Source organism: Mugil cephalus, chromosome 2, assembly GCF_022458985.1.
Source record: "Mugil cephalus isolate CIBA_MC_2020 chromosome 2, CIBA_Mcephalus_1.1, whole genome shotgun sequence".
Taxonomy (NCBI): domain Eukaryota; kingdom Metazoa; phylum Chordata; class Actinopteri; order Mugiliformes; family Mugilidae; genus Mugil; species Mugil cephalus.
In genome coordinates this window covers 24,016,820-24,145,140 of record NC_061771.1, presented here as the reverse complement: position 1 = coordinate 24,145,140, position 128,321 = coordinate 24,016,820, and the positions used below count along the sequence as shown (strand labels likewise).

Sequence of the window (128,321 nt, the reverse complement as noted above, 5' to 3'; positions counted from 1 at the left end):
AGAGCGTGTGCGCGCAGGTTTGAGTGTCTTTTGTTCTCCGAGCAGATGTGTGTCAGAAGAAAATGCTGATATGTGAAGGGTTTTTAAACATCTGTACGTACTGTACTTTATTTTTGAAGGATTTCTTCTTTTTTTTTCCTTTTTTTTTTAATTAGATTTAAGCAAAAACATCCATTCTGCTCTAGACGTATTCGTGAGGTCCTGAAGCCAAACACTCGTTTGAGTTTGAGTCCAACCGCGAATGCATGCTTCAATCCTGTGCTTAATCAAATCTAAGAGTCAACTGCTTTCAATTACTCAGTCTATTTCCGTGTTTCAATCCACAAATTATGCACAGCGTAGAGTTCAAATGTGTTTATACGGTAAAGGACCAATGTGTACGATTTAAGGGTTTTTTATTGAGTTTATTATGAGTTAATCACCTGTAAAAAAAGGACTGTTGGTTCGTCTTTACTTTGAAATGAGCCATTCATATCGAGGCTGCCATGTTACACTGCCATGCTTTTAGTGGTCGACACTCGAAAGGTGAGGGTATTCAGCTGGGTGCAGTTTGCACCTTCACCTCTAGGTTCCACTAAATCCAACACACTGGACCTTTAATCTCCGTGTTTCTCTCCCTTATTCTACCTGACATTCACACTCATTTCCAACTGGTCCAGACGTGACAAAGGTTTAAACTTTTCTCTTTAGAACTTGTTGCTCACACAATTGTTTCTATCAGTTTTCACCTGCACACATTATCCCTATATTTAACAATTAACTCCTACTTTAAGTGAGAGCTAACTGTTGTTTTAGGTTTATTGGAGCTTTACATCCAGGATAACCTAACCCCTAATGTGTTTTTTCACATTGCCAGAAGTCCGGGTCTGACCTCCCGCTGTGAGAGCTGTCGTCGCGTCGTCAACGTCATCATTACACATCTAAGTGCACCAAATCTCCTCTTCTCCATGGATGCAGAGCAGCTCATGGATCTCACAGTCTTGCCACGCTGCCGTGATCGATAAAAAAGTGTGCCATACTGCTACACCAGCTGTATATAAACACAACCACACATACGTAGTACACAGACTCCCAAACATGACATAGGGCTAATTCACCTGTCCGCTTCTATTAACGTGGGGGAATTACACATTTGATTTGTTTGAATGAAACACAGACAAAAATCTCTGCCGTTCATAGATCGGTCTCTTATGGGAGTAGACCAAAACTTTGCTCTGTTTTTCAGCTGCTCACACCCCTGTAGCTTCTACAATGACACAGACAGGCCGTCCAGTGACAAAATCAGAACATGACAGGCAGGTACATCGACGTCATCGTCTAAATTAGCGTGGCGACGCAGCATTTCTGTTCACTTTGAAGCCGAGCAGAGCTTAGCCAATATAATCCCTGGTTTTGCGTCCAGCCATTCACACTCACCAGAGAATCACCAATTAACCTAACGAGCATGTCTTTGGATGGTGGGAGGAAGCCGAAGTACCCGGAGAGAACATGCAAACTCCACATAGGAAGGCACCACTGCACCACGATCTAAAACATGTCTGAATATTCGTGTGACCAAACCATAAGTGGAGATCTCAGTGCAGACTAAAGACATCATCGGGGATTACATTCATCGTCGGGTCTCTGAACACCTGCAGATCCCCCACAAAGACCTGGTGTGGATGGATGAGAGACTGTCTTCCCATACACACTTTCCTCTTTCAAGAAGATCACTTTATCTGCCTTAAACCTGCAAGCTCACCTCCCCGCCTACCCCTCTGCTCAGGGAGTAGCATGTGAGAGGTATATGTCTAAGACTCATTAATACTGGAAAGCTGCAGACACATGGTGAAATTCCTCTTCCCAACACAGGGTAATTCAACATCTTAATCATTTGTCTCCCAGTAACGCCTTTCCTACTCCACCCAACTCCACAGTGCACTCCACGTCTCACGCAGGCAACAAGTCACTAAGACATGAAAAAAAAGGGGCAGACTGGGAGAATAAATGTTGCAACAGAAGGAAAAGATATAAAGCTGACGTGGGAATGAAGGCAACCTGCAGACGTTGAGCTGGCCGAGGAAAGTGTGTAAAACTGAGCAGTGTTTACATAGTTATAATCATGCAGACGTGCTCAGGGGCTCATACATGAAGTAGGTTGATGACATGAGCATGTACACATTACTGACACTTCTCTGTTTGCCCATGACTACATGTGTCAACGCCGTGGCAATCACAATGTGTAATTGTTGCTTACGGAGATAAGGAACAATGGCTCCTGTCATGAACTCAGGTTGGGGGTCACTGACGAAGCTGCACCCACCTTAAAGCACTGTACGAGCAGACACATTTCAGTTTAACCTCCTATTCCAACTATTCAGATTATTCAGACCCTTGCATGATGAAAAAGTTTCTTTTACAGCCTTTAAAGTCAAATTCTTTCCATGTGTGACAGTATCTATATGGTACAAATTAAGCAATCACTGCGTAATTAAGTAATTCTTATGAGTCAGACCTTAAACTCTTGGATGTTTAAATCATGGCTGTCAGTCTTCTCGCCACATTTCTGAAATAAAAACCACACAGCAGAGGACAGAGTGCTGATTAGATTGGATATAATTAGGTCACAGGAGTTTGAGATAATGAAAGTCAGCGTTGCTTCGCTGTCATCCCGTGCTGGTCCTCTGGGACCAGCGGTGCCTGTTAAACTTTATTAGAGTGAACAGGCTTCCTGAGTCTACAGCAAACTGGGCCTGGGAGATAGACCCACAAACCGAGTCCATAAACACAACAACAACAACAGTCCATTGTCTTTGTGAGTGGAGGAATGAATGGATGGCAGGACTGATGAATGAATGAACAGCCTGTTCTCGGTTCCTCTTGTGGAGGGAAATCGGTGTTGGCTAAGTATTACTTAGTCATTTCTTTAACTTTTCCACAAACAGCAGACTAAGGGATTAGAATTTGAAATTTCGCTTGAAATTGATGTAACAGTGTTATGATGTGAATTTGTAATACCCCAGCATACTGGGGAATTTGATTACACAACTTTCAGAATACATGCGACTACGTCACTGTGAGGCGCGGTGGAGATGGAAAGGTCCGAACAATAAAGTGGCAGAACGTCAAGACTTAGGTTTTTTTTTTTGTTTTTTTTTTGTGGTTGTTGTTGTTTTTTTTTTTTAGGGTGACCAGGCGCCCCTGATTTCTGGGGATAGTCTCTGTTTGGATGACTTGTCCCGTGGCTAAAGCTGTCCCAGAAAATGTCCCCAATTGTAGCTTTTTATGAATGAGAACGAGAAATTGCAAGCAGACCATAATTATTACGGTAGCTGGTCATGCTGCTATTGACATTACAGACATAGCAGCTTAAATATGAATAAATGTGTCAAAATAAATGAAATTTATGAAATGAAAATGTAAATGTCCCCATTTCTTCACTTCATCTAATTGTTTTTCTGTCATAGCAGCAGGTAGCGCTAACTCGGCGCCATGCAAACCTGTTTTACTGCTAGTGTGGGATTATTCTACAATATTTACTCATCATCACAGTGAAACAGTCTGTCCATAGTCAGTCTAGTGCATTAATCCCTCTCTCAACCAGTAGAAAATGTTATGAATAGGTGATTATGCATGAAAAATGTGCCATGAAATACTGTGGTACCGTCAGAATGTAGGAAAAAACAGTGATGTACATTTTTGGTCATTCCGCCCCCAGCATTACTTCAATCTTGACGTCTTGATTTTTTCTGCTGAGGGAGACAGTTCTTTGAAGAATTAAAGACTCAGTTTGATGATTCAAAGTTTGAATCACGCAGCACCGGGGAACTTAAAGTGTTTTTATGGATGTTAGTCATTCCTTACACACAGTTACGTTGGAGCAAAACATCCCTTCACTAAGTGAGTCAAACTGAAAAATCCCTTTCTTCTAACTTAGCTATAAAGCACATCCAGTGTTGTTTAGTCAAATGCAATGCAATTAGAGAAGTGAGCGTCCACAGAGATTTCACTGAGTCTGATTCAGTTTTGGTTGGGTGGTCAGTTAATCCTTCAAGCTTGTAGAGCTGCCTGCTAATAAACGTCAATTTCTCATTTTCTACACAGAAAAAGATGCAAAATGTTCCGATGAGTCTCACAGCGAAGTAGAGCATTATTTTTGCTGCGTAAACGCTCAGAAATCGATGGTATGAACATGACGTCACAGCCAGCGAAGTCTCCATGGTTACGGCCACCGAGTGACAAAAAAAGTGACAGTTGAGCATGAAGATTAGCAGCATTAGTTTGAATCACAGGCTTTAATAGCGTCTAAATTGTAAAATTAATTTAAAAAATGGGGAAGAGCTGTTGTGCGATTCACTGAACCAACAGATTTGATGATTTGTCAGAGATATATTTTAACAGACATCTCCTACTGCCAAAAAAAAAGAGAAGTAAATGTATCGCTGCATTAGATAGAAACAGCTGGAATCCAGGCACAGAAACCTGGTGTCAGATAGGAGGAGGACTGTCAGATAAGTTTGTCCATGCTGTTGTTTTGACGTATATACAGCCGACAGTAACTATTTCAATTGCAAAAAATAAATATTAAACAATAAATGGAATATTTGTGATCATTCCTCGTCATCCTTTTGACATCTGGTTGGAAACTAGAGTATTGTATGGCTAATGTTACTCGCATTTTTTATTTAGCTACAACTGAAATGAGCTAAAACTGACTTAAACTAACTGAAACTGAGTTTAATCCACTTTTCCAAATCCACACTAGTTCATACAGATCATTGTCGACTCAACAATTTTACCTAATTTGATCTGATAATCCACATTTGTCCTGGTCTCGCTGTATTTACTGATACATTTCACCATGTTTTTGCCGCTCTACCTCACTCTACAGCCGTTGCTAAGGAACTTGAGACATATTTAACATTGATCACTTATCGGATCCCAAGAAAGGTCACGGCAAGAGAACACAGAAAGAATTTAAATGATCCCAAATCAACGCTGTCGTTTCCCTGGTACGAGTGTACGGTGTCTTTGTTCACATAGGAGAAGTATCCAAACACATCACCTCATTAAATGTCAGCATTTTCATGTCAAAATATCAAGAAAATCAATTTTTTATATCCGACTAAAATCGTTTTTCTTTTCTTTTTTTTTAAAGTTTAATTATCAGCTGTAGGTCTCTGCCTCTTTTCTTGATCCATGTAGCTCCTTAGCAACACAGAATGACTCGCTTTATAATTTCTACAACTATTTCTAGAAATTAACAATTTATTATTTTTTTTTAAAAAAACTAACAATTCTACCTTCTTTCCATCTCCACCTCATGCATCCACTGAAGTGAACCTACTTCATCTTAATTTATGAAGTGAAGACTGTCAATGTTAGCCCGTCTGCTGACTCAGTCAGTGGGTTGATTTATATTCAGGAGGCGCAGTTGTCCATGACTGTAACCTGTATCTCATCCAGCTGTGTCCACGCTCTGCTGAGACATTGGTCCCGCCAGCGTGTTCAATCACTCTCTGAAGTAGTTGGCGTAGAGCTTTAAGAACGGCTGTTACCACGTCAATCCCCAATTTCCACCTGTTGCTGCAGGACGTCTTCATTGTCGCCTCCTTCACGGCCAAAGCCGCACAATTTCCCCTCACATATTGTTACGTGACTATGACACGAAACGACATGTTTGTGTTTTAATAATAAAGCTCTCTTTTGGTAGTCAGAATTATTACTCTTGTCATTTCGGAGTATATGAAGAAATGGTAGATTGAGGCATTAGTCAATACAATATGATTTCAAAAGTAAGAAAACCACACACACTGCTTGGCCAAAAAAAAAAAAAAGTTACCACCTGGATTTAACTAAGCAAATAGGCACGAGCCGCCTGTTGGATAATTACTACATGGGCGATCATCTTTCAGCTTTGCAACAAGTTATTTAATCCCGACTGATGCAATGAGTAGCTTCTCATTTCTTAAATAACTTCAAAAGGCACATCCCGTGGTCATGGAAAAGATGTTCGTCTGCTTGAAAAGGGTCAAATCGCTGGCGTGTAGAAAGCTGAGGAAACATCTAAGGAGGATATTAAACTGGGTTAAGATCTAGCCAATGCATTATTAAAAACCGGAGGGAGAAACGTCGTCTCTGAGGAAGAAATGTGATTTTTTAAACCGTTTTGGAGGCACAAAGGACACGATATTAGGAGAGGGGGTCGTAATCCCAGTCCACCCTCCATAACCTCCACCGACGAAATACATTTCCTCGACTAACAGAGCGAGGGAGCGCTGCAGCTAAAAATGATTCAGCTGAATGTGTGCAGTAAGCGGCCCCGCGGGGAACTGGCTGTCATGACTGGCTGCGCTGACGCGGGTTGTAACAACATCACAGTGCGATCACTGTCCTGATTAGCTGATGCATCTATCACTGAGTGTTTAGATGGAACGAGCAGCTCCGCGAATGGACATGAGATCACTCCCCTACGCAGGTGGTGAGGGGCCGGGAACGCGTTCAACACATTACCGTCACCGCACATCACCAGCGCATTTATACTGTTGCACAGGATTGTAATCACAGAAGTGTTTATATGGCAACGTGATAAATGATAAACAGTCATCGTACTGCCCCATACGCTGATGCATTTTTCCGCCGTGGATGAAGTTTTAAGTCTCTGTAGGTGTTGTCAGCGTGACTTTCCGCGACTTTTCCAGCATGCAACGTTTAGGCTCGTCGAAACCCTCCCTCCATTTTGCAAAGCGGGAATCTAACTCGGGAGTTGGAATAAAGGCGCGTATAAAAAAAATCACGTCAGGGCCTTGTAATTTCAAGGCATTGCTGTTTGCATTCGTAGCTGCTGACGCTAACGTTTTCCATTGTCTGGTATGTTTCTGAAGATGATCGTGCACGAAAAAGAACCAACTTTTGTCTATACGCTTTACGTTTTTCAGATGAACATTTTGTCTCTGACTATTTCAACAGACTGTTGCATTAATTTTGTGTGCATCTCTTCTGAGAGCCCTGATCTTTGTGGAGTCAGCAGCAGCAGCAGCAGCAGCTTTCAGCAGCAGCAGGTGGAGATCTGTACGTCTGCAGCCTCTTAGAGCTGATGAGTCTCCAGAGCTTCGGGCTGATGGCTCCACTTACTCTCCCTGTGCAGGGAGTAATCACTTCCTGTGATTTGGGAACATTGTGTCATAGACATTACACTCTTTGTCTTTGTTAATTAATCATGGATTATGTATTTTGCTCCTCTCCTTATGAATATCCTTTGCTCTTCATGTGTGTGAGGCTCAACTCTTTCCTCTATAACCTGCGAGCAAAGTCAGTTTTTGTCTCTCTTGTCCATTTCTTGTCTCGCTCTTTCTGTCCCCTCTGTCTCTCCATGTTTCTCTCTCTTAATTGTTTCCAGAGTGTTTGTTTGGAAATTTGTTGAGCTCTCCATCACACGCAACCAGGATGGCAGCCAAGGCATTCCCCTCTGTAGAAACACACACGTACACATGCGCGTACTCTTTACTTGCAGTAAACACCACATTAAATCCTTCAATTCCTCCCCTTTGTGATGAGTTTGCCGTGTCACTGTACAGCAGAGGAGTCCGGACTGGACCATTTTTAATGTGTACGCAGCAAATTCTCAACATATAATGATGTGTGGCCCTTTGAACTTGCACGTGACTGTGTTGTACTATTTAGTTTTATTCGTAGGTGGCGCTAGCATCTTGAACGCCGCAACGTCTCCACAAAACAAGATTAATCAAAGAAGCCACAGGTGACCAAAGAAAAGGAGGGGATGTTTTTCTGTTTGATAGGCAGTGAAACTGTTGCTGTGACACATGGTCCTGATTTGACCTGAGAATGTTTCCTCGAGCTTCTCTGATTGGCTCGGTTGAAAACCACATGCTTCTAAACATCACTTTGTGGCACAGGGACACAGTTTAAAAAGTGAAGTTACCGTATATGGTTCCTTGCCCCGTAGAGGGTTCAGTATACGCTTATCGTATCCAGCTGTATGTACTTTCTGCGAACCTTAACTATTATCCAAAACTCGTCTTGAACCGAAGTTTAAAAAGCTGTTCGCTATAGTTTGAGGATTCTGGTTGCAGGAACTTTTAGCGTCCACGATGGAGGTAGGTCCTCACAACGTGACTGAGTTCATTAATGTAAGTCCCCACAACAGGAGTAACATCAGAACACACACTCACACACACACACACACACAAACCAGGCCCTGATGTTTATGTTTGTGTTGTCATGGCGATGCCACTCGCTCTTTGTTTCTCAGCAGCCGCACCAAGAAAGGTGAGAGCGCCACCCTTCCTTTTTCCTCCCTCCTGCCGCTCGGCTTTCACTGCTCTTTGTTATCCCTTCTTCACTTCCTTCACTCTCCATCCACCTCCCACCTTTCACTTGCCCCAGCGACTCACCTTTTGCCCCCCCCCGCCTCTCTGACTTTTCTCAGCGTCTCAAGAGGCCGTCTTCAAAGCCCCCCCCCTTTTGCTCATCCTCCCGCAACCACACACAGACAAATATTGGGATTTCTTTCATTTGCATTCTTGCGTCAGCTGCATCCCTCTCTCTCACCGGGTTTATAACGAGGGCGATAGGTCAACGGGTCACATCGCGCACGCTCAGCAGGAACTCAATTTCCCATCATCCACCTCACGCTGAGCCGAACCTGTAACCACGCTGTGCTGGGATTAAAAAGCTCTGGAGCAAGAGATGCGATCTGACAGATGAGGAAAGAGACATAAAGACGTAATGGGTAAGACATATGGACGCGGAGTGGGACGTAGGGGAGGGAGACGGAGGGAGACGGAGGGGGGAGGAAGGGGGACAGAGGCGGGTGGTGGTTGGTGTTGGTGGTTTTAAGGCTGTGAGGGAGGAGTGCGAGGGAAGGCAGGGACTGTAAGGTGGTTTCCCAATTCATTGTTTGAAAAACATGTGGTCTGAATTTGTTGTGAGGCAAAAAAAAAAAAAAAGGACAAGATCACACAGTAGTGCTTTACACACAGGTCGGACACACACACACACACGTGCGCGCACACACACACTTATAGCAGCCTATGAAGTCATGCCCCTCTTCAAGTGGGAACAGACAAAACGCAGCGGAAAATCTAAACCAGCGATGTGAATGAAGGGCAATTTTTTATTGACTCTGGATGTGGTGTGTGCGTGTTTTTATTTTATTTATTTTTTTTCACATTTTTTGATGTAATCGTGTGTGTTTAACTGCTTTAGCACGAAAAGGGAGCTCGATAAATACTCCGACGCGGCTCGTGCCATGTGTTCCTAAGTACCAAGCCAACATCAGCCGACTCATTTAATGAGGTTGTCAGGTAGAGCCCTCTTATAGGTGGAGACATGGTTGTTTAGGAAAACTAATTGGTTAATGGTTTCTTTTTCCCAGATCTTTCATCACCCCGGGTTCCTCATCTGGTTCCAATCGAGAAATGAACCGTGCCTCAACTTTCTCGCCTCCTTTCCTTTGCGCCTGTCCGTCCGTTGCGCTCTCATCCTTTGTTTAGCTCTGCTATCATTTTTCTTAGCTCGTCATCTTCTTCTGATTTGCTTGTGTAAAGAAAAAGGGAAAACCCAGAGGTTTTGGCAACGGCGATGAGAAAGTTGCGCGTCGGACGGAGGTTTCGCACAAAAACACAAAACTCAGGCTCCCTTGGCGCGTCACACAAATGTGCTATCGTGCCATTACGTGTGTCATGTTGTCATGCATAGGGAGCCTGATGTCTCTGTGTTTGCGTACAACATACTTGAAGCGCTGGTAATCGGCGTCCGATCGAGCCAAGCGCATTTTTATGTGAAGCGTTCAGACTGAACGTACACACGCAGACAGGTGTCTCCATTTGTCGAGAATAAAACAAACAAGGTGGAATCTAATGGCGTTTAAACGAAGAATGATAACAAACGGCTTGAGAAAACAGTCTGCGGAGGGAGGGAGTTACGTATGCGGAGAAACTTCTGCCCTGACGTTTGTTAGACCGGCGCAAAACTACAGATTATAACTGGATGTTTCCATATGTCTCCAACATAATCTCTGGTAATAAACAATAAACACGACTCCTAATACATTAAACATCATCATCAATTATTAACACAGAATCACACCTCAGTCTTATTTAGATGTATTTGATTTTTAGATAGTGAACAAAACACGTTAAAAGCCTCTTCTTTTCTCATCCAGGTGATCATTTATAAAATCAGCCGAGTGGTGGTTTTTGAATTACCGTAACTCACAGTGGTTTGCGCTGTTGACAAAATTCAAAGTGTGGCTGAACACCAGGAACTTGTGCTCTCTTCCTGGGGCTCCCCAGTCTTGCATCACTCCCCAATCTGCTGCCAACAGCAGCGGCCTATCGTCATAACCGTAATGCCAGCTTTTTTTTTTCCAGAAAGTGCAACTTCCCACTGTTCAGTCGAACTTTGAATTTTGGTGAGTTACGGTAATTAAAATACTACAAAGTTTTATTTATTTTTTTAATGCACAGGCCGATGTTTAGGTCCTAAAGGGTTAATGCGTCTCAGGACGCGTTGCATTCACACCACCAAAGTGTCTTTTATCACCTAGATCGGATGTGAATGCAAAGCCTCCTCTGAATCCCACCCCCACCCCTCTGACCCCCCCCCCCTCCTCGTGTATTCATCTGAGACAGTCTCAACTCTGGAGCTGCCACAGGACTAAAGGTAAACCTCAAAGAACCTCCTGTAATTTTTGCGGGTGATATTTGGAAATCGCATCAAGCTTAAGCCTGAGAATGACTCACCGCGAGAGCACGACTCTAAATCCCCGGAGGCGCAATAAGCAAAAGGAGTAAGAGATGAAAACTTGGAAAGACATTTTCCGAGTGTTATAAGATTGCGGATGAGAGATGGGGGATTTCTGGAGGGTCCTTTGAGGATACCGTAATTTTTAGTTTAACCTATTAAGAGTTATTTGTATCGTATCGGGACGTAGTCTCGCTTTAGTAAAGCAATTACCTCCGGGGAGCAGGAACGCTGGGAGAGGCGAAATGTCATCTGCGTGCTTGAAATTAGTCGCAATCCATCATGTTAAACAATGAAAAGTTAAATAGGCGTAAACATTTTTTTTTTTTTTTTTAAACTGTGCACCTGTGTGTGTTTTTTTGTCTACGGCCAATGCTTAAACCATTAGTAACATGTTTGCGGCGGAGCCTCCGAGCCGTGAATATTCATAGGCAGCTATAAGGGGTTATGAATGTGTTGAAAGTGATTTTCAATAGCCACATTATGAATCATGCCCAGCAAAGGAGCTCATTCAGAAGCATCTGTTGCCTGACGCCGTGGCTGCCAAAAGCGTGTGTGTGCGTGTGTGTGTGTGCAAATGTGTGTGTGTGTGTGTGCAAATGTGTGTATGAGAGAGTTTGTGTGTTCTTCTATATATTGTGTTCATTGTGCCAAAGCATGGGGAGTGCTCTGTGGAAGTAGATGTGTGCCAAAAGGGGCCCGAAACCCTGTAGGAGACCCTTATCTGTGTGTGGGTGTTTGTGTGTGTGTGTGTGTGTGTGTGTGTGTGTGTGTGTGTGTGTGTGTGAGAGAGAGAGACTTTCGGCACTGCTTCTGCAGAGGTTCGAAGTAAATGTCACTTTTTGATTTAGCGAAACTGTTGATTCACAATCCACGTGTGTTTCTGTGCATCAAAAGAGGAGGATGAATGAGGAGGTGAATGTCAGTCTTTGATGTAAAGCTTCCCACTGCTAAACTTCAGCTTCAATCAACATCTTCACTGTCACAGACACACACACACACACACACACACACACGTACAACAACGTAGCCACTGTTTCACCTTAACCATGAGAATTTTAAAAGGGTGGAGACAGATGATGAAAAAAAAAAAAAAGCGAGAGACGATCATCCTGCTCACCTCCTTATCTCACAATAGGTGTCCGCTTTTGTTTGCGCGTGCGCGCGCGTGTGTGTTTGTTTACGTCTTAGTGCGGTCGCGGGGGCGTTTGTGTTGCTTGAATGAGGGTGTGCGTGTGATCATTTACATGATCACACAGCGAATTTGGCAACAGACCACCAGCCTACCATCTGCTACTAGCAGAGCGTGCAGAGTGCGCGCGTGCACCGCGCTCACACACACACACACAGACACGCACGTACACACACACACACCTGTCAATCCATTCTGTTTTGTGTGCGTGCAGCGCTTCGATACGCAACGCTGACTTGTTGGATTAATTGTGTGATTTATTCAGTTGGTTTCTGATTTAGGGTGAGGCAGCCTTTTTCCAAAGGGTGGAAGCCATCATTAAATCCACTCGCACACAGACGCACGCACACACACACACACAGACACACACCAAATATTCAGACCAGCTGCTGCATAACATAACAACGAAAATTGAGGAGTCTTATGCAGTATCTGCATCTTGAAATTCATTATTTATCATGACTTTATTAAGTGTGTGCGTGTGTGTGTCCTCTTTAGAAAAGGTGTCATAAAAGCCCCCCTGCTGCTCAGACCTCAATTAACCCCCTGCGACTGCACAGCAGAGATCTGCAGGAGCGGTGGAGGAGGGCGCGGGGAGGGACGGATGAAAGAAGTGATTGGATGACGGCGGCGCAGGGCCGATAGAGAGATTGCGAGGAGTGGATTTCGCGATTGGTAAATTTCTCTTTCTCTCTGAGGACTCGTATTCTTCCTGTCTGCCCTTTCATCTATCCATCCACCCCCGCGCCCCCCTGTCAGTCTGAGAGGCGCCTGGGGGCAGATGGAGAAACCGAATTCAGTGCAAGGACTTGGACAATGGCGGGTTGAGCCAGCTTTACAAAAACCCCAAAACGTCGAGTGGACGGCCTGTCAAAGCCACCAGCCCCCGAGGCCCGAAGAAATACTAACCATTCACACACGCGGGGGCGAGATGGAGAGGGACGGCAAAAGAGCTCTTTCTTCTTTATATTGATAATAATAGCTATCAAAGCAAAGGCCGTTCCATAAAAAGTAGCTCGGGACAATCCGACAAAAAATCTGGCCCGGAGCCTTTGGCTTGTGCATGAATGTGACCCTGTGGATGGCAGCAACGTAGATGGAATTAAAGACCAAAGTGACTCCAAGCGGCCGTAAGCAAAAAAACCAACTCATGTGGTGCCAGCGAAAGCCGCTAGAGTGTCCACCCTCATCCCTTTTTTCAACTTCAGCTCCGAGTCTTTGTTCGATCCGTCCTCTCATAAAATTGATAGAAGCAAAGTAATGAACTTTTATCCCATTTGCTTCCCCCCCGGGCGTCGCCGATTCTCCTGCCCTCAGCAGACGTGCCAATAAAACACACACACGTTTTGAGCTGAGGACAGCAAACGCGAGAGGAGACAAACAGGGACTCCCAGATGTGAGCGGGACGGGCACGCGAAGCGACTCGGGCCTCAAAACCAGCGCCGCTCACCAGCGCGGACGGGCGTTCGTCGGATGGAAATATGCCTCGGAAACACACACATGCTTGAACACACGGGCGCCGACACCGAGGGGAGACGGGGGTCAGACAGGACTGATTGTCTCTTCCAGTCTCTCCCCAGAGCGTATTGATTTTTCCCACACTCCTCTTTCTACACACCTCCCTCTCACTCTCCGGCCTCCGCTCCGCTTTCTTTCCAAAAGGACCCTTCATATTTTTCTTTCCCTCCCTTTTCTTCCCCGTTCTTGTCTTTTTTTTTTCAAACCTCACTTTGTCTTAACAAACTCTCTCACACCTCCCGCTACACTTTTTCCTCTGATCTGGTGTTTTTCAGCTCCTTCTCCCCTTCTGTACTGAGTGGGACTCAAAATCTAACCTCGGAAACTGGCCTTAATTTCTCTACATGCACTGTAACAAATAATGATAATTAAAAAAAAAAAAAATAGATCCTGTAGATGCACGCACTGAAGCAAGGACAATTTCTGCGCAGCACTTCAAAGGCGCCTCGAGCCTCAGCTGATTTACTCCGCGCAGGAAACTCCACGCATCATTCCTCGCATCTGACAGAAAACAGCCCTCCTCTATAAAACCTCCCGTACGCAACAAGATTCCTGCCCTTGTCAGGGAATCATATATTGAGTTAGTATTTAAGAGCCATTCCTTCACCTCAGCTGACAACCTGCTGTAACTCATTCACTCACCTCTCTCCACCGCCTGTAATACTGGGCCGGGACCTTCCTTTTTGAGATACAGAGCTCTTTCTGTTCTTGGGAAGCTAAAAAAAAAAAAAAAGGGAGGAGGGGGGAGAGAAAAAGAAAATCTTTTGAACAAATCCTCGGACAAATTCCTAGATTATGCACAGTGTGATAAACAGATGACATGTCTCCAGCTCTCAGACGCTGTTGCTGAAATGCGTGCGTACGAGTGTTTTATGGCGATACTTACCGACTCTTCATGTGGCTTTCCTCTGATTCAGCGAGCTGGAAATACAACAAAGGACAGAAATGAGGCGAGCACATCTTGGTTGTTTTAAGAGAAGAGAAAAGGGACAAAAGAGGAGAAGAGAGGAGGATTCTTCATTGTTCTTTAATCTACTTTCCGTCCACCTTTAATTGCGCGCCGTCACCTGCTACACACCTCCCGCAATTTGCCGAGACGAGGCAGGATATCGGATATATTCTATTTCCTCCCCCCGTAATCTCAGATTGGGTTCAGCAGTGGGTTCAGACAGATGTTTAATCTGTTGTCACAACATTGCTCCTCGACAAGCCAGGCCGGCACAATGCACGATTAGTTTCACACACATGTTTATCTTGTACTTATGAGCTATTTTAGGATAATGGCGGTTGAGTTGTTTTGGTTCACGTCCATGGAAAAGCCACAGTCAGAGTAGCTGCGCTTAAACACACAAACACTGAGGGGTAATTGTGTAAAAGGATTAGAGCGACTGAGACTCCATTGTTGCACCACCAGGGGAAATATGCAAGACTATCATGTCTGGTTGGGATCTCTTTATTTATCGTTGCTAAACAAACTCGCCCACTGTGGCACAGACACATGGGTGACACTAGACAGTTTAACGTATTTGCTTCTTTGTCCGAGGATGCAGACTTTTTTTTTTTCAGATGCTCAGCGGCTTCTTAGAAATGAATTACGTTGCCTCATAACAACCGGAACATAAACATCTCCCATGTATAGACAGCGCCGACATAAATGGGCTTGTGGTTTGTCTGTAGATCGGCTGATGAAGCAGGTTTGTCAGTCCATTGTTGGGGGATTTATAGATATATAGAAAGTCTACCTTGTGCTTCTAGGAGGGGTAGTGTTTAGGAAGTGGCTCTAGGCTGCGGACACACCAAACCAACAACAGAGAACTGCTGGCAACACAGGCCGACCTGTATCGTGTTGCTTCAACAGCTAGTTAGGATGTTCCACTAATGCATGAAAGGAAATTGAAAGGAACTAAATGTACCAATAGGTAGTAGCGTAGCATATTCCTCATTGAATAATAACTGATCAATAGGTCTACGGCATAGGGGCCCATCGGGGCGTCATAAAATATTTGGTTTATTAGACATTTTTATATATATTTTCCCCCCGCATATTTAAATTTCTTTACATTAACATGACTCCAACATGTTTTAGCAAGAGGATAAATGGAGGCAGAAGACGTTTTCTTCGAGTCACTCATTCAGAGATACAGGAGTCGTCTCAACAGTCACCGTTTCACACAGAGCGCCGCACTAGACCTGTCAATCTAAGCCTCCTGCACGCAGTAGGCTCCGCCCCTATCGCTGCTGAGCCAATCACGAGGCCGCACATTACACTCTGACTCTGTCAGGTTTCCTGCAATTGGCCGAGAGCCTATTCAGTCCCCAGGGGAAGTCCCGGAGCACGCTGCTATATTAGCGTAAAAGAAGCTAACAGTGCTACTAGCTCCCATCAGCCAACTACTGAGGTCAAAATGCATCGAATAATTTCACATGCATGCATACATATTCAATATTGCATATGTATGCAAAATGCCAATAATAATGTATATTTATAAATAGCACTAGTTTAGTATAGAACACATATAGTTGGTAGGGGTTCCTACTTAATCTCTCATCAGTTTGGGGTCCTTGGCCTGAAAAACGTTCATTCTAGAGGATCATGTTGTACATTTCCCAAAGCATCACACTGCCTCCGCCGGCCTCCTTCTTCCTATAGTAGTGCATTCTGGTGCCATGTGACCCCCAGGTAAGCTGCACACCTGGTGTAAAAGAAACTGTGACTCATCAGACCAGGTCAAACTTCTTCCATCGCTCCGTCGTCCAGTTCTGACGCTCACACACCCATTGTCGGCACTTATGGTAGTGAGCAGGGGTCTGCATAGGCACCTGACTGGGCTGCAGCGTCACGGCCCAATATGCAACAAACTGTGATGTACTGTGTATTCTGAAATCCTTGCTATCAGAACCCAGAATTACCTTCTTCAGCAGTTTGAGCTACAATATTGTCTGTCAGTAACTGACTATACAGCAGACGTGGGACCAAGTCACATATGTGCAAGTCTCAAGTATGTCTCAAGTCATTTTTCATTGGGCAAGTCAAGTCAAGTCATAGGTTATGTCAAGTCAAGTCCAAGTCAAGTCACCTTATTTTACCCGCACAATCTGATCTTAATAAAGTGAAACTTCACTGGCCAATTTATCCAACTTGATTTGCATTGTAATTACTGATATTTAGTCAAATACATGGGCCTTCGTTTGAAATATTTTAGTTGCCTTGCAATTCACAAGAAAAAGGCAAAACTCTTATTTACTAAGGTTACTCAGTTTTAACCAGATTTTTGGCTTGAAAGCCTGTGAGTCTCACAGTCAATGCAGAGTTTGCCTGATATTTTAAGTACAATCAGTCTGAGGAGCTGAACGTGGCTACTGTACAACATGGCTGTGCAACGAGCGTTTATTGTTCTAAAAACATGTATCATTAATTAATAATTAATTAATTAAAAACGTAATGATTCTGAGTTGGCTGGCGTATCATTTAGCCCATTTACGCCGCTGTTGCTAGTTCATAAAACATGATGAACGGGTCGGAACGTTGGCTAAACGTTAGCAACGTTGGCTAAACGTTAGCAACGTTCCTAAACGTTAGCAACGTTAGCTAAATGTTAGCAACGTTCCTAAATGTTAGTAACGTTAGCTAAATGTTAGCAACGTTCCTAAATGTTAGCAACGTTAGCTAAATGTTAGCAACGTTCCTAAATGTTAGTAACGTTAGCTAAATGTTAGCAACGTTCCTAAATGTTAGAAACGTTAGCTTAATGTTAGCAACGTTCCGTTCCGCCAAGCCGAATTACCTCCATCACCACCGTATCATATCAAGCTAACGTTAGCTACTACTGACTAGCATGATAATATTTGCTAGTTAACAAGTACTTACTGTGCAGAATGACTCTTCAGGTGACGAACAAAGTTTGACGTTGTCGTCTGGTTGTCTGATATCTTTGTGTCCGTCGTTTCGCTTCGTGGTGGTAATTAAGAAACTGGACGATCTTTGGTAACATGGTGATACTGATTTGATATCAGAGGGCGTGTTTCTCAGATACTGACTGACTGACAGAGTATTGATCCAATCATGACCCCGCCATGCTCAGCCTGCGCTCATACCAGATAATGTTTAATATTCATTTTATATTTATATCAAAACTGAAAACACGAAATCAACAACAGTCAAGTCATTCAAGTCATCGTGTCTCAAGTCAAGTCCCGAGTCTTTAACTTCCAAGTCCAAGTCGAGTCTCAAGTCTTTCATTTTTTGTCAATTCAAGTCACAAGTCATCAAAACAAATCTTTAATTTTTTGTCAATTCAAGTCACAAGTCATTAAAACAGCAACTCAAGTCGACTCGAGTCCAAGGCACAATGACTTGAGTCCCCATCTCTGCTATACAGGTTAAGCCTTCGCTGCCCACGTTCATCAGTGAGCCTCGGCCTCCTCCCGTTCCTTCCTTGGACCACTGCAGACCAGGAACATCCAACGACAGCTACAGCTTTGGAGATGCTCTGACCCAGTCGTCCAGTCATCACAATTTGGCCCGCTTGTCAAACTCTCTCAAATCCCTGACGCTATATCCATTTTGTCCTGCTTCTAACAGGACTCCGAGGACAAAACGTTCTTTTGCTGCCTATTATATCCACTAACAAGTGCCGCGATGAAGAGATAATCTGTCTTATTCGCTTCACTTGTCGTAAGTGGTCATCATGTCACGCCTGATCGGTGCACAACATACTTTTTGTAACTTTACAAAGCCGGCGATCCAGTAAACACAGTCACTTCTCGGGCCAGGTGTGGAGGAAGCTAGCCGAGCAACAACATAAATGTCTTTATTAAGAGACTTTACAAAAGCACGAGTCAGTGCGTCACACTCCATTGCTTTTTCTGCCCCGCCTTCAATTGTCGCCCTTCAAAACATTTTATAAACGCTGGTGGCTTCTGACGTGTTTGGACAGTATGCCATGTGCCACTTTTTCTTTAGAGAAATGTGTCTTTAAAATTACTGTGAGGTGAAGATTGCGCGCCACAGTTCATTAAAAATAACCGAAAGTGTGTCCGCGGCCTGGCGAGGAAGCGACGAGGAACGAATTCAACAACATCATGAAGATTAATGACAAAATGAGTTCTCAAATAGGTACGGCCACGGACTGGTTGAACGGAATGAAGGATTGCTTTTCTCCCTCAGTAGCTGCTGCTCGATTCTGAACCGAGCCGCACAAACTAAGCCCGTGCACAATTACGTAACACTCTCCATCAACACACATCGTATTATTCCTCGCTGCTTCATCTCTCAAGCCGTATTTAAAGTACAAACCTGACAAGTGGTGTGTTGTTTTTTCCAAAAAACCCAAATTGTGAACTCGGTTGCACTCCTGAACCCCTTCTATCTATTTGTCTTTCATATTAAACGCAATGAAGAAATAGTTTCCACTCACACACACAACACACACACACAACACACACACCTGACACGTGAAAGCAGACACACCTTTCTCCACAGGTATGGAGAATTTCCAGCATGCCAGACGATTCACGAGATCCCTTTTCGCCCCGACTTAGCATCTCCGCGGGCCCTCGGCGGCTGGGTGTGTGTGTGTGTGTGTGTGTGTGTGTGTGTGTGTGTGTGTGTGAGACAGACAACGGCCTCGGCCTCATCACAAACAAAGGTAACCAGCCGCTCACACACCTCGGGGCCTAAACGCAGTTTCAATACACCTCCGTGACGGATCACGAAACTGGCAGCTGGGAGTGAAAGGAATCCGAGACAGGAGGAGAAGTTTTTTCCTTTTTTTTTAATGTTGCTGTTTGTGTGTTTTGGTGTGGCGCTGTGTGTGTGTGTGTGTATGTGTGTCAGTGCAGCTGTGTAACCAGCCACTGTGTTGACGGTGCCAGCCCAAACAACAAACATCATCGGTTTTTAATAATGGTGTGATTACCAGGCAACGCACAAAAGACGACTCTAGATGGATCCGGGTGAAGAGACCCCCCCCAGCAGCAGATTTAAATTAACGCGGATCATTGATGCCACGTTGTGAACTTGATACGAGTGTGTTTGTGTGTGTACAGTAGGACATGGTCTCAGCAGCATGTGTCTAAGCAGCAGCTGTCCAGAGGCCAGGTGGCTCAACTGACCCCTGCACACACACACACACACACACACACACACACACACACAAACACTGCACGCCCCCCCACCCCACGCACCTTCAGCTTTACTGCGTGGCCATAAACCAAAGATAACACAAACAGCTCCTAAATCAACAGGCTGCGCCGGGGCAGCGGCGACATCACAGCCGACAGACTGATAACTTCTCATTAGCGGCTCAGCAAAACCTCCCAACCAGACAAATGTCTTGAGCTGGAATTTTTTAGACCGAGTGTCAAGATCGCGCTCTGTTTGTTTATGGTTTGTGCTGTTTTCATTGTAAATGACACTCGGTGGAAGTCTTTTTTTTTTTTTTTTGTATATGTAGATTTAAGACAGGGGTCCCCCAAACTGATGGAGAGATTAAGTAGCGACCCCCTACCTACTATATGAGTTTTATATTGAACTCAGCTTAGTGCTATTTAATATATTTTACCTGTATAAATAACACACTGGTTCAAACATTTATTCAGTTTATTTAATTTGGCAGCGTGTCTTGAATTTCAGCTGTGGACTGAATAGGCTCAGTGTAATATGTGGCTTTGTGATTGATAGGGGCGGGGCCTACTGTGTGCGGGAGGCTTTGATTGACAGGTCTTGGCTTGAGACGGCGTGCTGTAGAGACAGCTCCCTTATCGCTGGCTGGAAGATAACGTCTCCTACCTCCATTAATCCCATCTCATCTCAAACCACCGCTTAATCCTGCACTAGGGTCGCGGGGGGGTTCTGGATCCTGTCCCAGCTGTCATCGGGCGAGAGGCGGGGTACACCCCGGACAGGTCGCCAGCCTATCGCAGGGCTAACACAGAGACAAACAACCATTCGCACTCACACCTAGGGTCAATTGAGAATCACCAATTAGGCCAACGAGCATGTCTTTGGAGGTGGGAGGAAACCGGAGAACCTGGAGAAAACCCACGCAGACACAGGGAGAACAAACCCGGACCTTCTCGCTGGGAGGCATCAGCGCAAACCACTGAGCCACTGAGCCGCCCTGCCTCCATTTATCCCTTTACTAAAAATATGTTGAATACATGTTCAACCGTTTCGTCCCAAAAAGTCAGGTAAAATATTTCATGATCAGTTCAGATGGCTAGAAATGTGTAACATAAAATAAGGTGATTCATTTTATTTCAGGCTTTATAAATAGTGAAATGTTGCATGGTCAACCACACTGTGTCCCCCCAACACAGAAATCTGCCCCCAGATTAGTGGACAAAAAAAATAAACGAGAATAAAAGAATGACCAATGAAAGGACTGAAAGTAACTCAGCTGGACACTCACCTGTCCTTTTTCAAGGAAGCCCTGTTAACTGGGCGAAGGCCGGATTAAACATCTGGACTTCACCTCTCACAGCGGTACTCACCGGGGGGACGGAATCAACACAAAGAGGCACTTACCGTACTCACTCATTTCCTCTGGCCCGCAACTAGCACATCCCCAAAGACGGGGGATGAGGGGAGTAAAAATAAAAAGTCGGGAAATCAGGGGAAGCTGAATGATGGACACGATAGAGCCTTGTGCTCTTCCAGTAATGAAAGAGTAAGACACCAAGCTCAGTAACAAAACAAAATATATATATATATATATATATAAAAAACATTGGCAGCCCTGATTACTGCCCAGTAGGGCCCGCTCTCTCCCTTTGATGGACAAATGGCATCAGGTGCACTCAATCACATGCTGCAGCTCGGGGGGGAAAGTGCATTACACAGGAGACAAGACACACACAAATGTGAAGAAACACCGGGCACTTACTACCTCTATGTGTTGCAAAAACACACACTAAAAAAAGGTAACTTAAGATCTTTAAAGTCCTCCGCCGAGAAATGTGAATCAAGTTTGTCCAGTCGCACCTGTCTTCAAGCTGGCAGTGTCATCAGGGTTTCCGACTTGTGGAAATAATGGGTCTTTGTTCTTGGGAGGTTAATGCCTTTGTCCCATCAGCATGAGGTTAATGAAGACGTTTACTAGTTTCAGAAACACGAGTGCTTTTTTAAAACATGTTTTAGAGTTCAGATTCTGTTCAAAGGTACAAAAAGGAAGCCAGAATGATACCGATGGTCTGAATGTGGCACATTCATTTCAGCTAATGTATATGTAATTGCTTTTGGTGCAGTATTGCTGGAAATATTACGGGATTTAATATTAAAAAGTGCACATTTAAGTCACTTAGACGGATAATCTGGGAATGTTGCATATCTCGGGAACCAAATGTCACGACAGCCTTTACGTATATTCACACTGGTGCATCAGAAAAACAGAGAGGAAAACCAAAACCATGAACGCCCAGAATTCAGGTTTAGTCTGTTACCAAAGTGAATTTCTGATCCTCAGAGCAACACGGCTAATATGATTTAAAATTATGAGTGAGAAAATTGAGCTGCGTCGTCCGTTTTTAGCCAGATACTGGCACACGGACACCTGGACTGAATGTTGGAGCTTGACCTCAAACTTCTTTTTAAAGACAAAAAGTAGGTCTTCCTGCATCGTTAGGTTTTAATGCAATGAGTTTTTTTTTACCTTTAGGAGGCTGCAGAAAGTCAGTGTGATGCCCTTTGAAGTGGTGGGAAGACAGATTTGTGTGTGTGTTGTGTGTGTGTGTGTTGTGTGTGCTGTGTGCGAGGAAAGGGCAGGTCAGGTTAGGCCCTGTCTAAACAGGCCTGCTGCCCTGAAGCCTCGTCGTATTGCAGGAGATAGAGGTCATCTCCCATCTCCTCCCCTGTGATTCTTTCTCTATCCTCAGTTCAGCCATGACACACCACCGTAACACCCACCCCCACCCCACCCCACCCCACGCCGTCTTCTCCACATATCTTGCCTCGCTTTGGTCTCCTTTGTACAGACATAATTCTGTTTTGCTTTTTTAAATGTCCCCTTCTTTGCAAAAGACAAGAAAAAAAATAAAATAAAATGTGAACTTTATTGTAGCTTACATTCCCTGACATCTAGGGAGTGTTGTGTTTGTGTGTGGGTGTGTGGGGGGTGAATACACATCAGCATTAGGATCACACACAGCTGTTTGTATTCTGTCTTATGAGCCGATAAGGAAGAGCTGAAGAGAGAGGAGGACAGGATTCACCGTGGAATTCTCATCTCCTGCATCCACAATGACATATTCAAAAAAAGTGCCTTATCTGTTCCCACAATGGACACATTTTTCTCTGCATTGAGAGCACCTATGGGCCACCCAAGGCAATTTGTGGAGTTAGGTGGCGTACTCAGGGTACCACTTCAGCTGTAGTACTGCTAGTCTAAAGACCCTGAGCGACTGCTCTTATATTTATGAGTCACGGAGGCAATAGCCAGGTTCATGTGGAGACTTTTTTCTCATTCTGATTGAAGGTTTCAGGTCAACTGTTTACATGTGAGGTGATCTATTCACATCTGATGTTTTTACATGTTCCAATACTCTTAATCAGAAACAGCTGTTTTACAAACGCGTGACATGCGCAGATCGATGAAAACATCATGTGACTGATCAAAGATGGAGGTCTCTCGTCTAATCAATAGTAGTTGCTATCGTTTCTACACATTTATTATTAAAGCAACGGCTTGTTTCGGAAAGTTTGTGGGGACGTATCCACTTTTGCTGTTGTGTTAGCCTTATAGTAGAATTTGTTCCACACTTCGGTCTATCCCGACTTCAGTGAATTTTTGATGGACCTTTTTAAGCAGTTCAATATTTCTATTTTTCTGCTGTTTAAGAGTGGAATGGTGTCTAGTTGTCGAAAGAAAGAGTTGTTATTAAAAACAAGCTCGGCTAATGCTTAAATTGTGGAGTTAAAAATCCACATGAAGAGCTGAGAAGTAAAGCAGTCACTGAAGGTCTGCTTGATCTCTCATTGGTCAGTGCGTTTAAGTGCACAGATTAATCGAGCTATGCTCAAAACTCGACTTTCTGAATGCGGCCCTTGTCTCAGTTTACGCGCAACAGAGAAAATCGAATAACTAATGGGAACATGTCCTCCTCCTCCCCACTAGGTGGCGATAAGTGTCTTTTCAGCAGGTCAATAGGCCCCCTTTCCGGTTGACCCATTACGTCATATAATAAACAAGAGTGGTTCATGCAGCAGACCGGTATTCCAAACAACAACAAGATGGGTAACAGCTCAGCTTTTTTAATCTCGTGGTAATGTGCGCGCAAGTTTTACTGCAGATACGATCCCTCGTCTTCTTCTGCGACTGGCTTTTCTTGGATGTTTTTGTTTCTTGGTCATATACCAGCGCAGCGTTGTGGAGCATGTGCACACGCGTTCTCTAGTTTACTTCTATATTAGTCGAGTAACATGCAGTTAAGTTGTCCAGTTAGAGTCAGATTAAGGCAATAATTCGTTGTTGTTATTTTTCACCTGCATGTAAAGTTACTGACTTTATTGTCATTACAAACGAAAAAAGACCTTAAAATGTGCTGATCTTCATTTAAACAAGATTAAGGAGTTTCTCAAAGTTTCTCCAGGTTTTATATGACACATTCATATAATGTTTAAACTATATTTTTTTATTATAACAATTTATTTTTGATCGTTTATGAACTCCCCACAGTGTCTCTTGTTAAATGGAGCTGAAAGCTGTTCGCAAGGACCAATGACAACTCCTTTTCACATCCATCGCAGTCATTCTGGACATAATAGTTGCGCAGAGCTCTTCCTGTCTCAGCATGGGGCGATCACCACGGGACAGGTGCCCCCTTGAAGTGTCTCCTATCCGAATACCGAAGACGCGCATAGAGACAGGGGGACAACAAATGTCTCTCCTGGACACATCGCCTCACTCTTTATTCGGCTACGGGGAGACGGGGGGACAGAATTTCTCTCTCTCCTTTCTGGTTTGTCCACATTAGATTTCTATGAGAGGCTCTGTCGCCTTCCTGAGGCCGGCGAAAAAAGGCATCAGGTGACCGGGACACTGCAGTGAGAAAGAGAGTCCCCTTCCGAGGTCAAACTGTTGCTGTTTGAACGGTGGCCACTTGGAAACCTGCTGCTACCTTGAGGGAAAACGCAGTGCGTGTGTGTTTTATGCTCGCGTGTGTGTTTGTGTGTGAGAGGGAGGGAGGGCGAGAGAGAGAGAGGAGAGAGCGAGTTAGACAGACGCAGTAGCAGACGTGCCCACTCCCGTCTCTCTCTCTCTCTCCCTCTCTCTCTTTCTCCCTCTCTCTCACACACACTCACCCTCTCCCCCTGTCACACACTCTCAGGAGCAGCGCTTTGACGCACCACGCAGAGTTGGATTATAGTATTGCGCGCTGGTCTGTCTTTCACCGGGTTTTCTCCCTCACATTAGCTGCGCCCTTGCCACTGACCGGCAGCTGATATAATATCGGAATCAATATCTCTCCTCCACGGTGACCTCTGCTGAGCTTTTGGGAGAACCGAGCGCTGCCGCTGTTTCCTCGCCGGACGCGTGTTGTGAATTAATGACCAAGACAGCCTTTACCTGGAGTGTGCGTATGCACTAAGCGTGTGAATGTGAGTGTGTGCGCGTGTGTGTGTGTGTGTATGCGTGAAAGTGGATTTCTTTGGATCACGTCAAGGATCGAGGTGTTCCTGTGTCCCGACTCCGCGAGCACACATTTATATTCACAGACACGGCACGCACCGGGGGGATTTGGGCACCGCATGCCGCGGACATGTGGAAGTTTGCGCCGCTGTAGCGCAGCCACAGAGCCGGTCCACCGTCTCGCCGACCTCCCCTCTTCATTCCCGGGGAGACCCAACTCCCGGTCCGCAGGCTCCGCGCACTGAACCTCCTCCAACAGGACCCAAATGTAAATTCAGAACGAGATTTTTTATTTTTTATTTTCTCTCAAACACACGTCTGCAAACGGGGACAACGAGAAGAGGAGGACGGCATCCCGTTGCGGGCAGAGTTTGGTGAGCTCCTACGGAGATTTCAGGGCTTTATTTTTTATTTTTTTTTACGCCCTTACATTCTTTCAGTATTTTGTGGGTCTCAAATTGGCCCCCCACTTGCCGCAGTGATGGTGGGAGCTCTGTGTCCCGTTGGCCCCGGCCGCTCTCCGGCTCTCTCTGCGCCGGGGCTGCTGGTGGCTGTTCTGATCCTGGTCCTGTCCAGCGGGGCGGACGGCCAGCCCTGCCCGGCCCAGTGCTCCTGCACCGGGACTACAGTGGACTGTCACGGCCAAGGGCTTCGCAGCGTGCCAAGGAATATACCCCGCAACGCGGAGAGACTGTAAGTACGGAATGGGTGGATTTTTAAAGGCTCGTTAACATTTCGGACTCAGGGAAATCCCTAGAATAGGATGAAGGTTATCTGTTTGTGCGTCACTCACGCGCCGAACAACAAGTGACCTTTCCTCGTTTGCTGTGTTTTTATTAATGACGTTTACCGGGAGGCTTTCTAGGAGTTTAAGAGACGTTTTACCCACCTTTTAGTTATATCAGAGTGAACATATCCCCTTTAATAAATGATATCAGTATCAGCTACAGTTTCATTTGCATATTCAATTCCTTTTTAAACAATATGCTGAGAGATAGAATGGATTTTCCCCCCCCTTGGAGACCACCTCTTAATTGCGCAGAGCTTTATCTTTCAATTAACATGTCAAAACTATACCTTAGGCTCTGTAAACACCTCTAAATCTAACTGATGTAAATTTTGGTTTGTCATTTAAATGTCGAGGGGGGTAAAAAAAAAAAAGACCCTCTACAGACTTCTCATTGCTTGTGTTTACTGTGAGGACGCGTCGCCGCTGATCGCGGAGCTGAAGTTAAGGGCTGCTGTGGTTGTGTTGGTGGTTTCGCACTGTTGCATTAGCACAGCCTCCGTAGACCACATCGGTTTGTCTGGGGACCAGCAAGTTAATCAAAAACGGATTTGGACAAGTGGGCTTGACTTAAACAGACCGTATTTCTTTCTTTTCTCTTTTCTTTTTTTTTTTTTTTTTATCAGACCCCTTGATGAAATTTACATTTGACCGGTCTAGTGCAGCAGCCGCAGCTCTTCTCAGTTTCTCAGATCACAGTCCTGCATTGGCACTCTTTAAGTTTCAGCAAAATCCCTTCGGCTTCGACTTACACACACACCCACGCCCCTTGTTTGATGAAAGCATATTTTTTTTAATGTGCAGGTAATCAATTTTTTGTTTGTTGTTTGTAATGACAAATTCTCTGTGCAGGGATCTGAATGCAAACAACCTCACTAAAATCACCAAGGCGGATTTTGCAGGACTCAGGCATCTGCGAGTCTTGTAAGTGTCCTTTCATTCCTTTTCTCCTGTCTTTTCTCTCCCTCTTTTCTATTTTTTATTTTTTGTAATTGCAAATGGAAAACAGCAGCATTCTCACACATAGCCCTGTCGAGCAGCCCCCCATACCCCACACCCACTCCACCCCCCCCAAACACCACAATACAGAGCATTAACTGTTTCCGATCATGCATCGGAGCCGTCCAGCCCCGGAGCTGCCGCATTCATTCAGCACTGCTGCATCCAGTGGTGGGAAGCGGCGGGTCTCGTCGAGGCAGCATGTGTGTCTCGACAGAATAGCAGTGGCACCTGTTAATGCCGTCGTGTTAATCTGCCAGTGGAAGTGTCAGGAGGGGGCTTATTTTAACCACCGGGCCCCGGGGCCCATGTGCTGGAGTGATTAACGGGGCTGGCGAGGAAGTGATGGAGGGCAAGAAGGGAAAGAGATAGCGGTCATTAGGTGCAGCCGCGGGAGGGAGGAATGCAGCTGCTGGAAGGGAGGGAAGGGTGGAAGGAAAGGGAAGAGGAAAGGAGGGGAGTCAAGTAGGAACAGGTTTGTTACCTGGGATGGATCCACGCTAAGGGGTTCAGTGCACCGACACTGGTGGGGCAGCGTGCTGTGTGTGTGTGTGTGTGTGTGTGTGTGTGTGTGTGTGTGTGTGTGTGTGTGTGTGCGCTATTCAGCTGCAAAAAGTGAATGGCAGGGAATGGCATTGTTGGAATTCCTCCAGAGATTATATCCTTAATTGTGTGTGTGTGTGTGTGCTAGTCCAATCTTCCCTTCAGCTGCTTCCTGTCCACCTACACCCACCTTTAAACCTTCAATGATTTGTCCTTTTATTGACTGGCAAGTAATCAATTAATCATTTGAGGTATTTTTCAAGCGTTTTCAGTCAACAAACTGGATTACTTCCCACTAACCGTGATCTCACTAGTATGTTGTCGTTGTTGCTCGGCTTGGTCAGCACAGTGGCCCGTGATGGAGTTGTGCCAGTGTAAGCGAATGAGTGGTCACAGCCGCGCAGTCGGGTGGAGGGTAAATTGAATGACAGACGAGTCGCTGTCCGGCTGATGGGCTCACTTTTAAAGTCAGTTCTGGGGCCCTATCGACCGGGCTGCTGATTGTCTCCTCTCTCCCTCTGTCGCCGTTTCGACCCTCTATCGCTTTCCATCTGCACCAATCTTGTTTTCTCCATCTCTGCCTCCCCGTCTTCTCGGTTGTCGACCCTTTCGCCCCCCCCCCCCCGCTCCGCTCTCTCTCCTGCTTGTCCCCTTCTCTGTCTTATCTGTGTCCCCATCCGGCCGCCTTTCTCCTTGTCTCTGGCCTCTCATGGTCCCATCGTACAAATCGCTCTGTCAGCTCTCACGCTCTATGTGTCTCTCCTCTCCTCTCTCTCTCTTTCTTTTTTTTCTGTTCCGGTTCTCATAGTCTCACTCTCTCTTCTTGGTGTTTTTTCTCTCAGGCAGTTAATGGAGAACAAAATCACCACAATCGAGAGAGGAGCCTTCCAGGACCTGAAGGAGCTGGAGAGACTGTGAGTAACAGTGCTGCCTTTTTTTATTTTATTTATTTTACTCTCTATTAATATATGTTTCAAGATGCTTGGAAACAAATGCATGAATATGCATAAACCTGCCAAGAAGACAAATGTGTTCGTTTTCATGTAGCGGCATGCACTTCTGAGACACACAGACGAATAATAACAAAGCGTCTCAGTGCGGTATTGGACGACCACGAGCTGCATCTGAGCTCCTTGTCAGAGCTTCTGCAAGTGTGTGGAGCTTTGGTGTTTGGTTCCTCCAAAAAGATATTCCCCCGTTCAGTGTTTTGAGCAGTTCAGTATCTGCCACGTACACAGTTGAAGCATCTCGGTCACAGCCTGCGTCACACGGTCACTTTTGAGCGTGGCAGGTTGTGGTTTGAACTCCTGGTGAATCATTGTCAGAATTGTTTGTGGCTTCCAGTCCAAATCCCAACTTTTGTTTACGACTTCTTGCCTTTTCGTTTCAACGTTTGCAGCGGAAAGAGAGAGAAGTGCACCTTAAATGCTGCCGCTGATTGACTTTAGTCGTCAGCGCTCTAAATCGATCACGTCTCTACACATCTGCAGAACGCAAAACAAGTCCGACCGAAATTTTCCCACCGACACCCGTTCATTTTCCTACTTGTCAGTCCGTTTAGTGCCCTTCCGTGGCTTCTCTATATTTTCTTTATTTAATCCGACGTGCCTATTGTCAACATCTGTGTCCGAGAGTCGCGGGGCTGTGAATGAAGAACAGTCGGAGGTTGTTAGGGCGCCAGCCTGGAATCACTGGTAGTCCGCGTTGAACCCCGGGGCTGTTATGGCATAATTAAGTCTTGGTAGCCTCTGTGTGTGAGGGAACAAGACAGAAGGGGAATGTGAACCCCTGACTGGTGGCATGTCCATTGTGTTGTGTGGACTGTCAGCTTTGCAATAAATCTCGCCGCCGCGAATGCTTTTTTTTTTTAAAGCGAATTTAGTGAGCCGGTGATTCGGCTGTGTGTTCATTGTGCAGGGCTGCAGCGTGTGTGTGTGTGTGTGTGTGTGTGTCCAGTTGCGCTCTGTTATACTGGCACTAACTGAAGTTATAAGATCACGGAAACAGCACCGGTTGAATTTCCACCTCGTGAAAGCGTGCATCATGACCGTCGTTAAGAGTGGTGGATTTATTGGAGGACACTAGTATTTGGCTGAATTATTTTTAGCCGCGTAAACTGGGAACAATATACAGTGTGTGTGTGTGTGTGTTGTGGCCTGACCCACAGCCCTGCTGGAATGCAGCAGACTGTAACCAAGTGTGAGGAGGCTTAGCGACAAGCTTTTAATTAAAGGCACACAAAAGTCCTCTCTGCTTACAACAACAGACGCACCTGCACATACGCATGTAAATATCCACCTGCCCCCACAAACACAGTCACACGAAATCGACTTTTCGATCGGTGTTTTGGGTAAATTCTCGTTGGGACGAAAAAGATAAAACGCCGCGACCTCTCGTCTCGACTCCGTCGTGCCTGTTTGTTTTCTCTCCGGTCTCCGCCGCACTGTAAATGCTCTTTGTTGACAGAGAGAGAGAGGAGCTCTGTGGACCACTATGGGGACTCTGCTAGTGTTTCTCATGCAACCGACGCTGGGCTCTGCTCAGCCAAGCAGTTCTGGGAATTCCTACCCTGAGCTATAGACAAAGAGGGCCAAATTTAACTGTGCATGGTCTGGATTTAACAGCGAACCTTGATAGTTATTAAGTTCGCTACGGAGACGGGGCACAGGCTCATAAATGCCCTCTCTCACGCATGCACATGAGCAAAACAGACCTCAGCGCATACCCCCTTCCAGCAGCCTGCAAACGGCAGCAGCGGATGAAGTCTGCTGTCGTCAAGTGATGCACGCCGGCCGCCGTCTCTATTGTCTCTGACGGCAACAAACACTCTTTGACGGCATCTAACTTTCTGACACAACACGACCGTCTCCTGTTGTTGTCCCCCCGCCCCCCCGAGAGTGTTCGACTGTAATTTAGCGTCTCTGGCGTGGCATGTTCACAAACACAAAGATAGAGTCAGTCACCAATGCCCCCCCACAGCTGCCAGACAAAGACACGTCTCTGGAGTCTGGAGTTTGGGGGGTGGGGGGTGGGGGGGGTCGTTTCAAAGGCCTCCGTCCTCTTGGGGGCTGGAGGGGACCTGCTGGGCACCGCTGCCCACAGGAGAGGGCCCTAAGCTGGGCTGACGGATCCACAGTGACTGCCCCCCACAGGGGTGGAAAACGGTTCCCCCTTCTCATGCTTTTTTTTTTTTTTTTTTTTTTTTTTTTTGCGACAGGCCCTGCAGGGCCGGGCAGGACCAGGTCAGGTGTGGGGCAGTAGCCTGGGGTGTGGGGGGGTGGGGGGGGGGGGGGGTATGGAGGAGGGGGTAGGTGGATGAAGGAGGTGTGCAGGAGACAGGCATGTCACAACACAAAAAACGCGGACACACCGACACATGCATGCCTATAGATACACTCATGCGCATTCGCTTACGCAAGGTTGCTCCGTCACTACCGGTTTTATCTTGATTTCGTGCAGCCCCCCCCTGCCCCACTCCCCTCCCAAACCCACTCACGCCTTCTGTCTTTCTTTGATTCATTCTTTCACCGTCCTCATGTTTTTGGCCCATACTCACCCATCTAGTTGTCGTCCCCCCCCCCTCCTATTGTCCTGTGAACGCAGGAATGTGGTGCATTCTTCATTCTCACCCTGTGGGTGCAGAACTGGAAAACGAGAGGAGTTCCTGATCCTCTTATCTTCCCCTCACATTTGACTGGTTTATAGCCTCCATCCAATTCAAAGCGGGAGACACTGAAGAAGAAGATATCAGCAACAGACATGCAGGGGGAATAAAACAGTAATTACAGGTGCTGCAACAAAGGTTTCGGAGAACAGCAGCCTGATAAAGCCTCAGATAATGAGCCTGTAAGTGAGTGATCACATTATCAAAGGTGCATTTTAACAGAGAGGGACGATAAATCAGTGATCGGTTTGACTGCCCATCAGCAGCTATAATCAACTAGATAACGAAAGCCTCAGCGATCGTGTTGTAACGTGCGGACAATCGGAGGAGGCGCAAGAAAATTATGGTGATGATCCCAGGCAGCGGGGTATGGATTTCAAGGAAGAGCCTGGGATTAGCGGGAAAATGATTAGCTCCAAAGCCCGTGAGTGATAACATTGTTCTCATTGATCATTTTAGAGCAAAGTTTCACATTTTCTTTCTTTTTTTTTTTTTTTTTTTTTTTTACTGAGCAGCAGAGCTTGAAATTATCTGCACCGTGAAGACACAAAGCCATTTTCTCTACAGCGGCTCTGTCTGAGGAGTCATCTGAGACAGATTTTCCCCGAGTCCCAGCCGCAGTCAGCATCGGTTATATTTGTTGGTAAACACGAGTTCATGCGAAGTTTAGCGGGGGGGAAAAGCTCTTCAACGGTGCTGAGTACGGACGATTTTTATTTTCGTTGACAGCGCAGGAATTTGCTGGCCAGGTGATGAGGCTGGAGTTGTGTATATGTGCGTATTTTAAGGCGGCGGCGGTACCTTTCGTTAGCCTTTAAATAACAGATCAGATCGGGGACTGTAAATCTCGGGCGGATGATGGATCTTGGCTCACTTCTCGTGCACTAGCTGTGAACCAAACGCATGAACTGTTGAACCAGATGAACACACACACATGCACGCACGCTGGTCAGTTTGAAGTGGTTTTGAGCGAAGACAGTTTCTCCGGGTCACGGAGGGCTCACTGTGGTGTGTTTTAAAGGTTGTCGGAACAATGTGTGCAGCGCTGTTGGAGTAATAATTGGTTTCTGAGGTGTTTTGTTTCGGCTCGTTCCAGCCCCGGGTCTGCGAGCCTTTTCACCACTTCACAACGGGTCTGATGTGTCGGCTTCCTCGCTTTCATATCTCTGCGACCATTCATGCGTGCACGTGCGAAGTTTTGGCAGACTGCGCATGCGAGAATGCGCGTGTGTTTACTGTGCGGTCTGTGGCCCTCGAGCATCTGTTTACGACTGCAGGGATTATCGCCGCGCTGCAGTGTGACATTAGCTTGTTGGACCGACTCTCGCACCTCACTGCTGCCTACTCAGCTCTCATTTACTTCCTGCCAGACTTAAGATTAATGAGAAATGACCGTGGAGGAGCTCCGATGCCGATTACAGTGCGGTGCGCATGAAATAAAAGGATGCATTCCTAGGTCACGCAGAATACTATTAAAAAATACTAATTAAAAAACACTAATGACCGCAGACGGCTACATCATTGGAGACAGAGGCAGTAATCGAAGATGGGCAATTATGTGCAAAAGCAAATGTTTTACAGTGAATCGTTTTAGCGGTCGAGCTCGCCTCGCTGGTGACTGGGAGCACCACTGAAGGCTCAGAGAAACCACAGAAGCACTCACAGTGCGATAACTCACAGTGCATGTGCACTGAACTGAGTGGAAGGGTTTGAATCGACGACGCCACGGAGCCGACCGCAGTGTCACCAGAAGTGGCGCAAACCGAACAGTGGATGTCATCACTCAGCTCAGGATGAAACCGTCTGGCCTAGAGCGAATCCTTCAACTTAATTTCCTCCTCCTCCTCCTCCTCCTAATGCACAACAATTAACTCATTCATTCTCCAAAAACAATAACGGCCACAATGATTTGCATATTTTTTCCCCCCGCGGCTCATGTTATGCTCGATTGTTGCGTAAACACGCGGCTGTGTGGCAACTGTCGAGGCAAGTTCAGCTTACGTAGCTTTGCTGGAGAACACGCTGGCTAACTCTACAGTGGACGTCTTTCCCAGCAATCAGCAGATTAATGAGTAATCGAAACGCATCTTTAGTTTTGGCCTTCGTCGCTGTCGAGGGGCCACCTCATCGTGTTTGGAGCTTCTCGTCACCAGCTGTTTAATTTGAAAATCACAAACTGTGTCATTTTGGAGCTTAAGATGGAATATTCATGCTCTTTATCTACCGGAGTAGTTAAAAAAAATAATTAAAAACAGTGGCCGATGACCAATTTTAATTTGAAAATAGCCGCCAAGCGTTAGTAAAAGAAAGGCAGTGTCTCACTTTGAATACGGGCCGTGGTAATTAACGCGATAATCAGACTATGACTTCATTTGTCAAAGCAAATCCATCAGAAACTCGATGCATCAGTCTGGATTTGATCCCTGTGTCTTTGCTTCATTTTCCGAGTCTCCTAGTCTGACAGCATCGCATCTATTTTGAGAGAATGAGCTCATGCCACCTCTCTGGCGTCCCCCCCCCCTCCTCCTCTCCCCCCACCTCCCCACCTCCAGCTCCGGTCCGTGCGCTCTCCCGGGGGACGTCTAGCCCCCGCTAACGGGCGCTCGTGGCTGGGCAGGACCTGCAGGGGGAGTGGGCCTCTCCGCGGGACCATGTGGGGCTCTTAGCAGCCGGAGCCGGCGCTAACGGAAGAGGAGTGAATAATTCAGAAACATCGTTTCTGCGGGACGTTAAATATTTAAGTGGCCTCTGATGTAACGGGTGGCGAGGCGAGGGGGGGGCGTGTGTGCATGCTCGTGTATTTGTGCACCGGCGTGAGGAAGATGGACACAGAAGGGGTGACGTTATTTAAGGAGAGTCCACAGCGGCTTTTAGAGAAGAGAGGTGAAAGAAGAGAAGAGGGCTGAGAGGAAAAAGTCGATGGGAGAATTAAGTTTGGTCCGGAGCCTGTGTTTTGTTTGAGGAAAAAACCTCCATATGACGTCACGCGAAACTGTTAATCGTGGATGCGACTCTCGCGTCGGCTCAAAGTTTCTGTTTCCTCTCGTTTTCTCTTCTCTTCATTCGTCTCCAGCAGCAGCAGCAGCCGGCGCAGCATCCGTCACCGGCTCTGTCAACGTGTTTCTGTGTGTGTGTGTGTGTGTGTGTGTGTCAGGGTTAAACTGTTTCAGCAGCCTGTCGCTCATTGTGTCACTCTGTTGCCTGACTCTCCTCTGACTCACACTATGGCACAAACACACACACACCACAGAACATACACCAGCACACAAACCTCTTCACTCCACTCAACCAGGGTTAAATGATTGCACCCAGATTATTAAACTCACCCGAGTTGTCTCAACTGCTCTGTGTGTGCGTTTGTGTGTGTGTGTGTGTGTGTGTGTGTGTGTGTGTGTGTGTGATGATGGGTTGTTGTGAGTTCTTCCCCTGTGAGGGCCTTGTTTACTCAGTGGGGTCCTTTTCACACATTCAGTAGCCCGGCCAGACTGCCTGTTTGTTTTTCCCACATCGTCTCCTCTCCTCCTTCTTTGTAATAAAAATGCCCCCCCCCCCAACACCCCCAACCACCAACCCCCACCTCCTCGCCTCCCCCCCTTCATCCGAACCCCATCCCTCGTCTTCCTCCCCCTGCATTCCCTTCGCCCTTCTCGAGTTCACTGTTTGTCTGGCGGCCATGTTGTACCCCTTAAATCACGGATAACCTTTTTTTTTTTTCTTCCGAATATCAATGAACATTTGTGTATATGTTTGACAAAAAAAAAAATAATAATAAATGACTCCATCCATGTTCTCATTCTATTATATTCTGCCTCAGACTACATTCAAGTCGCCTCACAATCAAAGCAGTATCCCCTAATTTGATGTGATGATCAGGACACGTGTTTGTGTTTTATTTTTTTATCTTTTTTTTTTTTTTACAGGCGCCTGAATCGGAATAATCTGGCCGTGTTTCCCGAGCTGCTTTTCCTGGGAACGACGAAGCTTTACAGACTGTAAGTCGTGTTTATGTTTTTCTCTTCCTGCCCATCGCTCAGCGCCGCTGCATTGTTTAACCGAGACATTATACAGTTACTCATAGGGTTTTGTTTAACAAGAGCGGCGAAAAGAAAGTGTTGCATGTAACGGTGCGTTTGTTTGCTCACTGACTGTGACTCAAAGTGACGTGGAGAAGTTTGTTATAGACATTGAGGCAAAGTTAAAAAAAAAAAAAAAGCTAGTTTTCTGTGTGACAGTCTTGGTCTTTGACTTGGACAAAGAGACCAGATTGTACATGGTCCTCTCCATAGAAGCCAGTTCAGTAGCTAATGGAGATTAGCACTCCAACAGCTGCTGCCCACTGGGAGAGAGGTGTGCGTGTGCATGTGTGTGCGTGTGTGCGAGGATGGAGAAGAGAAAGCGACCATGACAGACCGAATGGGAGGCGATTCGAAATGTCAAAACCCGGTCCACTTCTGAAGTTACGTTTTGTGTTTCACAGGCAGAAAATAGTTTTAGTTACAGAGCGTAAATGTTCCAGTTTGAATTCAAACCAGCAAACCGCTGTTTGTTGTCGCCTAGCGCCTTCCACCCCTCACTCAGAAACCAGTCATCTGTAGTGTAAACTGAGCCCTGGATTTCCAGTCCTGCAGGGCTGGGCTGCGACGCTGCTGAAACTGTGGGAACTAACTTCCCGTCACGGTCATTTGTGGTTTCGGGGAATAATTATGGTTGCTTATATTTATATGTGCGGCTAAATATATTTATCTAAAACAATATTGAAATGCTCAGATGATTCACAGAGTGTGTGAAAGTTGTTTATGTTCTGCGGCCGCCGCAGTGGTTGGCTGGGCTTGACCTGTCGTGTCTAGGGGTGTGTGTCTGCTTGTGCGTCTGCGTCTCTGCGGGTGTGTGTGTGTCTGTGTGTGTGTGTGTGATTCTCAAGGCCAAGAGTTGGCATTTTGCTCAGCGTGTGGGCCGAGGTAAAAATACAACTCAGATATATTGCTCTCTGCTCAGCTTGTCACAGACATGCTGCTTTAGCGTGTGTGTTGGTGCGTTAGCCTCATATCTGCAGGTGTTTGTGTGTTTAGCAGAGTGTCATTTGTCGGCCGCACGTCCTCACTTGAACAAGCACGGCTCGTTCAACACAACAACTTCAAAGAAAGCTAATCTCGACTTGAATGGAAAGAAGCAAGATTTAGAAACTTGCAGCCGATGAGCTGATTTGTCAGATGTATGGAAGTCATTCAGCATAAATGACAGACACAGAGTCTGGGCCAATAGTAGTTAAAGATGTTTGGAGAATATTAAATCTTCCGTGTGTGTCTAAAAGCCCCTGGTTTATTATATTTTTATTTTTAGATATAACAACAAGAAGCCCATGAGAACCTCTGTAGTGGAATCTTGTTGAGTCTTATGCTGAGGGCAGTAGGTATGTGCTAACTGGACCAACTCAAGTTCTTGCGACAGTACAGCTATAAATGAACACTTGCTCAACCTGCTATTATGAAAATGATGTTTTCAGTTTTTTTTGGGGCTTGGAAAAAATCCGCGTATACGTGTGTGTGTGTGTGTACGTGAGTGCTTACTGAATGTGTTAAAGCTTTGCTCTGGAAAGTGGTTTGGGGCTTTGGAAGCTGGTCTGAGGTCAGGTGTGAAAAACACCTTTGAACTCCAAATACACTTTGGGAACGATGTCCGGCTGAAGTATGTGTAACTGCATATTTTTGACACGCAGTAACTTGACACTGGACGCTGTTGTTGTCCCGTGTGTTGATAGGGTTTATCCTATAACACTGCAGGGTTTATGTTAGAGAATGGTCGCCGCCATCTTTGTCAATGAATCAAGTCTTTTTTTCAGCATTAATAAGAACATGACTTAGCTTAGTTTACGTCTTTAAGCATGTTTACATTAAATCATGCACGAAGACAGTGATAAAAAACGCCAATATGTTAAATTATCGGTATATCACTCCATGAAAAGTCAGGGGGGGTCACTGGCTGTCTGTATGGATGTCTGCACCTAAATGTGTAGCCACCGATCGAGGGCTGCACATATTGAGATAATTCACAAAATGAGGACGTTCTGAGCGGGTTCTTATAGAAGAATTAAGACCAAAGATGTCAGAGGCCAGCTGTAAAGACCTTAAAATGTTACGTCAATCCATGTACTGGCTGGGGATATGTCTCACTTGCAGACAAACTGACACACGTACAGGAACATCCGTGGAATCTTTCCACATTACACATTCTGTGTTTTTTCATTTTACTCATTATGTTGATTAAAACAGACCTGTGTGGTATTGTATTTCCTAAAAGTACTTTTCAGTGACAGTGGAGCTGTTTGTTTAGCACGCATGAAATCGAAAGGGAATATAGTGTCCAAACGTAAATAAGAACAACAAATCCTCCCCAACCCACTTTATCATTCTCGTTTAAAAACACCTGCGTCTGCATCGTCCCTTCACCACCCACGTCACACACATTTGCGGCAGATTTTTCTCAACGCCCAGGGGCCCAAACTCTGATAGGTTACATAGACACACATCTGGAGGCGCCATGTGTTGGGCACATCCCCTCCAAAAAAAACCTCTCCCTCTGTTCATTTCTGCCACACAAACACACACATGCCCAGCCCCCCTTGGTTCCGCCTGCCCCATTGTTGATTTGCTGTACCCTCAGCGCAGAAATGCCGAGGACCACAGCTGTGAGTGTTTGTTGCAAGGAAGAGAAGAGAGCGACTAGACAGTTTGAACAGCCGACCAAACAGAGCCAGTTCATTAGAGGGACTCTGTAAAATGAGACGAGCTAGTAAACCGCTCACTGCACTGGACGCTGACCAAAAGTCACCTGAGCCAAAGGGATTCGAGACCAGAACACACACACACACGCTTGTGCTCATCTCCATGTTCTGATGTTGTTCAAACGATAAACTGTGCTATCGAAATCTGTTAACAAAGATACACAAATTATGCACCACACATAGAGTAAATTAATTCTAAATAACTAAATATGCATAATAGTGCGGTATATCTTTTTAGTACTCCTGGACAATTGCTGTCCATCGCTATGCAGATGATGCAGATGTTTATTTAACTTAGTTGTATCATCTAATTATTGTGAACCTCTACACTCAGTCAGTTTCCTAAAGTGAATAAGGAGAAAATAAAATCATTCTGTTGTAAGAAGTTTAAAATTTAGATGATTAAAGACCTCATGTCTCCTCTTCTGTGTCTTTAGTTGGTTAGATTTAAAAGGTGGCGGTAAGATGCGGATCACTAGATTTTTGCTACACAGGTCAACGCAATTTACTTATTTTAAGGGTACATTTTATTTGTTCATTTTTAAATCAGTCAGTAATGACACAGTTTGTGTGTGTTCATTGTTGTCCATGGGTTTTCACAAGTGTGAGATTTCATAACGTCTGTGCAGCTGGTTTTAATGCATTTTGTGAACAACACACAGCCTTTTGTGCTTTGCAAGAGGTGCACACAGATACAATACCTGGTCTCCCGTCTCTTCTGCCAGCTCGCTCTCTGTCTCTCTGTCTGCACTGGACAGAAATCAGTAGTTAGATGAAAGAGGGAGAGATGAAAGAGAGGTTGATGAAGGGATGGGGGTGATGGGAGGATGAGAGAATGGGTCACTGCTTCCACGGTGGAAAAGTGTGGTTATGCCTGAGTGTGAGGCCAGATTGATGTTAGAGAGAGTGTTTGTGTGTGTGTGTGTGTGTGTGTGTGTGCGAAAGTGCAAAGAGAGAGGGGTGAGAAATGAAGCGAGATAAGACAAGTTTCCCTCTAAATGTATGACCCTGTTGTGAGCATTAGGACTTGGGAAATGAGGTAAACAACTTATGGCCCTAATTTTTCATGAAAGCCTTTCAGAGGAAGAGGTCACAAAGACTACTACCAGTATGGAAGTATGAGATTTGGTTCATGCAGTCACTGAGGAAAGTCTTTCTCATTTTGCAGAATACAAACAGTTTGTGCATTAGAGAACGTGCAGTATGGAAACTTCAATTAGTGCAAACAGAAGCAGCCATCTATAAATGCATTTTAACGAACCTAACAAAAATAGACATTTTTTACGTGCATACATTGTATGTACTTGACAACTGGTATTTAAGTTGCAATTCGTTTGTCCCACCGGAAATTTCATTTATGCAAATCTAATTTGCAAATCTTTATATATGTATATATATATAGATTTGTCTGCTGTAATTTAGTAAATAATGCAAAAAACATGACTCGTTTTGAGAGAAGAGAAGACACAGAAAGTGTCTGTGGGGGCGAGAAAGAGAAGAAGAGAAGCTCACGGTGACGTCTGCTGCACCTCAATTCTTCATCGTCTCTCCTTTGAGAAGCAGAGTCAACATGGCCGCATTGATTGAGAGGTGGAAAATGAGTGAACTTCAGGTCTCACACACACACATTAAATCAGAGTCAAAGTGGGGTTTGAATTAATGAGATGATGAGGCTACGTTTTGTGTGTGCGTGTATGTGTGCGTGTGTGTGTGTGTGTGTGTGTGTTTATGTGTGTGTAATAGTCTCTAATCCTCTGCTAAACGGTGCCCTGATGAGGCTTTACCAGGCGGCATTGTTGCTTAGCAGCCTTGAAGGTTGTGGCTTTGTCTTCTGTGAGAGCTTAACCCAGCTGCACACACACACACACACACACACACACACACACACACACACACACACATAGACTCTCCCACACGAACACACACTCCCACCACCTCGGCCGAGGCGACAGGCTCGGCGCGACGGTCGCACAAGAGCGCAGGCGTCTTTCAGGAGACGTGGGCTTTCCCAGCTTGTCGATTGTTAACTGACAGAAAAAAGAAAAAAGGAAGAGAGAGGTCAGAGCGAGAGAAAACGAAAATTTCTCGAGGCAAATGATGTTTTTTTAATTAAGACAGAGCGCGTCGGGCGTCTTAGTCGCCACAGTGACGACGACCTCTGGTCCCAGCCGGGGTCAAAGGTGAAGAATGTTCCAGTCAGGAGATCTAAGCAGGAGGTGATTTATAGGAGCGGGGAGGAGGAAGTCTCCTTCGACTCATTAACAACAATCATGACAAATTAAATTTACTCACGAAGAGTCCCAGCTGTTTAATCCAAGGGTTTTTAACGTGTTTTGACCTGTGGCTGTCTTTGGGGTCAGCATGCAGTAATTTACTAAATACTTTTAATTAAAAGGAAGAAATTCATAATATTTAAAGGATAATTAGTCATGATGCTGTCAAACATGTGGCCTGCCAGAGGGTCCAATCTGGTCCGTGGGATGAATTTGCAAAGTGAAAAAATTACATTGACATTAACTGCAAAATTTTCCAATAAAAGTAACTACTTTTCCTACGTTTCACACAATTTTAGTAAGAGCTGTGGACATAACACAACATTGAGACATACAGAAATTGCACTTCTTTTTCTTAAGAAACACGGTTGTTCATAAAAGATTTTGTAATAGTGCAGTTCATTAAATGTGAACACTTTCATAATGTACTTCTTTGTGCTAAAACAAAGGGAAACATTTGAAGTTGTCATTATTTGAAGGTCTGGCCCCTTGAGATCATATTGTTCTGTACGTGGCCCCTGAACTAACAAGAGTTTGACACCCCTGCTCTACAGCATAGGTCTCCAAAAGGAGGTTTGCAACCCCTAAGGGGTCCGCGGAGGCACTGCAGGGGGGTCGCAAAATCTTTGGTTGATTGGACATTTTTATATATATTTTTTTTTCTTAAACTTCACCCCACAAATATAAGTTTCTTTAAATACACATTAACTTGAATCCAACACATTTTTATTAAAGGGATAGGGGATAGCTTTATTGAATGTAAAATGATAATAATGATGTATATTTATAAACAGCAGCAGGCCAAGTTTAATATAGAACACATATAGTAGGTAGGGGATCCCTGGTCCTTGGCCTGAAAACCATTGAAGACCCCTGCTCTACAGTATATGTATTATTCACTTGCCTTCAAAAAGATCTGTATCTGTCGGTAGCCGGGTCATTTGCATTTGTGTTTTGCACGTACAGAATGCAAATATCTGACATTGAAGGAAATGAAGTTAAGCCTCTGCGGCCCGAGGCCCTTGTAGACGGGCCCCCTCCTTCCCTCCCTGCCCCCTCTTTCCAACACAGACGCACACTGAAACAAACACATCGCTTTACCATTCAGCAATATTTCCTGCCCCCTCCTGTTTCTCTGAATGCACTTTTTAACAGATATCAAAACTCTCGCACACAAGGGCTCCGACAAACACACACGCGAGAAAGAAAACAGCTCCTTTCATATCCTCTCAGCGTAGACAAAGACATAATTGCGTAAGAAATGTTTTCATCGGGACTCTTAGATCGCACACACACATACATACATGTATATCTCACCCAGCCACATAAGAAAAGCTTTATTTTTAAATTGCGCGGCCCGAGTTTGTGTTTTCAGATATTTCCGTGTCATCCGTACACACACACACAAACACACACGGTGAATCACCTTCAGTGCGAAACCACCAGCGCCGAGGTGTTGAGTGTCAGTGACTCACCCTCTTGCCATCGTACGAATCACATGACCGCCTATCTGAATTGCTCAAGGCCACTCATTCCTAAGAAGTGATTTGGTCCATTCAGATCCCAGCACAATGCTGTAATTCATTCTCCAGCGTTTCGGAGAGGGCTTGCCAAAGCTCAACCGGCATTATTAGGGGAGCGCAAGCACAAAAGATTATGTTATAAGGACAGAATGTAGATATGAAAAGATATGAAAACGCCCTGCTTGACTTTTACCACGGCTAGATCGGACTTGTTCCTGAATGGATGTGTGTGTGTGTGTGTGGGCGCTCACATGCGCGGACTGTAGTCAGTTGTGTTGTGTGCAGCTCTGGTGTTAAGAACTTTGTTTTGTCTTCAGTTATAACATTACGCTAAACACCGCGAGACTGCCCAGACCGAACGCTTGCGTGTGCAGTTGGGTTCACCTCTAACAGAGTCTAACACAAGTTGTGAAACAACTCCACAGTCATTCTTGAGGTTGCACTCAGATGTATGACTCCATTTATTACGAGAAACCACAGTCCATCCTCCCCTAACAAAGACAAAAATATCACAGCTGTGTTTTGACAAACGTGGATTGTGCATGACACAACAACAATAAATCATAAGGCTTTTAGACAAGGGAAGACGACAGGCTGGTTTTATCGTCTGCAATCAGAAAGTTATTATCAGAAATATGAATCTCGCCTTTAGAGGCGTCCTGTCATAAGCAGCATGTACCTAATATTTAAGATTTATGATTTTCAGATGACTACAATCCTTTGTGCAGTGTGGATGTGCGTCGATCAGCCACAACATTAAAAACACTGACTGTCATTGACAATCTTGAGACAATTTAAATGTTCTACTGGGAAACTTTTGGACCATTTGGACCTGGCATTCATGTGGATGTGACTTTAATAACACAAAAAAACAGCACGTCTCCAAATTCACTAGATCCCAAACTGATCCAGTATCTGTGGCCCCTCCCCTCAACCCATAAGACCCAGACACCACAGGACACCTTCAGAAGACCCATGTCCATTCCCTGATGAGCCACAAAGGAGACGTGCACAATATTAGGAAGGTGGTCATACTGATATTCTTCATCTGTGTTCGTTAAAACATCTGAAGTATCTCTTGTTTAATCTTCGTGCGTATGTTTGCGCGCTGCATGCGGCTCCATTAATCACCTGTCGCCCAGAGTGTACGAGTGTCAGGGTTCAGAGCTCCGGGGTGAAAGTTCGGGGGGAGCGTCAGCGCGAACCGATGAGATCTCCAGGATAATGGACACGCCAGCAGTGATGGCACCGCTCTGCCCATCAAATCACACGAGGAGCGAGAGTCACGCTTGGAAAAACAGACGGGGAGACGAGGAGGAGGAGGAGGAGGGGTGGATACAGACAGAATGAATGAAGGGTATTTAAAGGAAAGATTAGAGATGTGTTTGCTCTCTTAAATGGTGCGGAAAAAAAAGAGCGGGGAGGAATTTGCCGAGGTGAAGAGAGAAGCGACTTCTTTATTGTGTGAGGAGAGAGAAGAAAAAAAAAATAAAAAAAAAATTCAAAGCAGGGATAGAAAAGCGAGGGGCAGAGGGAAGCAAAGAAAGGAGGAGAGCTGAGGGGAGAGTCGTGTGGAAAGCAGAGAAGAGAGAGGTATGTCAGTACTTACTGTAGATGGCAGGTAGCCTGAAGCCTGGAGCCAGCAAGTCTGTCAGAGAGAAGTGCTCAGGTGTGTGTGTGTGTGTAACCTGAGTGTGGATTATTGGAAGGGGGTTACATACCTACCCAACGCCAGGAAGAGCTTACCTGGAAGCAGGTAGTTACAATATCAGCGTGTGTGTGTGAATCCATATGTGTGCGTGTGAGGTCTTCGGGATCATCAAAGCGTTTCCTCACCTCAGCTTGTGTATCATTAGTGGTCACCGTGTGGGGTAATACCCCCCAACAGCACAGCACCCTCCTCCTCATTCCCTTAATAATACGAAGTAAACACTGCTGCAGGATGTGTCTTCTTCTTCTTCTTCTTTCTCCCTCCCTCCCTTCGTTCATTCTCTCTGGGGTATCTGCACGTATGGATCCAGGCTCCGTATTGATGGATGAGTTGTCCGGGCTTGTGAATTATGGGAGGGATTATGGAGTAATCAGGACAATTCATCATACAACCCTCCTCTAGTCGCCCCAATCAAACAAACAGCTACTCAGCAATATTGACCCCTGCTTCTTGCTGTGTGCGTCCATGCCGGGGTTGTGCTGTATAGGTTTTGTGTAAGGTCCATAAGGCCGGGTGTTGATATTCTTAGCGTCGCTCAAATCTCATTTCATGGCTAACGTGGACTTTAGGGCTAAATAAACAGCTTTAAGTGACAAAAATTATCCTTTGTCGTTATTGTTTTGGACTTTAACGCTGAAGCCCGGATGTGATCTGACAGACTGTGGCAAACGACCCACCGGCGGTCAGCAGGTGGCGCTTAATTATGATTAATGGTCAGCGACGGACGTTCTGCCAGCTTTTCGTCGGAAAAACTCACGGCGGAATCGCGGAAAATAAGCCGGAGCGACACTCGCCGAGTCTCTCCTGTCAGACGGGAGGCAGGAAGAGTTCAGTTCGTGTCAATCAGTCAGCAGACCTAACATGGCTGTCTTTCTCTGCTCTGGGTGCCTCCCTCCCTCCCCCTCTCCCTCCCTCCCCTACACTCTAATCCTCCATCTTGGCTCCGTGTCAAGACGCCTTGTCCAGTTGCACAATATCCCCCCTCCGGGGCAGGCAACTGCATCCCCTCTCCGGCTCCATTAGTGCCACTCCACTGGCATAGCCGGCATTCTCCGGTGGGACCGTCATCGCTGGCCACTCTATTGGCAACCCTGTCACTCTCAAAGCACCACAAAAGAAAAACCTCACCCCTCCCTCCCCTCACTCCCTCTCCTGCTCACTTTTTTTTTTTTTTGCACCCCCATTTTCTTCCCCTCCTCGTCTCCCTCTCTCCCCTTTCTGCCATTATCTTCCCTTTCTCTTTCCAGCACCTTTCTCTTAATTCCTTTCCCTCTTGAACTCCTTCTCGCCCCCCCTCCTCCCCCCCTCCTTCTTTCTCTCCCCGAGTCCACACACTGCTTCTGGAGAGGCTTATGCAAGACCCTCATCCATGGTAATGATGCGGGAGAAACCAAGAGAGGAAACCGGGAGCTGACCAGCGATTGCTCCCAGAGATGTTGCTCGCAAGTTTAGAGCCTCTCGCATTATTTCACCCGAGAGCTGAGTGTGTTTTGAAGTGACCACGGCGACCCGGGCTCATTAAAACGCACTATGTTTACATAATGCGAGGGCCCGGGCCAGAGCTAGACTCGCAAACCACATCCAGTCGCCGCCGCCGTCGCCTCAGGGACAATTCGGATGCTTTTGAAAAATCAGGTGCCACGTTGCGGAACAATCCGAACGCGGACACGTTTTGCACGGTAAAAAAGGGGAAACCGCTGCGTCGGCACAGGACGCGAAACACAAAAGAGCTGCCCGAAGATTGACGTGAGAAACGGAGGGAAAATGAGAGAAAGTGTGACCCTGCAGCTTTGTAGCTGGAGGCTGATGATAGATCAGCAGGTCTGTAATCACAGGTTGCTACTCGAACTGCGCGTGTGTGTGTGTGTGTGCGGTGTGTGCGCCCAAGTGTACACTCAAGTATGTGTCTTTGCTAGTGTCTAATGACAGGTTCCAACCCTGATGTGTCATTATCCAATTACAGTTTTCTCTCATCTCTACGGTAACACCATGCCCCCCCTCCCTCCACCACTCCCCTCCCCGTAATTGGACGGCTGCTCAAAGGAACTCTGACCTCTCAGCAAGTGTCAAGCAGGAGAAAACGCTCGCGCACACACACACACAGACACACACACACGAGATGCCAGGAAGATTGGGTAATGCAGGATAAAACAGATGCTATGTGAAAGAGTGATCTGATAAACTATGCAAAGACAAGTTAGGACTCTGATCACTTCACATCACCCCTTCCTCCGCGCACGTATCCTCTTTTTTTTTCTTTTCTTTTCTCCTCCATCCGTCTGTTTCTCTCCGCACTAACAATAACTGGAGCTCATGTGCTTCCTCTCTTCACACTCTTTTCTTTTCTTTTCTTTTTTTTTCGTCTCCTGTCTTTCCCTCAGTCTCGCTCTCTTGCAGGCGCGTTGTGTCTAAATGGGCCTAAATGGGCCGAGTCGAAAAAGTGCTTCTGTGGTTTATGGTTGTCCCGAAGCTCCCTCTCTCTCTCCTCCTCGCTCCCTTTCTTGCTTCTTCACTTTTTCACCAAAAAATAAATAAAAAAACACGCAGCATTTTTTTTTCTTCTCCGCCCTCAGCGCCCCTTTTAAATATTTCACACGGTTAGAAGGCTTCACACCCAACTCCCGTCCTTCTGCGGATTTTCGCCCGTTGCTAAACTTTCAAAGCGATTGCAACGGAGGGTATGAGCGTGACGTCACGACCAGCTGGAGTCTCCGTGGAGACGGCCGCTGAGTGGCACGAAAAAAAGTGACGGTTGAGCGCGGAGATTAGCGGCATTAGTTTGAATCAATTCGCTATCAATCCTCGTCACACTTTTAACGCCCTGTCGGATGCTACAGTGTTATTTGGCTAACGTTACTTCTCAGTAAAGCTCTTAGCGTTAGCATCTTTTATTTAGCTACATTTATCATGATGAAATGACCTAAAACTAGCTTAAACTAACCGAAACTGAGGCTAATCCACTTTTCTAAATCCATACTAGTTTGTATGGATCACTGTCGAGTCCAGTTATCCTTAATTTGATCTGATAATCCACAATTTTCCCAGTCTCGCTGTATTTACTGACACATTTCACCATGTTTTTGACACTCGGAGGGGGCGTGGCCTCGGGCGGAAGTGAATGTAGAGAAAATGGTTTATGGGCGACATGCAGGCGAGTAGAATCAGAAGTGACGGAGAATTGGGGAGAAAGTGAAGTTAGAATAAGAAGAGCAATTGTGTTTGTGTGTTTAGTTGCGCGGGTTTCTTCCTGTTCCGGGGTCAAAGGTCAAACACATGAAGTTAGCGGTCACCTGCGCCCCGACGGCTTATTGGAGGTCAAATTTACGAGCTCAGAAAGAGGAATTTTAACAGTGAGTTTACTAGACTTTGGACAATTTCTGTCCTTCTACGCTCACACGCTGCTCCGGCTTGAAGTGTCATTCCTGAGCGCTTGTGTCAAAGCTGCGAGTGCCACTTTCTCACTTTTCAGGCAGAAGTAACACCCGTTCGAGAAGTGAATAATAAAACTCAAGGCCCTGGCATGGCTCGGATTTCTCTCCATTAGACATTTTGCTCTTATCGTTGTCCTCTCTCCGCTATCTCCACCAGACCATGAGATCACTGTTTAGCTATTTTGTGAATGCGTGCACGGCTCGTGTGTGTGGGAGCACCAGCTGATTAGAGGTGTTTCTAATGTGAGTTAGGGGGGGTTAAAAAAAAACAAAAAAAAAAACATTTACTTTATTGTTTTGTTCCAGTTTATATGAAAAAAGTTTGGAGTGAGGGAACGAGCAACCCGAGGCGATGATGTCAGCCTGTTTTATAGCTCTGATAATTACAAGCAGTGCTCTGGGTAGGTGGGTTACTGTCAGTGTGTGTGTGTTTCCACTGCACATACGATTCCTGTCAGGGTTGCCTCAGCGACCAGCTAGGTAACACTTGATGAGGATTTTGTCTTTGCCCTTGTTCCTGAACTGTGTTAGAATAAAAAAAGTGGGGGTAGAGCGGAGTGAGAGAAACAGCATCCTGGCAGAAAAGAGCGCAGAATTCCCCCCTGAGAAAAAATGTATTTCCATTGTTTCTAAAGTCGATTCCCATTTTCCCACAACTCATCAGGAGATTGGAGACAAAACCGAATCCTTTTTGTTAAGTCATAGCGCTCATCTATCTGTCGGCGTTTGTTCCAGATTTTTCCTACGTGAGTTTTCTTTTCTTTGGTGCAACACATGCATGTCATGTTTTTAAACCCTTCATCTGCACGAGAAAGGAGATTCAGCCGACGGCGGCTCAAATCAACACGGCCCACGTTTGGCCCGAGATGAACCAGTCGTCCCGAAGCAGGTTAGATATACGCGTTCGTGTGCGTGTGCTGAATTGTCAGCATTCTTTTCAGTTCAGCATCTGGAACAAGGAAAGTGGAGTGAGAGGAGAAAAAAAAAACAAAAAGAGCAAAAGAGGGGAAGGGAAACGGGGGATGAGACGGAGGGGGGAGGGGAGGAAAAGTGGAGAGGAAAGAGCTATCAACCACAACATATTACCACCTGGCAACCTGCGTGTCCCGACAACACCTACGTGATAATAATACCGGTGTATCTGCGTACGGGTTCGCGTGCGCGGCGTGCCGGCGCCCTGCGGGTTTGTGGAGCTTTGTAAGTGCTCAGTGCTGCAGGCGCGACAAGCCTCATTGGAGGTGAGTTTATATGCATGTATCGTATATATATATATATGTATGTGCCTCGGAGTGTCGTTCTGCAGCTGGGTCAGGACAGAGAGGGGCAAATACGTTCAATTGGTATTTCTAAAATTATGGCGGTGATCCCATCTCCTGCTCCATTTCACTTCATCATCTCTCTCGGGAGATGGCAGCCATTGGTCTGGCTTGGCCGGGTTTTATGGCGTTTTGACTGAACCGCCTCTCCTCCCTCTGCTTTCTCTTCTGCGACACCTTCTACCTTCAAACTTTTCTTTTTTTTCTTTTCTTTTCTTTTTTTTTTTTAAAAGTCTTTACTCGCAGCACTATTTACACTTGAGCGGTAATGTTGTTCCCTTATAACTTTCTATTACATCGCAGAGTGAAATGCGATGCTTCTTTTTTTAAGCTCCATTAGATTAGCCAGACATCGAGAAATTTTCCTTTGAAGCTGTTTTATTTAAATAGTGGGCAAAAACGAAAGGAAAAAAAAGAGTTGTGATCAGCAGAAATATAATTTTTATTCTTTGTATTGCGTTAATTGTCTTGTGACCCACCTCATTCATCTCCTGAACTTCGTGACGCCCGCGCTGGAAACATAAATGATTTGCACATTAAACTCATTTTGCTTGTATCTACCACTGCTGCGTAGATACTCTGGAGTTTTCCGCCACTTTTGGTCCTTACCTACACACTCGTGCCTCGAACGCTCTTTTTCCTCCTCTGTGTCTCTTTGAGTCGATGGGGCAGAAACAGACAGAGACAGGTGATATCTGACGGACTGATGGTGATGACTGCTGCCAGTCAAGCAGAATGGATGGCTCTAATTGAACAGCGCGCTCGTGTGTGTGCGTCTGTGTGTGTGTGTGTGTGTAGAACTGTTCCGCAAATGGCAGTCGTTTCCATGGTAGCAATTAACCACTGGGAGGTCAAGGTTAATTAGCATGCAAAGATGAAAGGGAGTCGGACGAGAGGGGCCGGGCGTTTGATCGCGTTTGTCTTCCGTGATCCCTCTGTGGGCTGTTTGTGTGTCCGTGTGTTGCAAACCCTCTTCCAGTTGGAGTCTGTGTTGTTTTGTGGCGCGTTTTAAAAAAACGGAGAGGATTTTCATGGAAACTTCCATGTGCACTTGACCACTGCCATTGGAAACGACAAGTTTAATGGAAGGAGAAGCTCGGTTTGGGTTGTAGACAGTTACATGCGTCAGGAACAAATGTTTTTATGTGTTAAATGTGCATAACACATAATAAAGAAGCTGTTCTTCAATTTAAAAAGCAAAAACTAATTAGAACAGGATCAGTCATCACAGCAGATGCTCCATAAATGTTCCAAAGGGTCTAATCTGAAGGTGTAATTGCTGGAATTCATGTTTCATGTGTCTCATTCACGATGGCGATGGACGTCAGCGGTGTCGGGTGCCAGCTGCAAGTTTGAGTGACTTTTTCTGTGTTAAACAGAAACTGATTCTCCCACTGACACTTGAGCGACTCCTGTGAGCACCTGAACACGACTCTAGGGAAGCTGGAACGCATTCGGGTTTCGGCGTCAACACACGTGAAACTTTCCAAATATGTTGATAAAGACCATTTACCAGACAGAAAAATCACATTCCACTTTTATTCCAAATGCATTTGCTGCTGCTGTTTACTTATCAACAGTAGAAACGGGGTATTCAGAGGAGGTGGAGACCAGTGACCTATAACTGTGTGGAGCACGGGGCCGAATAAAAGCTCAAAAACACAAACTGATGCCGTGAATATTAACAGAAAACCTTCGCTGCCACACAAACAACATCTAGAACAAACCGTGCAGTTCGACGTTCGTCAGATTGACTTTCACTACAAAAGCTGCTGCATATTCTTCTATACTTCACCTCTGTAATCACCTGAGTGTTGCAGGTTCTCCTCCTCCTCCTCCTCCATCCCTCTCTCCCTCCCTTTCTACCCAGCCTCCGTCGCTCCGCTTTGAACAGCTGAATATTCACCGCAGAGGCTTTCAGCTCCGTTATTCACAGCTCACTGATACGAATCCCGCTGTATGTGTGTGTGTGCGCGTGTTTATGGTGATTGATATGCATTAATGATGTAAGTCGAACAGCCATTAAAAGCTGGGAAACTGTACGCTCTGCCTTGAGCTGTGACTATTAGTCGGAAAGTTTCCGGTGTTGGCAAAACACGAGGGACTGCGGCGGCAGATGTTGGGGAAAAGAGGGGCCGCGTCGAGTGCGTGTGAGGGCTAACAGTAGCAGGTGGTAAGTTTATTTCGCCCCCTTTGGCCCAAACTCGCGGTCACATGGGATTTTGGAGCAATCCGAAAGCTCAGCTGCCGCCTGTGTGGCAGCTCCGCTCGCATGTGTGTTTGTGAGAATGTTTTTAAAGCTCGAACAGATTGTCTTTTACATCGGAGGGGAGAGATTTCTGCCTCTGTAGTGAGATTAAATGAAACAATGACAGATTGTTGCTCTTTGAAGCAGCGTTCCTGGTGAACCAGAGTGGTAGGCAGGTGTATATATAGATATATGTTTATATATATATGAACATTTTATAAGTCTTTACTTTTTCCAGATCGAAAGCGGAGTGAGATCACTCCTCCGCTTCACCTCCTGACTGAAGCTCGTCAAAGCTAATTGCTAATTTAATCCGGCCGCGTGGAAACCCAGGAGCAATCAGCAAACAATCTGCAGCCATGACACACGGTTTTAGCTTCCAGGGGCCTCGGGTTTCTAGCTCCAGATGGGCAGTTCTGCTCAGCGCGACGTCAATAAGCTCAGGAAAAGAGACAGAGGCGACTGAAGCGGCTTTCGGCAAAAAAAGTAACGGAGGGGAGCAAGAGAAAGGAGAGATTGTTATTAAATTCTCTCTTCCTGAGGTCAGTGACAGTGAAGCTTTTAGCGGCCGCTGGAATCGCTCCCCTGCAACACCCCATCTAATTGGTTAATGACAACTGATGTCATAACATGCCCCCTCTCTATGTGCCAGCGTCGTTCTTCATCCATGTCTTTTTTGTTGCCTTTTGGTTTCCTCCGCAACTCGGGCGCTCCGTCCTTTAAACTCCCCCTTTCTTTATTACAGCTTTTATTGATTTAAGGAGAAGAATATCGCACAATTTTTCCATACTTGAAAGAATGCACATAGACTGTAGAGTTAGAAACGACGACACAAAACGCCTGCACGAAAAAAAAAGAGCTCGCTACAGCAATACAGCGAAAATGCGTGCAGTTGATTCATGACGTGCAAAATCAATTATCACAGTCGCATACTTTTACAAATATTGCGCTCGACTCACACATCTGCTGCGTCGGCAAACCCACACGTGTAAAACCCAAACTTGGGTTTTTGGATTCGGTGAAGCACGTCTAAAAAAAAATGTTGAAAAGATCATTTGAATTTGATCAATAACACCTGCGCTTGAAGCAATAAGTCTGTCAATCGCCTAATTGTTTCCAGGTGGCGGCTACACACGTCTGCTACAAATCACACACATAATTGCAGACTTATTGCTTCACGGTATTACATCACATTTATGACTAAACGTTTCACGACGAACTTTTTTTTTTTTTTTTTTGCGGGGCTCAACGTCGTCTCCGATGAGTAATGCAAATCAAGCTTGTTTTACCAAAGTGAACGGGCGCCCGGAATATCAATTAATGGTCTGCAGTGTCTGTCTGTTGACCGCCGTGTCTGCCAGTCTGTCTATATGTACCGTCTGCCCGCCTGCATTTAGTTACCTACGAGCCCACGGACCAAAAATAACAACAAGCTATCAGACCTCTGGTTGCTGCCTTCTCACATATCCCATAAACTTAACAGCTTTTCCGTGCAGCTTTTGCCGTACAACAAGACGCGCGGTGCGAGCCAAGTTGCGGCCCGCTCCACCGGGGGGTCTGTTTTCCCCCGTTTTGCCGGTCCGGGGGCCGTCACAGTCTTCCATTTGCTCATCATAATTGCAATTCGCTCACGAGCCACTGAGCCGGGCTCCTCCCCTGGTCTCGTTTGCTGAAAAGCGCAGTGAACCTCGTTCAAAACGTTGATTTAAGATGACCGACGGTGCTCATCTAACCCCCCCTTCCCTTCCACCGAACCCCCACTTTCCAACCCCTCCCTACAGCCCTCGGGGGGGCGGCAGCAGTGACCCATATGTGGGATGAAGCATCAGAAACACATCTGAACCCCTGCAACTCGATGCACACCCCCAACACACACACACACACACATTTCCTTACATTTGGAGCGTCCCCCCGGAGGAGAAAGCTCAGCTCAACTCTACATGTTTTTATCCTGTAGAATTCAATCAGTCCATTTAACACACGACACACACACACACACACACACACACAAATGTCCGCGTGGACTGAACTGAAACCGTACAGTAAATGGGAGTAACGGACTTAGCGCGGCAAAGCTTCTTGCGTGTCGTAATCTTGTCATGATACCGTCCTAATCCTCCTCTAATCCACCGCCCTTCTGGAAAGATGAAGTTGGGATCACCCCTCTATCTGTCTCCATTACACGAACATCTTCCCTTTCAGAGCGCGCGCTCACGCTACGAGGTATTGCAGCATCGCCTGGAATGTCGGCTATCGTCATGCCCCCAGTTTTTTTTTTGTTTTTTTTTTTCCGCTGATCCCAGGGCTTTGGTTTTCCTACAGCTTTTACAACTGTGTGTGTGTGTTTTTTTTGTATCACTCATATGACATAAACCTGTTTGCACATCATGGAAATGAAAAGCAAAACCCTCAGAGTGTGAATGAGTGAATCTTTAAAGGTGCAGGGTTAGGATAGGGGCATTAGGTCAACACTGGGTGAGTTGTTCTCTTTGTTTTGTGTGTGTGTGTGCGTGTTTGTAATATCCTCATTAGTGATGGAAACGTGACATTTGGGGATGCAGAGGATAACGCCTTCCCTCTCGGACGTTTCTTCTTCCTGCGACACGCACGCACGCAGCAGCAGCAGCAGCAGCGCGCACCTCGGTGGAGCAGATGGCCGCTGTGTGTGTTTGCTTGCGCTCAAATGATCATTTATATGCACAGTGAAAATTAACATACTAACAAGCAGCCTGTGCATATGTGTGTGTGTGTGAGTGTGTGTGTTGCTGGGTCTTGATTACCACTGTGGTCATGGGACGGGAGATGAATTTTGGCTTGTGTGCACTTGTTTGTGTGTGTGTGTTAGAACGGGCTCCGCTGACCGTGTCTGGGGCTGGAAGAGGCAACACAGCGCCGCTTAAAAGCAGCGGCGTCTTTGACAACCGCTTCTGGCGAAAAAGAAAAGAAGAGGGAAAGGGAGAGGTGAAGGTGAAGAGAACGTCGTGAAATGTCCCAAAATGGAGGCCCCGGTTGAAATGGTTCGGAGACGGAGAGGGGACAGGGAGGCGAGGAGGAGAAAAGAAAAGAAGAAAGAGGAAGAAGATGCAGAGGAGTGGTTTAAAAAAAGAAGAAGAAGAAGAAAGAAAGAGGCTTTGAAATGGGAAGAGAGGCGGTCAGGAGGCCAAATAAAAAAAAGAAAAGAAAAAGAAAAAAGGAAATGAGGTTAAGAACGTATGCGACGATGAAGACGGAGGGAAGGAGGTGGAGGAGAGCCATAGTGTAGCACTCTGGTGGCATGAAAAGGCCGCTGTGACTTTTTACATGGTCTTAAGAGACGCTGAAATCAACAAAGCTCGATGTGTGTTTCCATATTTGTGTGTTTGTGGACTCGCCCTCGAGCTTTTGGCCGCTAATGGACAGCGAAGCCTTTGTTCCTGAGCAACATGCTTTCTGAGTAATGGCGCACGCAAACACACACACACACACACGCATTATTCACCCTTTGTAGATAACCGTCTTGCCTGCAACGCTGCGCTCTTTCCGGGACTTTCGGAGCTCGTGTTTGTGTGTGTGTTTTTTTTTTTTTTTTTGATTTCGCGTATCAGCTTCTGGTGGTTGATTGCGATCGCTCCCAGTCAGACTCTTGCAGGTCATTGGCTAACAGTTGCCCAGGGAGACAACTCAGCCGGCCGTGATTGGCAGATGATGCTAACGCAGCCTGACAGCTTGTTAGTGCAATCTGATTGGTCAATTAGTAACATCACTTACTCCCAAAAATCCCCGGGGAGTGAGAAAGAAGACGAGAGCCAAAGAGGAGAGACACACAGAGAGAAAGAGAGCGGTTTCAGCACCTATTTATTTACATTTTTTGTTTTTTTTTGTTTTGTTTTCAAGTTGACTTAAAGAACGTGCCATTTGCTTCGTGGTTGTGCCGCACTGGGCGCTTGTGGGAGTGAATAAAGGAAGGCTTGAGGGAGATGGTGGAGGAGACGATGGGAGGGAGGGAGGGAGGGAGGGAGGGAGGTCAGGGTGGGTGTGTTGTGGAGACAGATTCAATCTCTCCATAAATTATGAATGTGTTCCGGAGGAAAGTATTCAATAAGCAAATGCCACATGAGTCTAGGAATCCAACTGCGTGCGTGCATGTGTGTGCATGTGTGCATGTGTGTGCATGTGTGTGTGTGTGTGTGTGTGTGTGTGTGTGTGTGTGTGTGTGTTTACTTTGCATGAGGCCACATGCTTGTGTGCTACTAACACGCTCAATATGCACAGAGAAAACTGTACTTATTGTTTGTTCGAGACAACTTCTTCTTCTATTCTTCTTCTATTTTCAATATTTCTAAATGGATGTTAGTTTTAATATTCTTTTATTTTTAAGTATTTAAATTCTGGTGCATGGTATTTACTCTTTTCTTAGTTTTTTTCTCTCTTTACATAAATAAACCTCTGGGAAATCTGCCAAATGAACAATGATCATCTTCACTACACTCACAGCTCCTTTAGTTGTTGTTGTTGTTGTTGTTGTTGCTGCTTAGATGTTTGACCGTCACTGTCCTGGAGGACACTCGTCTGTGAGCATAATTTATGATGTGCATGCGGAGACAGTCAATGTTGATTCCAATAATTGAACTTAAATGAAATGAAATATATTTGTACAAGGTAGGAGGCACAGATGTAATTTGAAGGATTTCTCATTTCTGAAACTTCCGTGGAATTGTAGACAAATGAGCGGAGTATTTTATCCACTAGTTGTTTCTTTAGTTTTCAGTTTTACCGGCTTGTCAGCTGCCTCGACCCTTGAACGGCGAGGGAAGCCTTGGACGACTGCATTTCAGCTCAACATTCACGCAAACCTCCCTTTCAGTCCACCTCTCTGCTCGCTGTCCTCCGAGCCTTTTCTTTGGCTGCCGTGACAGAGTGACCGCTGGTGGGTTCTTGTCTGGCAGTGCCGCTGGTAATAAAGTTGTGTTGATTTGAAGGCCGGCCATGAACGACTTAATGAACTTGTTGAGCTCGCGAGAGGCGGCTGCGCGCAACTGTGTCAATAGACTGGCTAATAAAGTTATGTTATCAAGATGGCAGGCAGCCTGCACAGCCTGCTGCTTTTAGAGACGCCTCACGCTGTGTGCGAGTTAATAAAGTTATGTGTCCTTTGAATGGGTGCAATACAGTTGCCAGGGGCGCTGCTGTGTGATGATAGCATTACGGGAGACATTTTGATTGTCGGTGCAATAGGCCCGAACAAAAATTCCTCAGTATGATGACCAAGGCCAGACAAACAAAAGTGGCTCTCACCATTTGCTGCGGCTCCGTCTGAAACCACGCGCAGTGATTTCATTTGTCTGTTCGGCCCTGACGGACAAAACAGAGAAACCGCGAAGAGGAAGGTGATAACAGAAGCAACATGCGGTCCCGCGGATACACGCTAACGCGAATGAGGATGTTCGGCATGCGGTTTCTGTGTCAGGTGGAGCTGAGAGGGGGTTGACACCTCGTCAGAGAGTCTGGGAAAGAAGACAGGGGCTCGCACTATGTGACACCGGGCTTTTTATAGATGCAGTGGAAGTAGAGATGGATCCAAATGGATCGTCGCTGCTTCGCGGGGGCCCCACCGCCAGCTAGTGTGTCCGCGTGTACAGTGAATGCCCCGTGGGCATGTGATTTATAGGACCCTTTTAGCTCGGTTTTATTGAGATCCGGGCGTTTTTTTTTTTTTGCGAGAGGGAAATTGAAGTTCAACCCTGCACGGAAGACACCAAGTAACAGTCGAGCAACAAAAATTAATGGGAAAAAGAGTCGTTTTATGTTGGAATTGTTTTGGTTGAGATCCCAACAAGAGAAGCTTGATGTCTTCTCTCACGCAGATCTTTTTGCTTGAATGACTAAATAATGTGTTGCCACCAAACATGGTCAACATCTTAATCCCTGGTCCTTGAGAAAACTGGTTCACCTCGCCTCAGACACACTTTAGGTGTACAGACTTATACAACGTCAAAAAAAAAAGAAACAATGCTCCTTCATGCGTCTGAAAGTCAATGAAGTCACAAATTTCCACACCACTAAAACACACCTAATAGACAATAAATACATTTAATTAAAAGAGTCCAATGATAAAGCGTTACAGTGCCGCCATCGTTCCAAAAGGCTGAAATCTGAGATAATTTAGGGGCTTTGCGAAGAGATCTTTGTAGATTTACACCGTGAGACGTGTCCCCTCGTCTCTCCGCGACGGTCTCCCAGCTATGCGACGCTGAAAGCAATAAGTCATCTTAGATTTGCGCGTCCTAATTAAGCACAGAGCACCGCGACACACCGAGCTGTGTTCAACAGCTTTGCACGTACGTGTGCGCGCGGAGTTTCGCGTTTTTTGTGCGCGCGCTCGCTCTCGTCTGCATGAAAAATGGACTTCAAGGAATAAAAATGTCACCCGGGCCGCCGCACAATGGGTTTAAATTTGTGTGTGTGCGTGCGCACATGCATAAATGCATGCGTGCTTATGTTTGCGCGGCCCCGTGCGCTCCGCGCTCAGCACGACTGCGTGAATGAGGGTGAATGGTGCACTGCGGGGACGCCGGCCCTCTATAGAAGATGAATGCGCTGATATGACAGTGATACATGGAGATGTTTACAGTAAACCAAGAGGAGAAGAGAAAACTTGACCTCAGCGAGATTAAAAGAAAGGGGAGAAGGGCCCGGCTTGTAGGGTTTTTTTTGTTTTTGTTTTTTTTGCTGAATTCTGTTAAACGCGGGAAAAATTGGCAAAGTTTACGTTAACGAAAGGGGACAGTTCATCCATCTCGCCGTCTGATCCGTCCGCCCCGTATGATATCACCAGAGGAATGTCATCGTTATGTGAAGTGACACGGTTGGCTCATGTTCAGCGCTTGTTCAGGCGGCCAACATACAACCGCCCCCACCCCCCAAACACACACACACACACAAAGGTGCATGTGCACGTTACGCCGGCTCGTCCCATCGCATTAGGGCAAACAATCCCTGCAGTGTTTGCGAAATGCAGCGTTCCCGCGATGCTCGACGGGGACCGAAACTCCCGTTTGTTCGCACGACGGCAGGAAACTCGGCAGTGAAACTTTCTGGTCGCATTATAGATTCTGTACGACTTCTCCGGTTTGCAATCCTCACACTGTGAAACTGTTGCACGGCCACAGAAACTCTACACTCGTGGATGACTTGGTTTCACACGCGGCTCCGTGCAGCTTCTGCAGTGTATAACGTGATATTGGGCCGGCTTTAGGAAACTTAGCGCTGCCGCTCTTGATTTGTTGCAACTTTGTGGGAAAGTTGACTGTGAGTGGGATAAGCTCTTATTGCCTGCCCCTGTGAGCGCGTGTGCGCTTGTGTGTGTGCATGTGCGTGCATGTGCATGTGTGTGTGTGTGTGTGTGAGCTGATGGATGAACTTGCAGTCTGGTAAGCAGGGACATTCCCCTCTCTGTTCTCTCTCTGTGCCATGGAAACCAGACAGGAGGGCTATGGTGGCCCACAGGAGCCAAATGAGGCGGCAATAATGCAGCGCTTAACCCCACATTGAAAAATGACTTCATTCTCTCATCAATAGAGCAGCTCCGAACGCCCCGCCACGCTTACGCATGCACATACGCACGCACGCACGCGCACGTAAAACACGCACGAGTGGTTAAAAACACGCGGTGGGTATTTCCCATGGCTAAGGTGTGATACAGTTAACTATTACGCATTTCAGACACACAACACAGATGCACAGCCTCTCATGCATACACAGTATGTGGTATGCTGCAGTGCGGAGAAGCCAGTTTGTTCTTCGGTTTGATTGAGGCTGGTTTTGAATGAAGATGTGTACGTTTTCCCTGTTTGAGCTCGTCGTGCGGTTAATATTCAGCGCGCGCGACGCATCCTGATTTATTACGATTCGTTTTTTGCCAGTCTACCAGATATTTATCTTCCCGGGATCCTTTAATATTAAACCAAAACTACAAAAAAAAACGACCTACGGGGACGACAGAGTGTGACAGATCTCATCATGCATTTAAGCTTCTTGTAAGAATCTAATCATTTTCTGGGCAGCCAGCGTTTCCCTAATTGCTCCCAAAAGAGAATTGTAACACAATGTCACATGCAAAGTAGAGTTTATTGATCTGGCCAGAGCTCCAGGACGTGACGTCCGTCTGTGCGCGCGCCAGAGACCCCGAAATGTACTTTAAGATGCTCTTTCGTTCTGTGTCCAGAGGCTCTGCGCTCACTTAGTGCTGCTATTGTATGTATATCTTTCTTCCATTAGTGTGCGTGTCTGCATCTGTGCACACATGATGTGTGTGTGTGTGTGTGTGTGTGTGTGTGTGAGAGAGAGAGTGAGAGAGAAAAAAAGGCCAGCGAGACAGAGAATGGAGGTGTACTGTAATATTATAAGTTGAACCCTGAGGGCAGCTGAGAGCTTTTAGAGAAAGAGCAACAGAGACTGATGACAGAATGGCAGCCAGGCGTGACTGACAGGCAGACAAGGAAATGAAGAGAACAGGAGAAGAGACAGAAATAAAAGAGAGAGAGAGACTGAAGACGGGAGAAGAGAAGACGCTTGCGTACACTCTAAAAAATGACGCGCCGGCTCAACGTAAAAATTTGATGCACCAGTTTCCGTGGACATTTTTCAGTCATTTCAACTTAGCGAGTAACGAGTACATGTGGGGCTGTCACCATATGTTACGATATGTTGTCCCACAAATTATCGACGATAAACGGGATTATTGTCGACATTGTTTTGACATCATTTTTTTCCACTAATGTAATGATAATATGGTATAATAATGCAAGTATATCCGTTCAAAAGCAATAAACTGATAAACTTTCAAATAACTTTTAAATATCCTAAATAAATAAAACAAACTAAATAATAATAAAAATAAAACCGGCTGTCAGTAGAGAGTCATAATGTATGAACCTCGCTCTTTGTTTCGTTTACATTTACTTTGTCGACGAAACAGATTTGTTTGTGTATTAGGTGCACGTGGAAGTCGGTTCAACTGGCTCTACTTCCGAACCGATATGAGAAACTGGTTCGTCCGTGTTGATTCCTTTCGAATCCGAAAAGTTCTCACACTGGAGCTGTGGCTTTTAAAAATCATCCCTTTCATTCGTACAGATTTCTTCTCGCGTTACCTCGCTCTCTGCTCCTCACGAGGCTCACTTTGATGCTAGCGGCCCCAAACCCAAACCCAACCAAAGATAGTGGATGACTGACAGGAGGGTTCGCTCCATTCATTCCTATGGAACCAATGCGCCCAGATGCTCAGATCGATTGTTAGACCTCATGTCATCCAGACTCTTTGGTAGAGAGACGAGGAAAACAAACACAAATCAAATTATGAGTTTCATTTATTGCACCATTCATTGATTTATTGATTATCATGACAGGCCTAACTACATACTACGAGATTTGTCTTGTGTGAGGCCAAGTCAATGACTTTAGTCAAAGCAACACGATTTGCCTCCACCAGCTTAGTTAAGTTAAACAAACTTAACACGGCTCCTGAGCTACTTTATCAGAGAAAGCAGCTTCTAGTTATTCTAACTTTCATTCTACTTCAAACTATTCATGCACATTGTTACCTCATTTCTTTTAGTACAATAACGCATTCATGTAAGTGAGAATAAATTTTAAGCTGTTTTGAATTAAAGCAGAAATATCTGTTGAAAATTCATATACTGTTGAGTTGGGATGACTTTATTTATTTTCATTTAGACCAACGTGTTAAATCATCATATCATTATGACATATAAACACAACAAACAGATTTGTTTGCGCAGAAAAATCCCTAGATTTCGAGTTACACTCACAAACTTATTATTTCTTAGAGTGTAGGGAAAAAACAAATTCCTATGGAGTCAACCCAACATAATAAACTGGGTAATCAGGGATTTCCCTGCGTGATTGTTGTGTCTGTGTGCGCACTTGTGAGCGTAATTACTGGCATCTCTTAGACACCACTTCTGCACGTTAACCCGGGATGAACGTGGGTTTGGGTGTTTTCATCGAGGTAAAAAAACAAAAAAAATAGCTCCTTCGTAATGTGTACCTGTGTGTGTCCTAGTCTAGTTTGTTTGCGCAAGTGATTATTCCCGGCTCGTGTCGGCTTATTTGCGCCCTCGCGTTGCGCGTGTGTTCGCTCGCTCGTACGTGGGCGCTTGTGCGCGCTCGCCACGGGGCAACCTCTTTTTTATTGTCTCCTCTGTAAAGGGGCTCGAATTGAAAGCTTGTGGAAATTATAACCTGGAGTTATGAATGGTGTTTACACTGGAGGGAGAGAGACCTACAGAGAAATTAAGAAGAGGGAGTTGAAAGGGGGGGGGACGAAGAAGAGATATAAATGGGTGATGAGCAGAATAAAAAGCAGCAGCGTAATTCAATAAAAACGAAGTGTGCAGGGGGAATAATGTCATTACCGGAGGTGAGAAATCGCTCAGTTATTTCCTTGCTAGTGAATTGTTTTCTTATTCACGGCTGTGTCGTCTCTCATTCATCTTTAAAATGAGGAACTGGGGAAAAGAATGAGTGAGAAGGAAACATTAAAATGGATAAAAGATTATTGGGAGGAGGAGGAGGAGGAGGAGGAGGGGGGAGGCATGTATGTGAGTGTGCCTGTGAGAGCGAGGTCGACAAAAGAGGACAAAGTACACGTGAAGTGAAAGGCGGAGGTTAAAGGCTGGTTCAGTGTCTTGTTAACCTGCGCGGCGGCCGACAATAGCCCAGTAGGACCCCTGCGCTCCCGAGCCCGTCTCAAGTGCTGCCTGTCAGCATTTAGAGTGCTCTCTTTCTAGTCGGGGAACCCTGCTCCAGCGCCTTCACTGAGGCCTCACCGGGGGCCTCCCAAGACCCCCGCGGTTTAAAAGAAACAATTTCACAACACCAGCCTCTCCAGTCCGCACAATGGCCATAACCGAGCGTGGTTAAAGTTGCACCATCTTCCTCGAGAGCTGCATTCAAACGCTATTCTCGGGAGCTTTTGCACAAGCGTTCATTTTTTTTTTTTTTTGCACTATTTTTAACCACTATACTTTTCCGCAAATCGCTTGTCAATCACGCGCTCAATTAGCCCGCGTGGAGCCACGCTCACATTTCCCGTCAGCTGTTGCGGTTTCTGAAGCCGGACCAGCGGAGGATATTTTCCTGAAATCACTGCACGGTTTTACCGAACTGTGAACCCCCCCCCGTAAACAGTTTGGTATGTCGTTTGCCATTGTGGGTTCTCGGGAAACGTTTAAGCTGCCAGAGTTGGTCATGGGAAACGTTTTCGGACAGAGCTCGCGAGGTTCTCTTTTGTCGACATCGGAAGTCGAACGCCCCGACGTATGATGGATGTTCAAGCGTTTAAACAGTCGCTAGGCAACCCACAACATAAACGTAAATCCCCTTGTTTTGAAAAAGAAAGAAAAAAAGAGTGATTATGTGATGTTCTTCGTTTTTTAGCATTGCACTCTGAATATTGAAAGAGCATACGTGACGAATTTTATGAGCTTTGTCATTTGTTAGAAAATGTTTTCACACATAAAGTTTTTTAATGACCGCCGCAACTCACGGAGACTTCCCCCCGTGAACCGCGCTAAAACCCCGATGCCACGTACGGGTTTCATCTCCGGTCCCTGGTCTGTTTGTAAAAGAAACTCGAACCTCAAATAAAAATGACACGACGGCGGTAAATGGCCTCACGCAACAATGGGGCCGTTAAATGCGAAAAACTAGAAGGGAATCCTTTCCTTTTGTGAAACCCAAGACAGAAAATAACCCATACCACAAAAAAAAAAAAACTCGGACCAAGCAGGAAATCACTATAATTTGTGTGTCTTCATTTGTGTGTGTGTGTGTGTGACAGAGACACAAAGACAGAGAGTGTACGTGTCCTGTCCCCGGCCACCCCAGGACAATAAATTACGGTGGGAAATGTGTGTCTGGAGCATGAAATACTGTACAGTGAGACTATCTGGAAGAAACCACAGTGGCTTGTCCTCTTAAACGACGCCATGTTTGTGTGTGTGTGTGTGTGTGTTTGGTGGTATTTTATTGCCCTGCTTAATGTGGAGGACTTAAAGGAAGCATGCGTGCCCTCTTTGGTATTCACTGAGAGACGGGAGGAGGGAGGAGGGAGGACGGAGGACGGAGGGAGGGGGGTGAGGAAGGAAACAAGGCAGGTGAGAAGTGTCCTTACTTCCTGTTATCTCTGGCTAAGAAAGAAAGAAAGAACGAGCAAAAGGAAGGAGGATTAAGGAGATAGAGGATTATTAAGGAGGAAAGATGGAAATATGAAGGTGCCACGAAAGAAAAAATGAAAAAGTTGTGTGTGTGTGTGTGTGTGTGTGTGTGTGTGTGTGTGTGTGCGGAGGCAGGGGTGAGAGGTGCGTGTCTGTCTTCGCCAGGATTAAGCTTCACCCTTATTACAGCCTCATTACATCAGTCCACTTCTTCCATTACACCGTTACTGGTGTGCACTTGTGCGCTTACACTCTCTCCGCTCGCACACTCGCGCACACATGTACTTGTGCATTTATAAACAGTCGTCGCGTCAGTCAATCTCCAGGAGGTCAGAGCCGGAGTCGTCTTAAATGTTAATCAGTCCGTGTATTGTGTAGTATTGTGTAGTGTGTGCTGCCTGTGTTAGTATTTGTGTGTGTGTGTGTGTGAGAGAGAGAGAGAGACATGTGTGTCACAGCTGTTCAGTGCATTACCAACTAATATGACACTCCTGGTGCACCCACAAACACACACACACACACACACACACACACACACTCACTCACTACTAATCTAATTTGGTTAGCGGTGGTAGCCTCACACAGCGCCCCCTACAACCCAGCTGCTGTCATGAAGCCCCGTCTCGAGTTATTCTCAAACACATTCTCTATATTTGGGACACAAACCTCATTGTGGACGTTTGTAGCGCGAGGAGGGGGTTTCGTGTTTCAAAGAAACAAGGTTCGGGCCTCGGCTGCAGCCCGCGAGCGTCTGAACTCGTTTAGTGGTGATGCTGCTCTAAACGAGCCCTGGCGGGAAGGGATAAACGCGGACAAGCACGGTGTAGGGACAAAGGTTGTCTGGTGTTACTTCCTTGGATGCAGATAAATAAATTACAGAACCCAGTGGCGAACGATAAGGAAGAAAATATTAAGAAGAAAAAGCACAGTTTTGTTTTTTAATATGTGGCTTCTATGTGGCATCATAGTCTGTGCTGTGGTTTAACCTGAGGTGTTTCACAAGGTTTGTTGTGTTGCCACAACTCAATAGTTTAGTTACTTTCTACTGTGTTTCTATTAATGATACAAATGACTGAAATATCAAAAGTATCAATATTTTGATAAAGATCTGAAATCGGAGGTATCGATATTGTACAGTATATATATGTGTGGCATGTTTTTTGTTGTTGTTTGTTCCTCAAAAGTGTCTTATTTGTCTCCATTAAAGAAGTAAACAGAAAAAAATGAAGTATGAAGTTCACTTAATCACCAGTGTTCAAATCTTTAACTAAAATAACTAATAATATTGTGTAAAAAACTAACATTTACCTATAATATAATGTCATACTGAGATGTTTTAGGACATTAGATGATTATAACTAATGTTTACATCCATAAATGAATCACGTTTTATGAAATAATACATTTTCGTTTAAGTAAAATATGCGTTTTAACTGTCACATAAATGTTGTTGAAGTACAATGTTTCTTCTTTAAAGGGAAATTAAAAGTACTTGGAAATGGAAAGTAAAGCCTAAGTAAATGTATTTACCGTTGCTTTCCAGATGTCGGCCAACAACGCGAGCACATTAACGACGTGGATGTCTCTCCTTCATTGTTGCAAAGCACAATGTTAGAGAGCATTTTGGCGCCGTCGTGAGTTTTTTTAGACGTCAGGGTTACACATTAATTTTGTGCAACACGGAATTTGCGCCGCGTAAATGTTTTTCACCCCTTAATGAGCACATAATGATTGAGAAGCGGCTCCTTCAAGGTCCCGTCACGGGTCCTCATCTTTATTGGTGACATTTATATGTGTACACATGTGTATTTGCATGTGTGTGTGTGTGTGTTGTCTGGCTGGTGTCCAGGAGACTTAATGGCCAACACTGTTTGCTTTCATGGTCAGTCTTTCCAACCCGCTGCTCATAGGAATGCAGAACACACACACACACACACACACACACTAGTTTTGCTCACACCAACACATACAATGTTTAGGTAAAACGTAGCACGGAGCCATAAAAAGGCCCAGCGGCCGATCAAGAAAGGAGTCCAGATTATGCATGACTTCTCGTGTTCAATGTTTGTCATGTGGAAATGGACCTCTGCTTTTGTTGGAGGTGTTTGCTCTCTCTCTCTCTCCCTCTCTCTTTTTTTTTCTCCTCCCTTTCACCTCTCACCCCCTTCGCTCTTTGTCGCCCTCGTATCATTCTCAGATATTGTGCTTATTTCGCCGCAGCCCCGCAAAACATAAATTGCTCCTGGGTGCGGCGTCTTTGCCAGTTCCTGCCACATTTTAGCGCCAGGTCTGCAGCCTGTGTGTGTCTGTGTGAGTGTGTGTGTGTGTGTGAGTGCCGAGCGGACAGTGGACAGATGGTGCAGGACAGCTGGTCCAGAGTGACAAGTGTGTGTGACCCAAGCCTCGACGGTGGTGAAAGAAAGAAAGACAACATTGACGGAGAGAAACTATTTGAAGAGGAATATTTCAGCTAGCCAGCGATTGCCAGGAGCTGGCAAACAGAGGAGTGGGGGGGGGGGGATGAGTTCGGGGGCTGGTGGGGGTAGTGGGGTAGCGGGGGGGGTGGTGGGGGTCTGTAGACATCTTGAATAGATTTGGAGCAAGACAGAGAGGAGGAGGTGGAGCGGCGATAAAAGAAAAGCAGAAACTATGCCTTTCTGCCAATTTGTTCTTTTTCTTTTATCTGAATAGCGCTTGGATTTCTTTCCGATGGCCACAAATGTTCTTCCATCTTTTTGTCTTCCCTTCTGGCCTCCCCTCTTCCTCCCCCCCCGGCTCTCTCTCTCCCTCTCCCTCTCCCTCTCCCTCCGATCTAAAAGCATTGTGCAGGTGTCGGGTCAGATACTGTAAACCGCCGCAGCCTCATCACCCTCGCACAGCTGAGCGGCTGACTGATGAATCCTCATTTCCCTAAACAGCCCTGAGTAGACGACTGACAAGAGGTTCATTTTCACACAGAGTTTAAGTGAGAGGCCTCAGGGGAGGAAACACTTTCTGTCTCTAACATACACACAACACACACTCTCTCAGTGCCTGAGGAGAGAAATGTGATCTGCCTCTGCTATTACTAAGCCACAGATGACCACCTCGCTGTTTTGTTATAAACACACCACCCTCCACCGGGTTCGTTGTGCATATTGAACAGAAAGTTTGGACGTACAGATTTTCGCAACCAAATTACAGCGCAGCTGTTGCGACTCGCCGTAACGTCACTCTTATTTGTTTCCGGGAAGACTGAAAGATCGAGCTTATGAAAGAACATAATGTCAGAGACTGGAACTGAAACGACCTTAACGAACGAGGACATCGACAGAGACATGAATATGATTTTTGGGTGAAAGTCTTGCACGTTTCTGACTTCATGCCTCTGTGACGGATCCGGATCTTTCTGTGACTGGAACCTCACCTTTATAAATCCAGGTCCCAGGGTAAAAGCCTGATATGAACACGTGTCATAACAACAACAGCATTAATGGTGGACTGCAGGCTTGTGACGGTGCTGCATCAGATATTGACCTTCGTTTGGTGGCCAGGTCAATATGTGCTGTTTCTTCTCTACTACAATGAGCTAAAAAGGACGACGGCCTGTAATCCAGATGTGTTTCAAGATGATGTGACGGCGTAGGAGATGTTGACATCGCGTTTTATAATTGGTTGGACAACAGGAAGAAGCAGAAGAGAGGTTAGCAGTTAGCAGTTAGCGGTTGTTAGCCGTTTTGTTTTGTCCTTTTATTCTTTGGATAAATTGATAAAAGCCGTATTTTTATTTAGTCCACTTTCAGAATAAAACTTCTTAAATCTTTATCTATCAAATGAAACACGTGTTCTTTAACCACGAATCGATCTCGTAGTCCGCTGCCGCTTCTTCTTCTATGTTTTGAATGAGGTCTCTAGCAGAAACAGCGCCACACACAGGCCCGGGACAGGTACTACAGCCGATCTACAACCAGGTGCGGCAAATGCGACATGTACAGAGAAATTCTTGAAACTACGCCAAGGAAAACCAGAGAAAAAAAAAAGATAGCTTTGCTACATGCTTCTCGTCTCCTTAACGTCATAGTTTTTACCATAAAAGTCCGTCGGCGCCGCTTCTTCTGTGGTTTTTACCTCCGCGGGACACAGACGCACGTAGCCTGCGCTGGTTTATACTTGTGCGCTCGTCTTTCTGGTTCGTTTGGTTCACTTTGTAAAAACGCTGGTCGCCGCTGTGTCTCTTTTGCCATTTGCGTTTCTACTTCCAGCTTCACTTTGAACAGTGGCGACTGAAACTTTCTCTGGAATATTGCAAAAAAATTACGGTAAATTAGAGTCGTACAAATGTTTACACCTTCGAACCTGCTCAGGTAATCTTTTTCTTCAATGTGCTCTACCTTTATTGATCACAAACAATCAGATAGAAAAGTGGAAAAAAAATAAAAGTGGAAACATACACAAAAATAGTAATTTCAGAAAAAACGCAAAAAAAATTACTTAAACTGAAACGATTTAATAAAATAAAGAGACATAAAGAAAAAAACAATATCATAACTGATCATAAAAGATACTGATTATTCACGGGTCCGAACTACAATGATGTGAATTTTTTAATTTGTGATATTTTGAGTACTTTTCTTGTTTGTTTTTTTGTGTTTTAGCTAAAAGACTAAAAGATTGACTGAGTAATCGATAATATATTCTACAGGTTTAGCATTAATGTGCTTTAATTGAACGGCTTCCCGCTTTATCTAATCTACCTGTCCGTCTTATCTATGTGTGCATGAGGGGGATTTATCAGCGTGTCACTTGAAGCTGCTGGGTAAACAAGAAGAAGGAAAGACAAAACCACACACACTACTCAACAAGAAGGCGTGTGTGTGTGTGAAAGTGTGTGTGTGATTGTCTTGTCATGGTTTGTAAACTGTGAATAATGACACCAGGGTGAGTAAGTCATTGCCACTGCAGCCCTCTGCTGTTCCACACACACACACACACACACACACACACACACACACACACACACACACACACACAGACTTCATGCCTCTTTCCACTGATGTGCTACGTAACCCCTCATTCCTGTTGTACAAACACACTCTACCCGACCACAGACCATCACTTCCTAAGCTCAGCTGTCAATCACACCAAACATGTTGTTAGAGGAAAAAAACACTGACCTCCATATTTTATTTTCATGTCTTCCCTGATTTTTATTTGATTTTTCTTTTTTTTTTCCCCCCACATTGACACGTGGTCTGTTAGCCATTTAACGATTTAACGGCACGAATGTAAAGACGGGGCCTGACACGCTCGATCTCGCCGTCTCTCCCTCCTCCAAAAAACCTAAACGCTTTACTCCCGGATCCGACGCTTCTGGTCGTCTTAACCGAGCCGGGCTGCTCGGGTGACAGACGAGCGGCGCGAATGAATGATTGATGCGTGAAAAGAGTGATGCAATGATTGAGCGATCAGGAGAGCGGCGCCCGCGAGTGATGGATGAAGCGAAATGTGTGGGAGAAAAATAGATGGAAAAGCTGAGTCTGAAAATGACAAAGGATCGTTGGGCGCCAGATTGATACATTATCTGCTAGTGAGAGTTTTTTTTTCTTTTTTTTTTTTTTCCTGTCAGGCGCTGAGGTTTTAAATGGAAAGGAGGCAGACGAGAAGGGAGGTGGCTGCTTGCTGCCTCAGCTTATTGGGTCATGGAGTTTGTGGCAGATCAGGTCAAAGACGTGGGTGAAAGAATTTCTGACCTGGCACTGGATACGCAGACGGAGACGCACATAACGCGCAAATAGACCCAGACATGTGCACATGTCATGTGCTGTCATTTTCTATTTATCTTTCCTATTTATTTTTGTATGGTAAAGTGAGAGGCAAAACAGGAAAAGGATATGATGTCACTCACCGAGAGTTTGCGGCGACCGAGCGGTCTGGCAACGCGTCCCGTGGTGGTCATTTTAGCTGTGGTGTGTGTGTGTGTGTGTGTGTGTGTGTCCACATCTAGTGTGTGTTTTGGACGCTCTTCCAGGCAAAGGCTGCAATAAATTTGGTCATAGTGCTGAGCTGGTTTTAAAATTCACACACGGAGAGACACGCATGTACAGGAACACACACACACACACACAGCCGGTCTGTCATAGGCGGAGTGTAGGTGTTAGAGCCGGGGTTATTGACTCGTAGAGACGGGAGACAGCAGCGAGGAGCGAGTGAACACACTGCTATCGGAATACGATTAATACTGTCTGCCTGATGGATTAGACTCATTATACAGGGAGCAGGGCAAAGGAGGGTGATGGAGGGGGGGTGGGTGGGTGGGTGTGGGGTGAGAGAAAGACAGAGAAAGTGGAAGGAATAGAAGGGAAGAGAAGGAAGGAAAGACCTAAAAGAAAACTGATAAAAAAAAACACGGATTAAAGACTCTGAGGGAGATAGATGTTAGCAAAGAAGTTAAACGTGGAGAAAAGTGTGAACCGGAGGGAATTGACCGAGAGGCGACAGGCATCATTGGAAATCTTTACACTGAGAGGAAAAAAAAAAAAAGTAATATCATACTTTCTTCTATGTCTGACCAGCACCACACCAAAGAGCATCAAGAAAGGGAGAACGGTTACGCAGTCCGTTGACTATCAGGGCGCTCAAGCTGCGCTGTGCATAATAGGTTCTATGGGAGATTTATCAAAATTATGAAGCAACATGAGAAGCTGTGGCAGTTTTTCTTTTTTTTTTCCTTCAGACGTTCTTGCAGAAGAATGCAGGTTCGTCTGCAGGCTTCCTGCCCTGCAGATCGTGCATGATTACATCCACTGAATTTGCCGCCGCGTCTTCATCCTGTGACGCATTCGTGTGCATGTTTTCCGTTGCAGTGTCCTCCGTTAGCCCCAGAATGAACACAGGTGGGCGGGAGGTCGTACCTGGAGAAGCGTGCGGTCGACCTAGATCAGTTCAAGTTTAAATCTAATTTATAACAGGCCCCGGCCAGATTGCGTCTGTGTGCTGCGACTGCTGCCTTCAATTTTATTGCCCTCCCTTTGCAAAAGTCTATCATTACATATTTGCAGAATTACACCAAGCATATTTTTTCTAGCATGTAAGCCGGACGAGCACAGGTGCACAGCGAGGAGCTGGCTTTCTGTCGAGGCAGCTTTAAATCTAAATACCATCATCAGATGGCCTCAATTACTAAGTGCTTCTTTGCTCTCCTCATATGCAATTACTGTATTACTGCAAACCACTGTCTATTCCTCCTCAGCGTGTGTGTGTGTGTGTGTGCGCGTGTGTGTGTGTAACAGATGTATTTCTCACTTGTCTATAATTACACGTGTAAACATTTCTAATGATGTCATGGTCTCAGACCGCTGACTAATCCGTTCCTGCACTGGAAAGCAACGTAATCAGTCTGGCTTCGTGCGTGTGCGCGCACACACCAGAAAACAGGGGGGGGATCTTTACCTTTTTTCAGATTCGTCGATTTGTCGTCCAACATTTGGAGACGGGCGAGAGATGAGAAATGTCTGCCCGGCGCGTTGTTTCCTCAGCAACAAGACGCCCGCGTTACAAGTTTGGCGAGCGGCTCGCAGCTGGCTTTGTTAAGGGGGGGGGTTCACCGCAAAACGATTGGTAGCCGAATAAAAAAGTGCAGGAGCTATTTATGTAGGAAATCAGTAGGCAGCGTGCGGCATTGCTACCAAGAAATCAGCTTGGCTCTCCTCTCTGTATTCAAAGTATAAAGGCGGAAACGTTGCAAAATAAAAAAGCCCTCAGAAAATCAGCAGGAAAAAATAACACAGCTGTAACCGCGAGAGCTTTTGTAAACGGAGCACTTTGTAACGTAAGAAACTCAATGAGGCAACACACACACAGACACACACACACAAACATGCGCACCTTTTTATATTTTTTGAAAAACTGCCACCCCGCCCGGCCTGCCCAGACAAGGCGCAACCCCCGCACACACACACACACGGGGGGGGGGGGGGGACATCCACTCCGTCAAATCAAACGTCCCCTAGGTGTCCAACACCCGGGGCCCGGTAGCCATGGCAACCGCCTCACCTGGCATTTAAAGTATGTGTGCGAGGCGTGATGGCGAATGAGGGGAACGGACAATGAGACGGGGGAGAGACGGAGGAGAGGGCGGACGGACGACTGCAAGATCTGTCATTCAAGAGCAGAGTCAATATTAGTTTAGAAGAGAGGAGGCTGAAGTGGGAGGCTGGGAGAGGAGGCGGTCCGCGTGTGGGAGGGTCCGTGGGATAACTTCACAATAACCGTGGTTATTGAAAAAAAAGTAAGAATATATATATATGTTTTTTTTTAATCATGCTCTGTTTTAAAATGTTCTTAAAGTAAAACACCGACCACACACACACACACATGGCTCCACATTCCCAGGTGCCAGTGTGTTCAATAATCCTCCCCATTGTCTCCAGAAAGCCTCCTCTCCTCCCTCTCCTTTCTCCCCTCTTTTCTTCGGGAGTCTTTCTCCTCCTAATTGCTCACAGAAGTGTGATCTTTGGGGGTCTACTAATGGCATTGCTTTCTGAATTAGCTGGAGGATACGCACCCACACGCACACACACGGACAGAAACACACACAGATAGAAACACACACAGCCATAAATACCCCTCTACCACGACCGAACCTCAACCACGTTCTCCCAAAGTGTCTTATCTCCTGCCGTTTCCTCGCTCCGTCCCGTCGCCTTCCTCACTTTCTCCTCCTCGTTTCTCGGACCCCTTCCAGCTCCGTCTTTGCCCATTCACACATTCTTATACTTAATAGGATTAAGGTCTCCGAAAGGGATTTGAACAAGATGATTAGTTTACTGCTCTGCCAACCTCCGACTCATACTCTCTGCCACACATGCACGCTCTCCTCCCCTCCACTGGACCCCCCCCCCCCCCCCACTCCAGTTTGCTGTAGCTGGGAAGAATCTTCTGGCGGTGGGTCACGTACAAAAGAGATTCAGAAACTGTGTAACAGAGGGTAAGAATGTGTGTGTGTGTGTGTGTGTGTGTGGGACGAGGGGAGAGAGGATGAGGATGAGGGCCGCATGTGTGAGAATTGAGTGCTGCTCTTTCATGCCCAGGTCTTCTTAAACACGGAGGGTGTCAAAAGCCCCTCTCGCGCTGAAAAGACCCTTTAGAAAAGCAGCGCTAAGCGCTTAACACTGGAGACCTGACTCTGTCACGCACGCACACATGCACAGGCACACACACACACACACACACACACTGGGCCACCAGAGGTGAGAACAAAAAAAAAAAAGTGGACTAAGAGGAAGGTCAGGAGATGTTAAAAACACGACGGTTGTAAATTTTAAATCTGTCGAGACGACGCGATATCTGTGCAAAACTCCAGCGTCTGGTTGAGTCCGAACCCGACCTGTCAAACCATCCCTCCTCCTCCTCCTCCTCCTCCTCCTCCTCCTCCTCTTCCTCCTGCCCTCCGTTATCGCATGTGCATTTTCAATCACACATTTTTTTTTCTGTCCGACACATGAGAGCGAAAAAACACGTCCCAGAGCTCAGATCCTCTGAAGAATGTGGAAAATCACCCATAAATAATGCAAAGCGGCCCACGCTCCATACTGCTGCGTCCATACCGTCGTTTAAAATGAGCAACCGCAAAAAAAGTTGGCTCCTCGGCTGCTCGCTGCGAAAAAAAAAAAAAAAAAAAAAAAAACGGTCCCGGCCACAGGATATTTCATTGTTTTCAAAAAAGCTCAAATGTTCCCGTCCAGTCCAGAAGTTGAGGCCAGCGTTTTTTTTTTTTTTAGATTTATCTGCTCTGGAGAGCATTGTCAAACAGGCCGTTTAGCGCGGATGGAGGAGCGAAAAACAGGGAGACGGTTCTGTTTTTCCTCGTGTTTATTCTGCTGAAGGTGGACGTCGGTGAAAACAGGTCATATGAGGAAGAGGGGGCTCAAAAGTTTAACTGGAATGTTAGAGTTGGCAGTGGAGGGGGGGGTGGAGGGGGGGGCATGTACAGTGTATCAGCAGTGTGTGTTTTCCTCCTTCACTTCACCACGGACGCTCTGTCTCTCTCGGCCGACAGTTTTTAGCAGCCGTGCGTCTGGATTCGGTGGATGATGTGCGCGTTTGTGTCTCCCCCCCTTTCAGAAGGCTCCTAACTCAGCAGCATGATATAGTTCCTGTGTGGGTCTAATACCTCCGGCCCCCGTCAAAGGAAAACACACACACACACCGGCGCACACACACACACACTGAATGTTGACTGGGGCTCAGCAGGAGCCTCTTTTAATGAAGCTAACCTCCCGGTTTAGGCTGAGGGGCAGAGGTGAGGGGGTTAAACCTTGTGGGAAGTCCAAAAACAAGAGGGTAGCGGAGAGAGGAGGAAACGAGAAGAATGGAAAGGAAGACGTTGAAGGAGACGGCGCTATAGAATTAAACGGAGGGGCAGAGCGTTCGCTCGGTGATTGCTGGAGAGATGAAACTGAATAAGGGCGCTCCGGTGCCAAACTGAGGAAGCAAATCCGCTCCTAAGTCCCGGTGAAGTCAATTTCCTAGTTGGGGTAAAACTTGCTATTCACTCCGCCTCACACTCTCTCTGGTGGTCTGAGTGATGAATGGGGGTTTAGAGTGGCCTTCAGCGCTTCCCTGAGAGCCCCCGCGTCCTCCCGAACTGACGCTCACATGTACGGCATGTGCATACATTACGTTTTGTGTGAGCGAGTCATGTGTGTGTGGGTGCTGTCGTAGATCACGAGGACGGAAAACTTGCGACAAAAATCAATTTTCAATCATCTCTGTGCCTCATAAGATAAATGCATATGTCAAACACACATACACACACACACACATTTGGTTTAGCGACATTAGCCGTGCATTTGGTCAGGTTTGTGTACATCCCAAAACAAAAACACACCACAGCTCCTGAGCTGTTCCCCTATGAGACGTCAACAAGTTTCTGCAGGTTGATGTAGTGCGAGGACGCGGGGGGAGGCGAGGGGGGGGGCGGGGTGGATTTAGGATCCCTCTCCGAGAGTTTATTTGGTTTCAGAGTTCTAGCGGTTAAAGGAGCGCGGCTGTTTTCCAAACCCCCATGGTCCTGTGAAAACAGTATCAGGATACACTCGGTTTGATTCGAGCCAGCCACTTTTTCGTACGTGTGCGCGCGCGTGTGTTTTGCGTTGTGAGCGTGTAAAACAGCGAAAAGGTAAAATACAAACCCGTGAACTCCCAGGATCACGTTGATTGATCTCGACATCGGAGAACACCGTGGACGTGCATGTGCAAGCTCACACACACACACACACACACACACGTGAATGTCTCAAGTGCAGATACTCGGACGTCAAATGATGATGTTACGTTTTACTTTTGTTGATGAACTGAGGGGAACGAACACATTTACTGAGGTTGCAATTAATAATTGACGTTTAATCACAATTTACCAGAACTTTGTCCGTTTTATCTGCCGATTACTGCTTTAAAAAGGGGGTAAAAACAGAACATGCTGTTTGATTTTACCATAACTGTGTTATAAAGAAGCCCAGATGTGACCTGAGCTGCAACATTTTCTATCCATAATATTTCTCCTCTTCAATAAAAGCACATAGACACAGCTACTTCTTCTGCTAACATCTGTCCCTTTGCTAATAAGCTACAGTTACCGGAGATGGTTTTTTGTTTACATTTTGCCTTTGAGCCCCTGCGGTCTCAGCTGTCAGTCAAAAGCTCTCAGCGGCCAAACCCACCCGCGGGCTCCGAGGCTAAAGGAGCAATCAGTTTTTTGTCATTTGGTTTCGACGTCTTCGGCTGCAAAGAACAAGGCTGTCGTGATTTTGCACCTCTTACCGTTAAAAATTCCCACCTCGGATGCGGGTTTTTCGAGGCGGCAGGTGGAGATGGACGATACCTGCAGAGCCGATCATGCGACCGCAGCGGCAGGAATGCGAGGAATGCGTCCGGGCTTTAGCTTCTAGCCGATTAGCATGGGTGGAGGTCAGAGCGTCACAGTCGGGGTCAAGAGCTGGAAGGTCGGCGGTGAGAGGTCGGATGGTCTGTCTGGAACCCGGGTCTGTGCTGAAACATACACACAGATCCTTGTTGTGAAGAAGTCTCGGCTTAAACCGACGGTGAAGTTTGATGTTCAGTCGTTTAATTTTACACCCTCTAATACGCCGTGGACGCTTTACATTGTTTATTTATAGCCGCACATGTGCACACGTGTGATTAACACCTCTGTATCGCGTAACTATTTATGTGTACATTCTTCAGCACCTGTGTGTGTGTCCTTCACTAAACTAAGTTGCTATACCAACCGCTGAGAGCACGCATCTCACTTGGCAGGAGGCAGCGTAGTAGATTTAGTCTCTGAGACAACTGTTGATACGGTTTGTGCATATTTATACTCCTGCGCGTGTGTGCGCCGCGGGATCATGCGTTAGCACACGCGCGTGGGTGCATGACGGACGCATGTGTCGCCGACCTCTTTTCTTTTTTTTTTGTCCGTTTGCTGCGTAGCGAGCGGCAGCTTAGTTAAAGTGGCTGAAAATGAAATCTCTGTAAACCCCAACGCTGATACTCGTGCACACACACACACACACATCCATCACTCACTCCTTAAAAGCAGAGGAGGAGGAGGAGGAGGAGGAGGAGGAGGTGGTGGGCGGCGAGGTGGAGATGAGTGGGAGTGATGAGGAGAGGAGAGGAGAACTCTGAGGGACACTACTGCCCCCTACAGGGTGCGTTTAATGCCTTTTACCTGACTTGTATGGATGTTCAGAGCGGACAATTGAATTGCGCCCGGCTCCAGATGCATGGACACTTGTCAGAGGAAGCGTTTTTTTCTTTTTTTTTCTTTTTTTGTGTGTGTGTGTGTCACTGAGAGATGAACACAGACAGCTGATTGTATTTCGCTGAAGGAGAGTGCTCTCTGTGCAAGGAACTCAATTTTGCTGATGATCTTTCAGGCTCCGCCGTCCCACTCCCCGCCCGCATTTTGGTGATTGCATCAAGTACTTGTGCTGCAGAGCAAGTGTCTCTGTGACAGCTCGGCTTAACTCTGTGCCACCTTGTCTCCCCCTCTGTCTTCTCCACTCTTCCCTTTCACTTTTGTGCAGGGATCTCAGCGAGAACCAGATCCAAGGGGTTCCAAGGAAAGCCTTCAGGGGAGCGGTGGAAATCAAAAATCTGTAAGTGGTACTTTTTTTTTTTTTTACCCCCCCTCCCTTTTGCACGTATGTGTGAGACGTGTGCGCTCATCTGTCACCTGCTTTGCTTTCCAACGTGCTGCAAATGTGCCCGACACCCATGCGCCTGTGCATCAATATTTCATTGTGTTAAATGTCATGTGCCTCCTGCTTGCTGTATTGACTGGCACCGCTGCTCGTTAACAGCTGTGTGTGTGTGTGTGTGTGTGTGTCACATCACTGGCATTTTCCTGTTTCCTCTGTTTGTTCTGCCTCACTAATAGTTGTTGTAATTGTTGGTAATTTCTCAGGTCGAGTAATTTCCCAGCAGTAATTCTATAAATATGGATTTTTCAACAATTTCACTGCTTTGCTTCCTGTTTTTTTTTCACTTCACATAATTTGTTTTAAATGTTTTGCAATTATTGTAAAAGGACACAGCAATCTCTCTCTCTCTCTCTCTCACACACACACTCTCTTTGGATGTGTGTGTGTGTGTGTGCATTTGCGTGCATTAGGACGACAGCACATGATTTACTGTCCTTATGTCTTAATTAAATTGTTTCTGCAAAGTGATTCTCAGAAAAGGGGGGAGGCGGAGACGGGGAAAAGAAGTAAGCAGCCGCGCATACAAATTAGACGTCAGATAGAAGGGAGCGGGAAGAAGGGGATGGACGCGCACGCAGATAAAAAAAAAAAAAAAAAAAAGAAATGTTTCGAAACGCATCCGCGAAAGAACAAAGAGCCCAGGAGACAGAACCAAAGAAGGAGAAAGTGTGTGAGCACGAGGGAGGCAGGGAGGCGCAGCGTCGTCTGCGGCTGCCGGGCTGACATGACCGGCTTCAACTTCACCTGAAGGTTTTTTTTTTTTTTTTACATCTTCGGCTTCATTTGTTTCCTGTCTTCCTCTTTGTGTGCATGCATGCAGCCAGCTGGACTACAACCACATCAGCTGCATTGAAGACGGAGCTTTCCGAGCGTTGCGTGACCTGGAAGTTCTGTGAGTATTCAGTGTATTCAGGTTGGGTGAATGAGGAAGTGAGATGTAGAACGCGTTATAGCCCCATTGAGCCTTAAAAGACACAATTGCTTTCTAACAAAAAAATAAAACAGGTTTTCAGATATGTGGCTAATGCATAAATAAGGTCAGAATCCGTTTTGTTGAGTATTAATCTTAATTATATTGTGAGGCAAACTGCTTTATGTTTAACATTGAGCAGCAGTCAGTCACAATTATACACAGACATCAACATAACACACCAACAAAATCAACATAAGTAAGAGCAGAGGTAGAAGCAGTGCAAACAGAAGGCTGGTAATATGTGTGTTGGTGTGTATTATTGGTACGGTTCATTTTAAGCTGCATTAAAAGCCAAGTCCGAGTCAACTTACTCGCTGATTTGCGCTGAGCTGACACCGAATATTTTTTTTTTTTACAGACATTCTCACATACCTGCCTCCAGTCTTATTCCTGCCTGGATGCTGAAGAGCGCGCATTTATCCTGTTGTTTTAATGGTCCGGGGGAAGATAAAGGGATTATGTTTTAAGGTCACGCCTAAAAATAGCAAGACAGGAGGCTCGGTTGGTTTTAATTAAAAGTGAGATTGGACAGGGGCGCTAGTTAGCGCGTAGCTTGTTAACAAAGCGCTGCTCTAAAAAGCGTTCATGTAGCAGGAGTTTCCTCCTCAGCGGAGTTAAAAATAACCGTTTTTCGTTCGCTGTATTGACTCAGTTTTTTGTTTTTTCCGCTGCACTGTGCCGCGGCGCCAGAATTTTTCACGTTTGTGTCTGTGTTGTGTGTTCTGCCCTTTTCACCCCAGCACCCTGAACAATAACAACATCAGTCGACTGTCCGTGGCCAGTTTCAACCACATGCCAAAGCTCAGGACCTTGTAAGTAGCGCTGCTCTATTTGGCCCGAGGGGGGGGAGGATTGATTGATTGATCTGTACCTGCAACTCTCGTTCTCCCGTTCTCGTTGTCTCTCGTGTCATCGAATCTCTTATTTCTCCTCTCCCTCCCTCTCTCCACCTGTTCTCACCACTTGTCCTCCCACCCACCCTTCTCCTCCTCCTTCCCATCCATCCCCTCCCTCCCTCCCTCCCATCCGGCACAGCCGCCTGCACTCCAACAACCTGCAGTGTGACTGCCACGTAGCCTGGCTGTCAGAGTGGCTGCGGCAGCGCCCCCGCCTGGGTCTCTACACACAGTGCATGGCCCCTCCACACTTGAGGGGGCACAACGTGGCGGAGGTGCAGAAGAAGGAGTTTGCGTGCACAGGTAGGTTTGAGGTCCGCCGTTCGCTTCCCCCTTCATCTTCTGCGTCTTCTCGTGCGCTTCCTCTTTTGGCAAAGCAAAAAAAAAACCCCGTCCCTCGCTTAAGCTCGTTTGCCTTTTTTTCTCCTCATTGTCTTTTGCTCACGCTTTTCAAGACTGGGACGAGGGTAAGTATTCATCTCCCGTTGCATGGCCTGGCTCGGGCGTCCACACGCTGCACTTCCGCTGTGAACGGACAAGGTCACACTTAAGGACGGCGCTCGCTGCTGTTTCACTTTAGATTTTCTTCTCCACTGAAGTCTGTGACCTTCAACATCATTTGCCATTCGGGGTTTAACGCCGAGCGTAATCTGTTATTATAATATTGGCCCTCTGTCTCTGTGTAGGTCACCAGTCGTCATCATCTTCCTCCTGCAGTGTGTTACAGTGCCCAGAGTCCTGCACCTGCAGTAACAACATTGTGGACTGCAGAGGGAAGGGTCTGACGGAAATACCCACCAACCTGCCCGAAACCATTACCGAGATGTAAGACACGCAACACACAGCTGCACACGTGCCGTTTACGCAAAGCCGGCGCACGAAAAACCCCCGCGCTCGCCACGAGGGGCGGTGATATTTCTCTTGCTCTTTCCCTTCTTTGTCTCATTCCACCTTTCTGTTTCACTACTTCTCTTTCTGTGTGGTGAAATAAAACCACACGTCTGTGAAATGAGAAAGCCCGGTCATGCAGTTCTTTGCTTAAGAAAATAATAGAGGAACAAGGGAGGAACGACCGAAAGGATTAATCTGGGGGGGACGAGACAGATCCTGTTGCTATCTAGAAGTAGGAAGGTACGAGCCGGCAGATTTAAAGTAGCAAAGCATCAGAACGAGCAGATCTGAGTGATGAGTCAGACTAAAGTGGCAAAAATGAACTTTGAACGAGGCCACTCTGGGGCTAGACCCGGATTAGACTTGACTTGGGATCAAAGTTCTGTTGGTCCTATATTAGCATCACGAATATTTAGGTGAGGGAAGGATTTCATACACATTTGTGACATAACTTGGCGACATAACTTGGACTTGTCTCCACTGACTTTGATTCTTGACCCAAGACGTTCGGACAAAACATTCAAACTTGACTTTTGTCTGACTAGAAATGTGCCTTGACTTGTATTTGTCTCAGCTTAAACTAGGTCTAGACTTAGACTACTCTTGACTGAATTTAATTGACTTGATTTGAAAGACCTTGATTGATAAACCTTTACGACATAGGCCTTGGACATGGGGTCCGCGACCCCTAGGGACTCCGCAAGGTACTGCAGGGGGGTCGCAAAATCTTTGGTTGACTTCATGACATTTTTCATATATATATATTTAATTTTTACCCACAATTTTCCCTGAAAATTTCTTTAAATACACACTAACATGAATCCGAGAGATAAATGGAGGCAGAAGACGTTATCTGTCAGCCATCACATCACTCATCCAGTGATGCAGGAACACCACACTAGCCCAGACCTGTCAATCAAAGCCTTCTGTACACAGCGTGGCCGCCCCTATCGCTGCTGAGTCAATCACACATATTTTACGCTGCAATGTTAGCGGAAGAGAAGCTGACAGTGCAGGGTAAATATCGGTATGTTTACGTTTATCACAGTTGCACGAACACCCGACTGTAGAACATGTTTGAAATAAAAAAAAATACTTGAATAGCTTAATATTGAATGCTAAATGGTGATAATAATGTATATTTATAAATGGTAGGGGTCTTTGGCCTGAAAAATGTTGTAGACCCCTGACTTAAGACAAGAGATCTGCTCTGAAAACACTTTAGACAGGAATGACGTCATCAAGTGTCAAGTATATGTGGACTTGACGGTCAGTTTGAGAAGGCTTGAGTGTTTTATTCTCGAGTTGGATTTGATTTTACTGACTAAACACACCAATTAAGACATAACCACAGACGGTGTGACTTAAAGTCGCAGTGCATGGGCGGCAGTGTAACTCACACGGGGAGAACTGCAGGTCAAAATCAAATGCGTTTTAGGAAAATGTTTCACAATCAAACGGTTGATTTGCAAATCGTGTTCCGCCGCCCTCCTTGTCACAGCCACTGAACATGTGAAATGCGAAACAGTTGTTTGGGTCCGTTAGGTCTTTTCTGTTTGCCCCCTCCTCCTTTCATTCACACTCCCAGCCTGGCTTCATTTGTTTGGGTCCGGCCGACACTTAGTGGAACAGTGCCCGGACAGTTAAATGTGTGTGTGTGTGTGCTTCTGTTCTTTGTGTGTCCGTCTGTACGCATGCAAAAGAAGGGCAAAAGATCAGAGAAATGTGACAGACTTTGGCAGCCGCCATCAAAGCGCCTTATCTGGAAATGTTCCCCCCCTTAGCCAGAGCCCCCGGGAGCGAGCGGCAGTCAAGAATACAGCCGAGATAGCTCTGCGATAAGGGAATGTTAATGTTGCTCCTCAATGGCTTGTGTGTATGTTTCGTTCCAGACGATTGGAGCAGAACGCCATCAAGGTGATCCCAGCTGGGGCCTTTTCTCCTTATAAGAAGCTGCGCAGGATGTGAGTAAACGATGAGATACCGTCCACTTATACTGCACCCTGTAAACCATCCGATAAAACTTCTTCATGCTGCCCCGTTTGTAACTTCGTTGACCTCTTTGTTTCCCCTTTCTGGTGTTCTCTCCTCCCCACTGACTCCGTTGCTGTTTCTGTGCCCTTTTTTCACAGAGACTTGAGTAACAATCAGATATCAGAGCTGGCCTCAGACGCCTTCCAGGGTCTGCGCTCCCTCAACTCTCTGTGAGTATTGTGTGATATATATATGTGTGCGTTTCATACGAAACCCAACGACGCGCTGCTTTGAACCTCATGAAGAACATCCAATGACCCAGATCATTACTAGCCGCTGTTCTTCATAACTTGTTTTTGTAGATTTTTACCATCACTTCTATTTGTTATGTTAACTCCTCACTCACTAGCTTAATTTGTGAGACTTTGGGAAATGAAATAGCTACAACATCCAGACCACAGTTTATCGAGCTGTTCAAATGTCTTCAGTTGGAGGGAAAAAAACAAAAACAAATCAGAGCGTGCCTACTTGTGTCCGTCAATAAACTCGAACCGAGAAATGTGTCCGTCCACTGCGGTGGATGTTTACAGTTCTGTGTAATATCTGTTTGCCGAAGGACTCCGCAAAAGTATGATTTATCGCCCGTAGACTAGGAATGACAACTTATCAGAGCAGACCTTTCAAGTTAAGAATTTCTCAATGCGCCCAAACTGTGTGCATGTGGTTCTCATAAGCGCAACAGTTTATTTTAACATTTCCAAAACCATAAAAAGTGAGTAAAATTGTAGGAAATCGATGAAACAAAGTGTCTGCCTAACCCGTTGTATCAAGTGATTTGTTACGCACAACTCTGAAAAGTTATGCTTGACAGTTTAAGGAGCACTGAAAGCCAAACCCTCGGTGTAGCCAGACATGTAGCTGGCATGCCGACGGATGACTTTTGCACCGCGTGCGCGTAAAAGACACGCATATTATTATTTGTAACTCTTTTCACTGCAGGATATAAAAGCTCAGGTGCAGCACTAAATCAAGCATTAACTTCAATAGGTAATAAAATGATGTAAGGGACATCTCGTCAAACAGCGGCTCTCAACTTTCTTTCCCGATAATGATTAGAGGCTATTGGAACTAATACCATTACATGAATCAGCCTGTTCAGCTGTACAGCACTTAATGAGAAATAAAAGTGCACACACAATAGCTCAGATTGGGCGTTGCATTAGCTGACAAAGCTCCACATTACCCAAAAGACCCAATAAAAAAATAAAATAAAATAAAATACCCCTGGCAGTTTACTGCAAAGTCCAGCTGCTTGGCAAGATTCGATGTTAACCTATGGAATTACCAAGAACAAAGATATTGTGAGCTCTTTATGTCGCTATGTGGGGGTTAGAGATGGGTTATGTTGTAAAAAGCTCTGTTCAGAAAGTGGTTAAAACACAAACAATCATCATCATTTCATCATCAATCAATCGATAGTTTAGGGTCAGATGTAAGAAAATCTGCTTCTTGAGTGTGGAAACATTTACCCAAAATGCCAGCCCTGAACTTTATAGTGTTTCCACGAATCCTTTTCACTTGTAAAAACCTACACAAGGGCCCTTTATCTAACAGAGGACATGCATTGACGTCACTGCCTCCCTGGGCCACGCCCCCTGAGTGGCAGAAACACGGTGAAATGTAGCAGTACACACAGCGACACCGGGCAAAATGTGGACTAACAAGTGAAATTAAGAACAACTGGAGTCGACAATGATCCATATGAACTAGTATGGATTTGTGGGAAAGTGGATTAGCCTCAGATTCACTTAGTTTGAGTTAGTTTTAGCTCATTTCAGTTGTGATAAATGTAGCTAAATAAAAGATGCTAACGCTAAGAGCTGCACCGGCCGTAACTACGCCAAAACAACATGGACGAACTTAAGGTATGAATTAATCAAAAAAATACAGCATAAATTAATATTACCTGACACAAAATGTGAACCACAACACCAGGTTTCTGTACCTGTATCCCAGTTGTTTCTTCATAACGCAGCGACCCGTTTACTTCTCTTTTCTTCAGGAGTCGGAGAAATCTGTAAAAAAAAAAATATATATATATATATCTGTAACTACTTATCAAATCTGTCGGTTCGGTTCATGGATTATTTTTACACTTTAGACGGTATGAAAGCCTGTAGTTCAAGCTAATGCTGCTAACCTCCATGCTCAGCTGTCACTTCATGCTCCTCAGTGGCCGTAACCATGGAGACGTGTGCTCGCTGTGACGTCACGTGCATATCTTCCATACAGCTTTATTTCCATTGTCTTAACTTTCTTAACTTTTATTATTATATAAAAAAAAAATGGAAAATATAATTTTGCTTCACTGATGTGAAGCGACAAATCATCCCAAAACAAAAACAAATACACACTCATTATTAGCTACACTTTACAAATACAAATTATGCGGTTGCTGGTTCTTTCTGTGGCCAAAGTATCAGGTCAGAGCATCAGCTTTGCGTGTGAAGCTTTTGGGAAGGAGTCCGAGGAGACTCGATGCAGAGGGACCCGGGGACGTAGGGTTATTTCATGAAGGGAGTTATATTAAGGTCTCGTCTCTCCAAAGTCAATAATTCATAAACGGCGAATTGCTGAATAGAGGCTTCTGCCACCTCATTACACATTCACCACAGAAAGAATGGGACGCACAGATTCATGCTGACACGCCACATGCAGCATGGCTTTCGCATTAAGCTGCGCTTGTGTTTATTACGTGTCAGTGTTTGGTTATAGAAAGAATGTAAATGAGCCATCAGCCCGGGTCCGTGCAAACGTGCGCGTGGATGCGCAGGAACAGTACGTGTCGACGTGTCTGCGAGCCGCAAATGAAGCGTCCAGTCACCACAAATTGTTGCGCTGCCCAACCTCAGGTCTCTCTGGGACGGCCACTCAGCACAATGAAATAAAAGCCAATCCAAAACACATGTCTTTAGACTGCCTACATACACAACTCAACTGTGCGTGGAGCGTAAAGATGACTGATAACTCCGGTGTGAGTGCATCCAAGGTATTTGTTTGGGCGAGGCAGCGTCACAGCCGTCACAGTCTCGATCTGTTTGTGTGCAATCTGTAATCTGATGTATTTATCAAAAGTTTTTTTTATTTTTTATTTTTTTTTGTTCTCTCAGATAACGCTGCACATTCCTCAGACTGTTGCCGCTGATGTGTAGATAACACGCGTTCATAACGAGAAATACGTTGCGTTGACAGTCGGCCAGGCCTCCAGTCGGAGTTTTTATAGCTAGCGTTTTATTGGTGTGATTTAACTTGGAGGAGAAACCGAAAAAAAAAGACAAGAGGACCTTCTCATTCCTTACTCTTTTTTTTTCCTGTTTTTCTTTTCAGACTGGAAAGAGTAAGATCGGAACATTTTTACATTTTATATACTTTTAACCTCCTGAGACCCATGCATTTGTTTGGAAAGATATGATTAAGATTTTAAGGTATTTGGGATTAGCAGAACCTAAGAAGTATAAAAAATAAGCATCATCTTTGAACTTAAAGTAGCTTTTTCACTGTATATTACAATTTAAGTCCACAAATGTACCAAAATATGAACGTTAACGCAAAAGCAGAATTGGAAACGATGAAATCCCACCGTCCTCAAACGAATTCTCGTCAATTTGTTCAATTTTCACGTCAAATCAAACTAGAAAAGTTAATAAGCGTAAATAAACAAGTGTATTGACCCTTCACTGCTTGTGCATGGCAGAGAAAAGAGTCTCTTTATGAAGACAACAGCTCTAAATGAAGCAGAATAAGCTGCAACAAACCTAAAATGTAACGTCCCCATATGAGGACGCCGGGTCTCAGGAGGCTAAAATGAAGGGAAAATACTAAAAAATCAACACAGATACTAAAACCAATAAGCACGATGCTACTAAGGGGAATTCTGCATAATTAGTACATTTAGTTTTTGATGATTTATGCTTATTTTATTTTTAATACTTTAATGATTTTATCCAAGTACCAGTTTGAATGCAGAGCGATTTATCTGTTAGTCTACACTTCTTCCACCAGCAGTTTTAATCTCTCCAAATTATCTTACACTTATAATATAAATGTAGCATTTGTTCCTGGAAAGCTGTCAAACAGTAATTAAACATTAGATCATGGGTCTTTGAAGGGCAGGAGAAAAGACGCTCAAGCTTTAATTTTCACATTGTTGCTCTATAATACTGTACGTGTGGTCATGTTCATAACTTCTGAATGTGTTTCTTTGTGCTTCGCAGGGTGCTGTACGGGAACAAGATCACTGAGATTTCCAAAGGGCTGTTTGAGGGGCTGTTTTCCCTGCAGCTGTTGTGAGTAGATACACGCGCACACACATCTGCATCTCGTTGATATTCAGCTGAAAAGTGCTTATCTAAAACATTGTCATCAGAGGGAGGACGCCATGACTGAAAGCCATCACCACTGACCTGCACTCACCAGAATGATAACAGGATAAAACCTCCGTTCCTTTCTCCCTCTCACTCTCCATTTCTTTAACGCCGCTGTCGCTTTTTTTTTTCTTTCTTTCAGGTTACTGAATGCTAATAAGATAGCGTGCCTGCGGGTGGACGCTTTTCAGGACCTTCACAACCTCAATTTGCTATCACTGTATGACAACAAGCTCCAGACCATCGCCAAGGGGACCTTTTCATCTCTAAGAGCCATACAGACACTGTACGTACACACTTTACACACACACCAGACATGAAGAGGTAAAGAAGCGTCTTTATTTTGAAAAAGTTAAACGCTCAAATATGGAAAGGAGAAAAACAGCTGTTGTTTATGCGTCTCGGATCATCGGGCCCATTTGTTGCGTCTTGTTCCCACATTATCAGTGAAATTAACAACAAACAGAGTGTTCGGTTGCCAGTTTTGATAATTATAATAATGACTTCTGTCTAAATCTACCATTTTTTTTTTTCCTACTGATGTTTCAAATCACACAACAGCAGTGTAGGACAGGTACATACTGTACACCAGCTATCGCCACCTTCAAGAGCACCTCTGTAGAAAGTTACAGAGAAACTTTTATGAAAAAACGTCTCGTTCTGGCGCTTAGCGTCGTCTCCTGGGCGGATACTTCGCGCTCCCTTTTCTTTTTTGTTGATACAACAGGAGAAAATAATTACACGGGACTCACAAAGTAGCTCTGAAGTATATCTCACCCTTCATGTTTATCTGTTCAAGGAAGACAAGTCAGTTTGATGTTTGGTCAGTGGATTGTTAGACACGACCAGATGAGTTTTGAAGAATGACAAGTACAACTAGTGAAAACAAATGCATTATAATGTAAAAGTCCTGCATTAAATCCCCCTCAATGACTCTGACTCTTGTTAAAATGTTGTATGAAAGGTGATATATAACTACATGATCATTGTGAAGGAAGTAGTTTGTACTGAAATGTGCTTTTTTTGAGTGCCTGTTAATCACGTTTTATGGTGTTTGTCACCTCTACATTAAAGTATCCACAAATACAGATGTTAAACAACACGTGAACCTCAAGACAATAATGTGAAGCACATTGTTGTTTTGGTTACATGCAGCTCAACAAACCTTTAATACACTATTTAAACTGTTCATTAGAGCTGTGTTTATGTTTTTGCAATATACAAAAAAAAGTTTATAAGGATGCATAGTATACCCCGATCAGCCATAACATTATGACCACCTTCTTAATATTATGTAGGTCTCCCTTGTGCCTCCAAAACAGTCCTGACTCATCAGAGAATGGACATGGGTCTTCTGAGGGTGTCCTGTGGTGTCTGGTGCCAGGATGTTGTTAGTGGGGGGCCTTTGGGTCCTATGGGTTGAAGGGGGGGGGGACTCTGTGGATCCTCCCACAGACACTTGACCAGTTTAGGATCTAGTGAGTTTGGAGGCCAGGTCAACACCTTGTGCTGTTTTCCATGTTGTTTCTAAACCATTTTTGCGTGTGTGTCAGATTGTATCCTGCTGGGGACATTGTTGTCATTGCTATGGGGAGGGGTTCTCTGGTCTGGTCTTGGTGGGTGGTACAAGTCCAACAATTTCCCAGGACAACACTGTATTGCCACAGTTGTTAACTCAGTGGTCATAATGTTGTGGTGGATCTGTGTAATGTCGTATGTTACATCATTTTGACAGACACAAATGTTTATCTAACTGTTTTTAGCATCATTGCATCACTGCGATTAACAATATCTCCAAAATCCCCGCGTGAGGCGTCCAGATAAATGACTTCTTCCCTGTATGTTGTTCTAACAGCGAACCTGTTTGTGTTTTCTGTGCGTCCATGTCCTTGTGTGTGTGTGTGTGTGTGTGTGTGTGTGGGCGAATCAGTCACTTAGCCCAAAACCCGTTTATCTGTGACTGCCATCTGAAGTGGCTGGCGGACTACCTGCAGGACAATCCCATCGAGACGAGCGGCGCCCGCTGCACCAGCCCCCGGCGTCTCGCCAACAAACGCATCGGACAGATCAAGAGCAAGAAGTTCAGATGCTCAGGTACGAACACGCGTGCATATTACATACACATCAGATATCCACATTGATCACTCAGGTTCCCACACGATATCCAAGACAAACTGTCTCCTCCTCTGCTCTCATTCTGTGTCTTCCTGCTGGGACTTTCCCTCACTAACCTCCCTGCTTTTACTATTTTCCGGGATATCTCACATATTATTATTCTTATTTGTTTATACGCACACATACAGCCAGTGAGTCTTCATGTCTAGCAGTTTGTTCTTTCCTTGTTCTTCACTTTTACTCTCTGTGTCTCTTCCATTAGCTAGAGAACAGTATTTCATCCCAGGTATTGTACAAAGAGCATGCGTGGTGTGTGCGTGTGGCACTGTTTGTTCACTCACCGCGAGCGCCGCACAACTCACACAACACTTGTATTGAAGTGACTTGCCTGGACTGACACCGTTTGGATGCCGAAACCTCATGTTATAACAGCCCATAGTGCATCACGTCTCACCAGATAAACCGCTCTCTTCTTCGTCCTTGCGCCGGGTCTCCGATGGTAACCGTAACCTTGGCGATAGTGGCAGGATTAATAAGCTCAGAGGTCACTGTTAGCTGAGCATTGTGCGCAAAGACACCGGCACAGTGTGTGTGGAGATTACATCCAATACTTGTCCCCTTCGCTTCTTCTATTTTTTTTATTTATTTATTTTTTTTGCACGTCTTCTGATAACGAACTCGTGAGCGCGTGTCCAGGAGCATCTGTGTCGGTTTCTCTCCCCGCAAGAACATCAAAAGGTCACACAGTTACCAGGCTCAGAGGGGTGCTGGGAAATATGTAAATCAGACATGCATATGAGATCAGTAGCAGGGCTAAAGGCGGTCATTACCACAGCGGCGCGCACAGAAGAGACTCGCTGGTGTGTGTTGGAATAAGAAATGTGTGTGTTTATGTGTGTGTGTGTGTGTGTGTGCAGTCATTAACTCTGAAGCTCACCGGGGGGACAGAGGTTTCAAAGCCCAAATACCACATACGGGGGCCAGGCTGAATAATTTAACAACGTTTGCGGTTGAAAAGTTGAATAAACATGTTTTATTCTGTGATACAAGCAGCACCTCTGATCAATACATCTAAAAGCGTCTAGTTTAATTTGCATTTTGCCCACTATTTCACACTGCTATGTAAAAAAAAAAAAGAACAGGTAGCTAAGCACAAACACGTCTCTCGTCCAAGTTAAGACTCAGCTCTGCTTCTAGTAAATGAGGCCGGATGAGAGCGTCCGTTCTGCGTCATGTGTCACTGTCCACAATTCTTTTCCTCCTTTAAATGAATCACTGCCTGAGGACTGAGCACAAATTGCAGCTTTTCCTCCTTTTCTCTCCCTCGCTCTCCTGTTCAAATAAACGAGTGAAATCCCTTCTTCTTTCTCCTACTGCCTTTCTAACACACTCAGGAGTACACCACACCGGCTGTAAGTAACACACACACACACACACACACACACACACACACAAACCCGTGGTTCTCCACCAAGTCCGAGCCCCTCACCTCTTACCCCTGAGCCCGGCCTGTGACCTTTGACCCCTCTGTGACTCCTCTTGTCTGTTTACACCAAAAAAAAAGAATAGTCACGAAAGCTACACTTGAGCTGCACAATGATTCATGGATTTCTTTCATGTTTGGATACATGTCTGTGTGTGTGTCTGTGTGTGTCTGTGTGTGTGTGTGTGTGTGTGTAGTACCCAGAAGTGTGGGCTTCTCTTGCATTCAGTGCTGCTGCTGTAACTCTCCTCCCACTCCTCTGCAAACAGCTGCTCTGTTCCTGTTCTTCCCGTTGTGTCTGTGGATGTAGACGCCTGTAGACGTTCCGCTCTCCCTCCTCCTTCCTCCTCAGACACTTCACTGCTTTCGACTGATCTCCTCCTTTTACGTCTCCTCCCTCTCGTTGCTGCATCCGTCCCCTGTTTGTCCCTCAGCCCCGACTTACACATTTCCTCTCCCTCGCTCTCTCTCATTTCCTAATGGCTCTCATTATAATTTATTTCCATCCTCTTCTCTTTTCCTCCCATGTGACGCCCTCTCACTAACTCCTCGACGTCTCCTTTTTCTCCTCCTCCTCCTCCTCCTCCTCCTCCTCCTCCTCCTTCCCACCCCTGTGTTCCAGCAGAGGAGCAGTCAGTCTGCAGGTTGTTCCTTTGTGCTTGATCTAACCATGTGGCTGCCAGGTTCCTATAGTGGAACATGGTTCTGTCAAGCACCATGGAACGGCCCTGCAAAACCCTACAGCAAGGCCGAGACGCAAGAGACAGCAAACGTCCCGTCTCTCCCCCCGTCCCCCCGCTCCCCCCCATAACGCTGTGTATATGTGCGTGTCTGTGCAGCGTGATGGACGACTGCCTGGGTCGTGCGTGCGTGTCGTGGTCTCATTTCTGATGCTGTTTGGTTTCTAACACTAACAACTGCTTTGTAGTCTGACAGGACGTGGGGGGGGTGGGAGAAAGAAAAAATCTCCAGTTTGTTTCTTGTCGTGGGTTTCGAGTCTTTCCACGTACTTGTTTTGATCTTCACCGTTTGTGTGTCTGTCTCGGTGTGACTTGGCTCCTTGAAGGCTGCGACACGCGTGGAGAATTTTGAAGCGATGCAGACGAGGAGTGTCGCGTACGATCACGATCGAAACACGTCGCCAAAAAAAACACGACTCCCTCTGCAAGGCTTTTAAAAATTCCTCCGTCGTGTCGCGGCTTCAGTCGGAGCCGACGCCTGCTAATGCTGCGGGGTTGCGCGGTTCGCGCGCGGGTGCGAGAGGCAATTCAGTGACGTTGCGGCTGTGATTGTGACCAGGTACCGAGGATTACCGCAGCAAGCTCGGAGGCGACTGCTTCGCCGACTTGGCCTGCCCCGAGAAGTGTCGCTGCGAGGGCACGACGGTCGACTGCTCCAACCAGAAACTCACCAAAATACCGGATCACATTCCTCAGTACACGGCGGAACTGTGAGTCTTTGTTTGCCTAATACCTCGCACTCAAACCCCCCCACCCTCCTGCCCAGTCTGCGTCTTTAGCTTCAAATGCTCTTTCTTTGCCTCTCTTTGTCTCTGACCAACCTCTGCTTTGTCCTCAGGCGCCTGAACAACAATGAGTTCACTGTTCTGGAGGCGACGGGGATCTTCAAAAAGTTGCCTCAGCTGAGGAAGATGTGAGTAAAAGTAGCAGCTCACAGAAAAAATAAAATGAACCGTACGCGTTCGCTCCGTTCTGTACGTCTTTTTCCTCTTCCTCACCTTTCTTTCCTCCCGCTTTCCCTTCCGTCTTCGCAGAAACCTCAGTAATAACCGCATCACTGACATAGAGGAGGGCACATTCGAAGGAGCCTCCGGGGTCAACGAGCTGATCCTGACGTCCAACAGGCTGGAGAACGTGCACCATCGCATGCTGAAGGGACTGGGCGGCCTCCGCACACTGTGGGTTCACACACATCGCAAGCAATATTCAAATATATTGCAGTTTTATTTTATTTTTATTTTTGTTCCTGTAAATGACTCACTTGTGCGCATTTTCCCGAGCAGCATGCTGAGGAGTAACCGCATCAGCTGCGTGAGCAACAGCAGCTTCGTGGGGCTGAGCTCCGTGCGCCTCCTGTCGCTCTACGACAACCAGATCACCTCCATGAACCCCGGCGCCTTCGACACGCTGCACTCCCTGTCCACACTGTGAGGACGAACAAGCTCACATACTCGAATGTGAAAACACTTGAAAAACGCTTCAAAACCACCTCAGGGCGCTTTCATCTCTGTCTTTTTTTTTTTTTTTACTTTGATCTCCCAGAAACCTCCTGGCCAATCCCTTCAACTGTAACTGCCACCTGGCTTGGCTCGGCGACTGGCTGAGGAGGAAGCGCATCGTCACGGGCAACCCTCGCTGCCAGAGCCCGTACTTCCTGAAGGAGATTCCCATTCAGGACGTGGCCGTCCAGGACTTTGCTTGTGAAGATGGTGAGCAAAATAAAAAAAAAAATAAAACAAACACAAATGCAGCCTCTCCTCCTCCTCTGATCTCATCCATACGTCTCATCTCCGCCAGGTAACGATGAGAACAGCTGCTCTCCGGTGCTGAGGTGTCCGGCAGAGTGTTCCTGCCTGGACACGGTGGTGCGCTGCAGCAACAAGGGGCTCACGACGCTGCCCAAAGGCCTCCCCAAGGAGACCACCGAACTGTGAGTTCAAAGCCGTGAAGACCCTCAGTCATCCAGGTCGTGGCACGTCCAAAAAAAAAAAAACAGAGATAAAACAAAAGCAGCCGGACTTGTTTGAGTTCTTCTTTACTTCTGAATGACATCGTTGGGTTGTACTTTTGACTTTAAGACGCCGCTAGTTCATCCGTCATTTTAAAAAATGACTAAAAACTAGTCTGTTTGTGATTACTTCACGTTTTTCACATAATCCAGTTAGAGTTTCAGTGACCCCAACCCACACAAGGGCTGGCGCTCGATCGTCCCTTCACAAAGAGCTTCCACGGACGTGAATTTGGTTTGAGGCCCTTGTTTACACACGGCCTCTCCTGTTGCACCGTCCCGTTTTTTTGGGCACGAGAAAAGTTCAAACTTATTACGTCGCAATCATCGAAAGCCTCTTGGCAGCGACGGCAATTACACAGAGGCTGCTGGTGATGCACCCGTATGACGTATGCACACTGGCTCCGGAAAGTTCCAGGATCGTGTTTGGGATTAGCTGCAAAAAAAAAAAAAAATACTGAGGAATTTCCGTAGCTCCGAGACAATAATCCAACATTTAGATGGATTTAAATGTTATAGTATTCTCAAAAATAGTGATCCACTCAGGAATCTGTGACCGGCCTCTATTTTTTAAGCACTTTTCAACATTAATGTGGCTTTTCTTTTTCCGACTGTTTTTCTTCCTCTGGATTTTATTAGACTCATGCTTTACAGATACAGTTTTCTCCATCATACGAGTCGAACACGTCACTAAGAAACGCAGAAGAGTCGCTACAGTCGCCACATTTCAACCTCAAGAAGCACAGAGATATTCACGGTGCTTATAAACTTGATCAGCGTTACGTAAACTTTAACGTAATTCATAACCAGCACCAGTAAATGCGCTGGAGCTTAATCAGAAAAACAAGTGAAAATAGTAACGCGAGGGATTGTAGACACGCAGGTATATGCAGCGCAGGCTCACGAAGGATTTTATTTCAGAAACTAATTTCGACACACGATCCCGCACAATAAATCCCCAGTGATTAGAAAAACGATAGCTTTAAATTAAACATCAGAGAGACGACTCGCTGGTATTTTCTATCATTTCGGTGTTTCCTCCTGTGGGGAACATGGTTCTTCCAATATTAACAGAGACTTAATTAATAGGCCGGATTAACAGCGCATTGTATCAAAGTGAAGGAGAGAGGACCTTCGCTTGTGTATGTGTGTTAGAACAAGAGAGAGAGAGAGAGACGCCTGTGGGGATATTAGGCTCCAGTGTTTATTATGGCTGTAGCAGTAATGACTGCTCACACTGGTGGATATGACGAATTTCCCACATGGTTGAAACTTCATTTTCTCCCTTCTCATTTTCTCTGTCTCTGTTTCCCATTCCTCCTTTACATCCCCCTCTATTTTTGTTTCCATTCGGTGTCTGATCTTCTTCTCTGTCCGTCTCACAGGTATTTGGACGGGAATCACTTCACCCAGGTTCCTGTGGAGCTTTCCAATTACAAACACTTAACACTCATGTAAGTCTCACACACACACACACACACACACACACAGATATTACACACACGCACGAAGGTTTTTAATTCACGAAGCCAGAGTTTTTGTGCAGTCATTAGTTAAGGATTCTGTCTTGGCCTGTGTTTTCTCTGCACTCTGCCTGTGAAACTAACCGACTGTTATTCTGTCAGAGGTCTGCTCTGAATCACCGCCGTGACCTTGTTCGGTCCTAACACGTTGTCGTGACAGTCGACAGTGTACAGCAGACCCCGGAGGAGCGTTGTGTGGTGCACCACGGCCTCCGTTTTGCGTGTGTGGATTCGCATGTTTTACGTCTCTGTTGTTGTTTTCCTTTTCAGTGATTTGAGTAACAACCAGATCAGCACGTTGTCCAACCACAGCCTCAGTAACATGTCCGAGCTGCTTACCCTGTGAGTCTGGCTTTACATCAGTCCTTTTGCGATGCGTGGTCTGTGTGTGGGTGTGTGTGTGTGTGTGCATGTGTGTAGTTCGCAAATGCTCAGGGAGAGGATGCCCTTGACGAAATGAAAGTAGAAATCTACTTAGGGAGCTGCAGATTCTTTGCGAGCCTATGCTACATAGTCGCGCATACAATAACTATTGTTCCCTCCTGTGTGTCTGAGGACACCGTTAGCAAAAATAACGCAACTTTTCTGTTTTCTGTTTGTCATAAAACGAGTGAGGAAACCGCCTGAAGCAGTTGAGACACAAAGAAAAAGTTGATCTCACACAAATCATGTCAGAAAATATCAGTAATGCATAAAGGAGATTTTGCAAAAAGTAGTCAAGGAGTGGAAAGTGTGCAGGTTTGGGACTGTGGGAAGACATGTTAAATACATCAATACGTTGTTTTATATATCTACCATAGACTGTGAATGATAGATGCCGAATTGCTCCTCAAAAGTGAAGCCAAAGCAAGTAGAGCTCCCCCTGGTGTCTGGCTGCAGTATAGTTCATAAGCTCCACCCCCTCCATGTTAGTGGATGGGACTTGGGTCAAACTAAAACGCTAAAATAAAATGTAAAATTATTATTTTTTCACTGATGGTTTCTATCACTTTAAGTGGTTGAGTGTAATTTCTTTGGATAGGTTTTGTTTTAGTTATATTTGACGCTCTAAAAACATAATAGGATGTGATATAATGGCGACTACCAGTTGCCATGACAACCTCTCTGTGCAGCAGTCCTTAAATTTAAAAACGAGTACAGTGTATAATCCAACATTTCCCTGAATATTTATACTCCCCATATTTATATCCAGTCTATGGTGTCTACAGTGTAGTGATACATGTGCACATGTAATGTCTCATAGTCACTGTAAATAACTAAAAAACACACATAAAGATCAGGAGTCTGAGTGTGAGATGTTTGTGTTTATGCTTGTAAGACATGACTCTGTGTCTGTGTTTGTTGCTTTGCCTGTTTGACTCAGCTGGATGTAGTAGTTATAGTTGATTGTGACCTGAGATGCTTTGCTGCATTTGAAAACATCTCGGGGAAAAAAAAAAAAAATCTGCATTTGTCTCAGTGACAACGTGTTAATTCTGTGTGTAAAGAATCCTGAGCTACAATCGCCTGCGATGCATCCCGGTGAGGGCCTTCGACGGACTCAAGTCTTTACGTTTGCTGTGAGTATCTCTACGACACGTCCTTATTATGAGTGAGACGGGTGTTTGATATGAAGTTTAATGTCGTTTAATGACCCAAACGTTTAACGTTCAGACTCTTCTCCACTTTCTCAGGTCTCTCCATGGTAACGACATATCGCTGATACCAGAAGGAGCCTTCAAAGACCTGTCGTCACTTTCCCACCTGTGAGTAACAAACAAACTTGTGAATCTACCTTCTCACCCAAGTTACAAAACCACTTCATCACCAAAAGGCCTGTTTTCATCACCTGAAAGGAAAAGTACCTGTTCAGTGCACATTGGCTCTAACCATATGGGACTAACAGAACAATAAATACATCCAAAACTTTTTTTTCTCCTTCCCTCCTTTTTGTTAAATGAAAACCTGGATCCTGAATGTGCCCGGTCCCTTTTCCTGGTAATGGGAATAGCTCCAAATATTTGCAATTCAAATGGCGTTCCCCTGAGCACTGTTATGTACCATCTTATTCCTCGTGGCTAAAACTTTCTTTCTTTTCTCTCTTTGCTGAATAATGGATTTCATGGGAAATCTGCAAAATTGATCTATTGCAAAACTGGGTTTTCAGACAAAACCACCCACAAAACCCCTGCCGTGGGGTGGAGACGTGCAGAAACACAAGAATTCAGAGTGTTATGAAAGTTACTCTGACAAGTTTCGTGTAGCACGCGAGACTCTTGTCAAAAACACTGTACTGGTCTGCTACTGGATGATATCATCAAACTAAACAGACTGTAGAAAATAGTTTAATAGGTTTCACGCAAGTGAAGGATGATGAAAACATCTTAAGTCGCCAGCTGCCAGTGACAGAGGGCCTCAATCTGGGACGCCCTCTAGGATCAGCACCATGGATAGCGCTTATAACAACCAGCTGCTTCCTCTTCTTCTTCTTCTTCTTCTTCTTCTTCTTCTTCTTCTTCTGGCAGAAAACGTTTAGTGAAATAATCACGTATATGAACGCAATGTATTACCTCAACAATAATAATTCTGGGTCCGGATACAGACCTTAAACCACAATAATATACACAATAAGTGACAAGTTTCAGGGTATGAAGACAGTACTGTATGATGCCATAATACATTTGTTAGCCGGTATATACTGCATATATTATAGCTGTAGCTTATGCTTTATTTAATTCTACCAGTCAGCACATCTACTCATGAACGATTCACACTTTTATGTCTTTTGGCCCAATACTCCAGGACACTGGTTCTGACCTGATTGCACCTTTTCTCTCTTAATGCTGTATTTCTGAACATTGCTCTCATGTTTGTGTGGCTGTCAGGGCTCTCGGCGCCAACCCGCTGTACTGCGACTGCCACATGCAGTGGCTCTCAGACTGGGTGAAGAGCGGCTACAAGGAGCCAGGCATCGCCCGCTGCACAGGCCCCGGCGATATGACCGATAAACTGCTCCTCACGACGCCTTCTAAGAAGTTTACCTGCACAGGTAAACGCACACACACCTGAAGTACTCTAGCACAGGTTTAGACAGTGTTGCATCTGAAATAAGAACAGGAACAAAAACATGAACACACATACTTTACAGAAGCAACAAAACAAACTCACACACCTGATGAGGACTCATAGGGGAGACCACAAGTTGTCATATGCAAACTGTCCCTGTCCTCTGCATATCCAATAATAGACATTATACAGCTTTAATATTTAATATTTGGTATGATTTGTGTTTTTTTTTAGATTATTTAATGAGATATACATTGTTTTTAGTGGATGTATAAGTATATATGTAATTAATCTATAACCCACAAATGCCCTTGCACATGACTGTGGTTTGCAAAATGCTACTGACTCTTGACCTCAACCTTTAAAACCTTATTATTTCTCACTAACTTTGAATATGTGACTGAAACCTATTTTTGACCTAATCTAACTGACGCCCTGTAGAAGTCCCCGGGCCTTGTGGTTTTCTGGTGCCAGGTAAAGTAGCCAATCATATCCCGGTACTTCCTCCTCAGTCCCTCAGCCCCCAGACCAGACCGAAATACTCCTCCTCTTCCTTTTCAGCCCTCATGTTCTGACCAACCATCGTGCGTTTAAACCTCAGTGTTCTGTCATCAAATTATGGGGATATGTGTGCCTTCTGTACATGTACATGGTCCTGCAAAGACAATGTCATCTTTTCTCATTTATAGTCCAGCAACATGTGTGAACATTTATTATGCAACCCTGAAATGTTCCAACATATTGCTACTTTGCAATTCAAACTGAAGCCAAACATCTTCTCTAGAAACAGCTGACGTTTGAAGATACGAGGTTTATGCAGGTCCCTAATAATGTGCAGTTGTCTTAAGTGTTTGTAAACCTGTGTATTTCAACACCTCCTTTAAATGCAAAAAATTGCAGAATACTAATCCTGTCTTGTGCACATGTTTTTTGTGTGTTTGGTTTGGTGCATGACACAGGCCCAGTGGACATGAGTATCCAGGCTAAGTGTGAGCCTTGCCTGTCCAGTCCCTGTAAGAACGACGGCACATGCGCCAACGACCCGGTGCACTACTACCGCTGCACATGCCCTTATGGATTTAAGGTACACGACGTGCAAACAACAACAAACTCTCAGTCAGTTTAACATCTGCACTATCACCACTAGCAAGTAAATAAAACCCTTTCCAGTATTTCCATTCTCACATGCAACACAAATGTACAAACACGTAGATAACGCTGATATACCTTCTCTCCTTTCTTTCTTTTCTTTTTTTTCACATTGTATTTGTAAAAGGTTTGAGTGATGGGAGAAAGTGAGGATAAGAGAAAGCTGTTTCAAAGACAACTGATGCAACACCTGGCAACTGTGACAGTCTGTTGTTTCTTTGACAGCGCTCAATATGTGTGTGTGTTTGTGTGTGTTTGTTTTGCAGGGTCAAAACTGTGAGGAGCCCATTCACGCCTGCATCAGTAACCCATGCCAGAACGGTGGAACTTGCCATCTGAAGGAAGGAGAGGAGAGCAACTTTTGGTGAGACACTTGCGGCTTTTCTTCCTTCACAGACTGTTATAAATATGTATTTCATTGATTGTACGTGAAAATATCCGCGGTCAAGCTCAAGGTTTGCTTCTTAACCTGTGGAAAACTGTGTCTACATGTTCCCTTTGGATGCAGAGGACGATTTCTAAGCCTTTGTTTTCAAACTTGCTCTCTACAAATCACCATCGGATATATAGGATCCGGTACATCCGGGGTATTCTTTATTTTATAATCTGGCGTTCCCCAAGGCTCTGTCCTGGGACCCCTCCTCTTCCTTACCTACATCCACGTCCTCAGAAAACGCAATATGCGGACGACACCCAAATCTATCCCTCTTCCAAACCCTTACACCTTCACTCTGTCAACTGCCTTCACCCCTACCTCACACCCAAATCCACCGCCATCCTCATCTACTCCCTGGTCACATCCCTCCTTGACTATCGCAGCTCTCTGCTCTCCGGTCTCCCCTTCAAATCACTTCTCAAACTACAACTGGTCCAGAACGCTGCAGCCCGATTCATATCCAGACCCCCCCACCACCCGTCACACCACACCATTTTTCACAGCGACTCCACTGGCTACCGCATCACCTTTAAGGTCCTTCTTCTAACTTTCTAACCCCCTAAATGATCTTTATCATAATCTGTCTCCTTTAGAGCATCTCAACCTAATGGACACCACAGGAGTGCACCATTTCACATATTAACCGTTGGGTAGTTACCTAAATTATTAATGGTGACTATAACCCAAGATGACGTCTGAATATGTGCAAGTGGAAAAAAAAAAAAAAAAAGCAGAGCCAGAAAATATCTCAGATAATTTTCACACTCTGTCCCGTTTCATGATAATTGTTAAGTGAATAAAGATTAACCGGAAGCTTTAAGCTACAACTGCGTAGCGTGAATCGCTACGTCAGCGGAGAACCTGCAGGGTTTGTAAAACGAAGGTGAATGAAGCCGAACGCCAAACACCAGATATCAACAGACCACTGATCACTGAGACCACGCTCAAGGACGTAGCAGCTGATCTGTGCATCCTCAGCAGATAACTCCATGAGTGCACCACTAATAGGAGACGGGAATGAATTTACAGGAGCTAAATGTCTCAGGGGACCAGTTCTGCTCTCTGAGCTGGACAGACCTCCTGCGAGGAGCGTCCTCTCTTCATTAGGCTGTTTAGCGTAGACACGAGTGGAGCTAACGTCTCGCTGCTTGCCCCCGAGCTAATTTTAACCACCCACACAGACAATTAAACCAACTCGAGATCCTTCCAGATCCTCCTCCGTCTTCTCCCGTCTCTTTTTCCCAGGCCCTCTCTCCGTCTCCTCCGTTACTGTATCTTGTCTGGACTTCCATCGTCGTGTTATTTCTTTCTTCCTTCAGTGTAGAGGTTGGAATATTAATCGCGAAGAGCTGTCGCTGACTATATAATGAGATATTAATCCACGCGAGTGTGTGCCGCATAAGCGCTCTTCATTAGACTCATAATATAGCGCTCTGAATGGTGCGTGTGTGCGTGCGTGCGTGTCCGCGGTAATAAACCTGAGTGGTGGTTACAGAGTTGAGGCACGCACACGTTAACACAATAATGACTCTCTACTGGGGATGCAGAGATGGAGCTGACGCAGCTGTTTTGAGCTGCGTGTGTGTATGTGTGTGTGTGTTTACGTGAATGTCTTTGTCCCCAAAATTTGCCAATGTCTTCTATTAGAGTTGCACTAATTAGTCAATTAAACATTTAGTTTGTCAGCATAAATGTTTCCATTTAAATTTATTTTATTTTTTGGACAAATTTCCAGATATTTGTTCAGAATTGATTCCCTGGTCAAAAAAAATGTCCTCACTAGACTTGATCACGTGGCTGGACACTCAGTTATCGTAGCCGCCATAGAAACAACAAAGGAAACTACATGTGCAAGCGTCCCCCCCAACTGGTGTGAGACATGTTGTCTCTGCATCCTCGCTGTGCTTCCTTTCAGCGTGTGACCTTTCCACCTCCCCATCAATAATTTTTTGACAAGTTTGTTTCAGAAAATAATTTGAACGATCTTGTTTGTGTGAGTATGTGAAGTGAAAAGTGGGTGTGGCCTATATCATGAGACGCTGCCACAAGTCAATTCACGACTTCTTCAAGAAGACAGGTTCATATTAACATTAGCGCCACCTTCAGGTTTCACCTGTGTCAGTTGTTTTAGGAAAACATGGATCATGAAATCTTGGATCACAGTCTCACCCTCGTCTCCTTTGTCCCTTTAGTTCCTACTGCTTCCTCCCATGCTAATAATGTGTCATCCCACTGGAATATTTCAGTTTTTTATTCCAAGCCTCTTCCCCATATTTAAGCCTGGACTAGCAGCCTTCAGTTTGCTATTTCATATTAAATAGTTTTTCTAATGTTTATCTTCTTTCCTCTTCCTCTTTCACCACCATCCTCTTTCATTTTCTTTCTTTTTTAACTCTCAGGGAGATGACATCTGTCATTTTTGAATCGTTCTTACTGAACAACGCTGTAACAGTGACAGGGTTGAGGGTTTACATAGTTGTGTCAGGTGTCGGGGGAGTGGGGGGCTTTAGGGCAGATTTCCACTGGGATTGAAAAACATTGCCCCTCCTTAAGTTGAAAGTTTCCCCAAGCAGTTGCTTTCCATGTCTGTGGACAAGCTGTGTCCCTGGATGTGTTTACGTGAGCCTCAGAAATGTGAGGATCAGATGCGTTTACTTCTTGTAAATAATAGCAAAGTAAATACTCTCAGTCAGTTAAAACAAGCCATTGATGATGAGTCGTTGATAAATGATTACAGGCATGTTTCGCTATTTACTGACTAATCCGTTAAAATAATAATTTCCCAGGTGTGTGTTTTTCCTGCCTGCTTGCGTACTTATCGTGTGTTTCATGGTCTCAGGTGTGTTTGCCCGGAGGGCTTCGAGGGCGACGCGTGTGAGATCAACATTGACGACTGTGAAGACAACGACTGCGAGAACAACTCCACCTGCGTCGACGGGATCAACAACTACACATGCATGTGCTCACCGGAGTACACAGGTAACACATGTTAACAAAAGACTTACAAACCCGGAGGTGGGGGGGGGGGGTGGTTGAGAAATAGTGATATTAGAGCTGGTTTAACCACGCTTGACGCATTCCTGTTTCATTAATGTGTACCAGATAGTGTAATGGCCCCATCGGGTTTGTGTTAAATGATGAAATAACGTGTAATAATAATTATTAGAGTTGGTTTAAACCACGGTCATTGAACGCATCTCAAATTGCTCCATAATTTAAAACAGTTTTGTCAGTTTTCACATCAATCTTTAGATGATTTTTTCACCATTAGAGACAAAGTAAAGTTCACCAGATGTGCACAAACTCTTGCCTGTTTCCAGATGTTTTCCTGTTCACATTTTATGCAAACAAACCCGTCTGATCTGTAGACGTGTTTCACTTCTAAGTCACTTTCATTAAAACTGGTTTAGAAAATACCAACGTATGATATAAAAACTAATGGGAATTTTTTTACCTAAAATACCTTCTCTGCTCTAACTCTACTGTGTCGGCTCAAACCTGCCGCGCACACAATTAAAGGAAGGTCTGTTCACTGTAACAAACTGCAGACAAACCCTATTGTACCTGACTAACGCCGGTCTGCTGCTACTCGTTTGTCTGCTTTTGCACTGTGCTAATCATTTCTGACTGCTAACCTTTGTGGCCGTGTTCTCTCTCTCTGTCTTTCTATATTTCGCTGTCCTGTGTCTTCTCTCCTGTCTGGCTCTGCTTTCTGTCACCTGTCATCCTTTTTCTTTTTTTTTTTCTTTTGTTTTTTTTTTTTTTTTTCTGTGGTTGCAGCTGCTACCAATGAGGTGGAGAGAGGTTAGTCTGTTCTCTCTGTCCTTTCTCTTTCTCTCCTCATCCTTCCTTACTTCAGTTCCCAGCTTCCCTCATTTCCTGTGCTTTATCCGTGCCCCCCGCCCCCCTCCACCCCCCCTGAAATTTGATACCCGCCGCCACACATTTAACGTACTGTAAGCGGTTTGTCATGCTCCGCGGTAGCAGTGCATGTCTTTGATGAACAAAGAAGACGACTGAGTTTGTTATTCGCCCTCTTGAATGTCGCTGCCTGCTGCTTCACGCATACGTGTGATTGCTATAGGGGGTGAACACGTGGGCGTTAAAGGGAGGGCGCGTTCATATAGTTGTGAATTTCAAAAGAAACCCGTGAAAAGACGAAACTGACCATGCGTTCCTCCGTCTCGTTGTACTTTATACACATTCCTCCAGAACCATCATTTATTTTTAATAAAGGACTCATTTGTCTAATCAGACGTCACGTTGACCGTTCATAACGGCTTTGCACAGTTGCATGTGCGTCGGACTGACACTAAACCATAGTTTGTTGGAAAATTTATAGTATTTTGTGCACAGATGCTTAAGCTATAAAAGGAAAAGTTCACTGTTGGTATCGTTTGGCTTTTCTTGGGATTCTGTCGTTAATTAGAAAAACGTAACGAGTCGCATGTCATTTTAATAAATGCCAGTGTCCCACAGTGAGGAATTTAAAACATATTAAATATTAATATTAATTTTGCTCACAGTGTGTCAGTTGTTCGTAGCAACAAAATGGAATTTCCAGCGATCAGGCATAACATTATGACCACCTTCTTAATACTGTGTAGGTCTCCATTGTGCGTCTAAAACAGTTGAGACTCATCAGAGAACGGACATGGGTCTTCTGAGGGCGTTTGAGTCCTATGGGTTGAGGGGAGGGGCCTCTGTGGATCAGATACCACAGATACTTGATCAGTTTGGGATCTAGTGAATTTGGAGGCCTGGTCAACACCATCACGGAGTGTCATTGCTATGGGGTGGGTCCAAAAGTTTCCCAGCAGAACACTGTATTGTCACAAGATGGTTGATGTTGTTTACTTTTCCTGTCAGTGGTTTTAATGTTGTGGCTGATCGTAAACGTATGCAAATTGGGGAAAAGAAAAAAAAAAAAGATATAATTTCAAATGTGTTCAGCAAATACAACTGCTGCCTCTAAGTAAGTGAGGTGGCGGAGTTGCCACCGAAACAGACGTTCAAAAGCCCCCGTCCCCCTTCATTTAACGCCCGTTCTCACTCATCCCCCCCGGAGGTTGTGTAATTATTCCCCGAGAGGACTTTTGTGCCATCGTGAGCGTTGGTTTTAGTCCCCGATGTCTCATCGGTGATTCATTTGGAGTTCAGAGTTCTGGGACGTCGGTGTACACACTCGAATATCATCAGGAGTGTGACACTCCCAGTGATGAGATCATTTATCAGACCACTGTGTTGGTCCTGGCCACGAGAGAGTCATCCATCATCAGAGCACACGCCCGCACAGCCCAGACACACACACACACACATCTGTGTATGTGGTGCAGACACACACACACACACTCACACAAAGAATAAGCACTGTAAGGAAGTTAGAGCTGGAAACTGTTGATGTGTTTTATATTATAATTTTTCCTTTATCTTTAATGGTATGCAAAGTGTATTTAGAAGGTGTTGAGATGATTTGTATGTTTGTGTGTTTGTAGGGGAGCTGTGCGAAGAGAAGCTGGATTTCTGCGCCCCAGAGCTGAACCCGTGTCAGCACGACTCAAAGTGTATTTTGACCCCTCAGGGATACAAGTGAGTGGACTGGATGCACACACACACAACACACACACACACACACACACAGACACACACACGTGTGCCTAAGCAGAGATGGTGGAGTTTTTATCTCCTGCAGCATTCGAATGCTTAAGATTTTCACTCTGAAATAAATGAGTTGCTGGTTTCTCCCTGCGGAGAAAAGCCGTGTGTGTGTGTGTGTGTGTGTGTGTGTGTGTGTGTGTGTGTGTGTGTGTGTGTGTGTGTGTGTGTGTGTGTGTGTAAGAGAGAGAAACAAACAGTTTGTTTCGCCGAAGAACAGCTGCGTCTTTGCAAAGAGCAAACGAAAGTTCAGCGCTAACAAGCATTTTTTTTTGTGCGCGTCTTGCGAACTTTTTTTCAGGTGCGAGTGCACTCCGGGTTTTGTAGGGGAGCACTGTGAGCTGGACTATGACGACTGCGAAGAGAACAAGTGTCAGAACGGAGGTCAGTGCATCGACGCCGTTAACGGATACACCTGCGTCTGTCCGGAGGGATACAGGTGAGGAGCGGGAACGCACACGTTGTTCAATATCATGATGATCAGTTTATCTTTAACCAAAACGTGAACCTTATAGTATTTGTATGTTGTTAGTTTGCTGCAGAGTGTGTTTGAGTAGATTTTAATTTTAATGTGCTTCTTTACTGACCTTTCCTCCTTAAAAGTTAGTTGTGTGTGTACTTGTTTGACAGTGTGGGAGAGGAGCTCCCCCTTCTGTACATTATCAGTTGTGTACACGTTATTAAAGCTGATGTATTGATGCAAGAACCAAACCTGAGCGTACGAGAAAGTTCAAATTAGGAAAGTTGATGCTCCTGACGGTTTAATGCTCCCGCGTTTCATACTGTGTGCGACTGTGTGCGTTCGCAGCGGCTTATTCTGCGAGTTCTCTCCGCCGATGGTTCTCCCTCGCACCAGCCCCTGCGACAACCACGAGTGCCTCAACGGGGCGCAGTGCGTTGTCGTGGGAACCGACCCCCGCTGCCAGTGTCTCCACGGCTACGAGGGCGAGCGCTGCGAGACACTGGTCAGCGTCAACTTCGTGAACCGCGAGTCGTACCTCCAGCTTCCCTCCAGCCTCCTCTCACCAGAGACCAACATCAGCCTCCAGGTGCAAACTCGGTCATTTTAACTTTGTCTGTTTCACTATAATTTTAAGCGTTTTACTCTATGCACTGTTTTATTGATGCAAAACTCAAAGGCAACGACTACCAGTACACACAATTATATGTATTCATAAAATTAATTGGATTTAACTCGTGACCTTTCAGAGGAGGGCAGAACCTCTGGACTGAAATGCCCAATTTTATATGAGAAAAGTGCCTCTACCTCTATCTACATACACTCCAGTAGTGTAAAAGTCAAAGAGTCCATTTGTCTGCACAAGTATTTTTACATGTCAGCAGATGACAATGTGAAATTATCCCCTGAATGTGTAGCCACAGTTAGCGATCAGCTGGAGGAGTCAAGGTATTTCCTTCAGCAGCTGGTAGACAGGCTGTGTTTCTCATATATTAGCATACGTTTAGGTCCCAGAAGTAACACGAATCTTAATTTTTTTCATTTTAATTAATTAATTGTCTGTTGGAGGAATAAATGGGCTAAAAGCTAGATTTTACATTTGCTAGATGACCTGAGTGCGTGTGTCGACACACAGCTGTTTGTTAACAACTTAAAGGTTTTTAGTTGTTTCTGCTGCCCCCGTGTGGACAGAAAAAAACTAATTTTTATTTCCAACTTTATAGATTGCTACAGATGAGGACAGCGGCGTGTTGCTGTACAAGGGAGACAATGATCACATTGCCATGGAGCTGTACAGGGGACGTCTCAGGGTCAGCTACGACACCGGATCCTACCCGCCTTCTGCCATATACAGGTACGTGCTCATGCAAGCAGACCAACATCTCCACACTCGCCGGTGACCTCACTCACGTCGAGTCTCTCCGTCCTCTCCTCCTCTCAGTGTGGAGACGGTGAACGACGGTAGCTTCCACGCCGTGGAGTTGGTGGCGTCAGACCAGACCCTGTCTCTGTCCATCGATGGCGGGCCGCCCAAATCCATCAACTCCATCAGCAAGCAGTCCACGCTCAACATAGATTCTCCTCTTTACCTGGGAGGTGAGTACAGAGTGTGTCAGTGTCAGCGACGAAGATGAAGACAAGTACGCGATAAATGCTTCACTTTTCCGCTGCATTTGTAAGATAAGGTTTTCTGTTTGAGTAAATATCTGCTGTGGATGGACTCGCCTAAAATCCCTGGCACATTAGCGCCACGAGTAACCTTGATGGACATTTTGATCCTGGTTGGAGAAATGAAGCCCACGACAATATGTCACTGAAAGTACCTTTAATCATCTTAGATGGTTTTTACCAAAGTGCAGGGTGCGGATCCCTCGTGGGGACGGTGCTGAGAGGCTAATGCATCCTTTTATAGCTGGATTTGAATCCCTTAATGGGGCGTCTGGGCAAAAGATAAACTGCAGATTATTCAAAACACTGGCGCAGGTGTGCTGCACAGATTTCAAGAGTGTTGAAAGAGTGTTTAAAATCTTTCAATCGACCCAAACAACAACAAACACAGCAGTATTACTCTATAATAAGTAGATTTTTACTCGCTTGTTGCTCTTTCTATGTGTGTTGAGTTACCGTGCCTGCGTTAATCCTCTGATCTCTGTAATCGCTCCTCTCTTCATGCAGGTATGCCGGAGCGAGCCTCGGCCTCCGGGGGCCTCTCGGCCCTGCAGCACAGCTCGGGGGGCCGCAACGGCACCAGCTTCCACGGCTGCCTCCGCAACCTCTACATCAACGGGAAGCTCCAGGACCTGGGGGCCGGCCTGACCCCGGGGGCCTCGGGCTCGGGGACCCCGCAGGGCACCAGCCGGCAGTGGCTCGGCCAGGGGGTGGAGCCGGGCTGCCAGCCGTGCCAGAGAGGCGCCTGCGTCCAGGGGGACTGCCACCCGACCGGCCACCGGGGCTTCACCTGCACCTGCCACGCGGGCTGGACCGGAACCCTGTGCGACCAGCAAGTCAGCAACCCCTGCGACGGCAACAAGTGAGCGTCCGTTGAGAAGACGGGGGGAGTTGTTATTAGGATTAGTTGTGTTTTTGTCCGTTTATTCATCTCCTGTCCTGTCCCCTTTGCTCTCCGCCCCTTAAAGGTGCATCCACGGCACTTGCCTCCCGATCAACTCCTACTCGTACTCCTGCCGCTGCCAGCCGGGCTTCGCCGGCGTTCTCTGTGACGAGCAGGACCAGGACGCGGACAACCCCTGCAGCCTGGCTCGCTGCAAACACGGCAAATGCCGGGTGTCGGGTCTGGGCAAGGCGTACTGCGAGTGCAACAGTGGATACACGGGAGAGGCGTGTGACAGAGGTGTGAAGAACGTGGATTCTCTGACACGTGCATGACGGATGTGTTTTCTGTAGAAAATAATCCCGTAGAGGCGTCAGAATATTGGAGCATGTTTAACACAAACTTCTTCTTTGAGTCTCTTAACAGCGTGTGTCTAACATCGTTTAATGTCTCTTGACGCTTCTAACCCGCTACTCTTTCAACTCAGCATCTCCTGAGCTTCCTCTTAACCCCGCGAGGGGCGTTACTCAGGTGAGACTGACTGATCTCTTGCCACCGTTTTAACCTGTGTTCGTCTCAAATCACACACTTTAAAAATCTTCTATTTCTCTTCTAAGTCTCTGCAATGATTATTGCCATAGGGTTTTAAATTTTTATTTTTTATCTTTAACTAGAGCTGATCTTAAACAAGACAGTTTGGTTCAATTTCAGCGCTGATAGTGGATTTACGAACATTTTTACTGAAATAACAATTTAATTCATTTCTGGGTCTGTTGTTTCTATCTGTTTTATTACTTCTATATTTGAGTCTCAATTGGCAAATATTCTTTTCTAGCATCAATACAGTGACATTTCAGGACATCTCCAGTAACCTCCTGAGACCCTGCGTCCTCATATGTGGACATTCTCGTTTAGACCTGTTGTCCTCATAACTAATTGTCCTCATAACTTGTTTGCAACTCTGTCTTTGCACACCGATGTTCGGTATTAAAATAATCAGTTTTATGTTTGGTTACATACTGGTGACTTTATTGCAATGTACAGTGAAATAATCCCCGTGTCCACATATGAGGACATATTTTTTTTATACTTTTTTAAATCCTACTAATCCCAAATAATTGGGAGAATTTAAAAATGCATGACAAACAAAAGCTCAGGTCTCAGGAGGTTTCGCCGGTAGAAAAGGGCTTTTTTTTTTCTTCTTCTCGTCATCTTCTTCGTGTCCAACGTAAAACTTACTTCTTGTGCAAGATAATCAGGTTTTAATGCAAATGATTCTGCCGTCACAAAATGTTGTATACACCCTTTCAACTAACTATACATTTAAAAACAAACTTGAACAACTTGCGCCCGCTCTGTCTGCCCTCAGAGGTGGCCTGCCGAGGGGAACGGGTCCGAGATGTCTACCAGAGACAGCAAGGCTACGCGGCGTGCCAAACCCAGGAGAAGGTCTCCCGTCTAGAGTGTCGGGGCAGCTGCCCGGGGGGAGCAGAAGGACAGGACACCTGCTGCACCCCCCTCCGCAGCAAACGCAGGAAATACACCTTCCAGTGCACCGACGGCTCCTCTTTTGTCCAGGAAGTGGAGAAAGTTGTCAAATGCGGCTGTACAAAGTGTTCTTCATAAAAAAAAAAAAAAAAATTTAAAAAAAAAAATTAAAAATGGAAAGCGAGAAAAAAAAAGAAAAAAGAAGAGACAACGCCCTCGGCAGATTTCCTCCTCTCCAGATATGTTCTGTGTTCCTGCCCGCCTTACTTGATCCCCCCTTTACCCTGTTGTCCAAGGTCCCCATGAGGAAACCCTACACCCTCTGCAGTACTCACCCCCACCCACACCCCAACCAACCTGTTTTTTTTTTTTTAAACCCGGGAAAAGGTTAAAAAAAAATAAAAAAACTAAAGGAAACAACTAAAAAAAAAAAAAAAAAGAGTTTCTTTCCTCTTGTCAGTGCTGGACTGATGATTGATGCTTCCTCGGTGGGGATTTTGAATCGTATTGTAAAGTACAAAAAACAGACTTATTTTTTATTATGAAGTGGAGAAAAAGACAAAAAAAAAAACAAACAAACACAAGAGTTGACTTTTTCCTTACTCCAACGGTGTGTGCCACGCTGTCTATTCCCTGGAGGACTGATGGACCGACCGCTTCCTGTGTAGACCTTCTGCTTCCCGTCTGTGCGTTTTTAGGAGTAACCTTTAACAGGTAGCACCACAGACTCACCACTAGGAGGAGCTGGTTTTTAGGGAGAGGGTGGCAAACACGAGGAAACCATCGTCGTAGTTTGGCAAGTCTCCCTTAGCGCGGTCCCTTCCTGACTGTGTGCATGGTCCTACACACAGCTGTGTGCTCAAACTTGTGGTATTTTATACAGCTACTGAAAAACACAAACACCTTTTTCGAATGCTCTCACCTGTAGAGTTAAACGTTGTACCTGCCAGGTTAAATACACTACTCTCTGTTTATGCCCCCACTCCCCCGCCCACCTCCCCTCACCCCCCAACCCCCCCAGTCATGAATGACAAGTATTTATTGTATCATAAATACCTGTACTTATTCAGTAGACCCCCCTCCCTCCCCCCCATGTATCAATCTGATTCTTTTAATATATATTAATTTATATTTGTCCTTATTTTTGTATTAAAAAGACATAATCTGTCAAGATAGCTCAACTAACAAAATGGTGTCCTTTATTTTGGTTGAAGAGAAGTTGTGTTTTTGTTGCTTTTTTTTTTTTTTTTTGGATCACTGAAACTATTGTGCTTGCCAGAGACCTTAGTTACATTTTAATCTGCAAATGTGACGTGAAGACATTGTATATTTTTGTCGCGTTTCCTGAGAGTTTGTACTGTGCCATTACCAGAAGGTCTTTATATTAGAGTATAAATGTATAGATAATTTCCCTACCTTATGTATTTCACACACAGATCTTGTGCGTAGCATTGACCCTAGAGGATGCTTAGAACTGTTTTTACCTTTTTAACAAATTTATGCTTAAAGAATACTGTGACTTTTTCTAAATGAAACTACTTTGTTAGCCCCTTGGTCTCCGATGTTAACATGTTGCTGCTAAGTTTTTGTACCGTAGACTTGGATCCTGATCTGTATGTTATATAGAACTTCCTGCTCCTACTGTACGGGGGCGCCTTGTGTAACAGATAAATATGTCCCCCCCCGCCTCTACACATGTGCATTGTGCTTTATATTCCCCCCTCTCCCTTCTCCATCCCCAGACTAATGTCAGTTCCCTGACTGATGTTTGTTTATTAAACACAATATTTACCTCACACTTATTATCTTTGCCTTTTTGTCATTTAAAGAGGTTAAACATCTTTCCCCAATAGAATCAAGTGCACACACTATTTCTCCTTTTTAAATATAAATAAATAAAGAAAAGATGCTGTACTGTGCATACAATTGAGAACACATCAGGGATTGTGTTATATTTGTCCTTTATCCTCACCTTTACCTCCTCTCATCCCGTTTCATCATTTCACATCTAGTTAAACATTAAATCTTCTTCTGTGACATTTTTATTCCTGGTCCCACATGCTTCTCAACAATCCCTCAGTATTTCTGGTGAATGCACATTAACAGTTTTGTTCTCTCCATATTAAAATAGTAGCGCTGGTGATGTTCTGTGTTTCCTACAAATGACTGTGTGGCTCGTTCCTCCTTCAGTATCACATCGATACAGATTGATTTCTGTTTAGATTTTTTTTTGTTTTGTTTTTATCTCTGACAATCCCATGTCCACCATCTAGCTGCTGTATATACACCCACTTACTTACCAAATGTCTATTGTTCGAATCTGTGTATCTTCAATAGGAACTAATTGGCTTGAGTCTGAAAGTCAAGTCAGATTATTCATTTTGGTCTTTTCATATATAAAAGCATTGGTAACACATGGCCTCACCTAAAAGTTTATATATATTCTTTATCCAAAACCTAAAGAATTCACAAGGAGACAAGTTAATATTCGAAAAAGGCAACAAATATTCAACCTTTAATGTCAACATTTTATTTGATGCATACCCCGCCAAATTCATCATCAGCGTCTCAGTGTTATATGACATCTTTACACTCAAAGCTGAAACAATGGCTGTTATCAGACAGTCTTCACTTGAGATGTCCTGAAAGAGCTACTTTTTGGACTGAGAGGAGGCCAAAAGATGGTGGTTCAGTCAAGTTGCAAACATTAAATCTTTTATTCTAATACACTGGTCAGTACTGCCACCTGCTGGTCTCTAGCTTAATTACAAATGACTCTTCAATTGGCTTGTCTGTACTGTGAGACATGCCCTAACTAAAATCTGTTAAGAAGAAATACCAGCTACAGATGATATTATTGAATAGTCTGAGATGACATGTCGTCATAAACCACATGGAAATAATCCTCAGCGGTAGAAAAGTAAGACAGCAGACTCAGTCATCTCTTTGGAGGCGCTCCAGCCCCCACCCTTTCCCAGTCGGTCCCAGTCAAATGATGGGAAGTCTCCACACTGATCAGGATGGAAGTATCCTCCCCCTCCTACACAGTACTAGAGACACAAAGAACAGCACTGTAACACACTGGTGTATTAACTCACTGATAGTTGAGGTGTGATTCTTGATTACTCACGTGTTCAGTGTTGCACCCGGTAGTAGGCTTGACTCCAGAGCAGATAGCCATGGCGGCACGTTCATGGTTTATTGCTCTGAATGTGACGAAACCAGTTTCAAACTCCCCTTTCATGTGATCAAAAGAAATAAAAAGTCAATATATAACCCAACACAGTGGTAGAGCTCAGACATTTTCAACTATATTATAATTTGGAAATCTCTGCTGACCCTGAAAGATAATTTAATATTACTTATATAATTACGTATTGTGTAGTGAATTTATACTGCAATTATTCGTGCAAACTAAAGGAAAAATGATGTTTGCATAGATTTGACTAGTTGCTTCTACATTGCTGAGCCCAGTGGTTTCATTGCAGCAAAGTAGCAGCGGTTCATCAAGTGTGTGGAAATACTTCACTAAAGATGAACCACCATGACATGCAGAATATGTAAGTCCTGAAATGCAACAAAAGGACTGCTACAATACACACTCATCTGAAAAGGCATCTGCTAATGCTAGCAGAACAACGTCCAAATCCTCTCGATTACACTCACTTAACAACTTCACCAAATTTCCTGCGGTAACAGAGAGAAGGAGGCTGCACTCTGTGGAGTATTATTAAATGCTATTGATGTTGCCAATTTATTTAGGCTAATCATATCTGCAGCGCATCATATTGATAAGCGTACGTGTTTATGATCAGTTTTGTGGTCTTTTAATAGTTGACATTATTGCTGCAATAGTAAAATGTACGTTTTTGAGGGGACGCCAAACATTTACTCTATAGCTCTGTCTCAAAAACTATAGCCAGCAAACAGTGGTTAGCACATTTCAATGAACTGTTTTGGCACGAATGGACAAGGGAAACGCATATTTTGGAGAATACTACTAATACACTCACTCCCCGAGGCTGTGAGTATTATTTTTTAAAAAGTTGACTGAATCCTCTCCAACAGTGGAACCACTGTGGAGGGTAACGTAGCAAATGCTAATGCTAACCGCTAGGTGTTTCAACTGAAACATGAGCATTAGCATTAACATGTAACAAGAATCCTCCAAATAATGATTCACTTAGATTAATTTATTTGATTTCAGTCAGGATTTATTCTAACCCATAATATTTTCCAGGGTGAAACTGATGATGCATCACATACATAATAAAGATAAACATACATAATAGTGTGATTGTCTCACTCCAGCCCTTTATTTTAATCACTAAACCAAAGCTGTCTGCGACTCGCAGTGGCTGGTAAGTGATAAAACTCAAGTTAGTGTCTTTGATTTTTACAGTTTTGGCACCAAATATACAGCAAGATGATATTTTTATGGTTGAAAGACAGTGTTCGCGTCAAGCGTCCCTCTGTTTTGCTGTTTTGTTAATACTGTGACGTCACAGCAACGTTGACCACGATGGGGCCTATACTAGTATAGATATTATATCAGTGTCAGACTGACAACGTTTATAGTGTTCAAACGTCGATAAAGCTCCAGAAAAGTAGTAGAACGGTCAGTAAAACGTCCCGGTAGAATATTTTCTACAATATGTCAAGAATATAGATTTGCGTTTTAGAGTGCGTTTACATGCACGTGAAAAAACAGAATTATTGCCTTAATCGGACTCTAGTTGGATAAAGTAAGTGCATGTAAACACGTTACGTTAAATCGGAGTTCTCTTTATCCAGCTAAGACAATAATGCGATTGGAATTCGGTTTTCTCTATGACTACAATCGGATAACGCGTGTGCGCATACTCCACAACCGGTGCACTGGCACGTGACCCCAGAACAAAAACATCCGGTAGAAGAACCACCTGAGACATAGCGCATATCTTACCTGCACTATAAGTAGCGCACAGGAGATTAAATGAGCTGTACTATTATTGTTGTTTGAAATGCCGGTCTGCCGCAAGAACGACTCGTGTTTATTATACGACGTATGAGGTCAACTGGAAAACGGACTGTATTAACGTGGTATTAACCCACTGAAAAGACACATATCGCCACCTAGTGTGGAGGAGGAGAACACGTTCCCGTCAGTTAGTCGATTTTATCCGTAGCATGTAAACCGGGACAAGGACCACATTCAGAAAATCACATTTCACATTTCACACTGTGCATGTAAACGCATTGATTGTTGCAAAGCATTACTTTCTATACAGTAGTGTGAAGGTATGAAAATCAGAAACCTTTTTATTGACTTAATTTCCCACATGAGTTTTTTTTTTTTTACCTCTTGGATTTGGTCCGTAAAGCATTTTGGTGGACTCTCTGTCTCCATGGTCATACACAATGGGAATAGCTGGCCCTCTGTTGGTGCAGGAGCCTATGTTGTATCTCACTGGAAATTGCTGCAACAGTGTGAATAATTAGTGGATTTTGTGTTACTTGCTCAGTGAAAGGTGCTAGAAAAAAGCTACTGACTAAATTACCCTGAAGAGATTAAAGAGGTTCCCCCCGTACAGGCTGAAGAACCTGTTCTCAGTGTGGTAGCGGAGGATGGCTGCCAGGCTCCAGTGCTCCAGTGGGAAGTCGTTGGGAACGTGCCACACAGACAAGTCTTCTGCTGCTATATCATAGTAACCTGGGTTCTGTGGAAGGTAAGGTCACCTTTTAATTCACTCAATACACAGTTCCTTTAAATTTCTCTTGTCAGATAGATAGAACATCTTGTGTACCTTAAAATCATCTGATGTGGCACTTTCTACTGCTCCAAATGTGTTCCTGTTGGACCAGTTTCCGTCTCCGTCTGGTCGCGCTGCATTGTTGCCCTGTTGACTGGACCAGCGATCGCCAACTGTGCACCTCCCATAGATGCTGTTCTCATGGACACTCGCCACCAACGTCCAGCCACCTCCAGCAGTGGTCATGTCACAGAAAGTCTGGTACGTCAAGCCATTAGCCGTGGTCAGGTAGTACAACCCATCTGGTTATAGTGAATATTGATTTGTTATTGGCTTGGAGTCCATTCTTTTCATATCAAAACATTTCATAGAAAATTCTCTTCCAAACCACACTTGCTTACCTTCACGTTGATCGTATCTGTCCCTGATTTCTTTACAGCTTCTTGCAGCATATCTGGATCTGCTGTTCAGTTTTGACAATTGTTCAAAGTTTGTCTTGATGAGGGTCCGGATGTTCGGATTTATTTCAGGGAGCGACTCATTTTCTGAAAATGAAGCCATATTTCATTAAATTCCACTAGAGTCAGGCAGATAGCAGCAATATAGAGAAAGAAAGTGCAATAAGTGCAATGAATGAGCATACAGCATATAAGAAATTTCTGAAACTCTTTACCTTTTTGTAAGGGAGCAGCTGTAAGGTATGCATGTTTCACTAACGCCAAAATCACCAAGAACAAGAATATACGTGGCATCATGTCTGTAAAAATAAATGAAATACACCTTGTAAGATAACACAAAAACAAATTGATTCAAAACTGACACAACTTTCTACCAACATAAAAAAGTCTTCCATTGTAAAAAAAAAAATGATAATAATAATTTCATTTTTAAAGTATTATATACTATTTTATGGCTTCAAACAGAAACAGGAGTGTATATCTCTGTCATCTCATCATTCACTTCTGCTACGTACCTTTTTTGTGTGTTGTCCGATGTATTGTGGTGAATTCAGCCTCACTGCTTCACTTCACAACTATATATGTCCTTTATCGTCAAGGCTCAAAGTACAACCTGCTCTTAATTCATCAGCTTTTATTACATTTGTTACTGAATCACCAGTCAGGGAAAAAAAAAAAAATCCGTTAAAATACAACAATATACTTACACAATTATGTTCAAGGTCTTAGGTTATCTCGAGCTCTATTAATGTTTGCGTCAGATATCTGCTCTGCACTCTGTACTTGTTACCGTACACCAGGTTGTTAATTGCTAAATGTTATCCAGATAGATGACATTAACGAGGGTTACAAGAAACAATAACCTGGTTCGTGAAACGAACCCAGTGTGTGACCTACATTCTTACACATTTTGCAACGTTCAACTGCCGTCTGGTGCTTCTTCCAGGTAGTACCCCTCCCTCATTCTGCAGAAAATCACAGAGCATGCCTTGTTTCACTTGTTTATTGTTGTGTTGTGTCAAGTACATCCTCTCCAATGGAGATATTACAAGAAGTAAGTGGAACCACTGTGGAAGGTAAAGTAGTAAATGCAACTCCTACTTGGACACCCCTGAAAACACACAAGTAATGTTGCGTTACCTTGCGATTAGCATTAGCATTAATGTGTAACAAGAATCCCCCTAAATAATGATTAACTTAACGTAATTTCAGTCACGATTTATTCTAACCCATAATGTTATCCAGGCTGAAACTGATGATGCATCACATATTGATCTGATCCGATATGAATTGTGCCTGTTGTTGATTGTCTCACTCCAATCCTTTGTTTTTATCACCAAACCCAAACCAAAGTTGTCTACTACTGGCAGTGGCTGGTATGTGATAAAACTTCAAGTTAGATTTTTCAGTTTTGGCACCAAAAATACAGCAAGATGATGTTTTCATGGTTGAAAGTGACAATGTTGAAAGTGACCTCAAGCTTCCCTCTGTTTTGTCTCCAGCTAACATCATGACGTCACAATGAAATAGGCCATGATCTATAGTAGTATATATATTAGGAGGGTCAGACTGAAGGCATTTATGGTGTTCAAGCTTCAATAAATTTGCAGAAAAGCCTCAAATATTGTCTACAATATGTATACAGGTCCATACAGCAGTGTGAATGTATGAAAATAAGAAAAGTTTTTATTGGCTTCATTTCCAACATGAGCTTTTTACTTCTTGAACTTGCTCCATAAAACATGTTGGTGGACTCTCTGTCTCCATGTTCATACACAATGGGAATCGCTGGACCTCTGTTGGTGCAGGAGCCTATGTTGTATCTCACTGGAAATTGGTGCAACAGTGTGAATAATTAGTGGATTTTGTGTTACACGCTCAGTGAAAGGTGCTAGAAAACTGTTGAGACTGTTGAGAGAAATGCTTAAGAAGTAGAGGATGAACAATTGTCTCATATTACCTTGTACAGGTCAACAACAGAAGATCACAATTTCCAAATGTGACAAAGTTTGCAAAGCAACATCTGACATCTGATCATTTTCTAGATGTCAGCTTTTGTTGCATTTGTTACTGAATCATCAGTCAGGGAAAAAACACTTTCAGTTTAAACACAACAACATACTCATAATTTATTATTGACTCTTATAGTTATAAGAGATATAACACTAACACCAGTGTTAGTTTCTCTTAGCAACAGTGTATAGTGTTAGATGTCAAATCACTCATAGTGTCAGTTTTTAACTACTATAGCTGTTTACTTCATATTAACACTGTATGGTGTAAATATAGTTTTCGGTTAGATATTACATATAAAATAGATTATGGTTAAACAATGAGGCTATGTTCAGCTTGAAACATTTATTTTAAAAAGCACCACAGTAACAGATATAAAATATGAATAGAAAATACATTTAAATCATATAACTGTTTGTACAAGACATTAGACGCCACTTTACGTCAAATTTTCCACACACTTTGTTCCCAAGCATCAGGGAAAACGAGAGAATGAGTCCTGTAGCTCCTAGAGCAGATGTTGAACTGTCTCTAGTCTCCACACAAGAAAGGCCTTAGGGTCATAGTAGAGCTTCTGCTTAAAGAAACCAACAAACAGAAACACACAAAAAAAGGTTTTAAGAAGGTGCCAGACATACCAGGACACAGCAGCCTGCAGCGGGGCTGCATCACTGATAATGAAGCACGTTGCAAAAGTAAATTGCAAGTTAAGTTGTTAAGAACTTTTATAAACCAGGTCAAACCAAACAGTGCAATATAGATAAGAAATGCTGCTGGATGTTCTCATGGTTCAGTGTTGTGCCACTTCCTATGATAATGTTTTGTTTGCTGTTTTATTTCAATCAATCAGTCAATCTTTATTTATAGAGCACTTTTCATACATAAATATGCAACACAAAGTACATTAAAAACAAACTAGGTGAATAAACTCTTTAGGAGCCGTCTGAGCAGAGAGGTGACACAGTTTTATTAAGTTCCTCCTTGGTTTCCTGTCTATTACTCCTTGTGTTTTCCCCCCTTGATTGCTTTATTGGCTTCTCCTCGTGTGCTCCACCCTGATTAGTTTCACCTGTGCCACTTCTCTTGTCTATATATGGCCCTGACTTTCCTTTTGCTCCCTTTTGTGTTGTTTTAGTCTCCATGCTTTCATCCTCCTGCCATGTTCTTGACTCCTTGTGGATTTTTCTGTTCTTGTCATGATTTACCTGCCATCTCTGCAGCGCCTTTTGTTTTTCATAAAATACTTTTTGTTTCACTCTGCCTCATATCCTAGAGTCCTGCACGTGGGTCCTAGCATAAAACCTACCACCTTATTGGATGTGTTGCAAGACCACTTGTCTACTGATTAATTATCACACACATGTTTGTCCATTTCGTTTACCTCTGTGAGTAAAGTCAGATCTTTGAGTTTTCTCTCATAACCAGGCATGCTCCTCTCTTTGAGCCAGAATAAAGTACACAACTTGAGTGAAAGGACAGGAGCACGTCGAACACAATTGTGGATAGAATTCGTAAAGTTTAACTGCCGTCTCGTGCTCTTCCAGGTGGTGCCCCTCCCACATTATGTGGAAGGTCACGGAGCCTTGTTTCACTTGTTTATTGTTGAAAGCAATTTACAAGCCAAATACTTCTGTCGGGTCCAGAGAGATGCCAACACTGTACGTTGCAACTGTCTTCATTTGGATCGTGATTTATAGATTTGCAGTTCTAGCTCGCTGACCTTTTCAGAAATGTGAAAAGAACAACTACTTCATAATGAAGTACAGAACTTGAGTCACCCTCCAACATTCTTGCAGCTCTGAGTTAAAATCATCAGAAGTTTCAAAGGTGTTTGTGTAGGAGTAGTTTCTTTCTCCCCAACAAACAAGGCTGAAACAAAAGCAACTGGACTTGAGGGGCTTTAATGAAGATGTTCTTTTTGGTTGTTTTTCGTTCTCCATCTAATTTTTTATTGCCCGGTCGCCTGGACCAGCAACCTCCCACAATGCACCATGTATGCTGTTCTCACAGGCGCTCACCACCAAACCGCTTCTGGTGCACCATGCCATTAGCTGTGGTCAGGTAGTACAACCCATTTAGGAAAACGTAGTAAATGTTGAGAGAAAACAGAGTCCGTCAGAACTTGAGTCTTAACCACTCTCGACCATTCCAACAATTCCACCTTAAAATTTGCACAAATATGTGTTTCTGACCTTGTTGGCGGGACCAGCAATTGCAGTGGCCGTGTCACAGAAACATGTCATAGAAACATTTAAGTGAATTTTGTTGAGAGAGAATAGCCTAGTGTTTAAAGAACAGGAAGACCTCAGCACTCCATTGTGCTGGATTTATGTCAGATCTCATACTTTGATTGTCACTAAAAATAAGGTAAATTTTCCTGAGATGAGAGATCATCGGGGTTTGGGTAACGCAATGAAAGTGTTCATATGCATATTGTTGTAGTTCTACCTATACTATATTAGAAAAGTGTCGGACACATGAAATGGGGCAGGATAACAAAAATCAGAACAAAGACCTGGCAAAGATGAGGCACAATAATTCCAGGTCAAGTCCAATAAATAACCCAATAACGAATGAGTTGAAATATAAAACAAACGAGTGAACACTGGGAATCCTGCAGAGAAACAGCAAGAACACACAGGCGCGGTAACAGTGACAAGGTAACACAGCAGGGAAGTACATCTTGGATGACAGGACAGACAACTTGGGAAAGGCAGGGCTATAAATACACAAAGGCTGATGTGACAACAAGAAACAGGTGAGCCAAACAAGGAGAGGAGTGCACAGACAAGAGACGAGACAAGACAGCAGCAATCACAAGGGAGGGGGAAAATACAAAGACAAGTTCAACTTACTAAAGAACAAGGTCCTAAAAATAACATCTCTGTGAAACAAAGAAACAGTTAAGACACTGTTGTCCATCCTACACGCGCCTTATAGGCAAAATATAGCAAGATACAAGCTTTGTTGGAATATCCACTTAACAACTCGAGATCTGAAGTTCCACAAATTGAGTTCAGTTCAATTCAGCTTTACTTCTATAAAGTACAAATCTGCAAGTGTGTGAGGAAACAGACTCAGCCTCAGTCACAGTCAAACAAACGTGTTTGAATCTTCTGAGCCGAACGTGGACGCAATTAGGTGTGGAACAGTTTCTACCCCTGGTTCCATCAGGCTTATCAACCACAGCAACTAGATCTTTATAACACTGGTGTGAAATGGTGCTACTCCTTTCTGTCTATTCCTTTTTTCTATTTTTAAAGTTTATTCATTGTGTTAATGTTTCCGTTGTTTCTGTAAATTTCATTGCATATCTCTTTTTTGCATTCAGATTCTTGGCTGATTGCTGCAAATGTGTTGTCAAAAGCCAATGAAGAAGAGAGGGTGGGACGTGTGAAATAGCATCAGAACACGGCATCAGGTGACGGGAGTATCAATGCATAGATGTTTTACCAACCTGGACGATAGAAACGGAGGGTTAGAGATCAGTCAAGTCAATACAAGAACTGTCGACCTCACGAGAGTTTGATGCTTTCGGTCGGCTGTAGTTGGTTTGGCAAATCACGTCGTCTCTGATCCTTCGATGTTAAGTGTGTGATCCCCCGTCTTAGAGTCGTCGTGCAAAAATCTGCTGAGCTGTTCGCGTGTACTCGCAATCTTTCCAAAATATGGAATGACTGTGAAGATGGTGGAAAGTCCCCAGCACAAGGCGACGATGGCGGGGAAATACTCCCGTTAAACGTGAAGAAACATGAAATGTTTAATGGGCAAACAGAGAGATTATAAAGTTACTGTTACAGGGATAAATGAGAGTACAGGGATGTCAGTGGAGGTGGAGGGCATGTTCTACAGTAGCAATGCAGAAGAAATAGAGAAGAAAGTGAAGAAATATAAAGTGCGAGAGGGAAGGAAAGTAAAGGGCAGGAAAACTGATTAGTAAAGCTAATAACTGTATTAATAGCAGTTGTGCTTCACTTCAACTCACTGCTGCATTTCCTTCGACTCACTGGCCCTGATAGTGATAATAAGTGGCTGAGAAAGAGGTGAGCTGTGAATTATTTAGTCTCCAGTGGTTTTGGCGAGGAATAACAAATGAATCCATGGCCTATATATCAGAGTGTGGACCCGTCACATGATTCATTTTGGAGGGTTTTGTGGACTGTACGGTTTTGCGATGAAAATGTTTTAAAAAAATATATACAAAATGTCTAATAAGTATCAGAAATATTGATCATATTCATATTCAAACTCTGCAGATTGCATTGTTCTGTATCTCCTGTAACCGAGGTAAAAGGATAAATACAGTTTATTATTAAACCAGATCTTCAGTCAAATTTAGTAGCATAGAATAAATCTCTAAAAACAAAACAATATTAGATAGAAGAAGCAGCCGTGACCTTTGACCTTTATATTTCGTCACACTCCAACACACAAGACTCCTCATTAAAACTTAGCCACTGAGCAGAACAGTGAGTACAGAATGGTCTTAATATCTTGAAACATTCAACGTGTTCAGATCATGAATATTTCAGGAAAGTAAAGACTAATATAAAGTCTTGACTTTCCTCGACAGGAAGGTGTCCAGCATTTGACTCACTGTGTCAAGGCTGTTGACGGATTTTTTTTTATTATTATTAAATACCAATATGATTTGCACGTCGTCTAAAGCATTGATGAGCTTTTCTGTTCTCTTCTCTGCTACTTAGTGAGTGTAATGTCTGACTTCTGCCACTAGGTTTCACTGTTCTCTTGAAAGTACCAGGTTCGTTCTACAACCAGGGAGATGAACTCTGTTCATCTCATCGCTGCGTCTGAACCCGTGTGTCTCTCTCTGAACTATTTTTAGAGGTTGAAAAGACATAGTGCAGAGAGTTTGGTGGCTCTTTTTCTGACACCTCGCACTAATAATTCAACTGTTTCACACACTGCTTCAGGAATAAAAACCGGCAGCCAGATGTGCACATCTGCACCGACCACAGTCTGCTGGAATTGTTTACTTATTAATTATTAATTGAATAGTTTGTGTCTTCTATTTTTTGGATCCTCAGTCCAGGTTTGAGCAAACACATATGCGCACTGAGTCTTTATTGTGCTTCTGCGTGGTCACAGCGGTGCATGTTTTGAGTGGTATGGTGTGAGAAGTAACAAACCCGGGTAGCTCCACAATATTTGGTTTTTATTAAAATATTTAAACACTTCCTCTCTCCTCAATATATCTGTATTTTTTTTTCTGTAGCTGTTTTAAGTTAATTTCAGAAGCCATAAAGTTTAGTACATATTGATCATATTGATCTGATTCACTGGAAAACGCCGACACATAATTCAAATCTTAGTCAATGAATGTTTTTGCTGAGGGTTTTAAAACAGTTTCTGCTGTGTCTCTGCCTCCTTGTTCATCATCTCCCTACATCAGGCGTTTGTACTGTATATAAAATTAATAGTAAGAAAATTAAAAATATATGAGGTATATCCATGTATGGATATATATATATATATGGATACTGTACATACAGGAGCGTGACTATACGCCTGTATACACAGATGCATATATACACACGCACGCGTGCACATGTATATTCACACACGCCTGTACATGCACGTACACACATGTGTCCAGTATTCAGTTGGTGGGGGGGGCTAATCATCAGTGACGTACCTCTTCTGTTATTGATCACATCATTTACACATGCACAGGCAGCTACTGAATAAAGAAAATGCCAAATAATTTTCATTATGTGTCGCATATAGTGAATACTCACTTTTTTTTTTTTGCGCCACTGGCCTGGAGGACAAGACAGGCTGGTGGAAAGATGCTCCGGGGTCATTCACACAACTGGTGGAGTCGACATTTAAACAGAAATACTGTATCATGTTTAGATAGAACATCGTGATGAAAGTAGCTCTGGAGCCTCAGAGCCACCTAACGGAAACAACAGCAACCTGGATTAATGTTCTACTTTGCATTTACAAACCATTTTTATGCATCTTTAAATCCTCGTGTTCTTTTATTTATAGCTTTTTGTCTCTCTCCTCCTCTCGCTGCCGTGTCCACTCTGCTCATCTGATCTGACCTACTTCTCTTTCTTTTAAAAACAGATTCATTGACATTGAACACGTACGTGAGTGAATAAATGGTGCAGCTACTTGTCAGACTTGCTATATATATATATACACACCGTATGTACACATACAGTGTATATATTATTCATTTCCCCGCTCTCACTGAATCTAAGACCACTCTAACTGTACATTCATTCACTTCACCCAGTGAAATGAATCCACATGAATGTGCAGATCCAGGTTTACATCGTTACAAACCTGAAGGTCACGGCACGTCCAAGATAAACCTTCAGGTTTCGTTACAAAACAATCCCATTGACGCTGCTTCATTTTTGTGGGGGGTCAAAGGTCAGAAAGTTTTGGGAAAGAGGACGAAACAAGATAAACTCAAGATGACCTTCTACTTCTACCTTCTTTGTAAAATCTTGATAAATTTCTTCAGGTCTTGTAACGAGGCAGTAGAACATAGGTCTTCAATAGGAGGTCTGCGACCCCTAAGGGTTCCGTGAGGGTACTGCAGGGGGGTCGCAACATCTTTGGTTAATTATTTATATATATATATATATATTTCATTTTCCCCAACAAATTTAAATTTCTTTAAATACACATTAACATGAATCCAACATATTAAAGGGATAAACCGAGACAGTCAGCACTTCGCTCATTCAACGATACAGGAACTGTCTCAACAGAGTTTCTCACAGAGCGCTGCACTAGCTGAGACCTGTCAATCAAAGCCTCCTCTACACAGTAGGCCCCGCCCCCTATCGCTGCTTAAAGTCTGTTCAGTCCCCAAGTGAGATCCAGAAGCAAACTGCAATATTAGCAGAAGAGAATCTAACAGTGCAGGTTTATGTTTATGGCGGTTGCATTAGTTGCACGGCCACCGTACTGTTGCACATGTTTGAAATAGAAAAAACTGAATATTTGAACCTGTGTGTTGTTTGAATAACTTAATATTGACTGCAAAATGACAGTGATGTATATTTATAAATAGCACTAGGTTTAATATAGAACACATATAGTAGGTAGGGGGTCCCTACTTTGAAGATACCTGTAGTAGAAAACTAATGAGTTAATGAAGTTCTCACACTTAACAGGTAGAAGTTTTTTTTCTTGGAGCTCATAAAACTGAAAATAGATTTTTCAAAATACATTTTTTATGTCTACTGTTGAGGTTGTATTTATTCACCTGAGTTTAAAAACATATTCTGTGTAATTCACTCATCTAATATTCCCTTTATTGTGTTTAACACTCTCTTTTCTTGATTTACTTTGTTAAATGTGCCCCCCACCTGAATCGATCTACGTTTCTTCCCTCTGAAACCCTCTTCCACTGCTTTTCCTCGGGGCCTCGACGGCTCCTCTGGCTCCCGCGCATCCTCAGCAGGCAGGTGCTGGCCCATTAAAAGCTTCCCCAGGCGACCTACCCCGGGGACGCACATTTTTAATGCGGCGAACCGCTTTTTTCGGGTGACACGCGAGTGGAATAAGTCAAACAGGGACAGTCATTAAGTCCGTCAGTATTAATAGATGTAATCACTTCATCGCGAGCTGAGCTCCAGTCGCATCCACAGAAACTTTTCTCACCCTGTAGCCCGCATGCAATATCTGCTCCGTTTTAAAAAATGCATTCGCCCTTTGTTTTATTGAACCTCTTTGGTATGTGACTATTCTTACGCACAATGCACGCCTGCAGCCGATGGAGGTCCTATGTAGGTTGCATGGCCATTACACAGCGAATACCACATGTTTCCCCTGTGGAGATAATTACGCAGTAGACTGTTTTCTCACCCCCTGTATGACATGGGCAGAAACATCTTTATCACATGTTTTCATGTTGTGAAACCAGGAAGTTAGAACTGTTATGGGACATTTTTACGATATAGATGTATTTATAACCAAAAGTTACGTGATAAAAACGCTCTCAGGTGTGGAGCTCCGTTGGCCCAGCCCAAAGATGTCCTACCAGTCAAAAATCCACCTGCCAGCACCTGCAGCTCAGGAGAGAATCATAACTCTGGTTTCCTCCGTTAAGGCTTGTGCCTCCTTGAGGGTTATAACACATGCTTTCATATTTACCACGAACAAGGAGGCCTCATTAAACAGGAATGAACAGATGTTAATGTGTAGACGGTTCGTCGCAGAGCAGGGTATGAGACCGCGTGCCCACACTCTCCCTGAATCGCCCTGACTGCACTGGACCACGTGTGCGATGTGGGACAGATGTGTCTGAGGGTTGTCACCGTAAAAGCTTCTGTGTTCTCAGCGGTCAGGGCATCTTTCACAGGAACAACCTTTACAAATTATTCATGTTTGTTTCTTACAGGAGATAGATGGAGGGGGGGTTGGAAACAGAGTGCACCGTGCATCCGCCCAAGCTGATGGGTGCTAATGTGAGTCAGTTACATAATCCCATTTCTAGAGAGCCCGAGAAATCCTGACCTCTGACAAATCTCTCTCTCCCTGGTGGAGAGAGGAGGGGGGAGGCAGCAGCTATATGGCTTTGAGTGATGACTCTGAAAATAAATAAATAAATGTAAAGGAAAATATAAAAATAAAAGTGTCCTTCTGCGTAAATTGTTCTTTAAGAAAAATCACTGTTCAAAGTGTTTTATTATATTTTATTACATCTAATCTGGCCCCAATAGCCAACTTCATTCAAGGCTTTAACTGTGATACATGTTCCAGACTTAACCTTAAAATTTGAGTAAAAACTGATTCATTTTTATATTAATTCAGTTCACTCAAATGGTTAAACTGAGTTTTGGTCAGTCACAGTCAGCACCACCCAACTCAGTCCTTTGTTGGATTAAAAAATAAAAAGTAAAACTATAAAAAATAGCATATCTATTCTGAAACCTATTGTTGTTTGACAGGCAGTCAGATATAGTGTGCAGAATCCAGTGTGCCACCTTTCACACGTGTCCCGCTCCCTGACCTCACGGTGCATATTTTTTTAAATTGTGCCGTTTACGCGGGTATCTGCATCAGTTTGTCTCTGCTCTCCTCGGTGTCTGGCACCAGGTCCGATGTTACCCCCCTGTGATAAACCACGGTCACCGTGGTGTTCCCGCTGTCCTCGCTTCCCCTGGTGTTCGCGGAGACGCTCGGCCTCACCTTCAGCGGACTCTCCCGCTGCTGGTTTCCGGCCTCGTTGCTCGCCATCATCGTCTCCACGGCTGCGCTCACCGTGCCCAGGCAGCCTCCTCCGCGGCAGCGCAGCAGGCGAAGGAACGCGTCCCTGAAGTCCGCGTTGAACGCGTAGATGATCGGGTTGAGGGAAGAGTTGCTCCAGCCGATCCAAACGAAGACGTCGAAGGTTCGTTCGCTGACGCAGTGAAGGCCCGGGGCGCCCGGTCCGCGACAGAAGGGCAGAGCGCAGTTGAGGATGAAAAACGGCAACCAGCAGCAGACGAAGACCCCCATGATAATGCTCAGAGTTTTGAGGACTTTAGTCTCTTTCCTAAACGAGACTTTGAGCTCACTGTGTGACTGGCTGGTGCGCTGAGATCCAGGATGGAGACTGGCCTGAGACAGACACGAGTTGGCACGGATTTCCGTGCACAGGTCAGGGAATAGTTCGGGTACATCCAAGCGGCAGTTCTCCGCGTGCTCCGCCGCGCGCTCCAAGGAGGATATCATCCGGATCTGCAGTTGGGCTATCCTGTAGATGCGGGTGTATGTGACAATCATAATCGCAACGGGGATGTAGAAGCTGATGATGGAGGAGGAGATGGCGTAGGTGCGGCTCAGGCTGGAGTCACAGCTCCCATCGATGTTTTTGCCACGGGGGGTCACGTCCTCCCCACTCGGGTCACTGATTTCCGCCCGGTGCCAGTTAAGCTGCACAGGCACGAAAGAGATGACCACGGACACCGTCCAGATCACCCCGATCATCACGGAAGCCACCTTCTTGTTCATGCACCTCTCGTAGCGGAACGGGCTGGAGATCGCCCAGTATCGGTCCACACTAATGACGCACAGGTTGAGGATAGAGGCCGTGGAGCACATGATATCGCATGCCAGCCAGGTCTTGCAGAAGCCTCCGAACGGCCAGTATCCAGCCACTTCAGTAACAGCTTTCCACGGCATCACCAGCACGGCGACCAGGAGATCCGACAGCGCAAGCGACAAGATAAAGATGTTGGTTACTTTTGCGCGCAGGTACCGGTAGCGGTAAACGGCTGCGCACACGGCAAAGTTTCCCAAAAGCGTCCAGATGATGAGAAGCGCCAGGACGCAGCCCGTTAAAGCTCGGTACGCCGGCAGCTCGTCCCGGCTGCCTTCTCCCACCGGCGCCAAGCCGGTTGTGTTAGTCATTTCCCTCTCCCGCGCTCGGCCGCATGTCAACTTGAAAATATAATAATTCCATTCATCCGTGACAGTAACAGCGAAAATAAGAGGATAAAGAGGCACTCGGGGGAAATCGTCCTGCGTCCTGTTCCCGTCAGGCTGACCTGTTCTGCTGCATGTGAGGACCACATGCACCACCCGCTGATACTCACTGCTGAGCACAGCTCCGAGACGCGCAGAGTCAAATGAAGTTTGTCACCTGAGAACGACAGAAGCCACGTTGAACCACACATCTCTGCTAATTCACGTTCCATTGTGCATTACTATTTTTATGTTTAATCATTTCTTCCTTTGCCCTGTTTTGGCCACGTTTCTCAAAAATCTCACTCAATACCTGTGCCAGTAAATGTAGTACTGTAACATTTGCGTAAAAACTGCTGGACACTTAACGACTAAGTAGCCGCAGTAATGAGTATTTCATTTTGATAACAACCGTGTAAAGGTAGATTAAATCGACTGGAATTTATCAGATTAAAATACCAACAATACAATAGAGTTAAAGAGAGGAATAGAGAGTGTATAGTGGAGATATAAAGAACATGACCTAACATCCACCTTTGACTTAATGTGAACAACTGAGACACCACATGAAGCCATATTTCACTTTATTCGTTTATTTTATTCATGTATTTTATTAAAACAGACCTGGATATTTCTGTAATAATACAGTCTGTTTATTGATTACAGAAGAAAATGACTTTTATACCATGTAATGTTGTTTATTATCTCCCAATCATCCAATGGGATGTATAATATATATAAATATCTATAACCCACATCCACTGCTACAGCCCAAATCCATTAGTCATTTTATATATATTAGCTAATTAGTCAAAATAAAGGTTTTTCTAGTTTGATGAAGATCACTTGCTGAAATGCAGACGCACTGAGGTTTAAATTACAGTCTTCTCATCTCAAATCGTTTCTCTAGCGAAAAAGTGACTTCATGAGACTTGATATGAGATGTCAGGTCAGACATAACCTGCAGATAAATAACATGTTATTTTCATTTTTTTCAAAGTGGAGTTCAAGGCCTGTAAATCATTATTTCATAATATGGACATTTCTCTCCACACAGGAAGCTCTGGTTTCCTCATCAGCATCCCCGACTTCCTCTGTGGTTCCAAGCAAGTACATCACAAACAGACCAGGAATTTTGTCATTTTAGGGGCAAGGCCACTTGGCTTTTTGTGTTGTCAATTTTTTGAGGGCACAAAGATCAATAGACAGGGCACCAAGGCCATTAAATAAAATGATTTATGTTTAAATATAACGTCTATAATGACTTTAATTTAAGGACTTTTGACACTTCTGAGTGTCATTAGTCAGTCGAAAATATCAAGCAGGTAAAGAAACATCTCCTACACTAATATAAGAAAATATCTAACATAACTGATTTTGAAATTCAAATCTTATACCAATTTCACCCGGGTCGACTCGCTTTTGGTGCTTTCACATCACCAGAAGTCCCAGGTCGGACCTCCCACTGTGAGAGTTGCGTGCCTGTTTTTTCCTCTCTCATATGTCATTGCGTACATTGCAGAAAACATTGTAGTCTGTTGATGACCTGAAGAATGAACCGTTCAAACCCCTGCTCCTACAAACGGCTGCTGATATTTGAATAAATCACTGTGTCCTGCACAGAGCCCGATATCTGCCACCAAATCACCTCTTCTCCTCGGATGCAGGATTTGTTTGACTAAAAAAAAAAAAGAACAAATATCTCTGCCCTTCAGAGATCAGGCTTCATGGGAGTAGAACTTGTTTTTGAGCTGAAGCTTCTACAATGTTACAGTCTGTCAGGCCGTCGAGTGACAAAATCATCAACATCAGAGCGCAAAACCCAGGCTGATGCACCATTCCTGTTCACATCGAAGCCGAGTCGAGCCGAGCCGATAAAATCCCAGGTCGTTCGACCGGCTTCATTTGTTTGTTAATTTATCACACAGTCTTACCTTGGCCAAATTTTTTTCTCTCTTCAGTGAAAATTCAACGTCACAGATGCGGACACAATTGGGTGGGGGCCGCGTTTGATTAGGTCTCCTGGTTGGCTGGTGATAGATCGGTGAC

At 44.8% G+C, this 128,321-nt stretch overlaps 3 protein-coding genes across 17 annotated transcripts; 1 reads left to right on the top strand and 2 right to left on the bottom strand.

Annotated features, from left to right (window-relative positions):
• Nucleotides 1–24,736: 24,736 nt before the first annotated feature.
• Nucleotides 24,737–109,428, top strand: slit2 (slit homolog 2 (Drosophila)). 15 transcript variants are annotated; one of them, XM_047578493.1, is made up of 42 exons: nt 24,737–25,776; nt 26,723–26,794; nt 28,255–28,326; nt 34,997–35,068; nt 75,645–75,716; nt 76,642–76,713; nt 77,535–77,606; nt 77,830–77,993; nt 78,146–78,157; nt 78,377–78,515; nt 80,474–80,545; nt 80,714–80,785; nt 84,830–84,901; nt 85,122–85,265; nt 86,910–87,073; nt 87,357–87,380; nt 88,489–88,506; nt 89,877–90,027; nt 90,156–90,230; nt 90,352–90,495; nt 90,601–90,744; nt 90,860–91,026; nt 91,115–91,247; nt 92,711–92,779; nt 93,119–93,190; nt 94,336–94,407; nt 94,522–94,593; nt 95,713–95,876; nt 96,335–96,367; nt 96,853–96,977; nt 97,309–97,406; nt 100,318–100,457; nt 101,259–101,282; nt 102,974–103,067; nt 103,435–103,572; nt 103,942–104,182; nt 104,817–104,947; nt 105,035–105,189; nt 105,769–106,123; nt 106,230–106,444; nt 106,632–106,675; nt 107,514–107,806. In XM_047578493.1, exons 1-42 carry the CDS (start codon nt 25,565–25,567, stop codon nt 107,604–107,606), a joined length of 4,674 nt encoding a protein of 1,557 aa, XP_047434449.1. In that variant the 5' UTR covers nt 24,737–25,564; the 3' UTR covers nt 107,607–107,806. The 15 variants fall into 15 exon arrangements, with proteins under 15 accessions (XP_047434449.1, XP_047434435.1, XP_047434434.1 ...); XM_047578479.1 differs by lacking the exon at nt 106,632–106,675 and having other exon boundaries at nt 24,740–25,457; nt 25,563–25,776; nt 107,514–109,428; XM_047578478.1 differs by lacking the exon at nt 106,632–106,675 and having other exon boundaries at nt 24,740–25,776; nt 107,514–109,428.
• Nucleotides 109,429–110,113: 685 nt separating this feature from the next.
• LOC125004252 (intelectin-like) lies at nt 110,114–114,417 on the bottom strand. Its single transcript, XM_047578734.1, has 8 exons — nt 114,338–114,417; nt 114,038–114,121; nt 113,766–113,909; nt 113,419–113,666; nt 113,173–113,331; nt 112,974–113,091; nt 110,763–110,869; nt 110,114–110,682 (listed from the first exon to the last, which is right to left on the bottom strand). Exons 2-8 carry the CDS (start codon nt 114,117–114,119, stop codon nt 110,539–110,541), a joined length of 1,002 nt encoding a protein of 333 aa, XP_047434690.1. The 5' UTR covers nt 114,120–114,121; nt 114,338–114,417; the 3' UTR covers nt 110,114–110,538.
• Nucleotides 114,418–124,512: 10,095 nt separating this feature from the next.
• On the bottom strand, nt 124,513–126,586 carry LOC125004308 (D(1) dopamine receptor-like). The gene has a single exon (XM_047578822.1). It carries the CDS (start codon nt 126,216–126,218, stop codon nt 124,869–124,871), a length of 1,350 nt encoding a protein of 449 aa, XP_047434778.1. The 5' UTR covers nt 126,219–126,586; the 3' UTR covers nt 124,513–124,868.
• Between the last annotated feature and the right edge of the window lie 1,735 nt (nt 126,587–128,321).

What these genes read in the sequence shown, in the direction of transcription:
- slit2 (XM_047578479.1), top strand. Translation starts at nt 25,565, where the DNA reads ATGGTGGGAGCTCTGTGTCCCGTTGGCCCCGGCCGCTCTCCGGCTCTC. An exon ending in TATAAGAAGCTGCGCAGGAT is followed by an intron (nt 80,546 to 80,713) that starts GTGAGTAAACGA and finishes CTTTTTTCACAG; the next exon opens with AGACTTGAGTAACAATCAGA. An exon ending in TACAAACACTTAACACTCAT is followed by an intron (nt 92,780 to 93,118) that starts GTAAGTCTCACA and finishes TTTCCTTTTCAG; the next exon opens with TGATTTGAGTAACAACCAGA.
- LOC125004252 (XM_047578734.1), bottom strand. Translation starts at nt 114,119, where the DNA reads ATGATGCCACGTATATTCTTGTTCTTGGTGATTTTGGCGTTAGTGAAA. An exon ending in CCACATCAGATGATTTTAAG is followed by an intron (nt 113,332 to 113,418) that starts GTACACAAGATG and finishes TACCTTCCACAG; the next exon opens with AACCCAGGTTACTATGATAT. An exon ending in TTACGGACCAAATCCAAGAG is followed by an intron (nt 110,870 to 112,973) that starts GTAAAAAAAAAA and finishes ATCACATGAAAG; the next exon opens with GGGAGTTTGAAACTGGTTTC.
- LOC125004308 (XM_047578822.1), bottom strand. Translation starts at nt 126,218, where the DNA reads ATGACTAACACAACCGGCTTGGCGCCGGTGGGAGAAGGCAGCCGGGAC.